The 131,328-nt window shown below is 38.6% G+C and overlaps 1 protein-coding gene across 1 annotated transcript; it reads left to right on the top strand.

The window, feature by feature from the left end:
- Nucleotides 1-47,202: 47,202 nt before the first annotated feature.
- On the top strand, nt 47,203-112,862 carry esrrga (estrogen-related receptor gamma a). The gene is made up of 9 exons (XM_028442293.1): nt 47,203-47,534; nt 55,397-55,555; nt 66,911-67,335; nt 72,628-72,744; nt 83,664-83,774; nt 86,888-87,070; nt 105,784-105,890; nt 105,976-106,138; nt 111,455-112,862. The coding sequence occupies exons 1-9, from the start codon at nt 47,479-47,481 to the stop codon at nt 111,697-111,699; spliced, it is 1,566 nt and encodes a 521-aa protein (XP_028298094.1). The 5' UTR covers nt 47,203-47,478; the 3' UTR covers nt 111,700-112,862.
- Nucleotides 112,863-131,328: the final 18,466 nt, after the last annotated feature.

Consider the following 131,328-nt stretch of genomic DNA (forward strand, 5'->3'; position numbering starts at 1 on the left):
AAAAGGAAATCACATTCTAACTGATTCTTTAAAACTAAATAAAAATAAGAACTAAATAAAATCAGGTCCCAACATATCACTAAAATGCTCACTTGCACGTTTTGGGAGAATATCACGCGTTTACATGATAATTTTCACCAGGAAATGGATGATTGAATGCCTAAAATGTGTGACAAACAAACGTACAATTTTGCCGATAAACCCGTTGAGACTCGTGATCATGCTATCCTGTGATTGAAAATAAATGCAGAGCTGTGTTGTGATGAAGAAGCAGTTAATATTATTGTGACTGTATTAAAATGTAATCAGGGATTGGAAGCTGATGTGGCGGTTTGGATGAATGAGACGGAGTCCAACTTTAGGGTTACCGGTCAGATGCGGACACAGGGTTTATTTGGTAAAAGCATAGATGTACAAGCACATGCGTGGGGTGCAAAGTGTCAGGTTAATTTGCCGGTTGGTGGAAAATACAGGTTTCACAAATACTGTATTGGAATCACATCTTTGCTAGTTTTCCGGTTGACTTCAGTAGTTGAATCTATTAACCATAATTAGCATGTTTGGTACAATTTTGGGAAGTTTAATAGCCAGTAAAGTCATCTGAACGGTGAAAGATAATTTGTTAGTCGTTAGGATGTGTGAGGAAGCAGAAAAAAAAATGGGGATATGTTTGTATCTTTTACAAATGAGGCAGAGCATCTTTAAAACTGCTGGTCTTGGGTTGTATACAGTGTGCAGAGGTCACTGTCTATCAAAATGGGTTTAAGATAAATTGGGTTTGAGGGATGGGTTGTGCAGTTTGATCCATCAGATGAGCAAAAGTTGTTTGTGCAAATTATAGCATATATAGTTAATAGTGCACTGTTCATAACAATGGTCTATATTTATGTTGTGAGAGGTAAACATGACCTCCAAATTATCAGGCCTACAGCCTTTAGCTTGGCTGGTCTCGGTTGTTTTGGATGGAAGCACTAGGGTTGGTACACATAACAATAGGAAGCAAGACATATTTTAAATGCATTTATAATTGGAGAAATGCAATTGCAGATCCAAAGTTAGTAGAAGGGCTGAACTGCTACTGGCTCAGAAACTCTTTTTTTTAACTCATACGACTCTTAAAGGTGTTATTATTGGTTGCTACCAGAGCAGTATATATTGTTGGTATCTCAGAGTATGGTAAGATCAGTTTTAGGTTTGTGAAGTTGCACACATGTTTTGCGACTGAGTTGCAGACGTGGGACAGTGAGGAGGAGACTTAATGTAGAAATGGAAACTCATCCGTTGAAATTGACAATACTCGGAAATACACGAAAACCATCGGTAACAGGAGTACAGCAGCCCGCCGACCTGCCTGTTCATAACAAGTAGTTATAAGCAGATACTGAGTGGGCCTATAGTACTTCATATTAACGTAGTGTTTGGGAACATGTGGACCGCTGTGCCAGTTTTACTAAACTCTATAGCTACTGATACAGGCTCTGAGTTGAAATGGTTAAATTGGGTGTCAAAATGATGCAGTCGCTATCTGGTGCTGAGATGCTTTGAATTTGTTTTATTATTAGTGACCATGGCGCCTAATGTTTTTGTTGTTCTCTTGTTTTGTAATACTTCATGTCCGTTTGATGGAAATTACATAGTCGCTCTCCATGGTGCCGAACCTTGTAAGCCCCGCTGTTGCGGGCATGTGTATGTTGTAAAATTATGTTATCATGAGTTTTATTATTTGGGTCATTTGGCCCGCCCATGGCCCAGCTCTGATTTGGTTCGCTAGTGCTCGTTATACACTGTTTATATGAATCGTACCTTTCTATTAATCTTTATTTTCCATTCATTCAATTCAACGGTGTTTAACCTTTTTTTTTAATAATTATGTTTGTTCAAATGGTTTATTTTGATTCATACCTTTTCCATAGCAAATACATGTGTCAATATATTGGTGTATAAAGTTGATATAACCTATCAGGAGCTACTAAAGCCATGGCATCATCATCTGGGCTTCCCCATGTTGTTTAAAAACATACTACTTTTTGTATTTGTAAACTTTTGATCTCAAAGAAAGTAATAAAATATTCTCTAAGAAAGCTCTCATTATTGTGGCATTTAGCAAAACGAAATAATTTTGGTATGAAACAGTAGAGGTTTAGTCTGATTTAACTTCAGACAGTGAAAAAAAAGTGTTATGTGTCTTCTGCACAATGTATGTAAACTTCTGGTTTCAACTGTAGTGCTACCTGCGCCTTTAAGGGCTTCTCTGCATATACCTGTACTACGCTGACATGGTTTTCAATAATAGTTTGCCTAAATGTGTGATTGTTTATCTGTGTAGTCATTTGTGTATTGGGAGAGTCTGTTTTCCAGTACACCAGTGGGGGGCTAATGGAACAGCTTTGTTGGTGTAAAAGAATTACTGGCCTCCTTTGCCAAAATCCACCCATAATCTGCTTTACTGGCACCACTGACTGACTACACCTATGAGCACAACACATACACATATGCAAACACACACACAGGGACACACAGATACAAACAGTGATCAGCCAAAAAGCAAGATGCTGACTCTCTTGTGAAATGACTACATGAAAACAGAAATAAAGTACAAATCATCAAGAAAACACAATAAAACCAAGACAATTAGCAAGCAAGAGAAGTCTAAGTTGAAACCACACAGAGAAAGGAGGGTGACACTGGAATAGTGGAACGGAGGCACAAAAGGAAAAAGCAGGGAATGTCATGGGGCAGGGTTATCAGGGTGGAACAGTAGCACCCTATAGAGTATGGAGCACTGCATTGGGCATCCAAGAGCAGCTTTACGTGTCTAGAAATCAAGTGTAACCCTGTTGATAATTTATTGTTTACTTGTTCTTACAATTTCACACACACACGTTCAAGTTACCAGTGAGAAATTAAATTAAATTGGGCTTTAAGCCTTTATTGGTCATGTATATGTTGTTACACATATATTGAAATTTGTCCTCTGCATTTTAACCCATCCCTGGGGAGCAGTTCGGGGTTAAGGGGCTTGCTTAACGTCACACAGTGATGGCCCAGGTGAGGTTTGAACCAGCAACCCTCTGAATATAAGGCCAGCGTCCTTAACCACTAGGCCACCACTCCCCTAAAAAAACAAGTATTTATCATAACGGCGTCGTATTTATCCTATTTGATGTGAGTTATACTATAGAGCAGAGGTTCTCATCTGGTCTCACCCTGGGACCCACATTTTGCCACGGTCATTAAATCGCGACTCACTTTTTTTAGAACTCAACCAACCAAATTTCGTTTTTTAAAAATAGCTTTTGAAAACACACATATACAGTATAATCTTTTTTTAAAACATAAATCTATATATTTTCCTGTGCAACATGCATTTCACAGCATGATTGTCAAAAGAAAAGTTTCTTTCAAAATAAAAGTCCAATATGAGACATCAATTATTTATTTATTTTTGACCAGCTGTCCTTGACCCACTTTTGGGTCCAGACCCACCAGTTGAGAATTGCTACTGTAGAAAACAGTGATACTATGCGTTTAGAGTAAATGTTTTTTTGTTTTTTTTAATGGCAGTGCATTGTGTCTTTTGAAACCAGTATTATTTAATGGAATAATTGATTGAATGCCGTAGCAACAGCTGAGAACTTTTTGCTCAATAATAAATGTCAGTAATAAACCAATATTGCCAATAAAAAAAAAAAACCCAGTAGCCTGCAGCTGTACCAGCAAAGTATCGTCTCTGTAGAATCCTGATACACAGGCAGAAGTGAAATGTTTTATTGAAGTACTAAAGTGTGGCAAGAGAGGAAGGTGGAGGAGAACAGGAAGCAGCCTGAGATCTGAGTGAAGTAGAGACGAGAACAATGGCTTTAAGTCTTGACAAACACTTAGCTGAGGCCTTTAGACTAACACTTTGGAGCAGAGCTGTCTGCCTGCATACCAATAGCAAATACTGTCATTCCCCATCTAACTCAGGCTTTTGATGTTCTATTCACACAGAGAGAACGCCAGAAGAGGTGAGGTGAAAAAGGGAATGAAAGTACATGAAGTATATTAAAGTAGATACTGAGCAATATGAAGTCATGAAAGGAAAGTAGAAAGATGTAAGTGGTAATGTTGGTTTAGGAGTAAGGAGGACATATTAATGTTTATCTGTTTGATAATTCAACAACTTTGCTGTTTAATGTTATAAAGAGTAGGGCTGAGTATTGACAAGGAGTGCCAATACTCAGTTAATATCAAAATTAAACGTAGAGATGAAAAATCAAGTTGCTATGTTAATCAGAAGGTATTGATCATTCAGAGGACAAATTGAGTCAAAACTATTTGCTTCAAAACATCCCATTTATTATTTATTGTTAGTGTTTTTGCACATTTTCAGTGTTACACACTACCATCATAAAATAAAGTGCCACAAGTTTCTTTTCACTGTAACTACTGTGTAGAAGTCTCAAAGTAACCATGACAACATAATGACGGCATTGTAACAACTGTAAGTGAGAACATTAAGGATAAATCACCCTGAGTTACTGACAATGCACAAAAATAAGAAAAAATATAATTTCTCCTATTGTGTCAGTTTAGTCACTGATCTGAACAGATTATATGAAAATAAAATGTCTGTGCATATATAAATATTGCAGGCATTACACACTGCCATCATAAAATCAAGTGCATCAAGTAACCATTGCAACACATTGAAAGCATTGTAACCACCACTGAAATATTGCACAAATACAAACAACTAAAAAATAAACAACTAAATTGATATTTTTTTTAAGTCTATTTTTCAAATTAAATATTGATTTAAAATCGGCGACCAAAAAATCACAATATATCATGAAATCGACTTTTTTTCTCACACCCCTCATAAAGAGTGTCATTTTTTCATCAATATATCAGTCACAATAGTTTGAATAAGGGAGGGCTGTAGATGAAGAGATGAAAAGGTGGAAGACAACTTTGACATTGTCTTTAAATGCTAAACGGACTTGATTTATTTAGCACTTCATCACCACTGAAGCTCATTCACCCATTCACACATCGGTGGGACAATGCTAACATGCAAGACGCTAATCAACCATTGAGAACAACTGAGGGTTCAGTGTCTTGCCCAAGGACACTTAGACAAATATGGCACTTGGATGGAACCCCCAACCTCTTGATCAGACGACAACCCCTCTCCATGTACTTTCTCTTTAATTAATGACTTTTTTTGTCATAACTGTTGTGATAAACTGCTCCATATGTTCATTTATTGGTAATAAATGTTTTCCTCAGTTACATCAGCAGTGTTACAGAGAAACGTGCCTTAGCAAATAGAAGAAGTATTAATTTACCAGTTATTTTTCTCTTCGTATCAAAATATGCCAACTCATCATGCAAAACATCCAAACTACTGATCTAAGAATTGTATATTGTACAGGTTTTCCATTTGTTATGCTATTTTTCTGTTTTAAACATTCCATTTTCTTGCTTACAAGAACACAGAAAAGGTCAGAGCAAATGAATTCATTGAATTAATATTTCCCAAAATGCTTTGTGCTGTGATGTTGGCATTTTATTATATTTACATTATCTCATGTTGATGGTTCCCTGGTAGACTATATGCTTGTTTTTGTGGAGCAGCCCAAAACCCTGAAATGAATGAGCAAGTGCAGAAGATGTTTTGATAAATAGATCTTAGAACATAGCTATAACACGGTTTGCATCCAAAAGTTTATTTTCCCACAACTTTCGGTTTATATTGTGCTTGAAATACAAATTGATTAAAAGCTCAAGGTCAACGCCAGCTTTACCTTTTAGATGTTGTGTTGTAGAGTGTCTTTTCTGTGCATAAGCATTTATTCTTTTTCATAAAAAGCATGTTTGGTAATATTAGCAAAGTTCTAATAGCTTACCAAGTTGCCTAATGCATAATCACCTCACAATATGGGCAATAACACATGCATTAGACAACTACTGATCTTCACTGAGCTGAGTGGACTTATATCAACGTCACCCCCTAAAAGAGAACGAGAAAAAGAAAGTACAACACAAAAAATACCAAAAGCAAAACATTGATATTGAATGCGTGAAGTGAAATAACATGTGAGCTTATAAGGCAAACAAGGAATAGAACAAATGTTGTCCTTTCCTTGTGCCATGTGGGCTTGTGTGTGCGCGTACATCCTTGTGTGGTTAAGATACCCCAGAGGGGTGTCCGTTTGCTGTCGATTTGTGTATCCCCTTGTCTGGGTGTATGTGTGTGCTAGAATTACCCAGAATGCCTTTAGCCATTGACTAGATGGCTAATGGTAGTCTCTGTTTTCTTCTGATGGTCATTGACAAGGCCCTTTTATCAATATCAGTTTTTACTGCTCTTGTAAAGGTGTCAGCGTGTGTGGATATGGATTATATAATAGGTTAAAATAAAGCAAAAGCGTGAAAAGCTTGACGAGGTAAAAATGTAGCTTCATTTTGTATTTCATGTAATTTTTTTATGTACAACAATGATTTAAAAAGCTGAGGTTTTAGTTTTGAAACATGTCAGAAAAATGGAGGGTTTGTTTTTTGCTGTTGTTTATTATATCACCTCTGCATTGAGATGATCATTTTATTGACTCTTTAGAAAGTGCCAGCTACAGTAAATGCTCGTTAATCGATGTATGGATACATTTGTTTGAACTTTAAATAAATATAAAATATACATTTTAAAGCACAGATTACAACAATAAAGCAAACAAATCTGTGGCTTTACGTCTTCAACATATCTAACTAACATCATGTTTCATGAAACATGTAAACATGTGGACTGCACTTCTTAAACACTCTGAACTTAACAGGACAGTACAATACAGGACAAGAAAAAAAATAAATAAAAACTTGCAGACTTTGCGATTAGAAAATTGCATTTTATGATATTGTGTAGGAGTGGGAACCTCTGGATACCTCACGATACGATACGGGATACAAAAGTCATGATAACAATTATCTCACGAAATGACGATACTGCGATAATCGATATATTAGTCAGAAATCAATCTACGTTAATCTATGACATAAAAAAAAATTAATTGAAAAAATACATTTTTATTTTATATCTCTGAAAGACAATAAATTGAAAAAGTGTCCTATGACCAGTGACATTATTTTAGTGCAACATTTGTGTAAATAAGTGTCAACATACCAATGTAAACAAATAAGTATCTCCAATAGTGCTTTCTGTAAACACAAAATAGGGTCTTTCTTATCAGTGACACCATTATAGTGTAATATTGTAGTAAACAATATATTGAATTGAATATGAAAAAGCAGAAAAGATTTTGAAAATAATAAAATAAATCTTAAATCAAAAAAAAGAAAAAAAAATATATATTTTTTTATCGATATTTAGCGCGAGCATATCGATAATCAATCGTATGAAAACTATTGCAATATATCGCCCTATCGAGATATCGTCACACTAATATCGCGATAATATCGCAAATGCAAGTAATCGTTCAGCTCTAATGTCAACTGGTCATTTATACAAATCCCATTGATTACCATGTTTTTTTTGGTCTCTAACTTTTTACTGTTAACATTGAAGAAAGGGATCAAAATAATGGAGATGTACACAGCTCTCATTTTCTGAGTGCTTGACCTTGATGATTAGGACATTCAAACGTCAAGGTCATAAACATTTAAATTGATTAAAAAATATTTATCAACGTGTTTGGCTAAATGATGTAGTGCAGATACTTGTTATTTCTTTGTTAACATACATTTTCCTGTTAGGTGTTGTTATAAGTTACTTGGCATATTATGTAGAATTTCTTCATTAAGGAAGAAATTCTACATAATATGCCAAAGTAGGACTGCTGCATATAAAACTACTACTACTCTCTCTCTTTCTATCTTCCTTATATACCTGTCTATTTTCCTCTGTTCCTTGATCATTTCTTTCTCCTACCGGTCTGCTCTCGGTTTGGAAAGGATTTGGTCTCACAGACACACAGCTAGACTATCATCACTCCACCCAGGAGACCACTCATCTCTCCCTTCAACTCTTCTACCTCTCCTCCGTCCTGCTGTCTTCCCTCACGACTCCCATCCAGCCATCTATCCATCCATCGATTGTCTCTATTCCTGGACTGCTGTTATCCCACTCCTGGTCCAGCTCAGGTTTCCCTTCCCTTAGTGAGTGTGGCCACTAATCTCTGTGTTTCTCCCTGTCTTTGAGACTGTCAAATTGTATTATGCATCAAATTTGCTTTGGGGTATAAATGTATTGGGGTTTAAAAAAGAAAACAATTGACATTAAACACCAAGTTAATCAAATTAAAATTATTCACAGCAGTTGATCTTGTTAAAAAAAGAATACTTTTCCATTTTCTACAAGCAAACAACCAAACATGTACACTACCGGTCAACACCACACTTTTTCCAGTATTTGGCTGAAAATGTATCAGTTTATTGTATCATGGCGGTCTGAAATGAAAGCATAGAACAAATAAGCAATTTAAGTTGAAAAAGAAATGATGGAATCCATGAACAATACTGTTCATCTGATGCTCATGAGGGTCTGGTACCACAGTGTGTTCCAACACTGCTTTTATACAGACAGAGGGGGTTGGAAGTAACCAAGAAAAGTTGGAACACTTGTAGGAATTAGTAGCACCAGCTTTCAAGCCTGATTCAATCTTCATTGCTGTAGAACAGTTTTACATTGTTAATCCACTTCATGTTCCCTGAAAAAGGCCGATTTGTATTATTCTGAAATGTACATTATTTGTCAGTTTTGGGGAACCAAACCTTTTCTTTTAACCTCTGGCTGTTCAGTTCTTACCTTTGTACCATTTCAAGCTATTCATTGGACTTGCACGACTTGAACGGCAATAAATAACTGGAAAAATTAGGTTGTTCTAAAACTTTTGACCGGTCGTGTATTTGTTTAGCAATTTTGTGCATAATCAAAGCAATTGAAATAGAAACATTTAAAAATCATTTTAGGATCAAAGCAGATAAAACTTTCCAGCAGACATACAATACATACAGTACATATGCATTTTCTGCACTTTCACACTTCCAAGTATGTATGATCTATGCTGATATTGTATCGGATTGATATTGTATCAACCATCACTCAAGGTTGCGATACTGGTATCATATTGAAAGGTGAAAAAGTTGTATTTGGGAACCTAACTTCATTCTCAGTTCCTCATTTCATTTTCAAAATGTAATAAAAGGAATTTGCTTCTACCTTAAAACTTAACCTTAATCCAGCTAAAAAAAACTTCATTCCAAGAAGTAGAGCAAAAACTGACAAAAAGAATGTAAGGATTTTTAAAATTTTGCTTTAAAATCCTTTGTATCAATGCAGGTGGGCGTGTGTATGCTGTTGTGTTTTTGTGGATTAATTTAGTTTGTGTTGGCCTCATTGATCTAAAATACTAATCAAATCTGCTTAAAAGATAAACACGGTTGGAGTTGGCCACAGTTTTTGGCGTCAGGTTTTGTCAGGCGTTCTCAAGGTGGATAGATGGTTTGATAAAACATCATTTTTCTTGCAGCTTTTGCACTTTATTCTTTACTCAGTATCCAACCTTTTCATAGTGTTTGTGTTTGAATCCATCCACTGCTTTGGAACATTGTGTGAAATAATGATGAATCGTATAAATCCATTAGCGCACATACAGTATGATTGCAGATTACTACTAGCAAGTTTTAAATAAGCGTTTAGTCATGGATTAATGGATTAAACTCTTCTCTTCTTTTGGATGTGAATGGAAATGTAGAAATAAACAGAGGGACAATAATGTAATACATTTTCCATGTCATTGGACGAAGTCCTCTGCGCCTGTATTAATGTCCATGTCTTTGCCCGAGCACTAGATTGAATGCACTTCCACATACCTCTATGGAAATGAAGTCCCACCTACACACACACACACACACACGCACACACCGGGACAATCAGGTCATTCCAAGGTAAAAGGACTTAGATATAGTGAAATATTCATACTTTAGTGTGTGTGTGTGTGTGTGTGTGTGTGTGTGTGTGTGTGTGTGTGTGTGTGTGTGTGCGTGTGTGCGTGTGTGCGTGTGTGCGTGTGTGTGTGTGTGTGTGTGTGTGTGCTCCAAACTCATGACTTCTACAAGCAGTTCGTTTTAATTGAGGTCTTGACGCCTCAAGCAAAAAAGCTCAGGAGAAAGATAATACCTGCACAGTGGCAGGTACAAGGGCATGAATATGCTTGCAAACACACACACACACACACACGCACTTAAACATTGCGTTAAAAAATAAAAATGGTTTACTTGGCAGTAAGTACAGACAAAATGTAACTGGCCACAAACAATAATTGCATGTTCGTTCTATGTCTTATCTCACTAGACAAAACTGTTTTAATCTTGTTAAATAAAATGCATCTTCCTATAACTTCATTGAATAATCTTTTCAAAGGCAAATTTGTGTGTTTAAGAATGGAAAAGTGTGTATCAGTGGAAGAATATGTGATATCAGCTGCATTATGCATCATACCACTGAGTGACTCTGAAGTCTAATATAGTAACCGTTTAAGGCTGGGTTTTTCAACCTTGGGGTCATGACCCCATGTGGGGCTACCTGGAAATAAAAATGGGGTTGCCTGAAATGTCTAATAACAATAAACTAAAATACATTACTGGTTAAACTTTCTTTTTTAAATTGTGTTTATTTTTGCGTAGCTATTTTGCACAAGTAAAAATTCAATACATAATATCACAGGAATAGACGTACAGAAAAAGACCGAAAGCTCAATGAGCTTAAATATGTATTGTTCTTTTTTTCAAATTAAAACACTTCACACAATCTCAAACAACTGTATTCTATACTTTCACTTTCTCAAATATAAATCTAGTTCAAATAAAATCCTGTATAAAAATACTTGAGCTGGCGCATATTGTCACTTTCTGCACTAATTGTTACTACTCTGTATTTGTAACACAGAATAAACAATATGGTCAAAAATCTAATTTTAGAGAAAAAAAAGTCTTTAGGGTCGCCAGAAAATGGGGTCATAACCCAAAAAAGGTTGGGAACCACTGGTTTAAGGCCAAAGTCGCAATACTGCAACAAGGAGGGTCACTGAATAAAATCGTCCATAGTTAATTCAAGTTTTGTTACTGCTTTTAACCACTGAGCGGAAAAAAAAACCTGAACTTCAATTAAAAAGAATACATTAACAAGATTTTGAAGGAACATTTGTGAATAACAGTGAGATCCCTATATTAATTTTGGACAAGTACATTGAGTAACTCTGTGGTGCACTGTGAGCATTGCTGCCTCACAGTGTGAAGATTGTGGGTTCAAGTCCTGATGGTGGTCCCCAACTTGTCTTCATCTAGTCTTACGATAGACTGACGTCCTATCCAGGGGGCTTTTCTCTGCCTTACATGGTGGGGGTAGGCTGTAGCATCTCCCTGCGATTCTGTCCCTGATAAAGCAAGTATGGAAGACAAGACGAGACGAGTAAATTTTTTATTGATATCACGAAAAACAAAAAACACGCTCTAAATCAAAGGTGTAAATGAGTTCAAAGTTTAGTTTTAATAAAAGTGCTATGTTCCAATATAACAACATCAGTAACTTTGGGTCCCAAAAATTTTTTATTTTTATTCTCAGTCTGAAATCATATCCAACAAGGTACAGCCTTTTGAAATTATCATACAAACATTGGATGGTTTCCTGAAAAATACATTTCTTGAACCGACCATCATCAAATATAAAATTAGAATTTACCTGTAGGGTTAAAAACTGCTAAGTCTTGATGCTTCAGGTTGCTGCGACAGCTCTTTGTGTCGTTCAGAGGGACAGCGATTTTTCCTAGGAATACAATGTTAATGCTAGATTATCTCATGAAATTACATTTTTGTTGTGTTGTTTTCCACCTGGGCATCTAAAAGTCATTGGTAGATGTTCACACACACACACACACGCACACACGCACACACGCACACACGCACACACACACACACACACACACACAAAAGAAATAGACCATAAGGCTTCACCATGCTTTATGTGCATTTAGTCAAACCTATTAGAATAGTTAAACGCTATGTGACAATAATCAACTTGAATCAATGACACTGTAACAACAGTTAAAAATATGTGTGAAGTCAAACTTTAATATACTGTACTGAGCATATATCATCTGTTAAATTGTGTGTTTTAATGTATTAAACTCTTAGATGACTCTTAGATGACCATTTTCAACATTTATGTCATATTATATAAGAATTTTTAACTAAAAAGTTATATGTTATAGCTTTTTTTGATATAAACGTGTAATTTCAAGACTGTTTCCTTGTTTGTTGTTTACTCTATTAGGCAGTAGAGTGATTAAATACAGCAGAAACCATACCTAAATAATCATGTGAGAAATGTTTTCTTTAATATTTTTTTGTTGTTTTCCCTTTTCCTGCATAAAAATGTTATTATTTAGTCTTCCATATTTCTTTTTTCATGCTGGTCACCTGTCCCCCACTTTTAGCCCGTTCTTACCAACTCGGCAGTTTTGAGCTTCCTTATCTTATGATTCCTTCTGATAGAGAGGCTGAGGAAATGCTCACAGCCTCTATTTATACCTTTGTTGTTACCTATAATAGGTTAGTTACCATGGTAACAATCCTTTATGCTAACAAAGTACATGCCGTGCTTTAACTGACTTTAGGGACTTTTGTTTCTTACTTTTGCGTTTTGTTTTGCTCTGTTGAATTTCAATGGGAGACTTCCCATGTTTGTATTTAGAAGTGAAACAGCAATTTGTGTAGCCAATGAAAATGAATACAGAGGTCTGGTTTCTGGAACAAAATAGAATCTCCGAGGATGGAGAATGAGAGAGGTGTTCCCCTCCCTCTCTACTTTCCACCCACCTTCTAATCCCCTAAAAGCACTTACAAGATTGGCACTACCTGCAGGCCTCTGCATGCTCTTCTAGCCCGTTGATTTCCACTGCAGCTGATTGGAGGAATCGAGGCTCCTAATTGGATCATGAGGGTGTGATGCAGGCGACAGCAGCCACATTATGGGAAGCTGACTTTGTGCGGTGTAACCCTGGCAGGATGACCCTTTCCCTGTGTATGCAATTGTTTGTGAATGCACTTGTGCATGTGTGTGTATACAGACTGACCCCAATGTGACTAAGAGCCTTCGTTCATCAAGGCGTGCTGGCTCACGCTGCAGGAGAGAATAGGTACGGGACTGGAAATAGCAGGAAATGGACTGAAACTGAAAGGGAAAAAAGGGAAAGTTGAAAGGCTGATGCAGGGGAAATATTAACTAGAACATATTCACATAGTTTAGGGCACAATGGAGTTAATATTTAGTTAAATGCTCCATATTAGATGTAGACATTAGGCATCAGTGAAACTTTCCTTCTGAGCTTTTTCTTTCTGCTCTGTAGCGTCTGTATTGTGACTTTCACTTTGGTGCAAAGTGACTGTTTTTCGTTACGGTGTAAAATGATAGCGGCGCTGCTTTTTGCCGCATTATGGGGGATTGTTGAGCTGTACGTTCAGTTTCCAAACTGCTTCCTATAATCACACCATCATGCACACCTGATCTCACAGAACTGAAAGATGCACTATTTCTAAACTTATACTTGAAACCAAGCTATTTCTCTCTCTCTTTCTTTCTTTCTCTCCATCTTACACACACACACACACAAGCACTTAAACATTTGAAATTAATATATGTTCTTATATTCTTGTGTTTTTATATAAATTTAAAGAAAAATATGACAGGATGTTGGTATTGTTTTATCACATTTTGTTTTATTAATAAGAAATGTAATTCTTTTTGCAGACGAGCTGCAGCAACATGTCTTTTTCATCTTGCGTCCCATTTGTTTTTTCAATTACATTTATCAAAATAATTAATCTAGTTATAAAATATAGATTGTATACTTACTTAGTGATATATCTTTTGATCAAATTCTATTAAAACCTTTTTAACATACAGTATTGTTATATGTCTGAGCTGATGAATTGTGGATTTTGTGGTGCAACAGTGGAGGTGTGTGTGTGTGTGTGTGTGTGTGTGTGTGTGTGTGTGTGTGTGTGTGTGTGTGTGTGTGTGTGTGTGTGTGTGTGTGTGTGTGTGTGTGTGTGTGTGTGTGTGTGTGTGTGTGTGTGTGTGTGTGTGTGTGGATTTAAGGATGTTTGATCATACAATGCTTTTTTTTTCTTCTTTGTCCGTGGGCTTTTTTTTGGAGGGTGTTGGATAGATTTGAGTAGATGTGCATTTATGTGTTTGAGAGCCGACACGTTGTTTTCTTGTGAGTTTGCGTGTCGGTCTGTGTGGTGGAGTGTCAGTGAAGTGCGGCAGTACAGCGGGGGCGTCTGATCTCCCCACCTTTTAAGAACATCAGAGGGTGTGAAATGCACTGATTGCCCTAACTGCTCTCATTGGGACTCAAACCCTCGGCTTAGTTGTGCTTGAGCGAGTTTGGAGAGACAAGACAGAGAGCACAAGATGTATGTGTCTGTGTGAGTGAGAGGGGAGGGAGGATGAGGGAACGGGATGATGGAGAAGACACAATGGGTGTTTAAAAAAAGAAAAGAGGAAGGAAAATGAATCAGGGTTAGAGAGAGAAACTGTGAGCGATGCTGCAAATTTAGAGTGTCAGTTATAAAACCAGAAAAAATACGAGAGGAGAAGGAAACACTAAAACTTCTAGAGAAAATATAACTTTGTAAACTGTTATCAAAGAATAATGGAGAATTGGCTCGTGGAAAGGCCAATAGACACTAGAGAACAATAATAAATTGATGCAGTTTGACTTCATAGTTCAGTGTGTTTGGGAAGACATTTTCAGATGTCGTGTGCGGTCATTTATGCTGTGGACGTAAACACGGAACACATTGAGTTCTCCCTGGATGAGAACTTGTCTTAACAACAACCTATGTATGACATTTAAAAACAAGAATGATGAAGTTAACCATACAGATGTCTAGGCTTTCTCTCCTATCTTAAAGAACATTAAACACATTAGCATTTAATATCATGTAGGGGTTGAACAGAGAACTGGTTGCATTGTGCAGAGTGTAGTCAGATGACCTGCTAACTAACAAACACTGATATTCAGAACATTGAGGCTTCACACATTGTGTGTGTGTGTGTGTGTGTGATACAGTACATACGTGTTTACCCTTAACCAGTGCTTAATTTGTAAATCATGTAGGGCCCCCACGGTGAGAGCGTTTCATGCCGATTTTGTCAATTTTCGCGTTAAACCGTTATTATTGGTCAATTCGGTTATTCCGTCTGCGATTCCGTTAACGCGGATTTTATTGGGCCCTACACGTGTTGTTCCGGCAGTAAGAGAGACACAAACATGTAACAGAATAAAAAAAATAAATAAATTAAAGCGCCTTTTGCTAAGTAAATGAGCCAATAATATCACGCGAACACAAACAACCAATTCACCTAAATGTTTAATGAAAGAATGATGAATCAGCATCAAAGAAGCACGGACACTTGCCCGTTACAGAGTGACAGCTGTCAAATCTACCATGTTTCAGGACCAAGGACAGCGCAAAATTACTGCTAACTTAGACATTCTAATCACAAAGGTCACTAAACTTTCAGAACACAAAAACCTACAAACACAAAGTATTTACAAACTTTTACACCCATAAAGCTATAACCTTAGTCTAATGAATCATCAAGAACAGCCGAAAATGAAAATATAACATTTTCATTCTCCAAAACAGCCAAAAGAAAAAAGTCATGGATAACTTTGTATCCTAGCAACTTTTTCACATATATATTTTACACAGCCGAGGCCTGCCTTGTCTTTCATAAGCCAAGAGTAGCAGCTCATCTTAGCTTTGAACTGAGCCTCTGTACAAACTTCCCTGGTATCAATGTCCATACAGAACTTTTAGCGTAGTCTTTTGGAGGCAGGTTCTCCTGCATTAGCATCATCACTACAGGTGCTGCTACTCGCTACGCTAACTGCCGCTGTGCTGCTGCTCTTCTCTGCGAGTTCCACAGAAACCACCTTGGACTTTTTTTTTTTTTACCTCAGGCTTAGCTTCACTTATTGGCTGAAAAAAACTCTTTAAATCCAAATGCCTTTGATTAGCCATTTTCTTCCATCTTCAAAGCTGATAAGACACAATTTTTGCGGAAAATCACACTTTAGGTTGGGTGTGGCCTGACTCTCCCTTCTCTTCCTCACTTGCACTCAGTTTTTATATTCAGTTTTGTGTAGGGATGTCCCAATACAACTTTTTCACTTCCGATATGATACGATATTGCAGCATTGCCGATACCAATATTAATCCGATACGATATCAGCGGGAATCATCCGTACCTTTATTACTTATTTTGTAGTATGGAATGCTAGAATAGTATTCAAACAGAGAACAATAGTCAGGTTGCTAAACAGTAGGTTACTTTGTTGGAGTGTGAACCACAGTCACATATGAACAGAAGTGCTGGAGCGGAAAATTTTATTGGAGAGCTTATATCTGTGATTTTAGGTTCAGTCCGACAAAATCCAATATTTGTTTTCTGACTGATATTGGACTGATATGAATATTGGGACACCTCTTGTTTTGTGTGTACAATGAAATTGTAAAGTCTGTAAAGTGAAGAGCTTGATGCATTCACACGTATGGAGCTTTGCAGTATAAAATGGTCCTAAATATCTAATCGTAAAATTGTTTAATTAGAGAACCGCAAAAACTTCTGGGAGTTATCTTTCACATGGATCACTGATTCTGTTGCCCAAAACTGATAGAATCATACATATAGTATATATGTTTATTTCCTGGTATATATACAACCACACATACACACATAAAGGGGAGGGGTGAGGTTTGAGGTTAGGCTGCAAGCCTCTCTAATAGGTTCCCCTGACATATGAGTTGTCAACACTGGAGACAAAGATGTCTTCACACTCACACGACCACAAATAAACACATATATGTCTGTCTTTCACAATGCAATTTGCCACTGCATAAACTATTTGAGAAATTTGTCAAAAATACATCAAAAAGAAACATTTGCTAATTGACAAATTAGTTCACCAGCGGACGGGTTCAACGATGAATTAATGAATAGTTGACAAAACATAAGAAATATTGACACCAGGTTTACATCATTTTTAGGACACTTAGACCAATGGCTTGAAACTTTCATGGAATAGAGATTTTACTGCCATTTATTGGAAAATATTTTAATGGTGAAATATACTCAATATTTAATATGTTTTGCTCTCTTTGCGTTTTTAAACCTTCACTTGTTTGCTTGCTTTCATCTAGACATAGATTTAGGTGGTTATGGCGGAGTAATAATTCTGTCTTTGGCCCATGCATATGAAGACATATGCAAGTGTGTGAGAGCACACACACACACACACACGCACGCACACACGTGTCGTTATGGATTGCCACACTGTAGACTTGACAGCGTCATAATTACAACCACTGATGAAATCTACCAAGTGTCTTCTCGCAGCATTGGCTGCGTGCGTGCGTTCTTGCGAGCGTGCGTCCGTGCGTGCGTGTGTTAGTATTATTTGTCATCCACAGCAACACGTTCCCTGTTAGCACACTGTAGCCATGATCACACCTCCATCATCTGCTAATAAGGCCACAACAGACAGACAGAGAGAGACAGTGAGGAAAGGATGATAGATGGATGGATGGATGAATAGATAGATAGATAGATAGGTAGGTAGGTAGGTAGGTAGGTAGGTAGGTAGGTAGGTAGGTAGATAGATAGATAGATAGATAGATAGGTTGTAAGTTTGTTCTAGACATGTACCAGTCACCACCTCCCATTGCTTGCTTGTGATCCAGCCTTACCTGCCACTACAGTCAAATCACAGAGGGGTCTGAAGGAGATGGTGGTGGAGTGTGAGTTGGGGGAGCTCAGAGAGAGAGAGAGCGAGAGAGGGGGGAGGCGCTCAATTTGCCATCATGGGTGCAACGGGGCAGAAAGTATCCAAGAAAGAGGATGAGTGTGTGTGAGAAAGAGAGACAGAGAGACTGTGTGTGTGTGTGTGTGTGTGTGTGTGTGTGCGTGTGCGTGTGCGTGTGCGTGTGCGTGTGCGTGTGCGTGTGCGTGCGCGTGCGCGTGCGCGTGCGCGTGCGTGTGTGTGTGTATTAAGGGAGAAAAGACAACTCATTTGAATGCCATATACTGGGAAGCGTTGCATGCAGTGAGGGAGAATTGAGACAGTGAGGGATGAAAAGAATGAATATGGATTACTGGGATGAAGATTCTATTATTTTTTTTCTGCCCGTTTCTCTGATCTCTTTGTCGCAAAGGTATAGGCCTGTGCGTTCAATACAAGACAAAAAGGCACAGGTCTGTGACGGACCGGCCTTATTAGTTGTGTGATGCTTGAATGTTTATGTGATGGTGCTTGAGTTTGTTTAAGAGGAGTGACTCTGAGTGCTCCCATAGTGTGTAGTAGGCAGTATACATTGTGGAATAATCTAAGAGAGCTCCTCAAGATAAAGGAAACCACAATGTGTGCATTGTGACCTCACAAAACTATGTACTGTATATTCATGTTCAGACAGTTTCACATGGGCTGTAGCACTTCACAGACCATAATATTGTTTTTCTAATAATATTTTTGGTTTTACTGTATGTTCAAATGTGGCTCTAGTAAAATGCAGGACATACATCTAATCTAGAATTATTTCATAGCTAGTACAGGCCTGGGTGATATATCAAGATATTTCAGGCAATATAGAAAACTATAAAATCACCTATAACAATCTAATTTTATTTTAAAGTTTATTTTGTGTTAAAACTAGAAATTGCTGAAATGGCTTCAGAAAGAGCTTCAGTAAAGTCACAGTTAAAAGCATATACAAATTTGTATTTATTTTTTTTTATCCATGCATCTCAGCAACAATTAAAACTGGTTCAATACGTTATGTGCATGTAATGGAACATTTTGTGGAGGGTACTTCATTGAGAGGTGAAACTCTGATGGTGTATTGTGAATTGTTTTGTTAATATTGTTTCCATGTTATGACCAGGCCCTCCCTCCCTTCTTTGTTTCACTATAACATTTATTCCATATACAATCACTGTCTTTTTCTCTCATGCAAAGCATTCCTCCTCCCCCTCTCTCATATCAGTCTTTTCCTTTTTGCCTTTCCCTGCTCTCTCACTCTCTCCGGTTGAGTGACTGGTGAGAGAGAGAGAGAGCGAGAGAGAGAGAGAGAGAGAGAGAGAGAGAGATGTGAGTTTCAGCCAATTTGTCCTGACACATAAAGATGCTCAGGTGGGTGAGAGGTGTCAAACACAAGGGTGAGAGAGCACGACAGGTTTATAGGCAGGAGAGACCAGCCAAGAGGAGGAACTGAAAGATAATTGTCCATGTGCTGTAAAAAAAAGTGAGTTTAAATTTGAGGTTAACTCATTCAACCATGCATCCTTTCATATTTTATACCTGCTTATCCTGTTCATCTTTGCTGGGTCCTGTTGTAGCATATCAATGCTTACCAAGGGCGTAGGTTAGGTTACACGCTGAACATGTCATTTTAAAGTTAAACCAAACGGTGTCACCCCCTAATAGATGTTTGGGTTGGAGATACTTACTTATAATGCAAATCATCAAACAATAAAACGTGCTAATGTTACACCAGCCTGTGCGGCGAGACCCGACAGCGCTTGTGAACTGAGGAGGAAACAATGGGGATTTTTATGGATTTGTGGCTCACAGCGCTAACAATGGACTCGGTTGTTGGACGGCTTTCAACTTTTACGCGGTGACGCACGATGGACAGCGGAAAGGAGAGAGTCTGGCTGTGTTTGTGTGCGGAAAGGAGGAGCTGCTGCTTCTGCAGCAACGCGCACACACTTTTCCGACTCAAAATCACTGCACGTTGTGTGATTGCGTTATTGCATCACACGTTACTTTTCGGCTTGGTTTTTAACTCACTAGGCAGAATGTGGCTTTTTATGCAATATTCGGCCGAATATATTCGGCCGAATATATTCGGCCACTGAATATTCTTTGCATCCCGAGTAAATCTTTATACATTTTTCAGAGACCAACTTTTAATTAATCTCCTCGGCATCCAGTTGTGAATCTTTCTGGCACATAAAACGCATCACTTTACCGCTTCTTTAACACGCAGAGCCCAACCCAAACCAACCCTGTGCAAAATACAAGAAATTAAGACCGATCCTGACCCAAACCCAACCAGCTCTTGCCTAAATATCACTGTTCTTTTTCTTTTTTTTTTTGATACCGCACTATGAGGGCTGGAGAAAGGCAACAGCAGAACCCCGTGACCCTGAAAAAAATAAAATTAGCAAGCGGGTCAGAAAAAAAATGGACAGATATGCACACTAAGCCTTTGTAGCCTGCTTTCACACTGGCATTGTACTGCAAATAGGCTACATAGTCAGAAAAAAGCTACAAATGTTATCACCTTGATTTGGTTCAGTTTTAATTCACTGCACATTTTTTTTAATTACTTAAAACATGAAAGGAAAAACCCCATTGGTTTCCGAGCTGCTTGTTTTTGTCGCACTATAACGCAAATCGTAAAGTGTGGATATGATTATCAGCCATAAAAGTATAAGGAAGGAAAGGGTAAGAGTAAAGTACGTCACTGACTTTCTCACTACCTGCAGTAGGTAGAGCTTAGAGCGTTGTCTGCCAGCACTCCGTCAGAGGTGTGAATTGAATGGAAATTTATAATGAAATCATCAGCTTGAATTCATAGAAGTAAAATCAACTTGTCTGATTTGCTCCAGATTTCGTTTGCATGTTCACATCAGCATGCGTGAATGCGTCCTTACTGAAATGTAGAATTAAGATTCACTTATCTTGACTCTAAAAAAAAAAAATAATTTAAATAGTCGCCTATGATGGTTTTAAAACCAGTACAGTTTAAAACTTTTTAAGTTAGGTACTAAAGCTGGTCTAGAGGGTTTTTTCTGGCAAATCCTTTGTGGAGATGAGAAAATAAATGCTAATGCAGGTGGTGATTGCACACGTGAATCTTTGATTGTAAATTAACTCGTTTCTGCTAAATGAATTGTATATATTGATGAGTTGGACACAATTCAACCACATCAAGCCATTTCCAATACCAATTCTCACCAAATGCCTGATTGAAGATTTATTAGGTTTAAACAGTTTATATTTTTAACAAAGGTTTTTTCATTGCATCAGATTATAAAATTATAAAAGCAGCATTTTTGTTTGCTGATGTTATATGAGCTGGAGTATGTAAAAACAAACACACACAAGCAAAGGTATACAGACCTGTAGATCTGAGGCAGTAATGTAAATCAGAAATCTAACATTCCAGCCCCTGCTTAGAATATACATGGTTGTAGATCCAGACTTGGGCACAGATTTTGGAAATAAACTGATTATTTTAATTATTCAAGGTGTGGGCAGAAGGAGAACCAGGGCACATTTGCACTCCAGACTGTGCTCAGTTTATTCCACACTTTCTTTGTGAAGCACTTCATAATTCACAAACAAAAAATGTATATTTGTATAGTTGTCCTACTATTGGCTAATAGTAGACTGTATTAATGTCTAATACAGTTTACATACAGTAACAGTCAGTACAGCTCTGTTGCTATGTGTCAGCTTGTTTGTGACATGGCTTCCTTGTCATCCAGGCAATCACATGTATCGTAATAGATTGCATCGTTTTGGAAGCAGGGAAAGTGAGTATTCAGCGTTTTTCAACCTTGGGGTCAAGACCTCATGTGGGGTTACCTGGAATTAAAATGGGGTCACCTGAAATGCCTAAAAATTGATCATAAATATACTGATTAAAAATATATGTTATTATTGCATTATTATTATGTACCACACATAATCTAAAACAAAAGTTTTCTATACTTTTACTTTCTCAAATATAAATCTATTTGAAATAAAATGCAATACAAAAATATCTATCTCTTTGTGCACTAATCCTGGGTTGTAACACATAGTATAACAAAACGATCAAAAACCAATTCTGGAGAAAAAACATCCCCGGGGTTGCCAGAAATTGGTGATTCAAAAATGGGGTCACAACCCGAAAAAGGTTGGGAAACACTGGGGTAGTGGCTCAGGTGGTGGGCCAATCTACCGTTGAACGCGGAAATGGACAGAGTTTTTTTTCCGGGGACTCATTAGGTGCACCGCCCTCCCGCCCTGGGTGCGTCAAACACCGCCTGAACTGGCAAAACAAATAAGCAAATCATCACTGACTCCTATATACAGAGCCGAGCAGTGCAGTAATTTTAATGAACGCATGATCAGTTTTAATCAGCTTCACCTGCTCAGAGTATGTTAACATTTCATCAAAGCTACAGAATGGATAAAGTTGTTTTGACCATCGATGCCAGGGATTGTAGAGTCTGAAACATTGTACGTTATTGATAACTTGATAACTTCTGATACTGTAAAATATTCTGCTCCCTAGTGGTGAAATAACTGATGCATCCTTGTGTCCATGTATTTTTGTTTAATCATTACGGTCTGGAATGATGTCATCAGGATCATTTAAATTGATTTAATTTAAATTAAGTTGATCAAAACTTAATCAATAAACCTGCTCATATTCAGTAAACCATTGATCCCTGAGGGGGAATATGGTGACATTAATGCTGCTCTTATACATCTTTATATGACATATAAGTAATAAAAAATGAGCAGCCAGAATAATCCATGTCACTACAACTTATATCTACCTTTTAATTATGTCTTACTCATTATTTTAAATAACTTTTTTTTTGGACATACATTTTTGTTTAATTAAGGTTTTCTTTTTATATTGTTTCCTCACGGGAGTTAATAACTAATATTTTCTGGAAAAAAAATTATTATTTCTAAAAAAAAAAAACAGAATTTTAAAACATTTATGCAGAAAACATGGAATTTGGGTAAAAATAAAGCAAAATTATGAAAAAAATAAAATGGATTTTATAGGGCCCTACAAGTGGTATTTAATCAGAAGGTGGGTGGCTTGATGAGGGCTGCAATGGACACCAATGTTTTTTTATGGCCCCAGCACTTGTAGGACCCTATTGTAATGCAGATCGTTTTATTATTATTATTATTATTATTATGAAAAAGTGATCGCATTATTGAGGAGATAAACAAGTTCAAGTTTTCATGAAAATATGAACACATATTAGGTCTGGTGAAAAATGTGATATTTTGGGGGAATTGCACATGTGAATGGTATGACTCAATAGCGCCCCTTTGGAAATTGGCCTTTAGTGGAGTTAATACAATTAGTTTCACGTACAGCTATGAAATTTGATACACATATGTATCATGACAAGACCAACAAAATTTCCTAATCAACCCTTTACCCAAAATGCAACAGAAAACCACCATTTTGAATGAACTCTGAAGATTTTGTTCATTTTCATGATACATTTTGACATACAGGGTAACTCTAAAACACCTCAAATCTGGCTAGTATATACCACAGGCTACTGTTATTAAAAGTGATCAAAATCTTCTACAAGGGCATTGCCCTGGTGTCGTCTTGAACTTTTTTATATATTGTTTTTTTTTTTACTATTTTTGGAATGTAATTGCTCCCAGCTGGGACTGATGACGTCATCACTGTGGAGGTAGGACTGATGACATCATCACTGTGGAGGTAGGACTGATGAGCCTTTGCTGGCTTTCATCATCTTTGCCTGATTGTTGAATGTTTACAAACTACATGTTGTCTGATTAATGAATTTAACAGCCATTCATAAATGTAGGTCTTGCATCCAACACTGCACTGTTAAAGTACTTTACACATTCATATTTTTATTTTAAACATACATGGCTATAGCAGCAGTCGATTAGTTTCAATCGACTAATTGAAGGAAACTGTACACTACACGTCTCAGGAGTGCATGTGCTATAGTGCCCCATCTTAAAGTACTTTAAACATTCATATTTTTATCTTAAACATACGTGTAAATTGTGTTATAAAACAATCTTGGCAATTAAGTTCAATCTTCATAGATTGAAATATTCCTCTTAGCAGCATGTTCACTTGGATAATGTGCTATGCTTATGGAAGTTATTAAGAGTTTGTAGAGCTTAGTAGATGCTAATTAATTATAGCAGCTTTCATTTGTATGCCAAAAAAAGTTAGTCATGGTTTAATCCAACCGTCATTGATAGTTGATTGATATAGTTGCACAAAACATTGCAGGAAAGTTTGTGATATAATCTTTGAAAATGGCCAGCTACAGTATGTCTTAACACTTAAAATTTCTGGCACACACCTCAACGTGCGCCGCACGTCCCGACATGCGTGTGTTTGCAAGGGCCTGTTCAGCGCTGCTTGCGGATTTAATTTGTTTTTGTTTTGGTTCTGTTAGTGTTGTTCCTAAAGGGTAACTAAACCCTGAGGTTTTGGCTTAATTACTCTTTAATGCAGCTTCCCAAGTGCTTGTGTGTGCACAATGTTAGGCGCGTTGTGTTGCCTATTGATAACAGGAAGAAAAAAATATCGGACAGGGGAAAAGTCAATAAAGAGTAAAATTGAAAACAGAAGCTTTTTTTGTCAGACAGAAGGTGTGGGTGGGTGAATGGTGGGCAGAGATGGATCCTGGGGCGTCCCCCTGTGATAGTAGCATGTTCCCCTAGTGTCGCAACAAGAGAGAGAGCAGGATCGACAGGGAGAGAGATGTCTAATCTTAGAGGGTAAGGGAGCGTGGACTCCCCAGGGCTTGTCGTGCTCAGCACCTTGTTAACCAGACCTCTCTCTTTCCATCTCTATTTCCATCTCTCGCCACCTTGCTTTCTCTCCCTCTCCATCTCCTTTCAGCTATCTGTCTTCTGTTATTGTTAGACAAGCAGAAACATTCAGGCTTGTCTCCACTTTTATCAAGGAATGTATTGACAATTTAGTTTGTTCATGTTAGCAAATTACTGAATAAGTGGAATTACAGTATGTGGTGTCAGGAAAGAGCAGGAAGGCCTACACGTGCACACACAGTTGGAAAGGGTTTATCTTACTCCATATTTTTAAAAGTAACATACTTGCAATGCAGTCCAAGGAATGGTGTAATCCATAGGCTTTCATTAGCTTGTGACTTCCGCCAAGGACCAACTTTTATTTGTTTGGATTACTTCAAAAGTCTACACTACATTATCACCAGAGATAGATCTTATGCTATGGGAGATTCCATAAAATGTTGAAGGGGATCCAGATCAATATACTGATTCTGGATCAGTTTGAAAAAATTACATAATCCCTCATCATTGGCAAAATTTTAAATATTCATATCGCAGTTTGCAATCGACCAATCTTTGGTCAATCGTTGGTTCCTCATTGCTCATTGAGTTTCATATGGATGGGATTTGTATTGTGCAATTCATTGCCTACTCTATCATTAACGATGATAATAAAAAAAAATGCTTTCAAGCCCTTAAAATGTGAATAATTATATCACGATCAGAATGACTGATCCAGATAACTGCCATTATCTGACAAATAGAATATTTTGTGTTTGCTCTTCCTGAGTGCTCTTGTTTCTTTCTGCATTTGTCTTTTATATCTGCCTATCTTGTACTGGTAAAAAAAACTGCAGAAAACGTAAATGAAAACAATTGCATGGCAAACTTGCGAACCACCTGCAGTAGGAAGTTTAATATTTTATCACAGCAACTTTCTTTTTATTTGTATGATAAAATTTATACATACAGTATACTTTATTCATAGTTGTTGAATTGTTGATGTCTAATGAATCTATTTTGAAAGAAATGTGTGATTGGTTGGTAAATAGTTGGTTAATGTGTAGGTGAAGTCTTCTTTGTGGGACTAAAGGATATTATAGGACTGTGCTGAGCGTTGAGGTTTCAGGACGCTGTAAAACAATGTAGGAAACACTTTCTACTTGTTCAGACAGTGCTATAATGAGAAAATACTCTTAATCCATCTCACACAAACACACAACAACACAGACAACAGTGTATTTCTGCTGCAGAGTGATTTCATGGTGAAAGCATATTGCGAGAGAAGCAGTTTAAGGAGTGGCAATTATAGTTTTAGACAACGTCATTGATTTAAACTCCTGATTAGAGGAAAGGTGACAGGGGTGTTATACACAGTAGGAAGTGTGTGTGTGTGGTGGGGGTGGGGGCATATTCACTTACACGTACACACACACAACACACACACATACGCTCTATACATTACTCATACTGTCCGTCATGGGGATGCCTTGATATGTCCTGGCTTCCTGTTTTGATTCCTGCTTTCCTGTATCTCACCATCTCTCTTTTTCAACAAACCTGACTGATATATGAAATAAATATTGATGTTCCTCGATCTGGGCTCTTCATTCCAAAGTGTTTTTGTTTCAAAGGATGACAGAGGGTTTTCACCCAATGACATAGGAGAGAGAGTGAGGGGGGAAGACACAAGTGCTCTTTACCTTTTTGATTACATGAACATGCCCTCTGTATTGTCTTTCACAACCAGTCAAATGAATATTTTCAATGTTTGTGTGTTGCACTAATTTATGTATCAGCATGTTGTTGCATAGCAAGGATACATTCCAGATAGCAAGCATATGTCTCGCCGACGTCAGCCTCAGATCGTGCGTCAGCCGTTCTACTTCTAACATCTGTAAATGCGTCGGAGAAGCATCGACCAATAGCAGGGACATGGTTTCCCAGAAGGCGGGATTTGCTCATTACAAAGTCAGAGATAGGTTGGTTGTGGGCAGGCTAATTGCAGAGAACACCCCCTCGTCTCAGCTGGTCTTCAGATAAGCCCACTTTAAGCTCACAGAGAAATAGTTATTTTGTGATAATGACATTCTATAAAGTTGCTGGTTGCTAATCCCCGACCAGATGTATTGGTATAGGTGAAGAGGCCGATGTTTGTACATCTGCGGAGCTAGCGGTTTGCCGGCAGCTAACGAAGGGAAGCGCTGAGTTTGTGCCTTAACACGGCCCGGTGTAAGAGTTTCTCATGGTTCTGTACTGGTTATGGGTTATTGTTTGTGCGTTTGTACTGAAAGTAAATCTAATATCTGCCTCAGGGTGTGTTTGAGTTGGTACAGTGAGACCGCAGTGCCACACGGTGAGTCCGAGAAGGCCCGTCTGACCCAGTTGTCCTCTGCACGGGCCCTGTGGCGCGCAGGCAGACGGCGTGGCGGCTAGGTCTCCACCCTCCTCCAGCTCCATGCCACGAGGCGGCCGTGAAGCACTGTTCCTCGAGTCCCCCTCAGCTCTGCAGCCGCGACACAGAGCCTCTGCCCTGCCCACTGCACGCTCACCACAGCTTTACCCTGACCCATTTTCAGAGTTAATAGGTTGATATGGACTGTTTAGCAATGTATCCCTAAACTATAATTGAGAACAGTTTGATGAATAAATGTTTTTTGGTCTTTCTTTTTTCATCTCAAGTAACAACATTGAGTTGGAGGCAACAGTTTGAGGCCAGAGAACCAACAGGCTCCCACAGTTTATAGAACTTCAGCTCACTAGTCCTTTAAAGCCCTTATTTGCCATGAAGTCATCTTAGCCCCAGTGGTGGGTAGAGTAACCACAAACTGTACTCAACATAAATTAATTATTTATTTATTTATTTGAATTTCCTCGAGTCACAGCATCGAGTTGGGGGCAGAAATTTGAGACGACATCTACAAGCTCTCATCAAGGCCTAAATTATAGAGAATGTAAGTGTCCTTTACAGATGCTTTATAGATGGTTCCTATATTAACCATGCTCTGTTATATTGCTTTTAATCAAGATATAGTCAGCATTTGTTTAGTATTGCATCTTTTAAAACAGGCATCGCAAAAATTGGAAAGGAAGTGGCTCTCAAACATGGTAGAAGTTCATATTGCTTGGAGAAAGGGTTTGTTAGCTTATTACAAAACAAACAACGCTCTTCGCATAGCTAGAACTTCCTATTACTCAACTTTAATAGAGGAAAACACGAATAATCCTCAATTTCTATTCAACACTGTAGCCAGGCTCACCGAAAACCACAGCTCTGTTGAACCCATCAATTACTTTACTGATAACAGTTAGAAACAAAGCTAATGTCCCCCCTGCAGGAGTGCTCAAAAATTTCTTAAACAAAGTAGCTCCTAAAATAACCCCAACATGTAGCTTATATTTAAAAAGTTTCACTTCAATTGGTCTATCTGCACTGACCTCAATAGTTAGTGCTTTTAAACCAACAACCTGCCTTTTGGATCCAATCCCAACTCCACTATTTAAAGATGTTTTTCCACTTATTAGCACTAATATGGTGAACTGGATCAATACATCTCTAGTAACAGGTTATGTGTCTCCTTAAAAAAACGACCCCGGATCCAATTGACTTGTCCAATTATAGGCCAATATCCAATCTACCTTTTGTTTCCAAAATTTTTGAAAAAATAATTGCCAACTATGCAATCATTTACATCGGAACAATTTATAACGCTAGGTTGATTTAAATCCTGCCTGTCAGACAGAACCCACTTTGTTCATGTTAATAATTTCTCCTCAGTGTACGCCTGAGTTAACCATGGAGTTCCACAAGGTTCAGTTTTAGGACCAATGCTCTTTACATTATACAGTATATGCTTCCACTAGGTAACATTATTAGAGAACATAATGTAAATTTTCATTGCTATTGCAATCTCAATGAAATCAGATGAAACTCATCAGTTATTAAAACTCCAGGCTTGTCTTAAAGACATCACATCCTGGATGAGCTGTAACTTTCTCCTTCTGAACCAGGATAAAAAACGTTTTTATTTGGTCCAAAACAAATTATCAGAGCAAATAGTTTATCTGGATGGCATTACTCTGTCACCCAGCACCACAGTAAAAAATGTAGGTGTTATCTTTGACATTGACTCATCCTTTAACCCTCATATTAAGCAAATCAAAAGGGCAGCTTTCTTCCACCTCTATAATATCTCTAAAATCAGGAATATCTTGGCCGAGAGTGATGATAAAAAATTAATCTATGCATTTGTTACATCTAAACTAGACTATTGTAACTCTCTGCTGTCAGGATGTCCCAGTAACTCACTAAAAATTCTCCAGTTTATTCAGAATGCTGCAGCCAGAATACTAACGGGTACAAATAGGAGAGAGCATATTTCTCCAGTATTGGGCTTCCCTTCATTGACTTCCTGTAAAATTTAGAATATAATTTAAAATCCTCCTCTTAACATACAAAACTCTACATTATCAAGCTCTTGTATATCTTAAAGACCTGTTAGTGCCCTATTGTCCATGCAGAACTCTCTGCTCTCATTTGCTGATCTACTGGAAGTTCCAAAAGTGTCTAGAAGTAGAACAGGAGGCAGAGCATTTAACTACCAAGATCCTCGTCTTTGCAACTCCCAGTCTTATTACATGAGGCTGCTACCCTCTCTGCTTTTAAGGCTAAACTCAAAACCTACTTATTTGCTAAAGCTGATACCTTATAATAGCATTAACTTAACCACTAGGAACAAAACCCTAAACCTAAAAAAAATTAGGAACTCAAAACTAAGATTATATAGTAGAACACCAACACTATATTCAGACACATAGCTCTAATGGGTTGCAATGTGTGAAGTCCAGTCAGACAAGTTTGTGCCGGGTTGTAGCCAACTTCCCACTTCTGAACACGTTGTATACCCATTACACTGCTCACACTGCTTACACACCATTTACACTGATGTTCACCCTTTATTCATTCTCATTCCACTGTATTCTTGTATCATGTTTTTCTGCAGTCTGTGCCTTCTCCTCGCCCTTCTCTCTCTTTTCTGTTTCAGGTGTTTTGAAGCTGGAGTTGACAGTTCCTGATCTGTGGTTCACGGCTCAACTAGTCTGGGACACTTGTATGGTCTGTCTCTCTGTCCTGTTCCATTCCTCCTTCTGTCCACTAACCCCAACCAGTCGAGGCAGATGGCTGCCACCTCTGAACCTGGTTCTGCTGGAGATTTCTTCCTGTTAAAAGAAAAACTGTTAGGAGGGAGTTTTTTCTTCCCACTGTCGCTTATGCTGGTTCATGTGGATTTGTTGGGTGTTTTCCTTTTTATTACACATTTTATATTTTGAAAGTGCTTTGAGATGACTTTTGTTGTAATTGGCGCTAAATAAAAAAGTTGAATTGAATTGAATCACTGGGCTACGACCTTTCAGGGGTCAACTGGTTAAAGACAATAGTTGGTGTTGCTTTTCAGGAGTTCTAGGTTGTGTTGGTTTACTAAGGAAAAAGAAACTCAAGGAAATAAGTAAAAGTGGTCAATTCTAGGACCATCAAATGACCAACAAAACATTATGTTGCAGGCATGTAAAAAAAATACATTTTGGATGATCTTTCAGAATACATATTTTTTTTAAATAACAAACCTGAATCATCCAAATAATAAATGCCAAGAAACAAACAGAGTAATGGGGTTTATAACCACTACATCCCTGCATAGCACAGAAGTGCCCACTTCTCAGCGGCTTCACATCTAACTAAATAACCATGTTGTCAGGTGTGAACCAGTGATCTGTACCTACCAGGTGACTTGGGGCCCCAGACGCTCTGTCAACCGCTATTAACAATCTACCTATTGTTATGTTAATGACCTCTAGAAAAGACTCACCAAAATGGCCCTGCTCTCCAACACAACCCTTCAGTTATTGGACAACCCACTCTCCACTGAGCCACTGTTGCCCCAAATTCTATTTTCCATAATTTTATTGTTTATGGTGGGGTTCTTACGGGCTTTTCTAGTTATGATTTGTTTATACTGGTTTTGTTTATCATACTAGGGATTTCACTGGAACTACTCTTCATACTGGCTTTTTTACTGGTTTATTTCTGTTAGTGGGTTTATGCTGGTTTTGTTTATCATATTGGGTTTTCTACTGTTCTTACCGGGTTTCTAACGTTTTTTTTTCTTTTTTTTTTTTTTTTCTTTTTTCTTCGGTTTTACTGGGTTAATAATCATTGGCTGCAAATTTTAATCTTTTAACAAATGTTTCAACATTGTTCAGCTAATTTATTAATTTTTGAATTTCTTAAGCTTTATTCAGCTGGTTTAAGATTGTACAATTGCTCAACATTTAACCTTTCGGATCATCATTTATTCTTTTTTCCCCCCAACATTTAACTCTTCAGCCCATGATTTACCAGTTTTTTGCGTATATTTTCTGCATTCCTTCATGCAGCGTTCAACGATGCCGATCAGCACCTACAGCACCTAGATCTTCACTTACATTTTCTTCAGGAAATGCAAATGATATAGTTTATATTGAGACTTGAGCTATTTAACCTTAAACTACTTAATCTATGATCTTCAGATGTTTACCCATTCTTTAATAGTCAAACCAATTAGATTTCAAAATGTTGAGCTATTCGATCTCTTTCAGCCAATTCCTTCAGGTATTTTCCATCTTAACCATTCCTACAAATACAGTGAAATTTCAGTAGTTTTTAGATTTTCAAAGTGAGTAGCTTGGTTTAGCCATGGTGCAACAGTTGCAGTCTCATTAGAACTTAAAAAATATTCAACGCAGACTCATAATTTTCTCAAAAGTAGTAGGTATTTTTGTCTTGTCAGTTGCAATACTATATTTTAAGCCATTGGTTATGCAGTTTAAGCGATAAAGCTTCAAATGCAACAAAAACCACACATTTAGAGACTAAAATGAAAGGCAGAATCAGTAGCTGCTTGAATCATTACAACATTCAAGTTATTTATCAATCCCATCCTCCTGGTCACAGGTTTTGTTGTACAAACAAATGTTCTATCGAGATTCATAAAATGTTTCAGTTTTTCAGAAACTCACAGCTTAGCTACAAGTGAGATTTGTTTTCCAGTTGCTGTCAGTCATGCAGCAAAAAAAATAATAAAAAGTTATGCAGCATTATAACAGCTTTGTGAAATATCAATTATACACCTAAAATCATTCAGTCAGGAACAATTATTTTTGAGTTTGTGATAAAAAGTCCAAATTACTCAGACTATAGATTATTATAATTATTTTACATAATATTCTCTTTTCTTTAAAAGAAAATACTATGATGAAATGAAGTAAACATGAGCACAGGAATCTTTAGAGCTTGTAACCTCTGTGGGGGTGTTTTTCACTTATCTGTGTTACTTGGTTGATTGCTGTAAAAAAAAAAAAAAAAAAACAGTTTAAAACAATTTGTAAAATTTATAGTTGTGCACGCTAGATAAAAAAATCCTTTAGGTGCTTGGGAGTAAATGGGATTACCAGCTTCCACCAGAATATACACTATGTGACTAATACCTTTTTTTAGTGTGAGCCTGATGGAGCCTCTGATATCTACTGTGTTACGAGATCCATTTATGGTGGTGAGTGGTGAATTGTGTGCGTGTGTGTGAGTGCCTGCGTGCGCGTGGACAAACCTGGCTCTACAAGCTGTTGTCAGATTGTAATTGAGTAACTCGAGTTCAAATGTGTCTCTATTAGCTGTTCCTATCAGTGCAAGCACACCCAGAGACTCAAATTGTCTGAGCTTTCTAACTCACTATTTAGTAGAGAGACTCCCACAATCACAAGTGGGTGATTTCTGTCAATTTAGATTGTTTTCATAATGTTAAGAAAGGCATCAAAGTTTAAGCCTCTTTTTAGACCAAAATGCAATACAATAATAAAGGCAGGTTCCATTATTTCAATAATTAGGGTTGTGTAGTTATTGGGTTAGTTTTGGTCTAACCATAGAAATGTACTTTTTACTAAGGTTTTAACTGGCTTAAATTCATGTGATTATTCACTATTAATTCCATTATTACATAAAGGTATTATTTAAATATCTCTGATTTCTCAGAGAAGTCTCATGACCATGTATGAAAAGTTGAATTTAGTAAAAATGTCTCATTCCTTATCAGTAAAACGTGCAGTGCACCCTCCTCACAGACAAATTCTAAATTTAGTCCTGAGTTTAAAGAAACTATTTGTCATAACACTATCAAGTTTAATAAATGATATATTTTTTTAATTGTGACTTACTGCAGTCATTTTTATTTGATAGCTGAGAGTAATTACTCAACAAACACACATGGATTATTGTCTGATCATAAATGCTTCAGTTGTTCTCTGCCATACATTTGACTGTTCACAACTTTTAACCATAAAAAAAAAGAAAAAACTTCTAAAGGGTATGATAGAAAAAGAATAATCTAAACAAACTTGAACCCTGGTTGAAAATGTTAAACAAAACAAAAAGAATAAGCTAATGAAAAATGAATAGATGATTGTAAATTTTGTCACAGAAATGCATGGCTGAATCATGGTTGGTTATAATTTATTAGTTCATTAATTCCAGAGCTGTGAAAATGTTTTAGTTACAGTTGTGTTGTTGGTCTTTGTTATTTATATGAAGATATCTGTAGTTAACTTTCACTTCACGTTAACCTCAGATAAAGTGCTAACAGCTGATGTGTGTAAACAATGGATCCGTGGCTCCAAGCATTGACTCCCAACATGATCGGCGGCAGAAAAAGTAGTGCAGTTTGTGCATCCAGTTGCACTTAGTATTTACATATATGGCAATAAAGTATAATATATTCTATATTAAACAGCAGTTGTTTTAGCTGTAAGATAGTTGGAGAGGGAGGAGCTCACATTCTAGGAGGCGTGTTAGGTGACGTCACCTGCCAACGTGGGCAAAATCCAACTCGCCTGTTTGGAGCTGACTTTTTACAAAATGTGGATTTTTTTTCATCATACCTCCCCTTTAATGCACTTTAGTGTTTTTTGGAATGCATGTTTTGTTTTATTTGAAGAGCTAATATAAATTAAAAACTTTGTTGTGCTTTTTTTGAAAAGTAAAGGCTACATATATATTTAAAAAATGTCAGAATTTTCAATAAATATTTACTTTCTTTAAAAAAAACATGTCTAAGGCTATTTATGCACTATTTAAAAAAATTGTGAAAAACTTAACCACCATATTCTGTATTCAGTATTATTCGGTATTCGGCCAAGTGTTTATATTTTATTCGGCTTTGGCCACAAATTTTCATTTCGGTGCTTGTTGAAATCTCTACGTGCAAAGACCTCGTTATCAAATGTACTGCAACTAATGGAGCAGGCCTGTACTGAGGGACTTTATGGTCACTCTGACCAAAAGACGAAAGCTGCACTGCAGTCATAGTTCATGGCTGAAAATGTGGAAAGAGGGCTTCTGGAATTATTAGTTACTTCAATAACATAATTAATCCTGCTGTTTTGTTCTAGGTGCTCTACTCGGCTCGGTTTGTTTGTCCCAAAGATTGAGCCATGCAGCACACACGACAGGAACAGTAGAACTGTGAATGCCTCATTAATGCATGCATGTTGCATGTTCAAATCATACCTGTCAAGTATCCCGTTTTGGCCGGGAAACTCCCCAGTTTACCTTCATAAAGAGCAGCAGGATGTGACACAGTTACACGTTCTGTTAGATTAATAACTGAGATTTTAGCGCCTACCACAGCGGAAGAAACAAGTAAGTCACCATGAAAAATCATCCAATCACAAGCACCACAAATATACACTGCTTTAAAAAAGTGTTAAAGAATGTAAAGTCTGTAATAAATGTGTCTAATAAGTCATTAGTGAATACCAGAGAACCACATGAGTGAGCATGAGAAATTAGAAAAATAAATAAATATAATGAAAATAAAATGTTAATGTCTAACTTAAAGACAAGCAACGTGAAAATAACAGTAAATATGCAACGTGTTGACTTGTATATAAACTGTAAGTATATTAAATAAACACATGTGCTTCATATACACATTTATGTTTTTATTTAGGCTGTTTTATATTCATGCATCGATTTTTCTATTTTGACGATATAGAAAACTATAATATTTCATATATATGTATATATTATAGCTTATGTATTAAAATACTAGTTTTAGGAGTCGCTGATTTTACTTCTCAGAACAACATGTAAAGCTCAGTCAAATGGATTTCTGAGTGCACATGCTGTGCATCTGTTTGTAAAAGTATTTTGTGAATTTTGGTTGAAAGTTAAATTGGGTGACATTGTCTTTTTTATTAATCCTAAATAACCTCACCTATCCGCCTTAGGAGCGGATGGGTGAGTGAACATAACTGTCTTGCGTTAGCCCTGTTCCTTTCCAGGGTGTGTCCCACGTTGTGGTCAGTATAAGGTGGGATAGGATCAACAGGGTGTTTGTGCGCACTCGTGTGTGTGTGCGCATGTGTGTGTGTGTCCTCTATGTCCCGCATTGTTCCCCATATTGTTTTCCCTCACAAAAAGTCACGACCTTACAAGGTGCTGTGCGCTGTAAAAATTATGCTTTGTTTATACGTATTTATTTCTCCTTGACAGTTTAATTATTTCTGGCCCCATTGGAGGAAACCATATAAAAAACTTACCATGTTCATACAGATTCTAATTAGGAATGCTGGGAAATTAAAACAGAGTTCTTTCGAAATGCTGTCATTTTTCCAGGGCTTCGTCTTGGAATTATGTCTCAATCAGCACAAGCGGAAATAATTACTTGTATACCTTCTAACTGCCAACATTTACCAAATGGCAAAGCAATTTACAGCCATCATGGCCCAAGAAGCAATCATTGGGCCAACTATAAATTCACAGGCCGACGGTTTGGAGTGCAACACTGGAAGGAAGTGTTATTGTGAAGGATTAGACAGAAAGAGAGAGAGAAAGGTTTGCATGTATCTATGCCTGGGTGCTCTTTTACTGGTATTATTTTTTCTGTCCCATTTTGTCCACTCAAATCTTTTGCTTCCCCTTCTCTCACTAATCGTTTTTATCTGTCCTCATTTTTCCAACCCTTCCTATTTATGGTGCATTTTTTTTATTTGGTTGTGTACTGTAGCTTTGACACTATGAGACACACACACACACACGCACGCACTTACATACACGCTCTCAAATAGAAGAAGAGGACAATTAAGTGATTATTTTTACACGCACCATTAAACATACTCATTGCAGGCGCAGTCATCGACAAAACTCAGATAAAAACATACATGAGCACAGACACTTAAACAACAGCACACACACGCTGGGTTGAAAGTAATTACTCACACACGTCATTACACACAGACACAGCTGAAGTCGTGTGTTTATGTACTGTGTACTTTACATTGTGGACTATTGCAAGCACTTAAACTTGTAGCAGTGTCACCATTGAACTAGTTAGATTTTTTTTTTTTAAATCATTTTGCTGCACTAAAACAGTAATGATGGTAACAAATAGCAGGAAATGGTCCTATTATAATGGCAGCTGTAAAGCACAAAAAAAAAATCAAATTAAAAAAACTTCAGTGTTGCACTTTGTAGACAGTCGCTGCACACTGCGCTCTTGATCCACAGCTCGCATCAAGGATGATCACGATTATTTTTTATTAATATTAAATTGATTATTAATCACAATTATTTATTATGTCAGGGAAAACATCTGTATTTTTTATTGAAATACTTTTTAACAATATGTGAACAGTTTAGACTGCAAAAAAAGCTTTAGAGTAACTTAACCCTAAACCCTGCTGAAAACATAAGTATTTAGGTATTAAAGCTGCAATATGTAATTTTTTTGTGTCTCCATATCCATAATCATCTTTGAGCATATTGTAATCCAAAGTGTCTGAGTGGACAGTGAATCTCTTCTCCTTCTCCCATGCTCTGTAAAGAAGATTTAGAAATACAGGAGCGTGACGCTGGACTTCAGCCAATCAGAGATCTTTCTACCAACAGGACCATACCATGAGCTGTTTTAAGCGTTATTATTGGCTGCTCAAGCTGCTTGTCAAAAGTCAGTCAGTTCCCGATCTGGACAGTCCCATGGCTTTATATTCAAGCTGAAGTCTCTAATGCAGCTTTTGGCACAGCAATTACTCAGCAAATTAAGAGGAAAAAGGAAGACCGAGGTGGAGAAGCAACAGAATAAAGGCACAAACATGATCAGGAGGAACAGACTCCAGGTTGTTCCTCTGACGGCGGACTGCACGTGATCTGCTTTCAGTCCGTCTATGGTCCGCCCTGAGTCAGAGAAAGATAGTGATAACAGACTGGATAAATAGCTTGTAAAACTAAGAAAAACATTATCAATGGTGGAGACAGAAAGCAGACACAATTCTGTCTGCTCTGATCAGCCTCTTACTTTCCTCGCAGCAGAGAGTGATACATGCTTTCATGTCTCTAAAACATCAGAAAACTCTTCAATAATACAAGATAAAGTCTCCACATTACTAATCTCTATGGAGAAAACAGTTCCACAGTTGTGCGCGTGCACACAGGAGTTCCCAAGAATACTGGTTAGTTTTACAGGAGGAGAAGGGGGAGCGTGGAGCGCCTTACTATTCTACATATTGCAGCTTTAAGTAGTGCTGTTTATTAATCCTAGTGCCACTCTTCACATTTTAGTAAAAGTATTTAAATTTTGCGTATTGAATTGTAAAATGTCTGAGTTACTGCCCTCTAAGGGTTGAACGCCGGCCATTACATTGAATTTTGCTATTGGCTGAGAGATTATTGTGAGCATTGTGCATCACCAACAGTCACTGTTGACCCCGCCCCCCTGTGTGGGAGGCTCATGGTGGGAGAGCAGGGCTGTTTGCCCGAGTGGTGTCTGTGTGAGCTTGTGATTGTAGTGACAAATTGCAGCTGTGAATTCACTGCGCAGCGTTGACCGACTGCCTGACTGGGCCTGTCTTAACTGCTCCATAATCAACACATTTTTTTAAATTTTCCCCCCTAGTGGCAGGTCAGGAGAAAGCAGGGGTTTAGTTACTCTTTAATGTAACTAAGGTACACGGCCTGGTACCAAACGGTCCACAGACCGGTACCAGCCCCAGACACAGGGGTTGTACTTTGAATTCAGTTTTTGAATTTGTGAACATCAGCTGAGAGCTGAGTCTTTGCTTGGATCCCTGAGCCGAGGGTGGATTCACTATGCAACATGCTGCAACCAACCTCTGTGTGGGTAAAAACCTACAGTAGATGTTTATGTAGGTAAAAACCAGCACTCTGTCTGCAACCTGTGACGGACCCTGCCTGCAAAGTAAAACACCTTCTTCCTTGCAATAAAATCACTTTTCTAGGCCAGCAGTTCTCAACTGGTGCGTCGGGACCCAAAGGTGGGTTGCGGACATCTGGTCAAAAATAAATAAATAGCCTACTTAATGTCTTTTATTTTGAAAGAAACTTTCTTTTGACAGGCATGCTGTGAATTTCATGTTGCACAAGAACATTTACAGATTTATATTTTAAAAAAGATTGCATATGTGTGTTTTCATGGGCTATTTTTGAAAAACAAAATTTGGTTAGTTGAATTCTAAAAAAAAAAAAAGTGGGTCACGATTGATGAGGTAAAATGTGGGTCCCAGGGTGTGTGGGTACCAGTTGAGAACCCCTGTTCTAGGCCCTAGAGTTATAACATAGGCAGAAGTTTTGCCAAGTGTGATGTACTACAAGTGCAGATGCATGTATATAGCCTCTTTTGTGTGTCCCAAAACTATTAACAAAAGTTGTAAAGACATTGTTTTTCTATCTTTGTTTTCTATTACTACTAACAACTCTCAAAACTGTAAAGCAATCAAAACACTAGGGATTTCATATCCTTTCAAGTGTAGTCTCTAGTCTACTCAGGGAGACTTTGGTAAGAGATGGGAGGGTGTAACATTATGTCAAGTGGTTTAAACTTGTTTTTTTTTTTTTACTTTATTTCTTTCAGATCTAAATACACCATTCAAATTCAGAGACAGAATGTTTTTCATTGTACAAAGCCCAAGTGGTTAATATCAAATATCTGTTCTCACCAGTTTGAGAATTGCAATTGAGGAATGTTTCAAATTTAGTTTTTGTTTCTCCTTGAACACGACGTTTCTTGCAGTTCCTCTGAACCTTTTATCACCTCCCCCCTCCCACTGGTGTTTTATCCTTTTTCTTCCCTCATCTCCTTCTTACCATCTTTATTAGTAGTGGAATTATTCACTTGGCTTGCACCTCAGTTTGAATAAATTGAGTGTTGAACTATCGTAGAGAGGGTTCTTATTTGGCTGGTGTGTGTGTGAGCGTGTGTGTGAGAGCGTGCACGTGATTGCGTTTGTGTGTGTTGGTGTTGAAAGACAACTAATCCACGTGGACTAACCCGCTTTGAGAGCTACGTAATTAAAGGAGCACACCTCATCGAAGTCAACAATTTCAATACAAAACATTGCCTGGCATAGACACACAGCGCCAAGAAAATCACACACTCTTACATTCACACACACTGCTGCCTTACACTGGCAAGACTCACTGTATATAATTATAATTACATTTACTCTGTCAATGAATCATGTTAATGTAAATCAAAAGCCATGAAGTCCTGAGGTTTGAATGGATCATTTGGTCAGTGCAACATTGAGCACAACGTTTCATGATCATGTGACTAATTTGTCATCTTGCTTCATTGCTCAGAATAGTGTGGGTCATCATTACACCTTTTTTTTTCTTTTCCTGTCATGAATGAATTGATTGGTGAGACAAAGTATTTTCTTCTATTGACTATGATATAAAGTTAAGTCCATCTGAGCATGCTAGCTGGATTAAAGGTCAGGTAGAATGGAGGGGTGGGCCTCATCGCACGGGACTCTGCAACAACATGAGGTGTGAACACTAGCTGAATGGAAATCAAGTGAACGCAGAGATACGCAGTCAGCTTTGGCATCTATAATGTCTGACCTGTCCGCCCATGCTTGATGAGGTCACACCTCATTGCAGCCCACGGCATTCGATGATGTCACTCCTTTCACTCTGTGAAGAGCTGAGCTCTGGCCAACGTTCAGTCTAACCATTGACAGGACAGTGACCACCACTGACCCTGTGTGTGTGTGTGTGCGTGCGTGTGTGTGTGCGTGTGTGTCATTGTCAAACGAACTGTATTAAGACCACTTAACTTTCATTACTTCTCTCTAAAGTTTTAATAGTACAGATTTTAAAGATATGTAATGTACTTTTTTGCTTTATTAAGAATTATCATCTACATAAAATGTTTTCAACTAAAATAATTCCTACAAAATCTTTTCAAGTAAATAATCAGAATTTGATTGCTGATGCATCTCTAAAACTACCTACAATTCTATGTCTCTGTAATTTATTATTTGGTAATAACGCAGTACTTCTTGTTAGTGAGTAGCAAGATTCCCTCAGGGCTTAATGCCTAGAATACAGAGGTGAAAGTAATGCATTATGTACTGTATATGAGTTGCTTATATGGGTACTTTTTTTTTTTAATCTATTTCTAAATCAGTAATTTGACTTGCACTTAAGTACATTTTAAAAGAAGTAATTAGTTATTTTTCTTCACCCAATCGTTACTGAGTAAAGTGTTATTTTTTTTGTTTTAAGATGATCAACAGACATTGTGAAACTATGAAAAATGAAATGATCAGACATCAAATAAATGCATCACATCATAGCCGACCAATCAGATTTCTCAGTTTTAGAGTTCATTAATGTATTTATACGTAAAGCCTGAGAATTTTTTTTCATTTTGAAAATTCATTGGGGTCATTTTATTTAAAAAAAATAATTGTACATTTTGACAAACCTTTTATTTTATACAGATGCCTTTGTTCAAAATAAATACATTTGCAAGGTTTGATCTCTTTCTCTTTAGGTTTATACATGAGATGTTTACTGTATGCAAGGGAATCGTGGCAAGATTTATTACCAAAAACAAACATGGGGGTGAAAGTAAATAGTGATTTTTACGTTGAGTACTATTTAATTGAGCTACTTTTTACTTGTACTAGAGTATTTTATGTATGACGTACTTGTACTTGAGTACAATTTCAATCAAGTAACATTACTTCTTTTTGAGTAGAGTATATGAGTACTCTTTACACCTCTGCTAAAATGAGTCTGGGACTTTTCCATGTGAGGTTGTTTGTTGTCTTGTGTGTGTCCTTGTTTCCTTCCAAACTCCAAAATGACCTATGTTGTGTTGTTAGTGCAGTGGCATGAAAAATAGAAATATATTTAGCTATAGAATAAGCACCAGCCCCTCACAGCCTTGAATAAAGCTGTTACTCTCACCATGTTGCAGAGACACATGCGCTCACACACTCCTTCCTGTGAGCTGTAAAGCCTGTCCGACCTTTGTGTGGAGTTACATGACTGTCACATGTCTGTTGAAAGAAACCTTACAGTACATCCCACTGTTTGAAGATGTTAAAGTAACTGATTATAAACACTCACATTACTGTAATTGAGTTGCTTTTATGGGTATACTTTACTGAGTAGTGAGTATGTTTCTAAATCAGTAATTTTGCTTAAGTATGTTTTCAAAGAAGTTTAAATTTCTACACCCGGCAGTTACTGAGTAAATTATTATTTTTTGTTTTAAAATGATCAACAGACATTGTGACAACAATCAAATGCATCACATCATAGTCGACCAACCAGATTAAACGTAATGCACCGCTTCGAAACAGTATTGAATGAAGGTTATTTTACCGCTTTCTTTAGTTCCGGTTGTGGTTTCTACCTATTATGTTGTTACCCACATGGCACAGTTTTAGAGTTCATTAATGTAGCGATACTTAGAGCCTGAGAAAAAAGAAAAAAAACAATTGTACAGTTTGACAAACCTTTTATTTTATACAGATGCCTTTGTGGAAAAAAAAAAAAGTTCCAATTGTGTAAAATTTGGTCTCTTCCTTTTTAAGTTTATATGAGATGTTTACTGTGTGCAAGGGAACCGTGGCAACATTTATTAGCAAAAATAAATGTGGGGGTTGAAAGTAACTTGTAACTTTTACTTTGAGTACTATTTAATTGAGCTACTTTTTACTTTTATGACTTACTTGTACCTGTACTTGAGTATGCTTTGTATGACTTGTACTTGCACATGAGTATTTAATGTATGACTTACTTGTACTTGAGTACTTTATGTATGACTTACTTGTACTTGCACATGAGTATTTAATGTATGACTTACTTGTACTTGAGTACTTTATGTATGACTTACATGTACTTGTACTTGAGTATTTTATGTATGACTCACTTGTACTTTAGTACTTTATGTTTGACTTACTTGTACTCGAGTACTTTAGGTATGACTTACTTGTACATGAGTATTTTATGTATGACTTACTTGTATTGTACTTGAGTACTTTATGTATGACTTACTTGTACTTGAGTACTTTATATATGACTTACTTGTACTCGAGTACTTTAGGTATGACTTACTTGTACTTGTACATGAGTATTTAATGTATGACTTACTTGTACTCGAGTTCTTTATGTATGACTTACTTGTACTTGTACTTGAGTATTTTATGTATCACTCACTTGTACTTAAGTATTTTATGTATGACTTACTTGTACTTGAGAACACTTCCAATCAAGTAACAGTACTTCTACTTGAGTATGATATATCAGTACTCATTACACCTCTGCTTGTTTGCAAACACAAGTTTAAGTTCTGGGAAGTTAGAGAACGTTGTGTAAGAAGCAAATGATGAATGGCTTTATCTTTTTGAAATTAGTTGCTCACGTTTACATAATGTCTATGTCTGTTACACAGTGTTGTATGTGTTGCTAAGTCGTTGTGTCGTTGATTGGGTTTCTGCACATTTTCTCAATGCTAATGTGTTTGTAAGAGTGTATCCTCCTCCAAAGGTTACTCGGACAGTTTTGGTGACAGGCCTCAGAGAGCCTCCTAAAACCCAGCAGCTTTTCCAAGCAGCTGGTGTGCTCTCTTTGGCCTTGATCACCGTCTACACACACACACACACACACACGCGCGCACACACACAATGACACTGCAAAAACAGATTTTGAACAACTATTTACTTTATTTTTAGTTTTAGTTTTGGTTTACAGACCCTAATGTGCTGAGCATGGATTAATTGAGCATGTGCATACAGTATGTGGGCTGTGTGTATGTGAGCAGAATGTTCCATCACGTTTGCAATGTGTCCTAGACTCCTGATCTATGCGTGTAATCAATGTAGTGCTTCAAAGTAGAAAAAAGTGTAAAGCCTATACATTTATTTATGTTGGGGTTTGTTTTTGCTGGTTTTATTTCTAATTTTAGGATGAGGGACATATGTTTAGTGTCAGAATCATGTGTTGGAACAAGTTAGCATTAAATCCCTGTAACAGAAGATTTCTACATGTTAGACCTTTTTTCTACTTTTTATAGAAACATGCAAAGTCAAAATCTTGGCTGGATTGTGTTCTTCTGCAAGCTTCTACACGACAAGAACTCTTCTTTGTATTTTCTTTCTATTTATATGTAGTTTAAGTGCAAAAACTATTTGATTTATTACACTTTTAAACATGACAATAATCACACACACACGTGAGATAATATGCATCTTAAGCAGAGTGTTTATCCAATATAAACCCGTGACTACAATTTCTCCCTGCTGTGATCGGTTACTTTTATGGAGGCTAAAGCAGCTTTTCAGGTCTGTCTCACTTTTTCCCTCCTCCCTGTTTGGCTTTATTTTCTCTCCTCCTGCTTCCCTCCCCTTTTCTCTCATCGGGCTCTAGTCTGTCTATAGCTGGTTGCAGGAGCAAGCAGGACGTTTGTGGTAGAAATGCTCTTTTTCAGTTGTGACTGAGCTGTACTCTAGCCGAGCCTTGTTTCTGCAGTTGGTTTTGGTAATGTAACGCTGTGTGTGCCGGAATGTTTTGATGTGGTGTGAAATATGGTTTCATAGAGATATAAGTTAGTCTGACATAAAGTCACTAAGGCTGTATAATCACTCATGTACACACGTCTCCATGCTACCGTAGGCTGGATAGTGACCAGAGTCCATAGCTCCCTCTGTTGGCCTATGTGGTGTTATTCTCTCTTTCAATCTCTCCAAAAGACAAATTCACTGTACATCCTCCCTGAAAAATCCAGATTTTTATCATAAAAATATTTCATATTTTTCAATCTTACAATTTTGTGCAACTACTTTTTTCCTGTTAATTTAGATTACCTAATCTTCAAATGGAAAAATAAATTACATTAAAGCATATAAAATTCAATGATGAATTAAAAGTAACCGTTTTCTTTTCTTCATCTGAACACATCATATTTGCAGTAATCAGTCAATGTCTGCAGTAGCTAGTGCTTTATGTATGAATGGCCCACATGTCGATGGGTGGCCCGCGGGTCAACTGCCTAAGTGGCTGCCTCATGAATTTGTTAAGGACCGTTTTGAGCAGCAAAAGCACACATATACCCCATGTACACACATGCTCCGTTGTGAATGAACTTGCTGTGGCCTATTGAGTGGTGTGATTGATGTCAGTGAGTGTAGCAATGGATAATTCTTCCACGGGTGTCAACAGGCAGCACCCACGGGGTCAAAATCCACACACTTTCACACACAAAGGCGGACAACTGAAAATGCATGCCAACAGTGTTACAGAATAGAATCTACACAATGAATCAACAGCAAAAATATGTATATACAGTATTATGTACACCCGCATATGTGTTTTTTTTTTTTTCTCTTTGCTCCTACAGTTTCTTGATTCATGTTTAGCAGATGTGTGATTTGTCCAGTGATTGAGAGAAGTGGCCTAAAGGGGTCACTGTCAACTTATACACTGACAGAGCCAATCAATAGAGCAGTGGGTGGAGGTGGAGGGGATAGTGGTGTGATACAAGCTGCTATACACAAAATGAGAATGGTTGTGGTGTTCAGGGTTAAGGAAAATGTATTTGTTTTATTATTCACACTCTGCTTCAGCAACACATGGGCCTTTTTAGTGTAATGTTTAAATGTAAAGGTCAAATGTACGCTATTTTTTGCAAAACGCTCATTTGACAGATTTGATTGACACGTTTATCTTGGAGGAATAAATTAGTTTAACATTTGGTTATTAGAATTGTAGCATTTCATGATTTCGTCAAATTGCTGGAAGTGATTAAACTCTTGCTGTGTGTTCGCCATCACTTTCAACACAAACTGCATAACTTACAGAATTGTTTCTCAACACATAAATGCATTTGTGTTTTTGTTTTTCAAAACTTGTGATATTTCCCTGTTGCTTTATAATGAGATTTCACACACTGAATAAGGTATTTAAAAATATGAAATAAAAATGAAGACAGAGGGTCATTATAGGAAGTGTGAATTGTAAGAATTGCTCCCAGTGATGACATAAGAACTATCCTAAAGGTCCACAGTGAGGATTTAACACTGTGTTGTCACAAATACAGATCTGTTATGTATTTTTGCTTTCTCTCATTACAGTTTGTCAATGAAATTCCCCAACCACTTCAGATCAAATAAAATGCATGCACTTTACTCTAGTTCAAAGCTGCCCAACTGCTTAGACAAATAATAGTTTTGGTTGGTTTAGACCAGTAGTTTACAACTGGTAAGACATCAGGACCAATAACAGTCCATAGCCAAAACAAATGATTATATTCCATTTACTGTAAAATTGAGAGGAGAAATTGTGACAATGTTTTAATTTGGTTCAAACCTCTGTGAATATCAACAACGTATGTTATGTACAAGCCATTTGACTCTGCTTTGTTAATTTGACCTAACATAGCAGAGCTTTTCATTCATTATTCCAGGGTTTTTAACAATTTTTCCAAATAACGACATGAACTGAACTTGATGGTATTCAAATATTAGGTATACGCCTGTAATTTTTCAAAACACGTGTTTCTATGTGCCTCTTTTAGTGCATGCAGAGATACTGTAACACATATATTTATGTACATGTGTGTTAGGGACAGAGCTTTTGGTAAAGGATTTGTTTTTGCCTCAAACTGATGGCAGCATTGATTCACACTCATCTTTGTCAATGCTTATAAGCCTCTGGATACATCATAACTGTGTGTGTATGCGTGTGCGTGCGTGCGTGTGTGTAAATTAAATGCTTCTTCAGAAAGCATAAACTATTCTTCTTTCTCGTCTATTAAAAAAGGCGACCTATGTCACAGATGTATATAATTTGCGTAGGAACAAAGTTACCTCATGCACACACACACACACACACACACACACACACACACACACACACACACACACACACACACACATCAAAGCAGAGATTGGTTTCAGGAAGTGTTTTATTATCTGTTCCCTCCCAAAGCTGCTAATCACAACGGCACTCTTTCATCTCTGCATCCCCCCTTCCTTTCCTTCTGATTTTATTTTTCTGTGTCTCTCTCCCTGGTTGAACACTTTCCCCATCCTTCCTCTACGCAGGAGTCCCAGCCTACTGGTAAAGTCAAAGTACGGAATTATGAATTCAAAGAGGTGAGCAAATACATACACTGAACAGTGTTATATCAAAGTACACCTCTGTGTCTTTTTCCGTCTTCTGTAAACAATTTGCTTCTTTCCCACTGCTCTGATATTGCCGTTTATCTCCATTCACTGTGCACGCTTGCTTTGAGACCTGAGAGCGGTGAGCAGATATTGTTGAAGAATTCCTCTTTTCGGGTGTTTGGAAACTCGGGAATATCCAGCCTGCTGGTGGGCAGATGAAAGGTAGCTCAACAAAACTAGAAGCAGCGGGGAGAGCCTATAGTAACAACCATTTCCCAAATCATTCCACAACAAAGCACAAGCACCCTGGAATTGCCATAATCTCGTATTTTACTGCTGGGCCCAGATGGGTTCTGCTGTGTGACATTATCCAAGCTGATGATTTAAGGCCAAGCTTATTCTGTTTCCTTTGATCTTTGCGATTTGATAGATTTTTATTTAGAAAACTTAACAGTTCAGGTAGTATTTGTCTCACTAAAGTGCCATCTTAGATTGTTGTCAGAGTTGGATTTAAGGTTGGGATGGAACTGTGTTTAAAAGTTTGTTTGGATTTCTCTTGTTTTAAATGTTAAAATGTTTTAATAAAAATGCAGTTCCCATTGTGGATATAATAGGAGCCGAGGGAGTCTTCTAAGTCAACACTACGGTAAAGAAAATGACTAAGAAGAGTGGAGCGCAGGTTGTCATGCTTTAAACCTTTTCTGTCACCTGTCTCTCTGGGCTCCATGCTCCGCTCTCTCCTCCCTTCTTTCCTTCCCACTGTGCTCTTTGTTATCCTTCCTTCTCCACCTGCTCTTCTCTCTCCCTCTTGCTCTCCCTCAAATATCCCCTCCTCTTCCTCCGCCCACTCCTTGCACCAATTGGTCAACCATCTACCAATCTAATTGGAAACAGGACCTAAGGGACTGCATATGCAAAACACTGCTTAATATTCATGAGCCACTATCAGGGCTTTAAGTCGTTGATTAGGACAGCAGCACAGCTTTCTGTCCCAACTGCCGAGCTGGCTGGCTGTGTGTGTGTCTATAACCCCTCTCCTCGGCTGTCACATTCACGCTGCACACACTCGCTCCCTCACATCCCCGCACACACACAGAGCTGATCAGTGCGGGCAGTGCAGAGCCGGGTAATTGTATTGCTCTCCCCAAGTGGAAGGAAGGACCAGGAGAGAAGAAGACCAGTGAACTAAGAGACAGAGAAAGAGGAGAGAGATTAAAAAAGTTTGATATTTTACATTTTCTTGCCTTTTCCCGGAGGAGGTTGACATGACAATGACCTGGTTTCGCCGATGGATTTGGTAGGACGTCCGTTATCCGAGTGTGTTTTAATGCACTCTGAACAAGAGTAGGTAAATTTTACCCTTTCTTCCTATATCTTTCAACTCATCATGTGAATTCTCATTGCCATTGACCTTTCACTGTGACTGATGGTGTGAGTGGGTGTGCTGGTATGCAGTGGTGGCCAGCACCATGTCAAGGTTGTTTCTGCTGTCAGGTAGCCCATGCTGACTGTCAGTTAATGTGTGTGAGTGTGCATGTGCATGTGTGAGTTGCTGCTGTTCCCGGACAGCAGCTCATCCTCAGGAGATAGAGGAGCAGCATATTTCCTGCTTCCACCTGGCAGTGGGACACTCACACACATTCCATCACTAACTCAGACAGTTTTTTTTTTTTCTTCACTTTCTCTTGTACTTTAAGTTCTGTTAAAATGTTTCTAGGATGGATCAGCATCTCAGTCAAAAAGTGTCTGCATGCGTTTACGTCTTTGCATGTATTTTTACTTGTGGAGGCTCTTTTTGTAAGTTCTTGTTCATCCAAGCAGAGAATCAGAGAGGTAACAGGGCAATAAGGTTGCAGGCATATCGGAGGGGGGCGGCAGTAGAAAGGCCCATAAGAGAAGAGGGAGGAAGAAAAAGGGGGAGCTGCGCTCTTAAATGCCATAGGAGGTAGAATTTCAGACGGGCTGCTCAGCGTGTGGCCCCGCACAGAAATTAGAGACAGTTACACAGACACACAAACAAGCAAGTGCCGCTGAGCTGCTCTTTTTTTTTGCAAGCGTATTGCTCATATAGCTGAAAGAGAGTGCTCAAAAAGTGTAAACTATTATTTCTGTATGCATGTTTTTTCTTCTTCTTTTAAACGTCTCTCAAAAGTGTCTTTCAGTCAGGGCGCAGCTCTCTCTTTCATTTTGATTTACTTTGATGCTGTCACATCTGCTTTACACATAATTCAGAGTGAAATTGTCAAAGCTGTAAATATATGGTGACAGTAATCTGTTCTTATTGTTTCTGGCTTGTTAATTAAAGAAATATGTTTCAAAGTGCGTTTCAATTAGGGAAATGGAGCAGAGGTGGAAGGGAGAAATTGTAAGGATAAAGTCAAAACAGAGGCTGATTCTGATGAATGAACTGGATTTTTCTCATACACCTCATATGTTCTAGAGACACAAATCATTTTTGAAGAAAGGTAAAATTGCGTTTTAGTGTTTAGTGTTTTTTTTTTTTTATTGATTACAGGTATTTAAAAAAATGGCTTGTCTTAGTCAACTTTTGAAAAATGTATTTTAAGGAAGACTTGATTTTGATAAACTTCATTTAGACTGAATTTTACCTTCAACTTTTGTTTTTAATAAAAGGTAAATGTGTAGTCTTGAATTACTTGGTTGGGAGAAAATATCAAGAGTAAGTTTTTTTAAATATAATTTTTTTTTATTTCAAATAATTTTGCTTTGTCAAAATGATTCCTCTCTGCAAACTAAATTAAATGTAAGGTTGTACGAAATGTAATTCCTATGCTCGAGATGACCCGGCCCTGTGCACCTTCTCTTCAGTCAGTGTATGCACTGCACCCCCTCATCACAGCAAAGTCTGATGCTATTTTATGAAATGATTTGAACTGCACATTGGAACTTTCTTATTGGAATCAAATATTAAAATGTGAGAAAGAGTTTTGATGATGCATAATTAGAAAAATCACATAACTAGCTGTATAATACCCCCCACGTCCCCTCCCCCAATACCTGTGCTTGTTCCAGCTGTGACAACTGGTGAATTTACCTCAGTCCCTCATCCTTTCCTTCACCCATTCATCGCTGCCTCCATCGATCTATCCGGACACATATTCTCCTCTGTGTGCACGCTCCGCTTCCATTGCTCTCAGCCACTGCATTTCTTCACTAATTAAAATATTAGGAATAATGATGATCATGCCGATAATAAGTAACACTTAAGCTGTTAACATAATTGCATTCCCCTCTTACCAACATATCCATAATATTAGCATATCATTAAAGTGTATATTCTGCAGTGACTTTCTTGAGTTCTGCGTTTCCTATGAATGTGTGTGACGAAGACTAAGGCGGCCGTACACATCAGTCTGGAAAAGATTTGTAAGGTGATGGTCAGGGAAACGTAAAACATCAGAGGTAAATTTATTTATGAAGTCTGCTAACTTTAATGTAATTAAGTCATTTTTTATTAACAATTTCTTTTTTTGCAGTTTTGACAATTTGTACCAGATTTATTTTGCTTCTACTCTGAAATTACATCGGAATATTTTAGAATTGTTAGTATGTGTAGACGAAAAATGAATTATTCAACTAAATGTTTTTGATTCTTTTTTCTAGAAAACAAATCCTAATTTGTGTATGTCAAAGAGATTAAAAAAACAATCACATGAAACAAAAACCTTATTTACATCCTAAAGCATAATATGAATGCGTTTAATGCAAACAACTTATGACGTGTAAAGAAATCTTAATACAGTGACATTTTTAAAATGTTATGTTTTAAATTATCTCAAATGGAACATAATTATTTTTTATTGAACAATGAAATCACAATGCATTTTTACAATTCAAAACCAAGAAAGGCCAAACAACTCTGCTTCACCACAATTTGTTTAATCAGATGATTTGTGAATATGTGTTTTTTCTTCATTTATTTTACCTTTTTTTTTTTTTTTTTTTTTTAAAGAATTGCCGTTGAGGTTTTTGGAACAAAAAGAACTAAATGTAAATTTTGATCAATGAAAACAATATGATGGCCTTTTCTTTACATAAAGGTATTTCTCTCTTTCAGGCCATGAGGTAGAGACTGCAATAGAAAATTGAGAGAGAATGAGGTAAAGCTGATAGAGGGAAAGGATGGGGTGGGGGAGAGAGGGTTGACCAAAGAGAGATTGCGTAAATTAAAATCCTTTTAATCTCCTTATAAAATCATTTACTTAATTCATCTGTCAAAGCATGTCAATATGTGCAGCGCTGATTTGCTGGCTGTGCGTGTGTGTGTGTGTGTGTGTGCGCATTTGCATCTGTTTGTTGTCATGCATGGGTTTTTGCCTGCTTGCACTTGCGTACGGATGACCTATTGATGGCCTCTATGAGGAAGTGTTGTTCCCCATTTTTGTGTGTCTGTTTGTCATGTGTCTCCACGGAATTCATTGTCTGTCAGATTTTGCATTGTGTTATCCAACACACACACTCACAGACACACACACACACACACACACACAAGCACTCGATGCTTACGGTGGCCCCGCTCTCATGTGAAGAGTCCTAGCATTCCACTGGTAATTTAGTCCCGTAAAGAGAGAGAGAGAGTGGGCGAGAGAGCAAGAAAGACGCAATGAGACAGACAGAGCGAGAGGTTGAAAGAAATGGGAGGGGGGTTTGCTTTTGTCTGACACCAGCACTCAGGAGGTCTACTGGACACACTTATACGCATGAACGCACATGCTCACACACAGACACACTGTTTTTTTACACACACACACACACACAGTGATAGGCAAACATTGAAGAACGTACCTTAGAGCCAAACATTCACATAACTGAACTGAGAGGGATAATGGCACCAAACTGGGATGAGCCTGATGATGTGATTTTCTCAGATTTATTTCCAATCCATCAGCACCGTGCATGTTGGAGAGTATGTTACGGGTCAGTGCTGGCCTTTATGTGTTGAAAGAGCACTAAGAGAGATCCTACCAGCTGTGACACACACAGAGACACACGGCAATTAGTCATTACACCACACCGGTGCTGAGGCTGTGACCGTGCTCGTGTGTTTAGGTGTGAGACTCAATCCCAAAGCAATAATCTCCACCTCCCAAAATCCTTCTGATATCCTGATTGCTCTGTATTTGTCGTTGTCCGTACATCTCGTCCACTTAAAAATCTGAATATAATTATTTATTCCAACACTTGAATCTTGGTTATTAAACACATTTTTTTTTTTTTTTTTTTACAAGTCGCCAAACTAAATCGTAGCAATGTTGGTGGGTTGCACAACAGTTATTACATTTATTCTTTAATGTGAACCATGTGTCATTTAATACCTTATGTCCTTTTTCTGTCACTTGTGTTTGTTAAACATTTCCTTTAAATGTGTGTGTTTGTCCGTGTGTGTGTGTGCTTGTGTGGGTGAGGATTGGGGGAGTTGTCCATGTCCATCGAGTGCGCTCAGGGCTCCTAATGCTGCTTCTCACCCTTAATGGGAGGAGACAACAGAGACCGGGCCACAATGGAGCAAATTTAGATGGAGAGGTGCCACATGCACACGCAAGTGTGTGTGTGTGTGCGTGAGAGAGTGTGTGAGCTTGTCTAAGAGTCTGTGCTTGAGGAAAGGCAGAATAAAGCCTTTGCTGTGGTACAGTGGATGGAGGGAGGCCCATAGAACGGCTGGTTGGGTATGGCTGACTCTCTGAGAGTTTGATGAAATTGTCATTGTTTCGACAGAGAGAAAAGCAGGGGGGCTCAACGAGAAAGGAAATAAGAAAGACACCGTAAAACCGAAAAAAACAGGGTAGCTGTTGAGAAAGAGTGAAAGAAATGAATGACCTACCGCCTTCCGTGTGACAGTGAAATATTCCTCCTCTCATCCTCCCATCATGCTTCATGTGTGTGCCTGATGGAGAGAGAATGACATGCTAGCCCTCCACCCCACCTCTATTTTACATTTTTTTTAGTTTCATTCTTTTCTCTTTTTTCTATCCATTATAGTATGTGCCTATACCCATGTACCTCCAAAAGCTCTGTGTGCCATTTTAATCAGTTATCAGTCTCAGTTAGACTCATTAGCATTAAAGTGTCGATTCAAACTTAGATTGTTGTTAAATAAATTTTAAATCTCCATCATTTGTAGAGTTGAGAAATTGTCCCGGGTTTGAATTAGAAAGTTACAGATTTCTGTAAGCGGTCACGATCTTTGTTGATGCACAAGCAACAACCAATAATGGAAGACGATAAGGAATTTCTGGGTTTCATTTAGATTTAGATTTTTTATTTACTCTTTAGGAATTGTGCGTGCGCGAGTGTACGTCTGTGTCAAGATATCAACTTAGCCCTACATTTAAAAGAAAAAAAGAATACCAAAATATAATCTACTTTTTCCATTTTTCAAATCACTCAAATCATTATTTTTCATACATTTGTCAAACCTCATTTAGCACACACAATAAAAGTATGACCAACATTAGAACCACATCTCGCCCTTAAATGTAGCTTCCTTCAAAGCAGCTGGTTCACACTTTTCTTCTCTTCAGCAGATAATGCATTTTTGCTTTATCCTTCTCCTACCTTACAACATGCACACAAACACACATGCTCGCATAAACACACACACACACCCCTCCTATCCCTCACCACACACTCCTCCCTTGTGGAGCTGTCACCTTTCTGCACCCGCTCAGTCCCTATTAAGGCCGACAGCCCATCTGCCGCCTGCCCCGCTAACAGCTCCCGTCGCTAACGCTAACGTGCACACACATCCTCTCAGGCACACACACAGGGCGACGTCCAAACGCTCCACCTGCCCCGGTACAGGAGCACACACATATGCACAGCCACTGATTTCACACACACACACACACACACACGTAAGTGGTTATTTAAGGGGTGTTAGTGCATCTCCTGTGAATATTTACTACTCTAAACATGTCTGTCTCTTAAAAAAAATGTGAAGTTCATTATCAGTTATCATAGTTAATGAAAGTGTGTGCGTGCATGTGAGAGAGAGAGAGAATCTCAATGACCTCAGACAGGCAACATTACAAAGCGCATTTCCGACCTTTTGTGCGTTTGTTGCAGCGTTTGCTCCCCTCAGTGCGGGTGCGTTTTGCATTAGCAAGAATGGCAACTGTCTCATCAATCACTGCATCACGGTGTCTGAAACACACACACACACACACTTACACAGACACGTTCACATACAGACACACATGGTACGTCATGGTCATTCTGTTCACAGATGGGCCAGCAACACATGAGTGAGTCACTGAGTATCGGAAAGACACTTAACATCTCTTTACTTTTACACACACACACACACACACACACACACTAAGTGTTTGTCAACATACCTACCCCAAAACTTTTGAATATTAATGCCTAGTTTAAAGTGTTCAGGTAATGTGTAAATGAACTTTTATTCTTCAGCGTAATCTCAGTTTTCCGTTTTAGTTAAAATATAAAATCTTATGTAATGACTGATGATAAACTTGATCTGCTGATTTTCTGTTGCCTTTCAGCCTAATCTTAAACTCATGTAATGAATTAAAAACCCCAATATTATCTGCCCATATAACCTTAAGGTATAAAGTAATAACATGAGGCATCTTTTTGTAATCCTTTACAACTCCAACCCCCCCCACCCCCCCACCCCCAAGTGATTTTTAATCATTCATTATCTCAGGTTTTATTTTCTTACAGAAACAGCATCATGTAACTGAGATAGACGATATTAAACCCTTTATTTCTTGCTCACCGCTGTGAATGTGTACTGTTGGGTTTGTATGATAGTAGCATTGTGTACACATGGAAGTGGATTTACCTGAGTTCCCTGTGATACGAGGACACTTTCCCCTTAAAAAGCAGTGGTGTAGCCTGTCTGCCTGGTGACACGGCAAACAACACCAATAAGTGTCTAAGGCAGCCACTGCAGAAAACTATTGATTCCTGCTATTCACTAGAGTGGAACTAAAACTTACATATTCCACATGCAGCTTAGCTCCATAGATGCATGGAGGGATAGCTGTCAGACAGGGGATAGGTCTGTCTACCTGTCTGTAAACAACAACCCACAGTGGGACAATTTATTTCAAAACACACACACACACACACACACACACACACCAGCAGGCGCAGTAATGTTTTGGAAATGTTTCTGATATTTATTTAGATCGTTTTCTAAATATACAAACATCCACATTATATGTTTAATTATACACAGAGGAAAAACGTCATGCTGTCAACTGAACCAAAAATAATAAAATAATTATGTTAACAAAACCTACCCTATTAATTTTAAACACTTCCCTACTCGTATAATGTTTTATTTTAACTTTTGTGTGTGTGCGTGTGTGTGTATGCTTGAAAATTCATCACCCTCTCTGACCATTGACAGCCCTTCCACTGACGACTGAATTTGTCTTGATTGACAGCTAGATGTCCCTCCTCTGATGCACTAGCTTCTTTTTCCTCCGACATCTCATTCAAAAATAAAACTCAAAGAACTAAGATTAAACTCAGCTGAAATATTCATGTTACGGGGCATTTGTGATCCGAACGTTCATCATGTCCTCACCAGAAAACATGCTTTGCGTTAGTCTGTGTTAGTCTGGCGTGTCTTGTATTGTAACTAACAGGCCTCGTGGATGTAACTTATGCAGCTGTTTTCTCTTTGTTTTTTCTTTTTTCCTTTTGCTCATTTCATTTATTTTAACCCCTTCTTTCATAGTCACATCACCCACCTTTTTGTTACTTTTCCTGCATTATTGTAAATTTAGTCTTTTCATCATATTGTGCTTTTTTATTCATTCATTTTCAGACCCACTTATTCCTGTTCAGGGTCGCGGGGGTCTGCCGGTGCCAATCTCCGGCTCTCATTGGGCGCTGGGCGGGGGTACACCCTGGACAGGGCGCCAGTCTATCGCAGGGTGCTTTTTTATCATTATTTATATTATTATTTTAAAATTTCTATTGTTCCGTTGTTGGTTTCTTAAAAGTTCTTCAAGACAAAATAATAATATAAAAGCAATTCCGCCCCTTCTTTATTGCTCCTCAGAAACAGTTTTCTCCCTTCTTTTTTAATCTCATTGAAATTCAGATCTGTATTTAATCTTCTTCAATTCTAATGTGTGAGTGTTTTTCTCATCTTTCCTTGTACTCAGTGCCTTCTCTCCTTTTCCACACTTTTCTCCGGCCTGCAGAATGAACCTATCGAAGGGGCCTTTAGTGAACAGCAGCAGTGACGATAACTCCAAGTCGACTTATGCTAAATGCAGTGCTGGCGCCTGGAGGATGCACCAGAGCTACGATCCGCTGGAGGCCAACCACATGAGAGACGCACATGCCCTCTACAACCCGAGGTAGGACAGACCACGTCCTACAGAGAACACTAAAGAACTGAGATGTGTGTGTGTGTGTGACACACACAGGTTGAAAATCTATGAAACTGTTACGCTACACACTATAAATAGCGTCGACTGAAAATGAAAACAGACATGCAGACATGAAATAGTTTATAAAAGTTCATCCTTCTGTCACATTATTGTTTTTTAGAGATCTCACCACATGATTATCATAAAGAACATTTTTGTCATTTCTTTACAATGTTATTGTTGCTGCGTGGTTTTTTTTTTTTTTTTTTTACACATCGTGAACACTATTGATTAGTGTATACGTTTTGCAAAGCCCTCTACTTTATGGTTTGTATGACTGTGTGTTTCTGAGCACATTGTAGACTGGAAAGTCTTAGTCCAATAGGATTTCAGGGTTAGTCTAGGTCAAGCCAATTAGAGGTGTGGCATACCATTCTCACGCAGACCTTCAGCCAATCACGCAGTGGAACCTTGGTCACACTGGTTGTGTGGGCGTGTGTGTGTTGGCAGGCAGCGTGTCTGGTGATGAAAAGCATAGAGTTTTGCCAGGGCAGAGGGAGTCACACCATGCCTTGAAGTTACACATCACATTAGCTCACTTTAGATACAAACACTCATTACTGTCCTGAATGAGGGGCTTTGCCTCCACGGCTTGGGTTTGATCTTCTCAACCAAGTCAAAGCAAATGAAATAGTGGATTAATATATGAATAGAAATAAAATGCATGCAGCTGCCTGAGATAAAACACAACACAGTTACAGTATATATTACTTGAGGAGATTAACATCAGTATAGGACAGGGGTCTGCAACCTGTGGCTCTTCGACTCTTTTTGTGATGGCTCCCTATAGTTTTCATAAATATATTAAAATAATGAATTGTTATATCTTACAGTGGGTATTGATGATTAATGACATTAACTTCAAATATAATTATGATCAAACTGTTAACCTAAAAATAATAAATCATATTGTGCAATAACTCCTTCAACCATTACAGACCATCAATTTGTCCTGCACCTGTTGCTAACCTTAGGTTTTAAATCCCTTGTAATATGACTAAACTAACAAAAAGGATATTCTGGAAGAAAATAGAGATTTTTTGTGTGTGTGAAAAACTCTATTTACAGTAACTGCCAACATGTCGGCTTTATATGCATGCTCGATATGTTGCAATAAATTAGCAATTAGCATGTGTTGACCGACATGATCATGTGTTATCTAATTCAAGTTATTTTTTGTAGCCCTTCAAATACATTTACTCAAAAAAATGTTCATATAACATTATTTAATATAATTGTAACTGTATAGAATTTTACACACACTTGTTTTGATTGAGAAGCAATTTTTTTCGGCTCCAGAAGGACTTTAATCAGGTGAGATTAGATAAAATGGCTCCTTTCAGAGTAAAGGTTGCAGACCGCTGGTATAGGAAATCAAAATGTGTTATGTTTGTTTATTTATCCATTAGGAGTTAGTAGTAAGGCAGTGGCTCTGTAGGCCTCTTGATACGAAGAACCTAATGCAGAAACATCAAATCAGAACTATTCCATAATAAATGCATAAACATAAATACATTTTCATAACAGCAGCTTGTACTCTATAACAATAATGGATGAAGGCCAATATTTGAAAATAATATTAAATATACGCAACAATTTCAATTTTATTCACTTATTCATACATTCTCTCTCACACACACACACAATCATCACTTTTTAAAGTAGAATTATTTTTTTAAAGATTGTATGTAATGTATTACAGCTAAAAAATGTAAATGAAATCCATAAAAATACCAAATGAAATATTTGTTTTTTTGAAATAAGCGTTACCGTTCTACAGCAACATATAGGTCCCTATTGGGCTATGAGAAAGCTGTGCCCGTTTAATCTTTAACAACATAAAAACTTTAATTTTGCTTTGATCAAAAAAGAAAACTTCACTTAAAAGTATTTCCTGATGGGTTTTCGGAGATCTGTGGCTTTCATTGGGCAGCAACAACATTAGTCCTCGTTTTATTTAGTCCATCAAACCATGGGAATGTGATTAATGTCAGGCAAGTTGTCTGCGCTTGAACACACACACACACGCACACGTACACGCACACACTTTGTTGTAAACTGAGGCCAATGTAATCATAATGATAAAGCAGATTGCCTTAACACACAGATGGGCCTCCCTACAGCTCTGTTTTTCTCTTGGCCTGTGTGTGTGTGTGTGTGTGTGCGTGTGTGTGTTTGTGTTTTTAAGTGTGGACAACGCTGATTGGATTGCAGATTTATAGAAGCGGATTACTGCCGTAGTGTGGAGAGAGAGAAAGGGAGAGAGATGGTTTCAGACACTCACCTCTCATTAACTTCCACCCCTGTCACCTCGGCTCGCCTCATTCCAATCCTGGATGAACACCCACATTTACACACACTCAAACCTGCAAACCATGAGAAATCAAAATTCTGTTTATGATTTTTTTTTTTACATTAAGATGCTGAGTGGGCGTTTATTTCTTGCCACCATCTCAGCTAAGACAGTAAATACAATACGTATCTGAGAACAGTTTCTTGATTTTGATAGGTTGTAATATAAAAACAAAAGTAAATCTTCTTTGCTGCAGGTTGAAAACTATTGACCATTGTCTTTGCTGCTGGTTATGTACCAGTACTACAGCTACTTAATTATATCAGTGATCTCAATACAGAAGTAAAAGGGAATTAATTGATCCTCATTAGCTTAAGCATAAGCTATCAGCTATTCTTCCGTGTCCACAAATTACACAATGACAATACAATGTATACAATGAAAGTAATGATCACATTTCACCAACAAAACAGACATTTCTACAACTACAACTCAGACAAAATCAATAACAAAAGATATTAATGTAAGTAAGAATTAGAATTCGTGTTTGTCACCATAGTTTTTTAATAAATAATATTTCTTTAGGGTTTTTTTTTTTAAATTATACAGATTATTTTGTTTAGTGTCACTTGGTAATGAATTCCATTCATGCATAGCTCTGTATGTTACTAAATGCTGTGCTATTGAAGTTCTTATTTTTGGGTGAAATAAAACAACCACGATACGTACGCGTGTCTACCTAAAAAAAATTAGTGATATTACACTAAGACTGACAGAGTTAGGTTGAGACAGTGGCCACTCCGGTAAACCTGATTATGTCTGGATGTGATGTAGATTCCCAAACAGATGGTCCAGGAGTGAGGCTGTGAAGTGCATCAGCCTGCAGTGAGAGGAGACAGAGGGAGAGGATGGAGGGCAGAGGGGAGAGAGGGGGGGGGGGGGAGACATTAGGTATGGAGAGTGAGGAGGTGGATGTCAACAGCACCTTATAGCAGCTTCAATATTTCATAATTAGTTACAGTAATGCCAGTTAGGAACATTCTTTCAAAGTGTATCACATGTTATTGAGCCAAATCTGCTGCTTTAGCCAAAGTATAAGAGATGCTTTTTTCAATCAATATAACCAATAATGTTACTCGTTGACCAAAATCAATGATTTATTCAAATTATGTATGGAATAATTTGGTTGTAGTTTTTTTTCCCTTCAGTTTTAGGATATTTTGTTTTGAAAATGTGTCAAACAGCTTTATTTAATTATTTTAAACTGCAGTACATTATTGTATAATACTTTCAGGCATTTGCTATCGCCCCCTTCCTGTGATGGATGGGTGTAAATCATCCCAATCCTGTAGTGACAGCCCAATTTCCCCAAATCTGATCTGCTTAAAGAATGCCGCTTTGACACCAGCCTCACTTGTGTCTCCTCTTCCATCCTAAGACTCGTCTTCCATATTTCTTTTTCCCATTTATTTCTTTTTTACCTTTATTCCACCAGATCAAGTTCCATTTGACTCCCCCCCCCACCACACACACACACACACACACACTGTCTCTCTGCCTGCCTTCACGTCATGTGAGAAAACCCTGTCATATTCACTTCAGTAGAAATCCTCTTTCACCATCTGCTTAGTAATAAAATGTGCTTTTAATCCGATGAGGGATATTTGGGTTTTTAAACACTCTTTTTTTATTAATATTATTTCTGTGTTATTTGATTTGATTCAACACTTAGCAGAGAAACCATCTAATGTATCTGGTTGTGTTTAAGCTATTTCGAGCGTGTTTAGCGTAAAACAACACATGTGCGACATCATAAACTAAAAGTGTTAGTAAGAGCTTTTATACACACACTTTAAATATAACACAACTGGGGAATTGTGTCAGTTTGTTCTTCATATGCATTATTAATATCCCTCTAACTTCATGGATTTTCACTCTTCAGTGTCTCTAAAGGCAAGGTTTTTTTCATAATTTAATTCCTCTGTTTAACAACCTTACCTTTACTATGACAGTGCTGTGCAGTAGAGTGAAATCCCAGCTTTGGCGCTGCACTGTCTCTACTGTAGGAAACCAACCTGACACACACGACGACACACACACAGCTGATAAAGGAGGGAAAGAGAGGCAATGAGAGAGGTGAAGAAAGAACGGGAGACACGGTGACAAAGATAGTGCCGCCAGCAACACACTTATCAGCAACTTCTCTTCAAGAAAATGACCTAAATCATCAAGATTCCATCTGGCACACACACAAACACACACACACACACACACACACACACACACACACACACACACACACACACACACACTACCCTGTGTACACACACGTCTAGGGCTTGAGCACGTCTTCACATTTTTGCCCCGTACATGTTCATCCCCTTCTTATCGTTTCACTTAAAGCAAATACTGTCAGGCTTTGTGTGTACAAAAGTACTGGGTTTCATCCAAATGTACACTTAAAAAAACAAAGGAAGAAGCAATGAAAGGTTTTGAAATGTCCTAAAAATTAATTCAACATAATGTTCCTTGATGCACTGATGTTTGAAAAGCCTAATTCTTAATCAATAATGCTTTGCTGAGATTTCCCTATTGTGTCCCGTTGTGTAAATGTTCTAAACCTGCTTCAGATGCATCAAAACGACTCCCGTCTAACGTTGCACACCTGTGTCAGTGAGCTGTATCTCACACTGTGTGTTTCTCAAATCTTATTATTTCATTTCCAAAAGGAGTCATAGTTTCTAAACACAATCGCTGACACGTTCACTCAGGTATAAATAGGTGTAACACACACACACACACTCGCATGAACTTTTCTTTGCCAATCATTACAGGAGAACTGCCCATAGGGCAGAATGTGTTTTACCCATCATCACATTGATTGCATATAACTAGGGGTTTATTCTGCTGCCAATGAAGTCAATTGCATGTTTTCTGCTCCTTGTTTTTGTGTGAGTGTGTGTGCATGTGTGTGCGTGCGTGCGTGCATCTGCGCGTGTTGAGAGAAGACGACAGCGGAGCAGGAAAAGAGCGAGCGCTGCAGAGAGCTCTGTAGGAGGGAGAGTGGTTAAGATTGACTGTCGCTGCTGGAGTTTTTATTTTTCATTTTATTCATTTTTGTTCCTTTAACAACTATAATCATACACACACTGTGATTGTGGGGGAACTAAATTTACACTTAAACTCACGCGTAGACCCACACTACACAGGGAATAACAGAGAGATCCGCATTTAAAGTCTGCACCTAAAAAACACAGGTTTAATGCAGCAAATATTGCACATCTGTAGAGCTGTTTAGGCTTTGATATGGGCCTTTTAAATTGCAAACATCATGACATTCCACTTTTGAATCACTGTTCAGCTAGATAGACTTTACAAAGGTTAAAATTTGTCAATGCAGATTTAAAGCGTTATCATATTTATGTTGTAAATTGATAAAACCCGCCAGTCGTCGCTTCCTGCTTTAGTGTGGCTGCAGTACCTTACATGGAGTGCTGGGGGCTGTATCGCTCCCGCTGTTCACATTCTGCAAGTAAACAGTGAAGAAGAACGAAGCAACAAACAGAAGAAGCTCAACTCTGACCTAAACTTTTGGAACATTTTACCTAAAACAAACCAGCGAAACAATTTATGTGTAAACGCTGAAGTTCAGCTGTCATTCCATGGCGTCGCTATGGCGAGGCACAAACAATCTAAACACAAACACCTGGAAGCCACTGTTACCTCACATAGCACAGAGAAGTGAGATCACTCTAACAGTGAATGTTTTTCAACAGCACTTAATTTAAATAGTTATTATGGCTGTGTTGTACGTTTATCTGTCAGAAAATTATGGAAAACTCTAGCTTAGCAAAGGCTAGTTCAGTTACGTTTACTGTGTGAGTCGGATAATATTAATTAGATATTCATTAATGTTGAACAAATCTGTGATCTTGGTAAATTTTCTAAAATTTTGAATTATGTGTATATTTGTTTTCTTTTAGCCATATTGTCTCTAAGCTCTCTTTGACTGTTTGGACTTTAAAAAACACCCGCTCTCAAAAAGGTTATTTATGATTTTACTAAGTAATTAGTAATTATCAACTAATAAAGTAAAACAACTCTGTAGTTTAAAGCTCATTACCAACACAACCTGGAAGACAGGTTACGTACAGCTTTATAACACCTTTACGGTGTTTTTGTTTACTGCTACTTGTTCAAGACCACTCGCACTTTAAGTTTGTATTATTGAAATATTTTCTTTTTTGTTGTAATCACATTGATATTTTATGTTTTGAATATAACAACAATGTACAAATGTATGTTTTCTGTCATTGGTTTCATTAGTTTCTGTAAAAAATGCGGTCAGAGTACAACAGGGCAACTTTCACAGGTGTGAATATCTCAGCAGATGCGTTACAATAGCTTTCCAAAACATGTGCTTAAAAATAGAAAAATAATCATGACGAATCCAAAAAACAAATCACAGATTAATCGACGACAAAAATAAGGGTTAGTTGCAGCTCTACACCTGAAAGGTATTGAACTATTAAGCTGATGAGTAATTCTACAACCATCCTCATAAAGAAAGGCAGTTAAAATATAGAGTATGGCTTAAAAAGGGAAGCAAACTGTAGTGTGAAAGCCAAAAAGCTATTCAGTCTATTGATAAAATCGTGTCATTCATTTGAATATGAAAATGTAAATGCATTTTCTCCTGTCCCCCTCCATACCTCATTATTTAATTCAATGTCTTTCCTTTTATGTATTCCATCCCTCCTTCACTTTCTCTTCCTCCCAATGCATTGCTGGTATCATCGAGATAGAATTGTGTGAGGTTTTTGCTCCCTCCTTTTTCCGTTTTTGCTTATTGGGCTGTATGTTCTTATCAGCATTGGGAGCACAATGCTTGGTGTGATGGAAAGGTATTAGCCAACCTGTGGTAGCCACGTTGTCAGCACTTCTTCCCTCTGTCTCTGCTGCTACCTCTTCTGTTTCCTCTGTTTTTACCCACTCATGCTTTTCTCCTTCTTTTTAGAACCACTTCCTAGTAAATGTGCCAGAAAGACGCCTTGGTTTTACCTTTTTTGAATGTCCGCACAAATAATACAGTATTGACATCATTTTTGTGTATCCGACTGCCATCTAGCGAGCAAGTTTCAAGATTATATATAATAAAAGAGAAAAAAGGCACAGGGAAATTCAGAGTACAGAGCTATCAGCACTGAAATGTGTGTGAAGGCAGTGAGTAGTAGTTGCTTTAACACGATGATTGTATGTTTGTCGCTACAGTTGTCAGGCTACGGTGTTGGTACGCCGCTCTAATGACAGCTTTGTCAGGTTTAAGTGGCCCTGTCCTCAAATCACTGAGGAAAAACTGCCCCTTTTTTCTTTTTTTTCCTCCTTCTTTCACACATCACACTACTTTTTCATTGCTCCCCTCGGCCTGCACATATTTATCTCTTTTTATAAAACACCATTCTTCAAAGGGAGGAAAAAAGAAACGAAATTGAAATAGAGCAAAAGAGAAAATGACAGGGATTGACTCGGAAATGGAGACAAGGGAAAGGTGTGTGTGTGTGTGTGTGTGTGTGTGTGTGTGTGTGTGTGTGTGTGTGTGTGTGTGTGTGTGTGTGTGTGTGTGTGTGTGTGTGTGTGTGTGTGTGTGTGTGTGTGTGTGTGTGTGTGTGTGTGTGTGTGTCAGTCTGAGCCACGTAAATACATAATAGGCCTGCTGAATATTTGATGTCTGCAGGAGCTAAACAGGGTCTTTTGTCACTTTGTTGGTTTCACGCTCACTGAATGTATGGTCACTGGTGTGGTCAAGACAATATACATCCTTATTACGGATTAATCCCCAACTATTATCCATAGGTCAGTATTCATATTTTGTTCTGGGGGGGAAAGGGAAAAAAGTTTCAATTACTAACTTAATATTTTTCCCTAATTTTGCTTTAACTAGTTTTCTCACAAATACACCTAATTAATTCTAGTTAAAATTAGGTTTTAGTTGGTCATGTAATATTAGTATAATTTCTACCTGTTTCTACCTTTTTCCATACAAAAATCGTCTTCCCCTGGATTTCAGTGAGTGGATTTTCCGACATGACATTACTATTCTGCTCTTCCACTTAAGCACAGATTGTAGGGAACGTGATTTAAACCGTTCTTTGTAACAGAATTAGGCAAAACAGCTAAAGGCTGTAATCTGATTACTGCTCTTCATTGTGTCCTACTGTAATCATCTCATACCATGGAGCTCACGTTGTTGATCTCTTGTCAAAATAAAAAAAAAAAAAAAAAAACACTCGAGCCAATTTCCACTTTATATAAATGACTTTAAACGCCTACAACGTTGTAACAAAAAAAAAGGGACCTAACCTCTTCTCTCTGTCTTCACACTCATCTGAGGAGCCGACCGGCACAAAAAGACTGCTCTTTCAGCACAGAGCCGTCGCTACATAGCACCATAATTATACTGATAACATACATACATAAATGCATTCAACCTCTCGCTCGGCGCAGCGCACTGGCTGTGATTTCTTAATCTTCTTTCCTCTATTCCTCTTCTCTGCATGCGTTTTTTCTTTTTTTTATTCTTTTTATTCCTCCCCCTTCGCCTGCCATTATTTTTCATTTATAAGCAGGGCAAAAGAGTGAGTGAGAGCATGTAGAAATGATGAGAGAGTAAGAAACAGACATGATAAAAGAAAAGAGAAAGAGAGGAGACAGTGATGGAGAATGGAAAGATAGATAGATGGCATTTTGAGAGGAAAGAGGGGAAAAAAAGCACCAGAGATCTTTTGGCACTTAAACTCTTTCACTTAATGGTACTCAGAGGGATTGACGGTCGAAAGGAAGGAGCAAGAAAGAGCATAAAAAGTGAAAAAGGGAAGATTAAATTATCACCATCACATCATCTACCTAAATGGGTCTGCTGTTGTCTCCCCCTCTGCTAGAACACAGACTACCCATCCATCCATTTTCATACCCGCTTATTCCCGTTTATCAGGGTCGCGGGGGTCTGCCAGTGCCAATCTCCGGCTCTCATAGGGCGCTGGGCGGGGGTACACCCTGGACAGGGCACCAGTCCATCACAGGGCAACACAGACACAGACAACCATTCACTCTCTCATTCACTCCTATGGGCAATTTAGAGACTCCAATCAACCTTACAGTCATGTTTTTGGATGGTGGGAGGAAGCCGGAGGACCCGCAGCATGGGGAGAACATGCAAACTCCACACAGAAAGGACCCAAGTCAACCCCAGGGCTTGAACCCAGGACCTTCTTGCTGTGAGGTGGACGTGCTAACCACTAAGCCACCGTGCTCCCCGCACTTTGTTTCTTTCTCTCTATCAGCATCCAGTTCTCTGTCCCATTGTCCTTCACCTCTCTTGTCTTGGTCAGTGTACAAACCATTCCAAAGTAAAGGCCTACCTTACCGTCAGTCAAACAAATGTATAGACATTGGTGAATAACACAAAGGCCATGAATAAAGGAGTCATTATAGGAACCAGCAGGGAGAGCATGAGAGATCTGCATGGAAGGGCTAAAATGTATGATGATAAGGGTGAAAAGGGCAAAAGAAACTCCGCACTATAAATGTCATATTCATCCATCCATTTTCAGACACGCTTGCTCCTTTTCAGGGTCGCAGGGGTCTGCTGGTGCCCATCTCTAGCTTTCTTAGGGCACTAGGCAGGGGTACACCCTGGATAGGGCACCAGTCCTTCGCAGGGCAACACACACACACACGCAAATCACCACTCACATTCACTCCTCGGGGCAATTTAGAGACTTCAGTCAACCTAACAGTCATGTTTTTTGATTGAGGGATGTGAATATTGTGTATGTTCAACAAAGACAAAATGACAAAAAAAATTCAAATATCCAATACGTTTTTTTTGTTTTGCCAAAAGAAAAAAAGGCTTGTCGTCTTATTCTCGCTCACATTACAGCTCTGCTTACAGTAAAAATCCAACAATGACATTGAAAACTTGTCTTGATAATAATTCCTAAGATTTCTCTTTCCGTCTGTCATCTGCCTCAGCTTTCTACCTATACTGGGTTTTTTTTTTCAGTCTGTATCCATTTCATGGATAAAGAGCCTTCCATTCTCCAACAAGGCACTGCCTGCATTTTATGGGTCCCTGTAGAACGGGGATCTTTTACAGGCAGACTGGACTTTAGAAGCCCCTCGTTTAGTAGCATCCTGCCTTAATTAAAAACCCCTTTTGTGCTTTTTGCCTTTAACAATGAAAGGAGGGAGAGAAAAGAAGGTAGGGCAGGGTAGAGGGACAGAGAGTAGTAATGTGAAGAGGATAGAAGAGAAAGAAAAAGGTTAGTGGAAAAGAGAGAGAGATGGTGGTGAATAGAAGGTGATAGGTAGACAGGCAGATAAAGAGTAAGGTAGAAAAGGGAAGGATGGAGGGATGTGGACAAAGAGAAAATCACTGTTAATTACATCTGCCATTAACGAGACACCAGTCAGCCTCCTTTGGAATGTGAAAACTGAAACAGGACAAACAGGAGGGCAAACTGTCATGAGACGAGCAGAAAAAGTGCGGTACATGCAGAAGGGAAAATACAGAAATAGATGTGGAGTATATTGTTTTGGACTGTGCTGCATCCACTGGTTTCATTGATCCTGTCAGTATCCATGGGCTTGAATATGACCAAGTATGACCCTCCCTCTCTGCTTGTATGGGCTGTCTGGTGGATGATTGAGCAGCAGAGTGGCTGCTTACTGATTACCTTCATGTAGAACAAGCTGCTATTGACCGGAGAGTGACGGATGACCCCGTCCACGAGCTTGTGAATGTGTTTGTGCTCTTTTTGACTTAATGCTTAAGTGTCCTTCTCCCCATCATTGTGTATCCAATGTATTCTGGAATGTATTCAGATGAATGCAAATAAATGGAAATTTTTTTTTTTTTTTAAGATAGATTTTTAATCTGTGTTATGTGTCATGCTTTTCATCTTGTTTTCTCTACTTTCTCTCTTCTTCAGGCTTCTTTGCAGAATGTCCAATAAGGAGCGCCACATAGAGTCAAATTGTCCGTCCTCTTACATAAAGACTGAGCCGTCTAGTCCTGCCTCCCTGACTGACAGCCTAAATCATCACTCTCCTGGTGGCTCCAGCGACGCCTCAGGTTCCTATTCGTCCACAATGAACGGCCACCCAAATGGCCTGGACTCCCCAAGCCTTTACGGCTCCAACACAGGGCCTCTGGGACCAGCCGGCGGACCAGGATCAAAGCGTTATGAGGACTGTTCATCAACTATTGGGGAAGATTCCCAAATCAAGTGCGAGTACATGTTGAATTCAATGCCTAAGAGGTTGTGTCTGGTGTGTGGGGACATTGCATCCGGTTACCACTATGGAGTGGCATCCTGTGAAGCCTGCAAGGCCTTCTTCAAACGCACCATTCAAGGTTGGTTCTCTGCCGGATTCTCTATGCAGTTCTTCTGTTTCTCTCAACCTCTCTTCTGTATCTTAAAGAGTTTTTTGTTGTTGTTTTGCATTTGTAACAATATTTGTCTGTCAAACCACTGAGGCTTGGCTACACAATGTCAGGAGTTATATTTAAGCCTATTTATCAGCATAGTAAACCAAATAGCCTATTGAAAAAGGAACAACCGAACAGTGATGCCTTGATCATCATTTACAATATCTTAAAAATAAATAAATAACTAATCTAAGACACTCTTACACTCCCACTCAAACATAATTCTTGGTGATGAAAAAAAATCTTTCAGCAAAATGTAAACCTCTATTTGATAATGGTACGGGACATATTTCCAGAACATTTGGTAAACCACCAGTATAATCATATATTTTAATTGTCTCCGTTTCACAATGTAACTCTTGTACCTTTGGCACTTGACACATCCACACATAAATAATATCCCATTCCTTTGTCACAGACTCCCTTTCAAATATCGTCACTGTCATTTTTACTTTCAACCTTGACCTTTACTTCATCAACAGCAAACATAATTTCCTTGTGGTGTTTACATTCCTAGATCTATCAGCTTAAACTCTTTGGAAGCGTGTTAGCCATAAGCCTGTTGTACAGGAGATAACGTAGTGTCAGGGGTAGGTCAGGGGTCGTGTCTGGGGGTCAGGAGTTCAGGCAAGAGGGTAGAGGGGAGAAAGGATAAAACAATAATCCACGAGATGGAAAAAGTACCTGGAATTAGGCTTGATAATCCTTTGCTCATCTCTTGTTAGAGCTAGAAGTAGCACCGGAAGCAGACAGGTGTTTGGGCTGGGCTCTGACGATTTTGTGGGTATAATCAATACTCACCTCAAACCTTAGTTACAGTGTTTACCCTTGTATGCCGAGGACTCGGGCTGTCAAACCATTTACCAGGTGCAACAGGAATTTAAAACATTAGAGTTCCATTTAAAATCACTACTCTTGCAGTTTTTTTGTTGTTGTTGAAATGATCAAATTTTAAGTTTTGGGGAAGAAAATTCTATTCATTGATAAAAGCATTTCACTGATGATTAACACTCAGATAGAATAATACTAAAACGCCACAGTTAAATAATTTTTAACGTAAGTATAACTAAATAATAATGGTTATAATAATCAGTATTTATCAAAAATATCAGAAAAAGAGAATTTTTGTCTGAAAAAGATGACAAGTAGAGAAAAGTATTCTAATATCTTTATATTCAAATAATAACCTTGAAATAATAAAAAATGGCTTGGCTATTAATTTTAATTAATTCAGCAATTATATTGTCAAAAAATGTTTATTTAATCCTGAGAAATATTTTGAGGTTTCACATTAGCAATCATTTAAAGACATTTTATTTTTGGGTGGGTGGCATTAAAACATCTAACATCATAACTCTTATTGGGAGAGTTGGTGGTTAAGTAAGTAAGAGATCACAGATTATACTTTCATCAGTTCATGAAAAACGAACAGAGCGAAACGGTCAACAGGATGCAACCCTTATCAGTCTGCAACTGAAATAACAGAAGTAGCAGGTTGGCTGCCATCATCGATCCTTTGAGTCTATCAGACAGTCAGTCATATCAAACAGGATTCATCTATCTGCCTTTCCATCCATCTCTGTGGCTGCTTCTTCTTCTTCTTCTTTTTTTTTTACCTCCGATAAGCAGCTTTCCCAGTAAAGCCCCAGAGACAGGATGGGACAGAAATGTGTTGGGGGTGAAAGTCTTACAGTAGATGGTCACCACTACCAAGAAATGACCCATATATGTTTATTATGGCATGAGATCACGACACTGTGCAATCTGGCAAATAGATTGGTTGGAGCGCACACATCCAGAGATAAAGGTGACATATACAAACACACATGCACATAAATGCAATCACATTGGGGCACAATCATGTACGGACGTCAACACACAGTCACACGCATGACCCTGTATTATGTTACATTATAGGTTTGACCCTTAATTCATCTCCCACTGTTGCAGTTTCACATCTGACCTATTCCACATCTCATTTCATTTAGATGGCTTGTTAAAGGTTACACGGGTTACGGCGTGGTTAAAGATCAAATACAGCCAACCTGAAAACACACAGGTTTGGTGTCGTTTTGACGGCTGAGCCTCTTTGGAGTGTGACCTTGAAAGGTTTTAAACAGTGCTCGGCTTCAGGTGTCTTTATTTACCGTGTATTTGTAATCCTCCTTTCTCATGTTGTACAGAATGGAAGAAAGGTGAAGGGTCAAAACGTATTAAACTCCTCCAAGGTCCTTTGTAACCACAGGTTACAGTTAAACAGATTAGTTAGTGAGGTTAAATGTAACCTGAGCAAGTAAGCAACATTACAGTCATATTGTATGTGTTTACAGTAAATTATGTTTTGGGGGGTTTTTTCCCCCCCGACATCATTGTGTACAAGAAAGTGACTGAGGGAAAAATGTATTGTTCACTTCAGGTTCTTGAATGAGCCTCAGTTCCTTTTGCTGATGTTTCACCACAGTGAAGTTTAAAGTGTTTTGGATGCAGACTGACCATCCGTAAGTCTAGTGGAGCAAATAAGTCATGACACATCTTTGGCTAGCACGCACAACGAGCTCACCAGTAGACAGCGTAGTTGGAATGGGTTTGTGAGTAGGCTAGAGCTGATGTGCTCGTCTATGCAAATGTGTGTGTGTGGGTGTGGGTGTGTGTGCACATCCTGGCAGAAGAGCAAGGCCAGTCTCAGATGGGCAGCGGCAGACATATTGGTATGTTTCAACCCATTAGCCAAGAAAACCGCAGGTAATCAGTAAAATACACCTCCAGCCGGACATGGATGAGGGTAAGAAAGAAGCAGTGCAAAAACACAAAAGGTTTGAACATTATAAAACTGTAAGAAAAAGGCTTGGAAAAAAAAGAGAAAGTGAGGAATGAAGACATTGATGTTGGAGGGATTTTCTCTATACGTGTGAGCTGAGGGGTTGGTTGGTCCATGTGGCGCAGCATGGAGGAAATGGCTCTGGCAGCTGTTGTTTCTGTGGCGTCAGTCCAGCACCACCTGACAACCTGCATCTATCACTCTCTTATTTAGAGGAGGGGTGTGAGGAGGGCAAAGTATGGGAGAGGGAAGTATCGAGCAATAAAAGGGAAAGTGAGAATGGGGCATGAGTTGAAAAATAAAGAAACAACAAACAGGAAGGTGGGAAAGAAATGGTTAGAGCGTAGTTACACAGGAGCAACACAACTCTTTATTTCCTTTACTTTCATTTTTTTTTTAAATTAGGACATTACATATTAATCAATATGTCAGCAAACAGCGTCAACATAGATATTCTGAAGTTAGCACAATAGCTATATTTCATCCGTTGTCCCAAGGCAGGTAAACATGATATAACGTACAGCTGAAAAATAACATTTAACATATAGTTAAGCAACATCACACAATGAGACAAGAAAACATGATACCACATTTACTGTTTACAAAAAAAACCAAAAAAGCCAAAGAAAAAAGTACAATATAATCTATGGGTGCATGACTGCTTTGTTTTCAACCAATTTTTGAGAATTTCTGTGAAGGTTGGGTAATTGCCACAGTTTCTGATGATTCCTGGAAGTGTATTCCATAATTTTGTGCCACCATTTGGCTAAATTTAGTCCGGCACCTTTGTACTACACAGTCTCCTCTAGTTAAGGCTCAGGTCCTCATTCCAGTATTTTTTTTTTACATATAAAATCTATTAAAGGTGGAGGGGCAAGCTCATTTAGAACTGAGCTTGCCCCTTATAAAAGAGCTGTTTCTGTTCTTATAAAAGAAACATGTAAATGTACATCCTAGTGTTTTGAAAGTGAGGTTTAAAGCTATAGAAAACCCAAAGGGAGGAAAGGAAGTCAAACCACTCGTGCATTCATACATCTGGTCAATTGTCATGCAGCAGTTGGTCATGTACACTCATCTCAGGAGAGATTGCAGGGATTTGAGGCCCTCGTATATGCTTCTTTTTCACATCAGCACTTACATACAAAACACAGCCATATACACCGGAGCCTCAAAGAAGCTCTCATATTAAAAACACTCTTCTCTTTTCTAATTCTAAGCATGTCCATCAGCTCTAAGGGAGGATGCACAACTTCAAAAAGTTAATTTAATTGCTTGTAGACACACAGTTGTCAACAATTTAGTTAGTTAGCTTCACTCTAACCAACCTTTTGCACAACATACTACATTTGCCCACCTTAAGCACAGCTTGCCTGTTTCCTTGAAATAATAGGCCTCTTTGCCTCTTAACCATCAACTCGTGCAGATTCTCTGTCATTAGAACATTTCGCTCTCATGCTACCTCTATCATCACCATTTAAAAGGTTGGACGTACGCTAACTAGTCCCATTAGTATTGCCCAGTAAGGGTGAAGCACTTATCATGTTTATCCTTCACTTTAACTAACAAGGCTAATTATTGGGTGTCTTGTAAGTCATTAGGAATTTGTACATTTGTGCATTTAGGCCTTTCTTAAGCTAACCAGCCCCTTAATCAGTGCAGTAATGAGAAAACATCCTTTCCACAGCTACAGTCAATAGTAATCACTGTTTGACCTGTTTCAGTGGGAGATGTATCAGCTAGCTGGGGTACTGCAGTTATTAGGTAGGCATTAGAGGAACGTATTTAGATGTGAGCACGATGCTTAACACTGGAAAATAACTCTGCCTGAATATAGAAAAGAGAGATTCAAGTCCTCCATAAAATATGATACTGTAAATACTTTATTTCACAGTCATCTGAAAGTGGGTCTTAGCCATAGGATTCTGTTAAACTAAACACTAAAGTGGTATTATTGTTGCTGAACCTTGTGAAGATAATAGACTTACTTTAGCTAATAATCTTAACGTTAGCTTTCAATCTCATTGTCGCAGTCTGCTCTACTTGGACTAATCTGGTCACGCAATGACAAACAGACAAACTGTTGCACTTTTTTTTTGTATAAATACACGTCAGTCATAAAGTTATAACCAGTCATTATTGCACTGCGTCAAAAGCGAGAAGACTAAAGACTGCAGTATTTTACCATGTTTTTTATTTTTATTTTTCTGAAACAGCATTAATTTGTATTTTAACTGCTGTCACTCATTTGTAGGTAGCACAAGTATTCCATTTATTGATAGATACTGCTCATGAATACCAGGAATACTCACGTCATGTTGCAAGTCTGTCATCTGTCTACATGACTATCTAAATCCAAAACCCTCTTGTCCCTTTTCGTCCAACTTTTCAAACTCCCACAGGCAACATCGAGTACAGCTGTCCTGCTACCAATGAATGCGAAATCACCAAGAGGAGACGCAAGTCGTGCCAGGCCTGCCGGTTCATGAAGTGTCTGACTGTGGGCATGCTGAGGGAGGGTAAGGGAAAAGGTCTCTTCTTTGTCTTTCTCAATGACTTATGCTGCATGTGGCATTTTAAACACCATACTAAATACACTATAGTTTACATATATTCCAAACCATTTTATTGAACTAAACCAGAAGAGCATTTAATGAGAATCAAATTCATTAAACTTCTCAATAATACCAGAAATCTTGTGGAAATGTGTTTTTTTTCCATTGACACTGCTCTGTGTGGTATTATTTTATTTTTAAAGTCACAATTAGCAAACAAGCATGATGTGTATGATGATGAACAATGCCACATGTAAGATTGGTGAGAAACAAAGTCTTTCAACGTTGTATTCTCCAAATTTGTGTCACCGAGTCTTTTATTTCCTTTTATTTCTTGATTGTCCTTCTCAAATCTAAACATTGGTTTGATGAAGAAACATTAAAAAGAAGATGCTATTCCCACTCACACTACTTTGATTAGATACACTTATTCTCTAGTTTTCACACTCCCTTGTTGGCTTTTGCCTTTCTCTTACTCTTGCCTACCCAACTTTGACCTTTCTACTCCCACTGCACTTCCCGCGATGAAAGAAGGGAGAGGAGTGGTGAGGGATGAAGAAGTGGTTGAAGAGAGGGAGGGGGATGGTGGCAGGGGTATGGAGGGAGGAAGGGATGGAGAGGAGATTGATTTATGGAAGAAGAGGAGAGGGACCAGGGGAGGATGAGAGGCTGGGGGAGGATGGTTGAATGAAGCAGAAAGTATATGAGAGAGAGAGAAAGGAGAGGAGTGGAGGGTCAAGGTTGTAATTGATGGGAGACCTGGCCTACGCCCTCTTCCTCACAGTGGTCAGGGAGCATGCCTTCGCCGACGCCTGCCAGCCCTCCCTCCATCCATTCCTGTCTCCGTCTCTCCCAGCAGTTCACCCTTGTATTGTTATCTTACTTTGATGCTTCTTATGTCTTTCATCTGTTGTCCTATTTATCCAATATTTACATTTTTTTTTACTTTTCATGCAATTAACAATATTTGGAAACCTGTTGAAGGAAGGAACACTTTTAGTGTTGTTCAGAGCTACAACTTCCCATGAAAATGTGCATACAGTATGTAATCCCTCTCATATTTTTTTACAATCTTATTCTATGAAAAAAAAGAATGCAAAAATCCTGTAGAGTGCCAACCAAAGCAAGGTTTGCTGGTAATTGTTAAGGACACACTGTAAGTTTAGTTTCTGATCAGTATCCGGTTCTTTCGTTCTGGTAATCCGTGCACCATATTGATGACATTTAATGATGTGTAGATCTATGGAACCCGGGCATACATCTAAATAAATGTCTGCTCACAAAATGAGCCAAACTTTATGAGACAGTTTCGTACCAGTTATTATACAGCATCATATTCTGAGCTATTAAAGTTAGGGATGACAACCTACGACTTGTACTAATAGGGGTATCACCTCATGGTAAAATCATTAGGATATCTGTTATTTCAACCATTGGATGCTGGGTTTATGAATATTATTTACACTTGAGTGCCAGACCTGATCCGTGCGGGAAGCAAGGATTAAAATGTTAAATTGTATGTTTAGATGGACATAATAATAATAATAATAATAATAATAATAATAATAAAGATCAGTGAGCAGAAGCACTATTTAGGGTGTCTATTTAATTTATTATTGACCTGAAAAAAGGCGTGGTTCTATATTATTGTGTTGTCTTATTGGACATTTTACAAATTATGAATTTGCAATCATTGGCTGATAAGTTATCAATCTGATAATCAGTGGACATTGATACACAAGAACCCACAGTTGAAATTTCACAGTAAAATTATTTTTGCATTTATTTCTTTTTGGTTAGTTATAGAATCCAATCATCTGGAGCATTTTCAGTTCATCAGACACACAGAAATTATGTCTCGTTTTCCATTCTCTTTGGTTTATGTGTGGCTGAACACAAAGTCCAATAACTATTTACACAACTTGAATTCATTTTTAGGAATGTGCTGTATGTTTGTGGATGTGAAGCTAACAGACCTTTGTGTATTTCTGTTCTGAGCAGGCAAACAAATAGCTGCCCATTTCTGCCGCTGCTTTCCTGCTCTGCACACATACATCATGCACACACACATTGGCTTCCATATCTATACATCAACATGACAGACCTCAGCCACCCCATTTGTTGTGCAAGGTGTGAATTTAATACTGGGGGCCCCGCTCTACATATGAATAAGGGTCATTTGGAAAATTGATACATCCATTTTCTTTTATTCCCATTGTAATTCTTTTGAACCCAAGGGAATTTTAAAACCATCACCAGCTGGGGGAAAAATGCAGACCTTTTACATCTTGAGTTTTGTTATGATGGAATTAGTTTGAGGCTCAAAATTAAGCAAAAATAGATGAGTAAAACAAAACACTATAATCCTGCAATTAGCCATTATAGTGACCAAAATCCAGGGAGATTTGCATTATTTCACTCTAAAGAAAGCAGGTTATGATCTTTTCCTGAGTGATGTATTGAATGCACAAACAATTCCTGTTGTGTTTTATGTATTTAGTGTATTTTGTTGCTGTGCTGTGTAATATAGATGATAATGGTGGCTCGACCAGTTAGCATCAGAGCCAACTGTGGTTGTCAGCGGTTAGTTTTCAACAGAAAAGGTAAAGATAATGTGGCAAGGGTTATGTGTAGCAATGGGTTGGTGTGCGTGTGTGCGTGCGTGTGTGGGTTCTGTAGTTTACCCCATTAGGGCAGGATCTGCTTCAAATTAGCTCTATTGCTCTGGGAGACAGAGAAGGTGGAGTGTGTGTGCGTGTGCGCGCGCGTGTGTGTGTGCGTGTGTGTGTGTGTGTGAAAATATTTACATGCAATCTTGTTAGTCAACACTAGGGCTGGGCAATACATTGAGCTTCAAGATATATCCAGTTTTCTATTTTAGCGATATAGAAAATTATAATATCACCTATATCGAGATATATCTTTTTTTTAAACGTGTTTTTATTTATGCAATCACACAGTACAAATACCATCATACAAGTATTTAATATTATTCTTAAAGTACAGTCAAACACTGTCCTTCTTTACAATTATTCCATGTTTCTGAGATATATATTATATAGCTTATTTTGTATTAAAATAGTCGTTCTAGGAGTCACTGCTTTTGTTACTTCTCAGAACAATACAAAAAGCAGAGCTAGATGGATTTCTGATTGTGTCCTAACCCAGACCTTCCCCTAAACAAGCCACACTACAGAACTCACTCACACGTGCTGTCCCTTAGAGGAGAAAAAGCCAAAAGTGACATATATGGTGCAGCTGTGTGTTAATAAATGTGCCCGTGTGGCACTTTTTATCAGCTAATTTAACCCAGAATAGTTTTTATGGTAAGGCTTTGAGTAAAAAATATCAAGATTAATATCGTTTATCACCATTTTGAGAAAAAATATAGAGATACTCTATGAGTTTTGGCCCATATCGCCATCATTAGGTTTTCCTTAACACAGCAATAGAACATGTTGGATCAGTAAAGGAGTAACAAACATGGGGCGCCCGCCTATCAATTCATAGCAGCTGATTTCTAAATCAAAGCAGTTAAAATCTGAATATACACTATTATGAGAACTTCCCTTCTGGCAATGGCTGTATGTCCCTTTTTAATGAGGTCATAATGATGCGTCAGCTAAAGACCCAAAGGTCATGGGACGAAATTGGAAAAAGCAGATAGAGACATCAAAAAGTAATATAAATATCAATGCAGGAAAAAGGGCAATGAGATTTTCTTTGTTCTTTAACTTGATAATATAAATTGTATTGTATTATTAATACATTTTATTTTGTCTACCTTGATATTTAACAATATTATATTATCTATATTTACCATCAGTAACAACCCTAAAACTGTCAGATAGTTGTATCGATGCATAAATGGCAGAGCGGGACAGAAATAACACATTCAGCATCAGCAATAATGGGTGGAATTACCATGAACCAAATACAAAACACAGATCAGACGTTCAGACATGAAACGCTTTGGCACAGACACACAACGCAGGAGCCAGCAGTGTTCAGCACACGACTATACTGTACATATGCTCGTATTGACAGATTTGCTCCCTCACAGCGTCCGCTTTGATGACGGCACGTCTGATGAGTCACGGTTAGGCAGACGGAATGTGTCGAATGTGAAACCAAAGCCTTTTTTCTCTATAATATCATAAACAGCCAGCTGGATTCAGATGGTGATGAACTACAAGAGGGACTAGTCAATGGACTGCAAATATAAACTTTGGCGTATCGCCACGCATGCACACACAATCTCACACACACAAACAACACACACAGACGCTTGCCAACTTTAGATGTGCTCCCCAAGCCTCCGAGTCCTAATGAGTGAGATTGGGTGGAAGGCCTCAATCTGTGTGTACGTGTGTGTGTGTGTGAGACTAGATATAAAGAGAGAAGGAATAGGAAGAAGATGGCGAGAAAAGCAAACAGTGGCTGATGTTGTGGAGAAACTAAGAGTAGTGAAAACCAAGCAGCAGAGGAGACAACATGTGGCATCTGGTGTTCTCCCTTGGGAACCGTGCAGCTAAATCCATCCCCGATAGCTTCTATCCTGTATTAGAGTGTCTGTGTGTCCCCATGGCATCTGGTTGCAACTCCGCTATTAAACACTGTCTGAGAGGAGAGGACCTGGCATTTCATCCAATTTACATATATGGAGAGATGTTCAAATAGTTGTTTTAAAAAATAAAAATAAAAACCTTTTTGGAGCATTTTTCTTAGTTAAATTTGTTCTAAAAATAACAGGCACACCATCTGTGATGTACTGTACATCTTCTGAAGAAAAAGCAAAACGCTATGAATTCAGCCTTAAGAGCAAAAAAAAACACATGCACACACACACACACACGTGTACACACATACGTGCACAGGCACACATAAGGCCACAAATTCACACTCCAGTGACAGCCACCTGCCCGCTGCCTCAGGGAGTGCTGATCTGTTCTAGTCTAAACAAATGTCACCGCATGACACACACACACACACACACACACACACACACACACACACACACTGTCTTGTTTTTTGTGTGTAAGAAAATACACTTTTTTGTTGTTGTTTGACATAGGACTGGGCCGATAACAAATGTTTCTGGACGATATATTCACCCGCAAAATATAGACGATAAAACATATTTTTGTCGACAATTTTTGTGAGACCCAATTAATTACATGAGCACTGCTAGGGCATACGGCTGCTCACACCGCAGTGGCTTAACACGGGTGGCTTTGCAGCGGTAAAGCGCTGGTCGCGCATCACATTACATACCGCCTACCACGCCTCCCCCCACAGAGAAAAAGAAAATTCTCTCCATTTCTTCCGCTACGGAACAAGCTCTTGTCTTGCCATCAATTCATCCACCAAAGTGCAAAATTTTCATACTTTAACCCCTGTACCGCTAACTGGAAAGTCGAGAAACTCTAAATATCAAAGAAAATCCATGAACAATAGTGCATGTAGTGAATGTCTGACCTAAAGAGAATATAAAGAAGCGATATTAAACTCAATTTGGGTTTGGGCATTGTTGTTATTACCAAATTCAGCGCCATGAAGACAGGTGTGCTCTTTCTGCAGACTTAAAAAAAAAAAAAATGTAAACGTCTAAAAGAGAATCTACCTCCGAATCACCTTGTCTTTTCAGTGATAAGTTGCTAGAAAGACTTATAGTGGATCACTGAATTGCCTCTAAGAAATTGACTTACTTTTCACCGTCAATTGAGATTTAATAATTAAAACTCGGCTCAAGATGATGAAGTAATCTGACGTTTTGATGACTAGGCAAGAGTTTTGAAAAGTGCTCTTTTAAAAGCAATTCTAACTTCCACACACTATAACTAACCCAGGCTCTCGTTCTACCACACACTAACAGCCACTGTCCGTTTTTCTTATACACCTAAAAGAGCCATTTCTGTGGTGAGCTCAGTTCATAAAGAGCCTCACTAACTACCTCATCTATTTTCCAGCAAATTAACTCTCTCCCAGCACTGACTAATGATCAAATCTAAATGAATCAAATTAAAAATTGAAAATTATATTTCTAAAGCTTAGAGAAAAAGAGACAGGATAAAGCTCGAAAGAGAGTTAGAGTGCACTACCTGCTTTTAACAAATGAGCCTTCAAATCATAAAGAATGTGCTGAAGGAAAGATGAGAAAAGGAAGGGGAGAGGAAAAGAGCAGCCAACAAAAAGATAAAAGCCCTTAAGAGAAACCAAATAATATGAATAAAATAGTAAGGAAAATGATAACAATAATAAAAGTCTTTAATTAAAAATCATAGCTAACCAAAACAGAAACAGGAGGCAAGATATTCATATTGTGAAAGGGTGGACGTGTGAGAAGGTCAGTCTTTTTAACAATATAATAAAAGAACAAAAAGGGAGGGGCACTGTGTCCCTTCCCCTCCCCATGGCTACGCCTCCTTGTTTCAGAATTGATCAATGTAACATTCCCACTGTTTTGTACAGTTTTGACATAAACTTTACCCTGAGAGAGACACTGACCCATAAAGACACACAGTCACTGTGAAAGTGATGATGGTGGATCGTTCCTATTATGTAAATATTGCTGGTTGTCAATAGCACCATCTGCAATGATCACATCAGCATAGATTTTTACGCTGCACTTGCGTCATGAGTATCTGTGTGAGCATGGCTTTGTGTGTGTGTGTGTGTTGTTGAATAGTTGAAGGATTGCAAGTGAAAGGAAAATATAAGCAAAAATAGACACATAAGAGAGAATTAAAGCAGATAAAAGAATAGAAATATAAATTGACAAACGGTCACTACCTATTTGATCCTTTAAAGGAGCATAAGGCAGAATTTGAGAAAAAATAAACATCAATTTTAAGTGTTTTTTTTATGCTAATGGGTGATGAAGCGCTCTAAACCAAAGAGAATGAGCTCACACATATTTCTACTTATTGCCTTGAAAATATTGTGTGATACGATTTGTGCTGCTTTTTTGGGCGCAGTTCTGCGGACGTGACGTCAAATGACGCTGGTGCGCGTAATCGACGGCTTGGAAATAAACCGGAAATAAAGAAGAATAAGAGGAAGACGGCTTAGAGACTGAAAGAAGACAAGCACGGTGGACTAAACTACTGTTTGGTTCCACAAATGAATATAGAGGCAGGTGCACAGGTTTTGCAATAAACAGTCACATGAACGGCGAGTAAACAAGTGCGAATCGGACTGCCTTTTCTCGTCAGAGGCCTACGGAGAAATGACATATGTACGTTTGTTTTAGTGGTAAGCACCGATTGAAATTCAACTTCAGATCAGCGCATGGGTAACAAGCGAAAGTGAATCACAAACAGGGGCGCAGTGCACGCAAAAGACCCATCAGATCTATTTACAGAATCCATGTATCAAAGATAAGGACAATCCATGTTATTGTGCAGAAAAAGTTATGTTGCATCGGTGTATTCACTTATAATTGTCCTCTGTATAACAATGAGAGCAGTGATCTGCGGGGCAGATCACTGCTCTCATTGTTATACAGTTTAAGCTGCACTCTGTAGCAGCTGCAGAAGGAAAGGAAGAACGCTGCGTGCAAACGACACTTCGTGACCGAACCTGACCACCAGTTCTCAATATCTGTCCGAACCCGACCCGTCCGGTGACGTCAGGCTTTGGTCGGGTATGCATCCTCTTGTATCAGCTGTAAACAGTTGATGCGTGCCCTAACCACCGTGGTGTCACTATGGAGTCTGATTTCTGGATCCTACCCTTTGCTCCTTTAACCATTAGAAACCAGGCACGTGGCAGCACCTTCTTGTTTTTTTGGTGTCGTTTAGTGAGATGCAGTGAGAAGAACGCACCACAGATACACTTTGACACAAGTAATGCTAAAAAACTAAAATCATCTGTATTCTTCACCACTGGAGCCAAACCCATGTGACCCCAGCCTCAAAGCAGAGTACAAATGTAGACATGTCATCAGTGCAATTGTGGATTACAACACAGATACAGACAAACTAAGGCAGGGTGCCTAATAATGTGGGCCCCTTTTTTTTATGATAACACAATTCGCAGGTACATTCCTTTATACCTCTTTTTTTCTCTGCTCACTGATTTGCAACCTACCTGGGTCAGTGTTTGGTCATCAAAGAAAAACATGTGGGTGTTGGTTGGAGGAATGCATAACCCAAGAGTGGCTGTGTGAATGGGTTTGTACCCCCTGGAGTGAAGAGTCTTGACCGTTTGCTGACACCGGCCCCTCCAACAGTACCTGGACTTCTGTCCACACAATGCTCTCAAAAACTCACATCATCACAAAGATTTGAAATGTATTTTATTATTTAGCTTTAATTCAGTTTTTTGTTTATTTTATTGGATAAATAATAATGCGTTGTAAATAATAGTTGAAAATCAGAAATAATCAATTGCCAGTGTGTTCTGAATGCAAACTCGTACATGGGGTTGCTTTTTTTTGCTGCCAGTGTTGGTCTTTCCGTTAAGTCTCTTTGATGTGTTGTTGAATGTGGTCAGCACATTTTTCAAGGGATTTAAATTTCTCTGTGTGAGCAAATCTCTGTCTATCTTTTACACCCTTGCTGTTGTATTCCCCATCATTTTCACGCTTTCTGTAGATTTGAAACAAATCCCCATTTTATGTAGTGGCATTCTACCAATGCACAAATAGCTTTGGTTACTCATTAAACCCAAAAACTTCCAAAACACTTGAGAGCTGATCTACTAAGAACTACTACTTTAATAAAGGGTCCAAAATCTGTTGCTTACTTAAATAGTTTGGATGCACTCTTTCCTACAAAGATTGCTGTGTCATCAGTGCAAATGAGCATTTTGCATTTGTAAATTGTTTAACATGGAGAACATAGGAGAGCTGAGGGGGCGAAAGCGCAAAATTAAATTTGATGTCATTGAATCCTCTCTCTGCTCTCAGCGTAACTGTACAAACACTAGTTTTTTTTTTTGTGAATACACTAAATTTATTCAATTGACTTAATAAATATAAATGAAGGTTCTGTTACTTTAATAATCTATTATTGCCAATATGCATTTTAATGTACAGTATGTAATAATTTTCTGTTGCATTCCTCAAATTCACCCAAAACAAGCACCTAGGCAGAGGCCAGAGACCTTTCTATTGATGAAATTCATTAAAAAACTAAAAAGAATTAAACCAAAAGTGTTAACTTGAGCAAAAAAACTTTCCCTACAAAGAGTTTCAGGTTTGAGTGTACACGCTATATACTGTATGTGCATTTTCACCTCCCAATATTTCAGCTGATCACCCCAGATTGCATATTCATCAAAGGCTAACATGTTTAATATAATTCTCCTTGTGTTGTCTGCTTGATAGACTTAATCCTGATGACGTAGGGTTAGTAGATGCCATGCACTGTATTTTAGTGTACATAGTGATGTTTGTTACAGGTGCAGACCTTTAGTAGATCAGCCCTATGGTCTCTGAAATGGTGTGTTTTATTTGTTTTTTTTTTTTTTTTTTTTGCAATGGTCCTTGATATTGCGGTCATGGTTTTAAATTTTTCTTTCTTTGACATTTGTTTTGGGGGCAACCAGGAATGCAGACAATTTGACACACAAAAGGTTGGGGGCCGTTACCTTACACTAACTCTACCACCACTAAAACACTAAAGTATTTTCATAATTTTGTCTTATAAATTGAAAAAATATTGAAAAGGGCTTCTTTTTTTTTTTTTTTTACTAAATATATGTATTTTTAATGTTCATAAAATACATTCAGTATTTTTCCTTTATATACACATTAATAAATTAAATATTTCTTTTGTGTTGTGTACTTTGAACATGATAGGACCAATGTCCTATAACATTGATCAATTTTACTTCTTTAAGTACAATTTAAACAATTTATTTGAAACCATATTACAATGACTATACAAAAAACATAAATTAAATGTCATTAAACTCGCTGGACAATTTCCGTCTCCTACACATTTCAAAATGTTACATTCTGTGTCAAAACCTTTGACGATCCTCAATGACCTCCTATTGTCTCTCCTCTTTTACAAGGTACACACCACCTCTGTCTTCCTTATCCATCTTTAAGTGGTTACCACGGTTACAGCCTATCCTCTGAGAGATGGGCCTAATTAAATTAGGGCACCTTTGTGTCAATTAATTAACAAGACAGGGAGGGAGACATCAATAGAGCCAGAGATTGGGTGAAAGACAGTAAAAGAGTCAGAAAGCTGGCGAGACAAAGTAAGAAACAAAAAGGCAGTGAGAGAAAAAAAAAAAAAAAAAAAAGTAGGAGTGAAACAGTCCCGTAATATATTACTTGTATTAAGTTCAAGTCTACAACCAGTTAGACAACGAGTAAGGAGTGAATAACCAGGCTCTCAAAAAAAAATGCCCACACATGGACACAGAAAACATCTAGCTTTCTGACTCTTTATGTCATAGTTTTTCTTAAACCAATAATTCATCTTCTATGCTACCTTATTCCTGTACAGGGTCACTGGGGTCTGATGGTGCTTATCCCAGTCCTCAATGGGAAGAAATGAAATGCTGATGGGCCAAAACATAGTGACAAACATTCCACACTTCACACATACCCATTCACTCCCATAGATCCTAAATGTTTTTGGAAAACAAACAATCTGGAGAAATCATGTGCATGGGGAGAACATGCAAACTCTACACAACAAAGTTCTTGGTCTCATACATGAGAATAGAACCCTACCATTAGGGCCTTCTTGCTGTGGTAAAGAAAATCTTTGAACAATCACATCATTTTGTCACATTTTTCTTTTCTTTCTTGACTTTTTTTTTTTTTTTTTTTGCATTTTAGTTGAGTTTTGTTTGTTTTTTAAATACATCTCATTAAGTTTTTCAAATACTCAAATGTCCCTTTCTTCCATTTTTCTCAGGTGTTCGTCTGGACAGGGTTCGCGGAGGAAGACAGAAGTATAAACGCCGGATAGATGCAGACAACAGCCCCTACCTGAATCCACAGCTGGCTCTGCCTGCAAAGAAGCCATGTAAGAACACAGAGACACATTCACAAACTTGCACAAATGAAATCAAAACATCATTTACCTGAAAATGAAATGGGGACAAAATGCAAAAAAAAAAAAACAACAAAAATACATTATGAAAGAGCATGGTAGACAGAGCTCATGTATTACCTTGGAGTAACTGCTTAAAGACCTTTTCCGTCTATTGCTGTGCTAATAGAGACAGTTGGACAGTAAAACCTTTCAACATACACACACACACACACACACAAAGCACATAAACAGTGACAGACTAGTGAGAAGCCCATCTGGTTGGGACCATGTTTATGTCCCTGTTTCTACTGCTACCAGTTTGGCATCATAACATTTTATTTGTGTAATATTTCACCATGAAGGTATTCATTTAGCTCTGGCCGGGATTGGCTGCATTTTTAAAGAATCAAACAGTGGCCAAAGCACGATGATTGAAAAATTAACAAGGGGAGAGAAGGAGAGGGGGAGAGAAAGAAAGAGACAGGTACAGATACAGAGGGAAGAATGAGAGAAGAGAGAGAGAGAGACGAGCCAGACCCTTAATCCGGATTAAATCCAATCTGGCAACCACATCATACTGGAGTTAGCTCTCTAGCTAACCGTCTGCTTCCTTGCACCCACACACTAATACGCACACAGCCACATGAACACATTTCCGCACTCACACACACGCACACACTCACACACAAACGCACACAGTGCAGATTGAGCAGTGTTTAGCAGCTTGGTCCCTAAAGCCCATTTTGCTTAAAGCTGGAGCATATTCTCCTCAAGGCCAATATGGTGAATGGATACACAACAGCTTACTGAGACTTCTGCTCTACTAATCATTGAAATATGTGGGTGTGTGCGTTTAAAATCTTGATAACCGTTGTGGCACTTCTTTAATTACCATTCCAACCATTTGTGGTCACAACCTACAGGTGATTTGTTGTGTTTCTACACGCATGCACATCAATAGGTAAATATAGTGTGAATAGAGACTTTCTTTATTCTTCTGCTCTTTCTTCACAGCCCAAAGTCAATAGAAACCAAACATGTGTCTGACTGTGTTGCTCTGCCTCTTTCACAGACACACTCACACAACGCAATTTATCTGTAGCCCAATCCCTGGCCTTAGTGTCCCCATTGATTGTATGTGAACTAAACAATAGCCTAGAGTTTGGAAATGGGTTTCCATTGATTCTAATTAGGGAAACATTAAATAAGATTTACCCACAGATACTGCACCTTGACGCTGATTGGTTGGTCCTAAATGACCCTGGAGCTGGACAATATGTGGGGATGTATACATTTCTATGTATCAACACACACCCCTATCCTCGTGTGTGTGTGTGGGCAGTGGGGGTGATGGTTAGTGATAGATCAATACACAACTCATCCCCACAACTCTGTTTCACTCGGTCCAGCTGTTTATCTCCATCTAGCTGTCGCTCTCTCCACTCTTCCTGTCTGTCTTTCACAATCTGTCCATGGCTCTATTTCTACCTGTCTGTCTCGTCCCATTTTTCATTCCTAATCTCACCCTGTTTCTTTATCCCTTGCTCCTCTGTTGCTCCCCATATCCTAGGTTATTATTTGCATGCTTGATTAGTCAGTGGATTAACTTGGAAGCAGGGTATCAGTCTGTTACTAATGGGCCATAGAGGTCTCATCACCACATGTCACAATTGCCAGCTGAGCCGTTTGGCCTTGGGTGTAATCTTTCCTTTTTCTATGTATCAGTAAAGCTCCTTAATGTCATGATGCTGATACAATATGTTGGTAAAATCTTTGATGATAATCACTCTTAATAAATGTTTGATCACTAAATCTGATCAAAAACTTATCGGGTGACCAAGAAAATATAAACTATTGGTGCTTATATTATGTAAAGAAAACTGTTGCACACATTTGATGTTTCTCTGATTGTAGCATCCAGGGTTGGGGTCAATTACAATTTAGTTAAAATGAGAGTGACCAGCATTTTTTCGAATTACAATTGTTTTTTAGAAAGTCAATTACAATTGTTCTCAATTACTAAAGTTCAATAATGATAATTATTCAGAATTACTGAGCCTTTAATAAATAACCCCATAAAACGTAACCTTCCTCTTGTGTTAGCTTTCTGTTAGCATCTCTTATGATAACGGGTCCTAAATCAGCTGTAAAATACATTACAAACAAATATCTATCATTTAATTTCTTTCCTATCTGTTGGTTACATTGTTAAACTTCCTAATCAATGAAAGTATAAGTTTTAATATTTTTGATGTGGGTGTCAGAGCCTTTTGTGTCAGTATAGCCCTCGATTTATTCTTTTTTAAATGGCAAAATGTGGTAAAGCTTAATATGAAACATATTTTAATAATTGTTAACTACATACTGTATGTGCAGAACTGTACATAGAACTGTAACATGGTTCACCAATTTTGTGTTAAATTATAATTCACAATTTTTACAGAATTTTCATGTCAATTACAATTACAAAGTCAATTATCTAAACTTCATTACAATTTCATTATGATTACGACAGCAACAGATTTCTTAAAATTACAATTACGATCATAACTACGCCATAATTGTAATTAATTATCAATGAAACGATAACAATTGTAATTGACCCTAACCATGGTAGCATTTGTAAGTTAGTGTTTTTTTTATCTGCTGTGTATATATTTATATACCTTGTTGTCAAATGTTCATTTCTGATTTGTTTGTCGGTGTCATGTACTCAGTTCACATCGTACCGAAAAATGAATTTTTGCTGAAAAAATAAATAATTATTTTTGTTTTCAAAGTGAAGGTACATGCGTTTTATTTGTTTTTTGGAATATGTTAGGGTTAGGTTTGGGTTATAATCCCAGTACGGAGGTAAACTCAGTACATGACACTGGTTTTATGCAAGGTAATAACACTTTTCCTTTTTCATGTGGTGTTAAGTTCAGCTGTTTTGAATTGTATGGGTAAATACATATGCTTTACCAGTGGCCATGATATCAAAGACTTAACATGTAACCTGTGATATATTTGTACCAGATTGGTGTGGAAGGAACAAGGCAAAAACAATTCACCATCTCTCTGTCTCTGTCTGTGTCTTTCTCCTTGTCTGGTGGTCATGTCAGTTGCCTTTGGCTGCCTTGCAGATAACAAAATCGTCTCTCACTTGCTTGTGGCTGAGCCAGAGAAGATTTACGCCATGCCCGACCCGACAGTACCTGACAGTGACATCAAAGCCCTAACTACACTGTGTGACCTGGCAGACAGAGAGCTGGTGGTCAACATCGGTTGGGCCAAACACATCCCAGGTACGGAAAAACCAAAACATATTCCGGTACTTGTTGGATGCATGAAACTGGTTTGAACATCTGACACGTTTTGCTTTTTATTTTTGACCTTGGATCTATTTTTTCTTATTCATGGAAGACCAATGATGTTTCATGCTTCAGGAATCTTTACAAAAGGCCTACACATGACCTGATGGTTTTAAGATTTTTCCTTTAATAATCCCTAAACTCTGACACTCTGAACTATTGACATTTTCACCTGACCCATGCACTCTTATTCAATCACATACAAACACAGCTGCCTGTGTTTTACTAAGGAGTTTTTGTTTCAAAGTGTTGAATAGTGTCATACAAACACATCATAACATAATAGTATGATTGAACGTTGTGTTTTGCCAGCCCTCCTTTTATAGCAGTGGTTCCCAAACATGGGTTGGGAAATGGTTCTTGTTTCTTTTTACGCTATTTTTGGACACAGTCACCACAAACTGACTGAAAAATTGCTCAATGAAATACTATATTTTCTTGTAATATATTGAAACCGGATTATTTTAACTTTTAAATGAATTCCACTTTATAATCCACTAGTTGTTTTAAATTCGTAGATTAATCCTTAGAGAACCAATGTTCGAGACACAGTTAAGCGTTTAGGAGAGCCTGCTGTTCCACAAATGAAAAATTATATGAAATTATGGATATCATTGTCAGTAAGTATTTGCATTTTTTTCAATACTGAGCCGAGATTATGAGCAAAACTATCAAAATCAGAAGAATTCATATTTTAATGTTTAAAGTGGTCACATTTTCTGTGATTCAGACAATATGCTTGTTTGAGATTATAGCCGTGTCCCTCCACGAGTCTGTCACTAAAACAGATTAAATCTTCTTAAACCAACCCATTTTCTTTTGCTAATCTGATCAAAGGTGGATTTAAACGACAATATCACAAAATTAACGTAATGGCACAGCCAAATGGAAGATTAGAAAATACGGGGGAATTGTAAAAAAAAAATGAACCTAGTTTTAGAAAATATATTGATTTGAATAAAAAAAAGGTTCTGGCTATGGTTTTAATAGCAGTAACCTAATGTGAGATAAACAGATAAATGAAGAATGATGTCTTAGATTAGCAGAAATATTTGAATTTTGAAGTTAATCTAAATAGAATAGCATAGAATAGCCGAACCACAAATAATGTATTATGGTATAAAACTGGGGAAACACCAGATTAGCGACATAAATACCACTCAGTCATGCTCCATGAATCCATACCAATAAAGACAGCAGTGTTGGATAACAGGGTTTCCAAATGATATGTATATAATATCAATAAATCTAAAAATAACTGTGAGAAAAAGAAAAACATAATGGAGAATGGGGGTTGGAGTAGCAGATATACATTGTTTCTTGTTAGTGTATTGATCCCTGTGCTTTTATATAGACTCAAAGCAGACATAGATATTGATCACAATACAAAGTATGGCTCTGTTTTAAAACAAAATCTCCTTAGGACAACTTGTGTGTCCCATTTTATAGCATAATATTTGCTTCTATTTAGACACTCAGTGTTCCCACTCATACAAAGATATCCACATCCCATTCTCTGTCATACATGACAAAAAAAAATTGATTTGCCTTAAATCATAATTACTTTATTCTTAGGATTGGATTTTAAAGATGGAATGGACATGTGCGCACGTGCGTGCGTGTGTGTGTAGTTTTCGGTACAAAGTGAGCTAAGTGCAACCATTTCATTGCGGAGGAGAGAAGATGGCGTGCGTGATTAGATGAGCAAAGAAGGCAATCCTCTACTTACTGAGGAAGATAGAACTCTTCATCTTGTGTGTGCGGGTGTGTGTGTGTGCACGCGCTTGCAGTGTGAACACCTTACGACACTCAACACTGATCCAATTCTCACAACAATCACACACACACGTCCACGCACGAAGTGATGTACTGTTCACTCAGCGTGGAAACGAATGTCAGAAAGAAATACGCCTCTTCAACATTCTTTATCAGTCTCATACACACACACACACACACGCACACACACTCAGCGCTGTGCACGGGCTCAGCTAGAACAGGGAACAAACACCTGTTAACCTTTTTTTCAGCCATCTTGTCCGACATCATATGTATGTGTGTGTGTGTGTGACAACGCGTTCATGTGAACACACGTACACACAAGTCTTTGCCTGCTATGGTACAGTAATTTTTTAATCAAATTGATGGAGAGAGACTAAGAGAAAGAATACAGACAGAGAGAGAGAAAGGAGATGAAGCCAATTTATGCTCCATGATACGACAGTGCATACACACACGCCTGCTCACGCACGCTCACACACACACACACACACACACACACACACACAGACTGCTAACAGTGGTAACAGTGTGTCAAGGCGAGCACCAGGCAGCTAATTTGAAGTCATTAGATGTCTGCCGTAGTGGCAACAATTTGTTACGGTCTCACACACACAAACACACACACGCACACTAAAACACGTCCCTCGCACACACTGAGTTAAGAGCCGTCTGCGGATAGCGAGGGGCCTAAATTGTAAACTAATTTAAACATCACTCAGCGTTAGAGAGGCTGCCTGCAAGACAGGACCCCAAATAACAAGGGTTGGGCTTTGTGTGTGTGTGTGTGTGTGTGTGTGTGCGCGCATATGAGCACACTTGAAATAAAGAATTGTGACACAACACTTATATTTCTATACACACACATATGACTTCAATTGGGTGTTTTCTTCTAAACGTGCATGCACACTCATTTCCATACTGATACAGCCTTATGCAAACATTGATATGTCATTAGGAGAAGAAAATGAAGTTTCAGCCACATCGTGTGTCTTTGGTTTTCCCAGAAGAAATCATTCAAATATGCACGTGTGTCTCACAGCGACGCATTCCATGCAAATACAGAAACACAAAATAACATGGGAAAACGTCTCTCTGTTTAATCCAAAGCAGTACCCACACATATAGATGATCTGGGTTTGGGCACCAAACCAACTCATTAAAAATTGGGGCTACTTGGTAATATCAAACATTATTATTATTATTATTAAGGTGGCACAAATTGCCTTGGTGTCCATTATTATGAATTTATAAAGAATAAATGTCAAATGAATAGCTCTCAGAGCAGCAACACCACTTTCATGTTAGGTTACATGACATTAAGTGTGTAGGTGTGTTTGAAAAAGGAACTATAAGTGCAGTCAAGTGAGAGAAAGAGGAGCAGCAAATATTTAAACAGGAGTGCCTGAGAGAGTGAATAAAAAGAAAGGCCGTTCAAAATGAGCTATTTATCTGTCAGTAGAGTTAAGCTTTTCATCCTCTCTTTTCTGCTCTCTTCTCTCTCCCACTTTCTCCTCCATAATAACCCAATGACTACCAGGGCAGTTATACTAGCTGCTCTTATCTCCATTTTAGGACACAAAGAGAAAGACAGGCGAACACTTGGCTTGTCAAAGGAGCTACGAACAAATGAATGAATCAATGAATGAGACCATATAACATATTTTATGTGAACCAGGGGCCCTTGCCATTAGTGGCTTTTAACTTCCCTCCCTGCACCCAACATCCCTACTATTCTTTTTTTAATGCAAAAGGAGATAGGTCTTTAGCCATCCCCCACCCCTCCAACTTCCTCACAGCTATGCTCTTGGTGTTCTATCTCCTCTTACTTCCCTATCTCCTCTAACTCTCTTGATTTTTCTAAATGTCTTACTTTCATTCCACTTGCAATTTTGACTCTCAGGATAAGAGGTCTGTGTCTGCACTAGCGCAGCATAATTGAGCTGTAAAAATGATGGGAAGGTATTGAGTTTGGTCCATTCTCTTACTCGGTATGTAAGGGAAAAGTTTAGATTGTGGTGATTGAATGTTGAAAAGATGCAAATGTACATATTTTTCCAAACTGCTGCCAATTTTACTGCTGCAGCTGCAATATTACCCATTTGGTAAAGCTGATTAAGCTGAACAGTGATATTGGTCATTTTTATGCCTATTAATACAAAAATGGGGTGAAACCTTTGTTTTACTTTTTATTCAAGCAAGAGCCACACCTAAATTTGGGATTTCTTGAGGGGGGAAAAAATGAAAGAAAGAAAAGAAAGTGCTTCCTTTTGGTACTCCTCCATTTAGGTAAAACATAGCCTCCCATCAGTATGAAAGGAATGAAGTGCTTGTATACTTTTGTAGAGTGATACCAGTCTTTCACTCTGTCCTAGTTTTTTTGCTTGGTTTTGATTTTTGTTTTAAAAAGTAAAGGTTACCACTACTGCACAAAACATAAGGAACCTCCTTTATAAAACTGAAAAATAGGAAACATTACCTTTTTATCCTCTTGGTGAGTTATTAGTCACTTACCTGTGGTGTTCCCTTAGTTTTTGTACTTTGGACAAAACGTTTTATTTTTCTCAATGCACTAATGCATGTTTTTGGATGGTGCCAAATTTACAAACCTAACTTTCTGTAATGTAACATTAGTGTCATTACAATATTTGCAAAATGTGACCCATAATCTAGACAGTTTATAGCTTTTCTTTCTCTCTGACCTGATCTTACCCCCATTTATCGCCCTCTCTCCCATTCTGTCAGCCACCAGTTATAGGATTTCCCTTTGGGTTTATCCATCTCCATGTGTCAGCCATTGAATTAATAAGGCCTCTTGAATAAGTAAAGCTTTGTCTTGCTTTTTTTGTGGTTGTTGTTTTGCTCTGTTATTTCTCCTCTGGACAGGTAATAAATGGCTTTAACTAGAGAATTTAGTTAGTCAGTCAAGCGGTTCACCATTCAGACTGCCTGCCAGTCTGTTAGTTAGCCAATCAGTCAGTCAAGTAACTACACTTCCAGTCAATCAGCCAGAAAGGCAGCCAGTAGTCAGCAAATGTTGATTAATAGAAGTGTCCTGCTCCTTTTAGCAAATCAAATGTTGAGTCTCAGTAGCCAAAGGGAAAGCCCCTCCACCCCCTTCCTCCACACGGACATTTGCATGAAGACTCAGATCCGTGACTTTGAAAGTGCAGGCCTCCAAATGAATACTGACACACGTTATAACACTTCACAATGAGCTCCCAGAGATGCAAGACCTGTGTGTATGTGTGTGTGTGTGTGTGCATTTGTTTTAGAATCGCTCTACATTTCGAAAATTATTTGAAACCCCACAAAGTGATGATGTCACATTGCAGTCTACCTCATTAAGCCACGTGATGTCATCTATCAGTAAAGAGGTTACTGGGCTTGGTAACAAAATGTTAAATCAGAGGGAAAAGAACTTAACACAAAAAACATAGTTTCTCCTCCAGTTGTTACACCACAAAGTTGAAGCCTCTGAAACATTTTAATTTTTTTTCCTTCTTTTGTTATGTTCACAATTTGTCTTGAGTTCGTTTGAAAGTTTCACTTTTAAAAGGCACACCGTGGACTTTTTGACCCAAAGAGTAGACCCATGTGAGTTATTTTAAATGATTCCTCAGGCCAATGTACAGCACTTGGCAGTATCAATGCTCCGAGCAGGGCTTCCCTCTTGAAATACTGACTATGTGAGTTTGGAGAGACGGACTGTCTTTCACCAGGACATGTGACCTGGAGAATGCCTGGAGAAGTTTCACTTACGGCAGTCACGTGACCACAGGCTTGGCTATATACAGTTCACACGTGACGTTACAACATACGGCATTTTCCGACCCGGCCCCATTCCTGTGGGCAGCTGAAACTAGTTAGCCTCTGTTCACAGCCAAAAGAGCACAATATGGTAGGGTTGTTGGTGCACTAATCGCCGAGATAATTAAACGTGCATTCTTTAGTTAGGAAAGTTGGCAAGTCAGATCCGTAACTTCGGGACAAGGATTGGCTCTCAGGGCTGGGGTGTGAAGTGGGGCTGGGCTCACGCCGCAGTTACAGTCTATTGGCTGGAAGAGCAGCCGCCACCACCGCACTCTTCTCCCCGCCGTTGTTCACCGACCCTTGGCGAAAGGGGCTGACTGTGGCGAGGCCAGGGAGTAGGGGGGAAGCACCACTGATGTGGCTAGGAAGGCCGAGAGGCGGGGAGAGGAGGGCGGCGGTGGGGGCTGCTGCTCCAGCCCATAGACTGTAGCCGTGGCGCGAACCCAGCCCTGCTTCGCACCCTAGCCCGAGCCAATCCTTATCTCAAAGTTACAGGTCAACTACTGTCTGCATACACAATCAAAAGACGAAGGGAGGCTGGCCCCACTGACTGACTCTTTGTTGATTTGTGCTGCAGCGCTTGTGGCCACTAGGGGCGCATGAAAGTTACCGGTCTAGTGCCCCTAGTGGCCAAAAGTTAGTGTGACTTTAAATGTGAAATCCAATTTCATCCCATTTTTAAAATTCACAGCATACATAAAGCCTTCTTTTTGAGAAGAAAATGTAGAATTATTATAATGTTATACTATAGTTGGCAGCCTGCCTGTCCATGTACCCTTGAGAAAGACACTGAACTTTTAACTGCCCCTGATGAAGGGCTAGTACCTGGCATTGCACCTAAGACACCATTGGTGTGTGAATAGATGAATAGAGGGTGTTTTATGCACTTTATGACTACAATGTTAATATAAAGTGCATTATTAATAAAGACCTTTTACCATTGTTTGTTGACATAGTTGCATCTACATAACCAGGCTCTGTGTGTGCGTGTGCATGCTAGGTGTGTGTCCATGTTTATGCAAAAGAGACATCTTATATTCCAATGCTCCACCATCTTCCAGCCTGTACAAACACTTTCTTGTTTGCCAAAGAAAACAAATATTGATTAAATCAAATTAGGAGAATAATATTTGATATCTGAGCTTATTGTTTGGATTAAGTTAGGATGCCTTCATTGGATTAAGTCTGTGGAAATTGCTAGTTTGCCATCAAAATGAGAAAACAAAGAAATTTTCTCCTCATGCTTATTGCATTGTTTTTGTTTCATATTATGCGCTTTGTGATCCTGCCTCATGTATGAAGTTTAATTATGTAAAAATAATACTGTTGGTGAGAGCAGGCATGTAAATATGATATGACACATAATAATCCTAGTCACTATTGTGTGTACCGTAATTTCCAGACTATAAAACACTCCATTTTGTAGTCCAATAATTCATCATGTTTTTTAAGAAAAATCCATCCAAAGGCCGCAGCATAACATAAGCCGCTCCCTATTGGCTGATGAGGGTGTCCTTCAGATGACTCGGGCAATCAGAACGGACATGTAGGCAGGCTGCTGCACTGATGAGTTTCCTCCACACAAACTCACCTCATCACTGCTCTGTATCTGCATATCTGTTCGTTTACAGCTTTTTATGGTCACTTTATACTGGAACCAGACTGATACACCACTTTGTCTGTTCTTGTGAACTATTGCAGAGCGATACAGACGCGATCACTTCCAAGCAAACTAAACGTGGTGATTAGGCAACTTTATGCTGTTTATCATTTCCTTTTGTCCTGGTAATAAAGAGGCTGCTTTTACTGTAGATGGAGCGGAGATCAGAACAGCCTGGATACAGACTGTATCTCTGCTCCGTCTCCGTCTGTCCGTCCTCCTTACGTAAGCTTCTCATTCACGATTTAATACCTTGAAGCAGTTTGTTTCCTTCTATTACAAACTGGCCGACTTTTACTTTCTTACTTTATACAACTCTCTCTCTCTCTCTGACAACATTTCTCCGTGTCTTTTCCATGATGAGGGAGTGTGCATCATGACAAAATGACTGTTCAGAAAGATTCAGTGGGAGCGTGAATGATTTAATGTAAACAGTTTCATTGGTCCACCTGGTCTAATGTGATGGAGCTCGATTTTTTGGTAGCATGATGTATGGAATCCGGAAAAATCCACAAATTTTCCGCGTCATTGTTTTGGCCGCAGGGTTCAAAGCATGGGAAAAAAGTAACGGCTTTTAGACCGGAAATTATAATAAATTCATCCTTTTTTGTGTTACTGGTTTGGTTTGTACATCACACATGCTTTAAGAGCAGAGATGGGCAAATTTTATCACTGCGGGGCCCCAAAAATGTGATGGTCTGATCCGAGGGCCACATTATAAGCATTAATGTCATCATTTAGAATAATGGCCAATCTGAGCGTTAATACAGGAAATAACAAAGGGTTTTATGTCATGTTTTTGGAGTCATTGTGGAATATTTTTGTTGCAGTTTTGCTTAATTTATTGCCATTTTGTCTATTTTTATTAAGATGTTGTTTTCATGCATTTTTCTATTTTTGTGTACGTTTGTATTCATCTTGTGAGTTTTTCAACTGATTTTGATTATTTTAATTTTATTTTATGTTTAATTCTGTTGTAATTTTGTGTGTTTATTGGAAGTCGTTTTGTGGGTATACTTTGGGGGCCGCAGAAAGTTAGTCCAATGGCCATTTGTGACCCCCAGGCCACTGGTTACATAGAAAGTTTTACACAGTCCCAACAGTTTGTAACAAGAGATAATCAATATCTGACTTACAGTAACTAAGATCACATACGAATAATGAAGTGAATAATGAGTGTTATGAGATGACTTATTGTAGTAATTGGTGCTCTATAAATAAAGTTGAACTGAATAGTATTAAAGCATCTTATGTGAGATATATTTAAAATGAGATTGTGAGTCCAAAAATCCATTGTTTAGTGGAAAAAAGTTTTAGTTTTAGTTGTGAAGTCATGATAAATATTGAAGTTTGGGGATTTGTGCTTAAGATCCCATTGCTGCATTTCCTATTAATCTAATTACATTTGCAAATCCAATATAGCAGCCATTAAAACGCAGCCATTGCAATCTGTGTACACTGACAAATCAGCATGAAATAACTCTCTCTTTTTTATACACACAAGATAGATATTGTGAACACTTTATGCACTAATGTCACCTAAATATAGACTTTTGAGAAAGACCCACATATTGTTGAAAAGATGCACCATAAACAAGCACCAGTGTGCAAAAAGCAGACGAGCAGGAACAAACAATACAGCACATGCAGCTTCTGCAATACATTTTAGTGGAGCTATTACTAGCAAATAGTCAGCCTTCACTACATTCAATTGGCCTTGTGTGTTCGTGTGCTTGTGGTTGTCTGAGGAAGGTAGTGAGAGATGACTTAAGGTGATATGATATGCTAGCAGGGCATAAAGATAGATGATCATAACCACGCACAGGCCAAACTCCATCATCATCCAATTCTATCTCAGTGTGCTATTACACACACACACACACACACACACATACACACACATACACACACATAAGCAGAGAAAGCAATCTAGAAACTCTTGTAAGGATCCAACAATGTTCACAATATATTTTCTACATACCAGACCCTGCGCCCTGTGAAAACGAGTGAATATCGGGACAGTTGGATCATACAAATATCACAGCTAAAAAACAGTTATTCTCTCCCACTGTTCGTGTGTATCTTTTCCTCATTAGTTTTAACATTTTTCTTTTCAAAACATGCCACATCTTTTCACTGTTTACAATTTTTATTTATTTTTTGCTGTAAAATGTTGCTGGTGTTTGATTGGTGTGCCTAAATTCTTAAAAAGACAAAAGAAAACGGTTTTGAGGTTAGCTGGAGTCTTTAAATCAGACATAGGCAACTGGCGGCCCAGGGGCCATTGTGGCCCTCGGTCTGATTTTGTGCGCCCCCCGAAGCAAATCCTCAAAAAGTGTATTTCAAGAAGTTGAATGGAATAGAAAGCCAAACATAGTACACTAAATACAGCAAATAGCGTAAAGTATACAAAAACACACAAAAAACTCAAAATGCACGTTTACACCCAAGACCCCACACACACACACACACACACACACACACACACACACACACACACACACACACACACACACACACACACACACACACACACACTACAGAATAGCTCCAATGGCACACAAACTGTCAAAATTACACAAAATGACATTAAAGTGCAGAAAACGACCCCAAAAATGCATAAATCCACAACATAAATTCAGAAAATGACAGAAAAATAGACAAAATCACAACAAGAACACCAAAAGTTAATAAAGACACACAATGATAGAAAACTGACAAAACCACAATGACAAAAAGACAACCCCCCCACCGTATACAATGATCATAATTCTAATGCTGACATCCATGTTGATAATGTGATAATGTGGCCCTCGGATCAGATATTTGTGGCCCCCGCTGTGACAAAGTTGCCCATCCCTGCTCTAAATTAACAGTTGGTGCACTGTCCACATATAACATGTTCTTTTTGCATTGTTAAAGTTGCTCAAGTCAAGGGGTTTCTCACCTTTGTGTGCTTCATTTTCTGCATAATACGTGACTCTGCAGCATACAAGCACTACAAACAACAGCAAAATGAGTCGTCCTGTGCGCGCGCGCACACACACACGTAGCAGTAATAACATGATAGTATTTTTGTGTCCATTTAATCTTGATGGGATATTTCATCCGCAGTCTGCTAGCACAGCTGGCTGCCTTATTGTCTGGGTCAGACTGACGGATTTGAGTGCTTGTGTGTATGAGCCGGACTTTTTCAGTCTGAGCTTTTTCATCACTCACCACATGCACACACCGCACACCTTTTTTTCTACATTGAATGCTTCAGTTTTGTTTAAGCAACAACTATTTACCCCCCTTTGCAATATTTCTATGCACACACTGTATGTGGTATGTGTCTGGGTCGTCTCCATCATGCCACACACAGCTTTACCAAACCATTGGCTTGGTTGCTGATGATGACATATGAGTTCTGGCCTTGGTAATGGCTGTTAAATCTTATAATTACACGCTTCTTTATTGCAATGCATAATGACCCCGCAGCACTATTGGACAATTAATTAAGATTTCTGCCCAGGCTTTTTCAGACACAGATGAGGAGGTGGAATGAGGTTTAATGTTCTTGTCTTGGAGCTACGACATTAAGGCTTGGCGCTGCCGAAAAGGCTCTGTCTCTGTGTGCTTTTTCTTTTCATCTTTCCCTTTCTATCTCTTCGTTTAGTCTCTTCGTCAATTGTTGAGCTCTGCTTAACAATTATTGTCCTGGATAATGATATTGGAGGCCACAGTTTTAATCTGTGAACGTTAGATTAATCCCTGTGAAGTTTCGATAGTTTTATTTTTATGGGGTGCAATGAGGGATTCAACGGATAGAATCAAAACAGCAACAATGACCTTATATACAGTACAAACACTCTGGTCTGGATAGGAGCTGTTGGTGTTGTAAAGTTAGGTGATACATCAAAATATTTCAGGTACTTTGTCCAATTTGTAGCATTCAAACAGCATTTTTCTATGTCACAATTTTTAGCATCAAAGCATGTTTTATCATAAATATAATACCAACAGACAAACATTATTTTTAAAATAATCATCTGGCTACATTATGGTAGCAAATTAATTTTGACTTCTGCACTAGATGTCGTCTTATCAGGAAATTTGTGCAAGAGAAACCACAAAATAAGAGAAGGAATGATAAGCAAATAGATTTATTTATAGCGGCACACATTGTAACATAAAATTTCTTAAACTCCAAGGTAAACCACTAAACTCTGTAAACTGATTCATTCCTCAGACAGATCTATGTACAAATACAGTGTCTATCCACACAGAGCGTGCATTTCAGCTTGCATCAGCAATACTTTAATTGAGGCAGAATTTTAAAAAAAGTAGACAATCAAGGAACAATAGATGAACTGAGCAGATAAAAACAACTACGTTATGGCGCTGCTACCAGCACACACGCCCTCACACGGCTTTCTTTCTTTTTCACACAAAAACTCTGCGACACGGGCCTGGTGGAGCAAGAAGTGGGTAATGAAAATGTAAATATTGATATTTTATTATTTGAAATGGCTCCAGTGCGATGCCCTTAATGTCACTCCATCTGTCGTCTCTACAGAGACTTGTGGTTGCCCTCGACGACCAGCCGCCTCACCCCAGCATCCCCACTACAACAATCACTATAGCGCTCATCAACTGTCTGCGTTGCTGCATTTCCATTTTGGGTCTAATTAAGTGTTATATATCAGCACCCTCAACCTTCAGATGCAGCACACACACAACACACATACAGTTAATACCACACACAATCCGCCTTTAGCCTTTACTCCCCCGTCTTTGGCGCGCACACACACCCGCACACAAACTACCACACACTCAACGGGCACTCATCTCCACTACACCAATGGGAAGATTTTAAGTGTTAATCTTGCAGGGCTGCTGATGGTGTCTAATATATGCAATTAACAGTCAGCCAGGGCTGAGGGTTTGGTAATTAGCTGGCTGTTCACACTGATTAGAGGCAGCCGCAACCCTGTGACTGCTCTACTCTCCCCCAGGCCGCACACAGAAAAGACGAAAGGGTGAGAAGAGAGGGGGAAGGGGGGGACAAAATGGGAAAATATTTTCCAGCCAACAAAACTAAAAGAGCAAAGGTAAACTATAAGGTTCAAGTCAAGTACGTGCAATGCAAAGAAGCCATATTTTGCCAATGAATTTCTATACAAATAAGTATTTTTGCATTTTACTATGGACTTATTAATTTAGCACGCTAGATCCCTTGTTTTTTTTGTTTTTTTAAACTATATACTAGATCTGTTTTAGGCTCCTTTTGAAAATTTGACAAAACATGAGAAATAGAAATCTCAGTTTTTATGGCTTCAAACTTGACAAATTCTTGCTCTCCAATATCTGCAAATCTTACACAATAGTGACCCCCAAAAAATGCAGACTTGGGTCTTGAAAAGGTGATGACTTGGGTCAAAACTGCTACTTTTTGTTACTCTCTTTCAACGAATGAATCTTCTCAAGAGCTCCCAACCCCTGTATCCTGTTGGAAATCTGGTGCAGAGGTAATGATCATCTGTCCTCTTTCAATCCCTGTTTATGCTGATCAAGTCCATAGTGCTGAATCCTCTTCCAGCTGACTCACAGTGGAAGGCAGTTTACACCCTGGACAGGTCACCTAGTATAGTATCAGCATTTTACACGAGTTGATCGTATAAGTAGATGCATGGGAATGTTGTGTGTATAGCATATGTGCGTAATTGTGTCTTCAAACTCCACTAATTTAGCTTTTACTTTATTTTTTTATCTTGTTCAGTATATCTGCGTAATTAGGTCAGCTGCTTTGAGTTTGTGTGTGTGTGCATTGTTTCAGCTTAGCCAATACCATCAAAGGGAGTCAGTGTTCATTTTAGTAGTCGCCTGTCCGTATGGTGCAGAACAGTATGTGTGCACATACTGGCACGCACACACAAACGTTCTCACAGAGCACCTGAATAGAGCTCTGGCTTGGAACAGCAGGCGACACAGTGGGCACATTTAAACACAAATGAACACACAGTCAAGGAGAATGGAGAATGAGGTGAAGCCAAGCAGCAACATAAGACTGTGTCCATACGTGCCACACACACACACAAACACACGCACAAAGTTATTCCCATGCAGTGCAGCAATGCGAAAGTAACTGTTGGAACCATCACATGTATTCATGCAATCTCCAACTCAGTGGGTCAGTGGACTTAAATCTGTCCCCTGCAGAATGCAGACAATGCTACTTTATCTTCTCACAGGCAAACAATTTAATTGTGAACTGTTTACCCCTCAAATATAATAATTGTCATTATCATAATTCTTACTTCTATTAATATAATTATTATATATGTATATTTAGAAATTTGGAGACCAGATACACAAACTCAAGTACACATTCTTAAGGCAGGCAACATATGAGGTGCATGTTACATTGTCAGTACACAGTTACCGTTAACGTGAAAGATCTTGTAGACTTTTTTTAAATGAAAGTATACATGTCCCCACTCGTGTTTACCCATATCAAATTTAGACTCAAAGGCTTACTTAAAATCCCCTCTTCATAAACTTACAGTAAGTGCCACTGACCTATGCTTGAGGTACTAGATGTGCGATTATAACCAGAAGCAGTCGGCCATCCAAACCAGTTTGCACACCTGTCACATTATTAAGAGCGCTCACACACACAGAAACACACTCTACAAGATACTGCACAGGAACTCATCAGCATCAGTGGTTCCCATTTGCCCCATAACCATCCAAAAACAAAAAAAAACCTCCTCTGTGTGTGTGGTAGTGTGCAACTAGAGGTGTGGCTGAGGGCTATTGTGTGCGTGTGTGTGAGTGTGTGTGTGTGTGTGTGTGTGTGTGTGGTCTTGGGTGTAAACGTGCAGTCAGGACTCATTTGGCAGACAAACAGGCCGCAGGGTGGATTGGGAATTGACGTGTGTGTTTGTGTGTTTGTTTCATGTGTGTATCTGATAGAGGGAAAAAGGAAAAGGGAGAGCAAGCAGTAGAGATTAAGTTTGCATGAGTGCACTGTGGCCTCTTACTGTCAGACAATGTATAAAACAAACACACACACACACACACAATTCTTATATTGTTTATATATAGATGCAGTATATATATGCACAAGGCAATATGGTGAATAAAACGGCACCAGGGAATTACAACAAGCTCTCTTAGGTAAACCAAAGAAGTGAATAAACAGGTAGTTCTCCATGGAAGCGGCAAAGATGTTCTCTCAGTGGCAGGGAAGTAACAGCAGGTCAGAGTAACCACAAGCTGAGATGGAAACGTACAGGGAAGGCACCACAATTGATCTGAACCAGAACCAGCAACCATCTCAATAGCAGACATTCACAAAACAGCCAAGGACGAAGGACCGGAGAGCACTGGGCCCTAATATGATCCATACATACTGGCTGAAGAGGCTAACTGCACTCCATTAACGCAGAGCAAATGAACCAGCTGCTGAGGGATAGGACTCAGACCCAGAATGGCTGAGTGAAGGCAGGACGGGTATGATTGTGAAGGATGCCAAGAAGGGAAACATCGTATCCAACTACCGGCCAATAACCTGTCTCTCCACAACATGGAAGCTCCTGTCAGGCATCATAGCGGCTAAGATAAGTAGACACATGAGTCAACACATGAGCAAGGAACAAAAAGGAATTGGCAGAAACACCAGGGTATCCAAACACCAGCTGCTGGTGGACTAAACTATCGCCCGAGATTGCAAGAGTAAGAAAACCAACCTGTTCACTGCCAAACAGACATAGGAGTGGTTGATAAAAACAAGTGGTGGGCAAGTGGTCATAGATGTGGGAAGGAACAAGAAATTGAAAAAGTCTCAAAGAACATGTATTATAGCTGTCAAAGTTACACATTATCTTATTAAGACGAGACAAAGAAGCAGAAACATACAGATTTTAAAAGATGTGTACTTTCTTGGCAACACGTAAATGAAACCAACTAGTAGAATGCCAGCACTAACAGTTCAAAACTATGTGCAGAAAGGTTCAGCATCTTCCCAGCCCAACATGCAGAGTTGGTGGATTAGAATAATGAAGGACAGACCAGGGGCATTACCGCTCTTAAATACACCACGCAAAACCTTAGCCAAATACTGTACATGCTCTGCTGTTAGCTGGTTAAAAAGAGAAAGATCATACTTGGTTATCTGGTTATGATTTTGTAGTTTGGCTTACAACTCGAGGATATCTAGTTTTGCACTGACCTAGCAGCAGTAGCTACAAACTATTTGGTTGGATTCAAATTCTGATTCCCAATGAGAAAAAAGTAATAGATTAAAGATTAGATTAGATTATAAATATAGCACTAATATATTTATATATATATATTGCTGAATATGAGAGAATATTTCCTCTCATTTTATTGCAGGAAAGGATCAGTACGTTCTAAACCATCATACACACATAGACAGAGACGTTCTACATCCTCATAAATACACTCAAACTTCCTCGCACTGATGTTTTATCAACAAGGTGCAGAATGAAAAAGCAATTAAGGCCTAATAAGGAAGCTTCTTTTGTCAAGTCAAATCACAGGTATGAAAGAAAGGTCTCCATGCCTCCTACAACCTTTTTACTTCCTTTCAAACAATCCCCTCTTCCGTGTTCTCTCTCCCTCTATCGCTCTTTCTTACGCCTTCTTCATCAATACCTCTCTCTCTCCATCATCAGCACTAAATTCCCATTGATGTTTCTTTTCTTCTGTTGTATCGATCGCTTCATGAGAAGGAGGGGGAGGGGAAGAGGGGAAGAAAGGAGAGATGGCGTTATCTGTTAATTAATTTGTCCTGAAGCCAGCCGCCTATTAATCAGACAGATAAGAGGCATTGGATGGCTGAACGACGCAGACAGGCTGGCGGGAAGGGGAGAGGGAGGGATACACACTCTTCCACTCTCTCCCACACACACACACACGCACAAACATACACACACCAACAAACACACAAAGTTATTGATGCATTTGCAACGCTATAGAATCGTGTGTATTGGAATGTATGTATTAACAAGGGGAGGAAAGTGATTAAAACAACAAGTTAACATGTGTTTTCTTTTTCTAATGTACTGTTTTATAAAGTGCAGTCAAAAAACGGTGTGTGCACATATTTAGGTAATTACTTAAATATTCACACACACACACTTGAGCACGCACACATAGACCTTGCTACGATAAAAGTCATTGACAAGTTCTTTAAAAAAAAAAAAAAAAAAAAACCCAGCTTTTTCAGTCTGATAAATTAATTCCAGGGATTTTAATTATCGGTGTTTCCTCGTGTGTGTGTGCATATAGTTGCACTGTATGTGTAATTAGATAGGAGGTGTTTGTGGATGAGCCAATATATATTTTGATCATAAAATGAAGCTGAAAAGGCCAACCTTTCAGTTGACCTTCAACCTCAAAAAAGCAACAAACCTGTACCTTTTTTTGTAGAGGATGGTTTACCTCTAAAACGTCTATCAAACTAAATGTTCCAAGTGTTGGGAAATCAGTTCAACCTGTTCTACTTATGAATGCTCAAGCACTGAAAACACATAAGCAACACACAGCTGATTACACTGTTCAATTTAACGTCCTACAACATCTCTCCTGATTTCATTTCATTAGCCCTTATTTAGTCAGGATAATGTATTTTACAAGTGTGTCCTGGCAGCAGTACATAAATCAAGTTTACAGTGTTAAAATAATACTAAAATCTTCTTTAAAAAAAAAATAAAAGTAAATAGTAGATAAGACGGGTACATTGAAAACAATAAAAAGTACAGTCACAGAGTAAGAGCTTTTGAAAGACAAAACTATAAAAGCCACCAAATAGTTAAAAATAAATTAGTTAAAACGAGAACAAGGTGAAGTTTTTGTTCTCAGGTGCTGTAAAAGGGCCCTAAACTCTCCCAGTGAGACCAACTCTGTAAGTTTAACATGGGAGTAGACATGGAGTAGAACACAACAATGGTTTTTTTTGCCTTTGTGAGTAAAAATAAGACTTTAGACCGCATACTGTATTTATTTCTGGGTTCCTGAGTCACATGACTACAAAGGTAGGGAGGTCTTAGATGTAAAATTAGTACATTTATTAATTTTAGCCATGTTGGTCCATATTTTTTCCATTTCAAATTGAGTCTTGAAATGGTAAGAACACTAAAGTCTTTATTTGTCTTCCTTGTGTGTGTTTGTGTGTGTGTGCGTGCGTTTGTGTGAGAGGGTGGAAGAGAAAGAACCCTCAGAAATTCACCTCTAATCCCTTCTGATGATTTTATGAAGTATGAGGCGCTGCATGTTGGCAGTGAAACTTGTCCCTACATTGTGTGTATGTGTGTGTGCTGTTAAAAAGCTCTATGCACACAGAATGTCATATTGTAAGAGTGTCTGTGTGTCTGTCAGTAAGTGTGGTGTACACAACAGTGTACAGTATCTATAGTATATTGCACAATGCTCTCAAAGATGTTAACAAGAGATAAAAGGAATTAGAGCACATTACAGCCAACAATAGCCTGCAACCTGAACTTAATGAGACACCTGCCATTACCCATCAACACACTGCAGGATTAGAGCCCCTCATGCGTCTGCACACGCACCAACACACAGCTAACATCTCAGGAGAAGACACATCACGCCAGATGTTGCTGAAGAAAAACCAACCTTCTCAGAATCCTGCCAAAAGAAGCATGCAGATGCCATGACACACACACACACATACACAGGAGGGCTCACATGGCCCACTGTCTTTGCTTTTCCAATGAAGACTTAAATTGACAGAAATACACACATAAGCAGATGGGCAGGTGTGAATGATCAGATGTGCAAAGAGAGGGCAGCTGTGATCCCGAGGAGTCCTTAGAAAAGTAGGACCAATGAAAACAAAAAGACTGAATTAAATACTAAAAATATGAAAGGAGACTCTGTCACATGGTGGTCTTGAGCTGACAATGACACAACCATACAAGGGATTGTGATTGGTGAGCCAGTAGGGTAAATAGGTAGGCAAATAGTAAGACTGGGATTGACACTGAAGAAAGCAGGAGTTTTGAGGCCAAAGCAGCAATTAGTGTGTGTATGTGAGCAGCACAGGGCGATGGCCAGCATTGATCCATTGAGGCTGTGTCAGGGGGAGATAAGGCCTGCCTTTCTCTAGAGAATAGCCCCTGGGCACAAGGGGGAGAGAGGAAGATGAGGAAGAGGATGAAGAAAAGGTGGACTCTGGACAAGTGGATGGATGAGGGGTGGACGCTGAGGGGGTGGAAGGGAGTTGATCTTGACCCTTTAACTAGCTTTTGACCCTGCTGTATTGTTTACCTTTGTTTACTTCTCTCCTGTGTGAGTGTTACTGCATCGCTATGGCTGTTAACAGCTTTATTCACCAGTTGCTTTTCCTCTCTGTCTCAACGTGGACCAGGTTTTTCTACGCTGTCTTTGGCAGACCAGATGAGTCTACTGCAGAGTGCATGGATGGAAATCTTAATCCTGCGTGTCGTCTATCGCTCGCTGTCTTTCGAAGACAAGGTAAGTCATATTATTTCAAGCTTCAGTTTGATGCATAAAGTAAATAATCGTGTTTGACACTGACCTGTGTACACCCTCTCTGCAGCTGGTCTACGCTGAGGACTACATAATGGACGAGGACCAGTCAAAGCTCGCTGGACTTTTGGACCTGAACAATGCCATCCTTCAGCTGGTCAAGAAATACAAATCAATGAAACTAGAGAAAGAGGAATTTGTCACTCTCAAGGCTGTGGCTTTGGCTAACTCAGGTTTGAAATTTTTCTTTCTCAGCTGATATTTTTGCCCGTCTGCACATCTGTGTTGGACTGCTGGAACAGAGTTAATCCCAGGAATCCCCTGTCCCCTGGGGCTCATTTAAGATGAACCATCAGACAGCCGATTTCAGTACTAGGCTGCCAAACACACACACATACACACACACTAAGCCGTGATTCACAACACACACACACACACGCAGTCAATGGGATCTGCGTTTTTATACTACCAAGGGTTATCAAGCACCATCATACCACTGGAACCACTATAAAATGCATGTCATCAAATCACATAAAACCAGTGCCCAAACCCAGCAGCGATCCCTTTTACAATTAGCATAGTCGTCTCTTCAGATGCCTGTTAAATAAGGTGAAATCATTACAGCCCAAAATCTGTCGATAAAGCCCCCTCACTGATGTGTCCAGCTGCATCGACAGCTGACTGACACGCACGCACGCACACACACACACACACACTCCCTCCCATGACCCGTCTTTTGAACTTTGTCTTGGAAGCTGGCCAGCTCTTCAGTACTCTTTAATTACAAGGGGGGAGCTGTCAATACAATGTGTTTAAATGGGAGAATGCAATCGGAGAACTGTGAATAGTGAGGTAGTGGGCCCTTTTGTTTTGGCGGTGCTACCGTCAACACGCACATGCACTCACACACGCACACATATACAGACGCTGAGGTCTACAACAAATAAATATGTTGCTTTTTCAAAAGATTTTTTCACCTTTATAATTTATATTCATTGTTCCCACTGGTATAAGTACGTATTACACATGCTTCTTTTTTCAAAATGTATTGATCTGACTTGATCCAACCCAAAACCACTTTTTTAAAATATGATCAAATGGTTGATCTCTGTCATAGACAAGTGGAAATGGTCAATTATTTGCTTAATTTAAAATGAAAATATCTGATCTCCAAAATGTGTTGTTGCCCACCCGCTTAACAGCTTTTCAATACAACAGAATGTTGTCATTAGCATTTTGAAGGGCACTGACACTAATTAATTCACAGGATGCTAATCGTCGGCATTAATGAAGCCAAGCCTTAAGAAATGTTAGCAAACGTGCCTCACATCTAAAGAAAGCTAAACTAGCCATGGGAAACAAGAGAGCCGTGAGTGTCTGAATTGTGAGTTCCATGTTAACATGTGTGTTGTAACATGGTCATGTGCTCATGCACATTAACATCTGCTGGTTTATGTGTGACTTTACTGCGGGTCACGATTCAAACAGAAGCCACGTCTAATGGCTTGAAAACTAAAAGTGCACTTTTAATCAAAACCATCGTGAAAGTGACTTGGTTTTGCGAGGGTGACTGACATTAGGTTTATGCATGTGTATTTCCTGCTGATAACTTTGTTTTTGCAATTTGGAATAAGGCATAAGGATTTTACCTTTCACCCACTTTTGGGTCTTTTCAGTGGGTTGCAGGTGCTTGAAACAAACTCATATAAACAGTCTATTTTGATAAGGATTGATACCAAAGTATTGTATAACTGCACAACTACGCTCCACTTTAGTTGTCATTAACTAAACCCTGAGGTTTTGGCTGACTTGCATCTAGCCGGGAAATTAAAAAAAAATTGATGGCAGGGTTCCTGGAGCAGTTAAGACACTCCCAGTCTATACTATAAAATCTCCAAAGAACAATCTATGCTATGCTAACTACCTACCAATACTCACTATACCTCTCTATTTACAATTCTCTTAATCCATCCTACTCGCCACACATTGCAGAGTCAACAGATTTTAGTTTTTATAGGAGGGGCGGGGCCAATAGTGGTGGGTCATGCCCAATGCTGCCTCCAAAACATCATTGTCCTCCATCTCAGCAAATCGCAAAGTTAAATGTCATTACCGTGTGCAACCCATAGAGGGCAGTTATTGTTACGTTATTACCGACTAAAATATTGACAAAAAGGCAATAGTTGGACAAGAAACAATGAACAATGCTAAAAAAACAATGCTAAAAAAGTGGTTTTGTGGTTTAGTTTCTCTTTAAGGAGTGTTGGTTTATCCCAAACCCGGACCAGATGAGAAGCCCTGCTACAATGGATATTAGAATATTCCATTTAATACTAACACAATATAAAATCTTGTGTACTTTAGTGCATATTATGTGTACTATTTATGTAACTGCTATGAATATGAAATATACTGCATGTTTTTTGTCTGACGTTTCCTCAGTCTTTGTCATGTTTTTTTTTTTTTATTATCATTCATTATGAAAAATTATGTTTGAAAAGTTCACAATCAGTCACCAAAAAGATATGTTCACTTTAATATTGATTTTCTAAAATAGAGCCAGATGCAAGACTTCTGCCTTGTCTTCTTCTGCATTCTTAAACACGTTATAGTGTGGTGTGTTAATGTGTACATCTGTGTAAAACAGTGGTTCTCAATCTTTTTTTCCCCATGTACCCATTTACATTTTTGTCCAATCTAGTGTACCCCCTCCTCATATCATAAGTACCTTCTCCATAATTTCATATGCCTTTTCATTTATGGAACAGAACAGCAGGCTCTAGTAAACCCTTAAATGTGTCTCGAACATTGGTTCCCTAAGGCTTAATCTACAAATTAGTGGAATTTATTTAAACTACAATTTATGTGTGAATACTTTGATAGTAAGTAAATACAGTCTCCTTTGTAAAATATAGTCATTTTTTTGTCTCCTATTGTCACAAGTGTGAAAAAATTGCTTCTACAGCATAAAATAATCCTGTTTCAATAAATTACAAAAAATATACAGTATTTTTTTGAGCAATAGTTCTGTTAGTTTGTGGTAAATCTGTCCAAAAAATTGCCTTAAAAAGGAACTAGAAACATTTTCACATTTTAAAATAACTGTTAAATCTTTCCAAGTACCCTCTGCAATGTGCTCCTGTACCCCTTTTTGGGAACCACTGGTGTAAATGTTGACACATTTATGTTGAGTATATCCGCTCAGCACAGTATTACTTTTATGAATCATACATGCCACAGTATATTTACTTGTTCTCCCTTTATTGCATAAAGACATATAGACACATCTATATGGGATTTATGTTTTTCTTACCTATCAATAAAAGTGGTTTTTAACACTTTTTAAAAGCTCATAAAACCAGGGTTGATTTGTTGCTGCTACATACATAAGCTGGAACAAATATTCCCTTTTTAAGATTTCTTTTCTTTTATCCTGCCTTCTTCTACATGTGTCTGTGAGTAGGTGTGGTAGTGGTGGTGAGGGAGATGGTAGCCTATCAATAGTTGTCTTGTGATTATTATTTAACATGCATGTAGGGATTGATCGGAGGAATTGATCGTAGGTTGCGAGCTAAAGGCCAACTCACATTAACGCTTTGCCTCCCTCAGGGGTTATATGTGGCATTATTATTGAGGGATACCCTCAGCCTTTAACTGCCGCATGCTAAAACACACCTCACATGCCAGCTGAAAAACAGAGATTATAGATGTTTGCTGCCACATATTTATGCATGTGCACATGTACACACACTCTTGTGTTGTTGCACCTTCTCATCTTGCTACTACCATTTCTTATTTTTTTTTTTCCTCCGCCCACTCGTCTGCTGGCCCATCTATTCATCACACCCACAGATCAACACTATAAAGACTCAGAGTGAATCAGCCTCTTGATATGAAGCCCAATTCCTTTGAGCTTTCATAACCTGTAATAACAGTGTATATACCAGTGTAGAACCATTGTTAATAGGCTTTACACCGATCTGATCAGCTATATCAGATTAGCCGATACTTTGCATTTTATGCAATTAATGTGATCGGCTATAATGTCTTAATTTGCCGATCCGATCAATGACGTCATTGTCGTGATGAAACTTTCTGTAGATGCTTCCATTGCATTGTTTTATTATCTCATTTACACCGAAGAGTTTTTTGCTTTACATGATGTGGCTTTATTTCACTCATGTGTGCAAATGACAAAAATGTCTCTGGTTGGAGCGGATGAGCACCGGACTTCTTCCCCAGTCTACTGGTTCTGAAAGCGTCTGTTGTTAGTGTCTCTCTGTTTGTCTGTTTGTGTGTGTGTGTGTGTGTGCGTGTGCGTGTGTGCGTGTTTTGTTAAGTTTATTCGGCCCGAGCATGTTAATAGTGAGAGTCCTAAAGCAGAGCGATGCTTCCAGTTTACTTTCGCTGTCATAGCGGTCACTTCTGTCCGTTTCAGGGTGGTGGTGGACACAGAAGCGTGTGTTTGTGTGTGTTTGTGTGTGCACCTGTGAATACGGACTATAAGCAACAGCAGATTTTACAATGCCACAGTCAGTAAATATGTATGTATTTGCTTCTAATGCTAATGCAGACTTCATGTAGTTCCAGTGTGATCTGCCTCCGCAGCTTCATCTCCATCACTCTGTAGTTCCTTCACAGCAGTCATTGAGTATGACATGGGACTCTGGTTTAATTCAACAGCTGCAATGTTTATTTTGCCAATAATCATTCTGCTCCAGTCATACACGCTCTTTCACTCCGCACAGGGTTAAGCGACTAGGGCATTCATTCACAGTTAAAGGGCCACACACACATACACACACTGACAACAAATGTTATGTTCATGTCCTGCATGGAAATTCTTCAACTCTTCCACTCCCTCACAGTCACAAGGCTGTGTTTAGGTCCCGAAAAACGTTACTGTCTGAATTTTTGTCAATTTGTATCAGGTAGTACCGAAGGCATTTGGTCGGTACCTAAACAAACCAACCTGAATACATATCATGTTCCCTGAAAAAGGCCTATTTGTATAATTCTGAAATGTACATTATTTTTCAGTTTTGGGTAACCAAACCTTTTTTTAACCTCTGGCTGTTCAGTTCTTTGTACCATTTCAAGTTATTCATTGGACTTGCACGACTCGAATCGCAATAAATACAGTAACTGAAAAATTGGGGTGTTCTAAAACTTTTGATCGTTTTGACACATGCGAATACAAACATACATATTACACGTGGATTGTAATCATGGTGGCATAGAGTAAAGTGAGAGAGGGCATGAAGTAACTAGGTGTAATGTAGGAGGACTTATAAATGGATAAGATGTTTTTTTAGCAGCTGCTTTATAAAGAGTCATGAGAGTTTTAACTTATTTATATGACGATGTTCAATGACATTGCAAAAAATGAAATACTGGCACGGGCAGAGACACACAGGGTTGACAATATCATTAGAGAGAGTTGCGGGTGATCATGGTCATGATAGAGTTTTATATATGTTGGGCTGTATTTTTGAATCAGGTAAATGTAAATACCATTTTAACACGTATATTCTCTTCTCCTACCCCAGACTCCATGCACATTGAAGATGTGGATGCAGTACAGAAGCTCCAGGATGTTCTTCACGAGGCTCTGCAGGACTACGAGGCCTCCCAGCACCAGGAGGACCCCCGTCGGGCGGGCAAGCTGCTCATGACGCTCCCCCTGCTTCGCCAGACATCCACAAAGGCTGTGCAGCACTTCTACAGTATCAAACAGGATGGTAAAGTCCCCATGCACAAACTGTTCCTGGAGCTGCTGGAAGCAAAGGTCTGAGGACAGGAAGTGGATGAAGTCAGAGTGTCTGAGCCACCTGAGCTCCAAACTATGAACTACAACTTTGATTGACCTCTCACTCTTTTACATGCACACACTTTTACACACACACACACACACACATACACACACCCATGTACTCACCAAGAATTGTGCTCCTGAAGGTTTTCTGCTGACAAAATCCCCTGATGATGGAAGAAGTTGACTGAACTTCCTGTTTGGACCTTGAACAATGGCTGTCTTTGACTAAAGAACAATCATTTGGCCATTTGCTCCATGGAAGATACTGACAGTAACCCTCACCTTACTATTTAGGGAAGAAAATATTTCTCAACAGCCCTCACTCCTCAGCCAACACAGGGACCCCCAAACACTGAAACATTTGTGCGTTCAATAACGTACAAGATGTGAATATGGGTAAACCCGTAATTGACGAGCTTTGACAAATTTCATGGCAGTGACTGTAAGACTGCACTCGTGTCTCCTTTCCCACTTTCTGCAGATCCAAACAGATTTTTTTTACATATTTCAAAAGAAAAGAAAGTGTGGAAGGAGAAAAATGGACACTCAGAAAGACATTTGTCGTCAATGTAAAATAAAGTCTGGACGAATGACCAAGAGAAGATTGGAGACTTCCCCTGTCAAAGAATGGACTCATCCATTCAGAGGATGCCAGAGATGTTTTACTGTCACAACCGCAAAAATAGTTCTGCTATCACCCACCAGTTGCTTTCAGTCCCAAAGCTCCGGGGCACGCTGAACAGTATTTTAAAAACCCGGAGTTTCAGGATCGAAAACTACTGATGTGGATGTTTTCTGGTTCTACTGAAATTCTGTTCCTGGTTTCCCATGTGTCCCTTAATCCCAATCTAACTTTTGGTTTATTGGTTTAGCTGTGGATAAAGAACCCCGTTCATCCCAAAAAAAAACGTAAATACACACATAAACACGCACACATACATACATGTATCAGTATTATCATAGTATTGGTGTGTATTCACTTGGTAATGCTAAAAATGGGTTCAGATATCTCAACAGATTAGTACAGAAGACTTAATCAATTATAAGATTACATCTTAATAACAAAAAGATATGATCACTTTTGTCAATAGATCCCTGATTGGCTAATAAATCAGAGCTCAGTTATATGGGGCACCGATTGTTGCCCGTGTTAAAATAAACAGCAACTTTTTGCAACATTTAGCAACAAACCACATTTAAAAATTGTATGGGATTTATTAATGTATTACTTTATGTTCCCTTTGACCAGTATTACAGCAATGTTTGTGATATTTTTTTCTCGTAAAATATAATCTAAATGTAAAATATAAATCTGAATGTTAAATCTAACTGTTACATTAAAATCTAAATGTTAAATATTAAATAATGTATACTTTATTAATCACCGTAGTGATATTTTTTTCTGCATTTTACCCATTTTCCCCAAGGGGTAAATGTTAAACCTTTAGATTTAGATTAAACATGGACATTATATTTTTACGAGAAAAAAAATCACAAAGTTCAGAAATATTGCTGTAAATCTAGTCAAAAGTAACATTAAAAAAATGTGCATACAGTTTTTAAATTTGGTTTGTTGCTAAATGTTGCAAAAAGTTGCTGTTTATTTTTAGCATGTTACAATCGGCACCGCATACAGTTAGCATTTATATACTGTTAATGAATCTGCTGTTCTTTTTCTCTTTTAAAGTATGATCTTTTATCGTCACAGTGGCCAGGTTGGCAGCTTTCATGAACAGACAGATTTGACTCCTTTAATGTGCCATTAAAAAAAAGTTAACCAATGCTTAATATAAGACATTACCAGCGAAAGCATTTCCTCTGCACCAATCCCAGGCCCTGCTGTATTTTCATCTCCTGCCCTGCAGCATAGTGATGCGTTCTGTAGAGGGAGCTTCAGTCATTCAAAGAGCAAACACACACACCACAGGGAAAGGAAAGGTGGGCTGACCACACCAACAAATCACTTTTTTCTTCATTTTTACCGTGGGAATAATGACAGCAATATTAGGGTTGTAAATAATTGTCATCCTGTATATGACGTATAAAAACAGCTTTGTTTTTACTCTTCTCATAACTAAATCAATCAGTGTCTTTCCTATTTTCAATAAGCTTAAACGCTTTCAGCATTTATCATATATAATTGAATATAACAAGTAATAATGTATCAAAAATCAGCGTTTATCCTACAAACTCTGAGAAATAGAGAGTTTGTTTTGTTTTTTTCAAAGAAAAAAAAAACAAGGGGTTTGTGCATTTATAGACAAAGTCTGCAATAACAGTACGGTAATATGTGCCAGTTGTCAATTAGCGTAAGAGAGGGTTTGAAGAGTGGTTTCTCTCTTTTATCATGTAACTCGCCATAAGCTAACAGACAATAGTGGTCAAATGTGTGAATGTGGACTGGTAAAGTTGGAAAGAGATGTTTCTCCTCGCTTTACTCACAGTTGTGTGAGAAAAAGAAGAAGGTTGATGGAGTTCTGAGGATTGCTCTGCTTTAGCCACAGACTGTTTCTAATTTTTAACCAGTATTTATCTAAAAAAAACCTTTTGAATTATACACAAAGAGTTTTATTAAAGGTGATATTATTTTATAACCCCAATCTCCCTGCTAGGTGTTTGTTTCTATCTAATAACTTGGGAATACCGTCGAGGTAAAGGTGAAGTGTAATAGAGCCAGACGGCAAACTCAATGGTTGACCGACCACAGCTTTAACATGCAGACAGTGGGAAGAGCTTTCAAATATATTTATTTACATCCTTTTTGAACTAAGAATGCCAAAATCTGTGTCAGTGTTATCTATTGTAAAATGGCAACGATCATTGCTCTTTGTAGTTGATTACTAACATCACATCTTTATCAAACCAGAGTTATTCTGAAGAGGTATTTTCTTAGCATTCATATTGTAAATGATACAGTTTGCAAGTCACAATATCAAGGAGAAAGGGAAATGTGATTCAGATTTTTTTTTTTTTTGAAGACTCCTTTTCACTTTGACCCTTGGCTGCTCTTGTGGAGTCCTTGAAGGCATCGTTGAAAACTGTTCCCTGTTGTGACTTCTCTCCTTGTGCTGTGTAAACTACACTCAGTCAAACAGAGGCCATTTAGTCGTTCCTTTCATCTGTCTGTCAGTCGGATCAGTCCGCTTTAGGTCTCGGAAAAGAAATATTTCACAGCTAATGGAATCCCATAAAGCCAACTTCTAGAACCCAGGATCAAATGATAGCATTCATTGTCACTAAGCTAAATATACATCCTTTCTTATTTCCTATTTAAACTAAGAAACATCCTGTATGAAAGAGGAATCATTTGCATAACTTCCCTGTAGAATATTCAATATACAGTACGACTGTAGGTTAAGTAATGCTGAAATTAAATAAAAATTTTAGTATTTCAATACTTAGTTGACTCCTTTTTTATAATGATCTTGCTGTAAATATATGCCTTCCATGCAACTCCAACATATCATTATCTATAATGTTTTAACAAACAGTAAAACTTCCACCCTTTATCTTTTTTGAGCTTTATTGCTTGAATACAAACATGGAAAGGCTTTAGTTTGGCAAAGGATGTTAAAATAAATGTTTTTTTTCTCCTTAACAAACACTTGATAGCAAATAAATAAGTACACACACACAAACACACACCTTCAGTACACATAAAGCTGGATCTCTGAGTGATGTGGCTGAACGTTTCTGTCATTATTTATTCCCAACACCTGTACAATAAGCTCACAGTTTATGAAAGAAAGAAGCTTGCCCTGTAACTGTAATCACTGTCAGTCTTTTTATTTTGTAACTTGTCAAAACAGCCCTGTGTACAGTTGAACACAGTGTGAGATGTCGCATGTCCGTCGGTGAGTAATGCTCTGCTAAATCTGGTGTGTAGCCATGTTTGTAATGGAACATCCTCCACTGTGGTGCCACTATGTTCTGCTTTCTATAAGGCCATTTGAAACGAGATGAACATTTTGTGAAGGCCAAATGTGTATTTTTCTTGAAATGAGGTCTTGTTGCAACTTGATTGCCATGATAGTATTTCAAAACAAGACAGAAGCCCTCTATTCTACTTAGTAATTCTTTATTTATTGCAGTCTTCAGGATTTTGAAGACTGCTCAATCCACATGATAAGCAACCAATGCATTTTCTATGAGCTGTAATAAGAGGAATAAGAGTTTTTTTTTGTTTGTTTGTTTTTGCAGAACAATAATTTGGCCTGGATGCACTTTGATCACTCTCACTCCATGTAATAACTGTAAAGCTGGAGGAGAAGTTGTTGGGTTGTAGCAACAAAGCAGGATGATTCTTCCATTGGTGCCCCTGAAAGCTGCTTAGTCAACCTGTGTCTCTCTACACGTCCACAGTGTTTAGTCATTAAGTTGTATTTATTCTCCACATGTTACTGATACCATGTGCTGCAGCTGTTGCAGTCTGAATTTGCAAATGTGAAGAAAACATTTCTATGAGAAAAGACATTTTTGGGAAAATTGGGGTTGAAACAACATTCGAGGATGGAGACCCTTTGCAGGTGGACAATAGGAAGACCCTGTAGTGTTATTTAAATCATATTCGTAGATCTTAGATGTGCTTCACATTAGGAAATGAAAAAAGAAAAAAAAAAAGAAACAATTACCTGTATATTTTTGTGATGTGTATCATACAAGTGTGCTCCAACAATAATGTCCATTTGTGTAAATGTATTTATTTCACATTGTATATATTGTTCAATGCAAAAAGAGAGACCTATGATTCTGTAACTTAAACTACTATGGGTTGAAACATTACACGTGTTACTCCAGACTATGCCTTTCAGGATTATTACAGTAGAGCAATATCAATTAAAACCAGGCTTCCAGTTTTGAATCTGTTTGTGTGTCTTCTATTAATCTTATTGTGTTGTCTCTTTTGATTTCCGTCACAATCATGCTTCTAGTTTTGAAAACAAATCTTAATTTATTATTAGTTCTTGTCTACTTCACTTTGGTTATTGACATTTTAGTTTTCTGATTTCAAATGACCTTTAGTTAACTCAATGTGTGGAAGATTAGTTAGCTGACTGAAATCATTTATATGTATTTTACCAGTGAAATCTTTTTAGTGGATTACTTGAGATTGGCTCATTTATATATTTCACAATATTTGCCCCAAAGTTTTATCATTTCAATATATACATTTTTCAAAATATCTTTAATTCAAGTAAAGACGAAATAAATGTTAAATGACATTCAGAGTGTGTTAGACAATTGGTCACCAAATGTGTCAATAGTCAGAAAGTGTTGCTGATAAAAATGATTGAATAAAAATGCATGTTTTCAGGTTGTAGGTTCAAAACCAGGTGCTTTCTGTATGTAACTCACATTCTTCAGTGAACAGGTTTTCTGCTGATTATTTGTTTTTGCATCAATTTTCAATGGTTGGTGCACAGTGAGCAACTGAGTCATTCTCGTTTCATCATGTACTGTATGTACCTGCCTATCCTGTAGAGCAGGGAGTACTTTGTAGGGGTGTAACGATACACAAAATCACGGTTCGATACGTACCTTGGTACTGAGGTCACGGTTCGGTTCATTTTCAGTACAGTATGGAACAAAATGCAAAATATAAATTTGCTTGTTTATTCGAAACCAATAAGGTATTATACAGAATATGAAAATAAAGTTTAAAAAAAAAAATACAGTACTTGTAAAGTGCTGCCTGATAATAATATTCTCAAACAAAAAATACATTAAATATTATAGACATTAGCTCACAGCTTTTAACAAACAAAAAATACAGCACAGTTATTGAGGAACTTTTGGGGGCAGCCAAAACGTTCCAGTATCTGCCACAGTCCTCTCCTGCTGACCAAGTCAAAAGCTTTGGTGAGGTCCACAAACATTACATGCATTCCTTTGTTCTGTTTTCAGCACTTTTCTTGGAGCTGCCTGAGAACAAATACTATGTCTGTGGTGCTCCTGTTTGCTCTGAAGCCACACTGGGTCTCTGGGATGTGGTCTTCGGTGATGGTGGGCATCAGTCTGTTGAGAAGAATTCTTCCGAGGATTTTCCCAGCAATGGAGAGCAGTGTAATCCCATGGCAGTTTGAGCAGTCTGACTTTTCCCCTTTGTTCTTATACAGGGTGATGATGACTGCATCGCGGAGATCTTGTTGCTCCCAGCAATAGACGAAGACTTCATGGAATCTGGTATGTAGTGTTGTGCCTCCATGCTTTCAAATCTCTGGTGGAATTCCATCAACTCCTGCTGCCTTGCCACACTTCAGCTGCTCTATGGCCTTGGTAGTCACTTCAATAGTGGAAGGCACATCAAGTTCTGCTCTCACTCATTGTTGTGGGACACGGAGAATTGCTGAGTCTTGAACAGGGCGGTTAGCGCCGAAGAGAGCCTGGAAATGTTACGACCAGCGACCAAGGATGAACGTCCCATCTGTGAGGAGCGCCTGTGCAAAGGACTCTGGACCTGATGCGTGGGTGCAGACACCACCTTTAGGGCTTCGTCAAATCCCCTGTAGTCACCGGTGTCTGCACACAGCTGAGTTCTCTCTGCAATGTTGGACCACCACTCGTTCTGGATCTCTCGAAGCTTCTGCTGCAGGTTGCTGCATATGAGACGGAAGGCAGCTTTCTTCTCAAGACAAGATGGCTAGTTAGGAGTTAGGTGCACTGGGTGGAGGGATCTCTTCTTCTCCAGCAATTCCTGAATTTCCACATTTTCATCAAACCAGTCTTTGTTTTTTTTTTGTAGTGATCCCAAGAACTGCTTCAGATGTCTGCAGAATAGCACTCTTCAGTTGTTCCCAAAGAGTTTCAGGACAGCTTTCACTTCAGCTGGCTGGAGGCTGTCACCGTGAAGTGGAGCTTGAATTTGCAGTGGACTAGGCAATGGTCGGTGTGACATTCTGCACTGGGCATCACTCTGGTGTGCATGACGTCTTTCAGGTCACGCTGGCGCACTAGAACGTAGTCAATGTTTGGACCGTGGATGCATTCAGGTTGTTTTCAGATTGTCTTTCTGCTGAAAAACGGTGTTTGCGATGACAAGTTGCTGTTCTGTGCAGAACTCCAACAGCAAGCGCCCGTTGTCGTTGCAGTTTCCAACGCCATGTTTCCCAAGTGCTCCTTTCCAGGTTTCTGAGTCTTGGCCCACTCTGACGTTGAAGTTGTCAAGGAATATGACCTTGTCGTCTGCTGGGGTGCCTTGTAGAAGACTGCGCAGATCAGCATAAAACATGTCCTTTTCTGCAGGATCTGCCATGGAGAGTTGGGGAGTACACACTAAAGAGTGTGGCATAGTGCTGGTCTCTCAGTGGTAGGCGCATGGAGATGATGCGGTCAGAGTGACCGGTTGGCAAGCGTTCAAGCTTGGAAGCAATGGAGTTTCTGACCATTAAGCCGATGCCTGAAAGGCGTCTTTCTCTGCTGCTTGTTTGCCTGACCAGTCAAGGATGTAACTCGCGCCATGTTCTTGTAGACTGCCTTCCTCGGGGACGGGGACTTCGCTGAAAGGTGCAATGTCGACATTTAGTATTGACAGTTTGTGTGCAATAAGAGCAGAGTGGTGTACTGGGCGACTGCTATTGTCTCTGTCAAGCATGGTTCTGATGTTCCAGCATGCAAGTTTCAGTCCTTTTACACCCTTGCAGGTGGGTGTGGACCTTTCCTTCTTTTTCGTTGTTCGACCGCTTAAAGAGATGCCCGTTCACCACGGCTAGACAACTGGGGGTGATGGAAACAAGCTTTGTTTAGGCCACCTTTTCTAGGCCCCTCATTGTGTAGAGCAAGCAGTTGCGTCCCTAGAAAAGGCTGTTCATCATTCAGGATGCTGCCCAATGATGTTGCCTCCAGGTCAACATCAGACAACCAATATACTGAACTGTCTGCATGCAGGATCGAGGCTATGGCTACTAGTGACATCTACCACCTGCCGCTTTTGCCCTTTTCCATCGCTACAGGACTTGAAACAGTTTGCGCTGAACTGGCCCAACTCTTTACACCCAAGGTTCATCTGCCATGGCATAGCAAGCTGGGACAGTGACAGCGAGGTCCTCGGGAAGTAGGTTTTACATTGGAGTGTCCTTCTCCTAGACGAACTCCCTGACAAGGCTAACAAGCTCCATCTACTCCATCTAAGAATCCAGTGACAAGACCCGACTTAACATACACACGATGAATGAGAGCTGGAACTAGCTACATTCCAATCACCCTCACAACAGTTGACGAGTTACTTGAAGATTCCCTGTTAAATGATAGGACACTCAACAAAATAAACAACTTCGAACATCCCATGTCTCTCAAGACAGTAATGGGCCTCTGGTCCTCAGCCTTACCAGTAAGGGAGACAAAGACTTTAAAGATAAATGGTTTGAAGCATTCATCGGGCAACTTTAACTCATCAGTTAAACAATCACGGCCACCAGGGATCAAAGTTTGGATCAATCTCATCCCCTTTGGCTCAACCAGGACCCAACACTTTCTGCTGTCTCACTTTAAGGACCTCACATTCTGCAATCAAGTGTCCAGGTTTTTGACAATAGAAGTATTTTATTTCAGACCTAATGCTAGGGGAAGGTGCCTACACAACCTCTCTGGAGAGGACCTCACAATGGGGCGGAGAGTCACGCTTTATAAAATTGCTTTAAAACTCATCAGCCAGCAGTGCTGCCTGTTGCAGGGTGGTGATCTTCTTCTTATTTAAGTACAGTGCAATTAAGACACAAATAAGACACATTTCCCCCTGGAAAAATCAACAAAGGTTTACCAATCCCTCCTCTTCAGGCGGCAAAAATTCTGCTTATACACCTCAGGCACTAACTGAAAGACTCTTAAAATTGCACTTTTAAGTATGTCTTAACTCAAACTGACTTCAACTGATGAGATGACAGCGCCTCCTGTGTTTTCCTGTCAACTTACATTGCAATAAAATTGCCCACGCCTCCGGTGGCCAATTCAATGCAGAAGCAATGCGCTCAAAAGTGCCAAAGTAAGACTCCATTTCACTTTCAGGTAATATAGGAACTAAAGAAATATTCTTACTCGCATCAAATGCCGTATTGAATTGAACTGGACCACGAGGAGAAATACATGCTTTGGATTGCAACTCTAATTGAAGCATACAGAGAGCTGTGTCTGCTTCCAACCTTTTGAACTCTACTCCCTACAGAGCTCACGCTCCTGTTGTTGCTCCTCCTTCTCCAACTGAAACTCATGCTCTTTTTGTCACTCCTTCTCCAACTGAAGACAAGCCAAGCAAACCTCCAGTCTTGCATCCTTTTGAGAGCTGGGAGTGGCTTCTACGTAAAGTCAAAGGGTGGTAAGTTGAATGGCTTTTGTACCTCAAAAGAAGTCTTAACTTTGGGTGTTCTAGCTGACGGCACAGCATCTGCATTTTCCACTGGGGAAACGGGGTAGTCTGCACCCGCAGGTCTGGATGTTGATGGAGCATCGGATACTGGTAATGTAAGAACACTCTTTGAAGCCAAACCATTCAACACAGCTGCTTTCAAGTATTTTTTAACAAAGGAGCTTGAGACAGAAAATGACTCGCTATTTCATGCAGTTCTCTCTTTCGACGTTTTTCCAACAACCGAGCATTTGGATCTGCTATGAAAATGTTTAGATGAAATGCTGCCATTTCAACCAAAATACTGTATATTCCAACTTGTTCAAACGAATATCTTCACTCGGGGCGACCGTGGCTCAGGTGGTAGTGGGTCGTCTTCTGATCGAGAGGTTGGGGGTTCGATCCCAGTACCTGACTATGTGTCGAAGTGTCCTTGGGCAAGACACTGAACCCTAAGTTGCTCCCAGTGGTCGACTAGCGCCTTGCATGGCAGTCTGTCCCACTGGTGTGTGAATGTGAGAGTGAATGGGTGAATGCGCTGATATGTAAAGCGCTTTGAGACTGCTTCAGTGTGGTGATAAAGCGCTATATAAAATCAAGTCCATTTACCATTTTACTCGAATGTTACGGCCTCACGACCGCACATACTATGACACGCCACGTCAAACGACAAGCGGCACACAAACAATTATTCAAAGCAGCTAACATCCCTCAGATCCTACCTGAACAAGTACTCGCCTATGCTATCTTCTGAAGTGTGCCGGGCTCGAGGTTATTTAAAGGCAAACTTCAGCAACCGGGGTCCTGAAATGCCTACCCCCAAAAGAGAAATACTCCCCCCCATCCCCCACCCCCACCCCGCAAAAAAAAAAGAAATACTTCATCACCCAGGATTACCTCGAAAAAAGAAAGGCAAAATAATAAATGAATGCCCGAGGGAAGATCTGGTTCAGATCAGCTGAGCACTCCCTGTTCTGTTCTAGTCTGAGTTAGCTGATGCTAAGAACGAAATAGTGCACCACACCAACAACAAAAGTGCACGAGGCAACAAACAATATACAACCAAATACTTATTTTATAACCCTCTTGCCCTTTAAAATATCCCAGATAAGCCCCTAATTGTTACGTTCTTTGTGATTTTCTTTATATTTTCCCCATATTTGCTTCATTTTCACGTCTGAAGCAAATATATAAAAAGGGCTTCAACCAGACTCCCTTTCTTTTCTACATCAACTATGGAGGACCCCAATAAAATCAATGCTCTTTACCTTCTGTGGAAGCTAAAGAGCCGTCAAAATACTTGACTCCGGCGTTTATGGATTCACCAGGTTAACCAGCGATGCATCCAACTCACTGAGTTTCACTGTTTGCTTCAGGACTGTGCCTGGATCTATTTTGTTTTTATTTATTTATAGGATAAACCCCTTGAGATGAACCATCTCATTTTCAAGGGGGTCCACAGTAGCATTCAAACAAAAAAGAGACACACAAGACAGAAGCAGCTGTACATGCATTTCACAGAATACAAACAATAATACATAAAGGCAAACATTACAGTATATTACATACCACTCACACACAGACACATCAATCACACCCACACCATACACACAAACACACAGGGCTCTCAACTGTCGAAGGTCATAAGTTTTAACAACATTTAAGATGTCCGCTTCCAGCGGTATACTGCGGAAGACCAAACTGGCCGTGTCGTAGAGCTCTGGGTGGTCACACACCACCACGATTATTTTCTCTTCCATGCTGAAATGGGTAAAAAGATCGGTTTCCACGTTGTCGGCCTGACGTTGTTGACAACAAAGACTCTGATTGGCTTTCGCGCCTGCGTGTCACGTGAAACATTCACTGGTGTTCAATATTTTCAACTCAAGCGAATGACTTTGCCTCTTACCGTGTCTTCCTATTGACTTTGTATTTAATACGGCCGCACAAACATTTCGCGCTGTGACCGGTGTGAAAGCAGCATATGGCAATAACAATGAGGAACCCCTGATAATAGTTTTGTTACATTCTCTCTGTACCAATCTTTAGTTTTATTTTGAAAAGTAGACTAGGGCTAAACATTGAGTAGCAGCATGCTAGCAATCCTTCAAATGGGATGACAAAGAAAATTGCTTATGCCAATTTTGATGTTGACAGCCCCAAAAAGCTGCTAGCATTCAACCCATAGTCTCTTTAGTTCTTGTCCTAATTATGTACACTATGTATCTCAGTGCTTTGTCCCCTCAGCATTGGCAGTGGGGGTCAAGGCAGGGGCATTATTAATGAATAAACCTCAGTGGTTCACTAAAGCAGTCAAGCATCATCACACTTCTCATCTCATTGTCGTTATTTGACCAGAGACATTTTTAAATATCAAAGACAGTAATTAGAAAATAGTTTAAAGAGATTTTTATTATAATAAAGGCTAACTACCGAGCATTGTGGATGACCAGAACTGTTGCTCAAACACATACATGGAAACATGCACATTTGCAAAGTACTATCCAAATACAAATGCATGTCCTATAGTTTCTGTCTGTGTATTTGAATAAAATCAAAATGATCTGTGTTTCTCTCTCTCTCTCTCTCTCTCTCTCTCTCTCTCTCTCTCTCCAATAGCCCGCAGCAGTAAATGGGATGCAGAGGCCAGACTTCTAATGTAGCAGTGAGAGCTGTGAACCACTTTAAGAAGCCTTTCACCTATAGGAGGGTCTGACCTGCAGGCAAATGTTTTCTAACCAGATGACACAAGAAGAAAAAGAGAGCAATGTATTTATATCATTTCTCCTTTTTCAATCTCCACAATATCTACGGCTCTTCCCTATCTGGGTGTGGCCTGGTCAGCCAGTCCTCCACTGATGTTTTATTTTACTCTCATGCCTTCTGGAGTTCATTTTTTTAATTTTATCTTTGATTCATTATTATGATACGATAAAAGCTACTTGAGCATTTTAGCTGCTGAGGGGCTCTTATCGTTAACCTTGTGGAACGCATGTAAGAGTAGGATCCACACGCTGCATCACTAATGGCCAACTTTATTCCTTCCTTCTCCTCCTCCACCTTCTGCTTTCATCCCAATTCTCTTTTCATCTCTTTATCTTGTTCCAACATTATCTCCTATTTCCTCCCATATTCTTCCACTATGATCTTATAATGGTAAAACACTGTATTTGTTATTCCCCTTTTTGTTCAGCTTAGGAGATCCATGTGTTACTTTACTCAGCATAGACTGTAATAACACTTCTGTGATTGTTTGACTAAAGCACCAAAAGGAAAGAATGAAATTAGTCACTCCTGATTATTGTGACAGGTGAGTTTTTTTTTTTTTACTTTGGAGCTCGGCTATTTGATGAGTCTCTTTCAGGCTTCAGGGACGACTCATTCATCACAAACAGTCTTTCTTGGTTCTCACACAGTTACATTTTCAGCCTCATTTCATTCTTCATTTGCCTGGATAAAGTTTCACTGTTATTCCAATGACACGCAGTTATAGCTGCCCATAATGCCTAATGACACTGTTAATCCAATTTAAGTCTGTCTAAACACAACTGTACGACAACTGTACTTATTGAATTTAGGTAAAATGTACCATTTTAAAAAAACTAACAGCGATACTCTAAAGTGGACAAGGGCCACATGGGTCCCTTGGTTTAAATTGGTGTGGCCACCAAAGTAAATTCACAAAATAACTCAAATAACATATGAAATTAGAGAAACAAACAAAGGGATAACAAAAAACTGAAACGTATACACAACAAAACAGAAATACCCCTAAACAAGAAGTTGCACAATACGACAAAAATACACAAAGTAAATTATTGTTTTTTGAAATGACAACATAAATACATAAAATTACTCACAAAACACACAAGATAAACAAAAAAATTAATGAAGAGTGAACACAATAACACAAAAAATTACTCAATTTGTGGCCTATGCTGTGATAAAAGTTGCCTGACTGAGCTGAAAACAAAGCTCTTCTCTTTGCATATTCCTGGAATTTTACAGAATTGCATACAACATTTAACAAAGTCATACACCATTTAACAAAGTCATACAACATCACCAAGTCGTTAGTGTTCAGATTAGGTTTTGCACATGGGCCCTGACCGTAGAAATAGTTATTTTAAAGGATTTTTAGAAAGAAACAAAACCTTGGTTGCCCTATCCGCTTCATGTAAAAGGCTCATACTTGACTTGTGTCTTTTTTTTTCAGGGCGCATCTTTTTTCTGTCAGAACATACGTGTAATCTGCTCTACCAGTGCTAAACGAGATCAGTCTCCAAGGGTGACTGTAACTGTTTTAAGCTTTGTGATCTGTGAAGTGCTAATGTGTCACAGCTTTGCACTTATCTCACTAAGGTTGCTTCGAAGGCCTGTATTGTGGCTATTTAACTGTGTGTGTGTGTGTGTGTGTGTGTGTGTGTGTGTGTGTGTGTGTGTGTGTGTGTGTGTGTGTGTGTGTGTGTGTGTGTGTGTGTGTGTGTGTGTGTGTGTGTGTGTGTGTGTGTGTGTGTGTGTGTGTGTGTTCCTTAGGGTTTCACACAAACACACAGTGGTAATGGTCTTTCACAGTGTCTAGCTCCCCTGATGCACACATGCACAAAAAGAAAAGTTTAAAACCAAAAGACAGAAGGATTGTCATATGTGTGAGTTTGATTGCAAGATCCACAGATTTCACTTCAAGATTACCAAAGTCTCAAACTAATAGTGACATCATAAAACGTTTGTATAAAGTATAAACACAGGCGTAGAGAGTTCTAATGTATCTTACTCAACTAGAAGTACTGTTACTTGAATTCATGTACAAGTACAAGCAAGTCACACATCAAATAATCAAGTACAAGTAAAAATGCAGGTCAATGAAATAGTACTCAAAGTAAAAGTTAATAGTTACTTTCATCCCCAATGTTTATTTTTGGTCATAAATCTTACCATGGTTCCCTTGCATACAGTAAACATCTCATGTATAAATATAAAAAGGAAGAGACCAAATCTTGCACATTTTGAACTTAATTTATTTTTCACAAAGGGTATAAAATAAAAGGTTTGTAGAAACCCCAAACTGAACCCAAGAAAGTGGCTAAACATTGATCAGAAACAGCACAACTAAGAACATGCTTCATGTTCAACTGTGGGTCAGCAGTTTATGAAGAGACCATGGAACTGAAATAAAACAAATTATCAAAAAATAATGATATCCTAAGTAATGGTTGGGTGTAGAAATGTAACAAATTATTTTACTTCTTTTAAAACATACTTAAGGATAAGTATAATTACTGATTTAGAAATATAGTCAAAAAAGTACAAGTATACCCATAAAAGCAACCCATTTACAGTAACGTGAGTGCTTGTAATTTAACCTGAGTATAAACCTGCAATATTTTCTTCCACCTAATCTAATAACTAACTTTGCCAACATGACTCCTGTTGTTTGTTCCTTCTTTTTTACGCATTAACTTGTTCTGTACTATTCTCCAAAGCTTTTACTTTAAATATGCTCTGCCTCATTTACGCATTCAGTCCTTGATCTTGCCTTCATTTTTTGTCATTCACCTTTTTAAAGTCTTATTCACTATAACTGTAAATCATCCATGTCCGCACGCCTCACTTCTATCTCTTGCCTCTTTCCATTTCCCTAACATCCCATTTCTTTCTGTCATCCCATTCTCCATTCATTTCCATCTCCTTTCCCATTCCTCTCCCCCACCCCTCCATCTTGGTGTAAAGTGGCTGTGCTGGCTCCCTGCATTGTGGCTGCATGTGTGAGCTATAAGAGGGTCAGCTGTCTATTTGCACTTTTAACGTCTTAACTCTATACGATGGGCCATTTATTCTCACTCTCTCCCCCTCCCTCTCCCCTTTCCCATCCTCTCTCTGTGTCTATTGCTTTCTATCTCTCTCTTAGGACAGTAAATGCTTTAACTCTCCATTCTATGGACCATTCATTAAGTTCGTGTACTTTAATAAATAGTCTAATGTGTCGCTGGCCAGTGAATTAGTGGCACTTTAAATCCCCCACCAGTGACCAATATATAGCTTGAATATTTGCAGAAGCCACTTCTTTTCACAGAACCAATTAGAGCTCACAGTAGATAAATATCTGCCAAGATAATGCACAAATTAAAACATGAACATTTTTACAAACCCAAGGTTTTCTAGTAAAATAAAACTTGACCTATAGTTTAGATATTTAAAAGAAAGATGTCAGTAAACAAACCCAGTAACTGTGCAATAGGAGCATACAGTTTACAGTATAGCTCTGTGCTTGTCCCAACATTCAAATGGTTTAATTTTACAATTAAAAACAAAAAGGTTTTTTTTTTCTGTCCCAAAAACATGTATTTTCCAACTTGGCAAACTTGAACTTACATTTTTCAATGGTAACTACACTCAATCTTTAAACTAATTTAGTGGGAACATTTTTTTAATTACGGAAGTAGGCTGACTGTTTTTTTTTTTCTGACAGTCACAATAATCAATGCTTTCTACAATTTCAACATGCTTCAAACACTTGTGCAAAGGAGGTTTGTTTAAACCCTATTTATCAGACAGAACCCACTTTGTTAGTGTTAATAATCTCTCTTCAATACATGCCAAAGTTATTCTTGGAGTTCCACAAGGTTCAGTTTTTGGACCATTACTCTCTCCATTATATATGCTTTTACCAGGTAACATTATCAGAAACCGCAATATAAATTTCCATTTCTATGCGATAATGCGGATGATACACAGCTGTATTTGTCAATGAAATCAGATGAAATTCATCAGTTATTAAAACTCCAGGCTTGTAAAGACATAAAATCCTGGATGAACTGTAACATTAACCAGGAAAAAACCTAAGTGCTTTCATTTGGTCCAAAACACCTCAGAGACCTATTATCTGAGCAATAGTGTCTCTGGGTGGCATTACTCTGTCACCCAGCACCACAGTAAAAAAAAACTTTGGTGTTATCTTTGATACCGACTTATTCTTTAACTCTCATACTAACTAAATCTCAAGGACAGCCTCCGTACATCTCTGTAATACTGTATCTCTAAAATCAGGAATATATTGGCCCAAAGTGTTGCTGAGAAACTAATCCATGCATTTGTTACATCTAGACTAGATTATTGTAACTCTCTACTGTCAGGATGCCCCAGTAACTCACTAAACTCCAGAATGCTGAAGCTAGAATACGAACAGGTACTAACAGGAAATAGAATACTGTATTTCTCCTACTGGTTTCCCTTCATTGGCTTCCTGTAAAATTAAGAATAGAGTATAAAATCCTCTTGTTAGCCTACAAAGCTCTACATGATCAAGCTCTTGTATATCTTAAAGGCCTGTTAGTGCCCTATTGTCCAAGCAGAACACTCTACGCTCAGTTTGCTGGTTTACTGGAAGTTCCAAACATGTCTAGAAGTAGAACAGGAGGCAAAGTGTTCAGCTACCAGGCTCCTCGCCTTTGGAACCAGCTTCCAGTCTTAGTACGGGAGGCTGCAACTCTCTCCACCTTTAAGGCTAAACTCAAAACCTACTGATTCAAAAAAGCTTATATTATATACAAGTGTTTACCTAACCACAAGAGACAAGGCCCTGAACCTAAAAATAGGAACAAAAATGTACATTGTATAGTAGAACATTAACATTACGTTCAAGCACAATCCACCACCACCATACGCAGAGTTTGCGGGCGGCAAGGGGGGGGGGGGGGCATTGCCAAAAGTTTTCATTACAGTTTTCTCAATTTTTAATATATCATATTATAAGTGCCAAAAAACGCAGTGACTAGGAAATAATAAAAACGGCGATATGAAATTCAAAGGTTCACAAAATACAACCAAGTAAAAAGGTTTTAAAGGACCTGCAGCCTATGACATTTGACCATCCATTTATTCTATCCTACCTGTTGTTTAACTTAGTGATTTACAACTGACAGCAAGTCTATCCCTCTATGTTAAAGTGTATCTCCCATATTAAAGCACATTTATCGAGTGTTGTATCATATATCATGTAGAACATCATAAACAATAACACTGCTTAATTTGAGCAACTTTACTCTCTCCTTTAAGTTACTGTGGGGGCTGAAAATTTCAAACTGCATTTTGGATTTATTTTGGCAGGGTCATAATACAGCTGTAGAAACTTATGCTACAGAAATTATAATAATTAAAACCGCTAGATTGAAAAATGTGTTTTCATTCCTTATTTGTGAAATGAAACTCGAGACATTCTCTCTCTCTCTATATATATATATATATATATATGGCAAAAATCTCAAACCAAACTCTGTTTATGACCACCACCCCTCCTCATCATGGGGGAAGAGTGATGGAGGTTGGATGTGTGTGATGCCCTGGCACAATTAGGGTTAAGGTGCAGCCTTATCTCCCAATTCTGACCCCTGTCATTCATCTGGCCACACCCTCATTATATCCACTCATAGTCCTCCAACAGGTGCTATCCACACAGACACAGCAGTGACGGGGTTGTACTTCATCCCCCGCTTCTGACCCTTATAACATACCCACCACACTACTTACACACCATTTACACTGATGTCCACACTACACATTCACAGTTCATTCTGATTCTCCTTCTACTCACACATAGTTTAACACCAGGTGTTGCCATGCAGGCAGACCTGCTAATACTGTATCATCTTTTCTGCTGTCTGTGCATTCTCATCACCCTTCTCTTTCTTTTCTGTTTCAGGTGTCTTGGTAGTGGAGTAGGCAGTTCCTGATCTGTGACTAGTCTGTGATACTTTGACGTTCTATCTCTCTATCCTGTTCTTTTCTCTTTCTGTCCACTAACCCCAACTACTCTAAGCAGACGGCTGCCACCTCTGAGCCTGGTTCTGCTGGAGTTTTCTTCCTGGTAAAAGAGAGTTTTTTTTTTTCTTCCCAATGCCGCTGATACATGTTCATGTGGAATTGGTTGGAATTTTCTTAACAATTTCATACTTTGTGATGAGTTCTACGAGATGACTACTGTTGTAATTAACGCTATATAAGTAAAGTTGAATTTCCCTTTTTTGGGTCCTGTTTACATGAGGTGCTGTGCAAGAAATACCATCAACTGATTCCAAATCTACCAATAGCACCAACTAATAGAAATAGACATCTCAAATGCATGGCATTCAATTTTTTAGTCAAATTAAAGATTTCATCCAGCCAGAAATCTAAAGTTGGAGAGCCTCAAGCCAAAATTATAGGCGTGACAGGAGATATGTGGATGGCATTGACAAAGTGTGACTAGGTATCAGTTTGTGTGAGGGAGAATGGATGATTATGTGTACGTCTATTGTCGAGAGAAGCGGGAGGTTAATTCAATCCTATAGAAGCGCAGCATGGAGGGGATTGGACAGCACAGCCCTCAGGGTGTCACCGGCCTCAGCACCAAAAGGGGACACACACGCACATACACACTTACAGACACACATACAAACGTCTACACACAGGCATACACAATCTGCCCAGCATGACCATAGGGTATTAAATCTGAAAAGCCTGGAAAAGCCAAATTGTTTCCATATCTAGTTTCAATTGTTTTTTATTTGAAACCAAGGCAAAAGGCAAATAAGAGATAAACATTGATTCCAATATACAGAAATGTTATATACCATTGTTCATTTTTTTATTTTTGTGATGAAATTAAGGCATTTTATAAAGTTTTTTGAGTTATGCAGGGGTGCGGGTGTGCATGTGCTCCCAAAAAACACAATGTGCACCAGATCATATGATAGAATGAGTATTTGTGCATAAGATGGAAGAAACAAAAACTTTTGGGGATAGATAGAAGCGAACAATTGACTCAGCTCCTGATTGGTCTTAGTTTTTCAGCAACATGAGATTAGTCACTATGTATGTTCCAGTATGTACTGTTTGTCTCCAATGAAAGAAGGAAGAGACTATAGAGTGCATTTGTGAAAGAGAAATTACCGGTGAAAGGTGATGGGAATAAGTGAAAGAAAATGCAGCAAAATTTGGACACATTTGGATTTTTATAAACAGTTTGAGAGCATAATGTAGACTGAGCCTATTAAAACATTTCATATCAACAGGATTCACAAACGACCTGCACATACATGAAACACATGAGAGCAGTCCATCCATCTGTCACGTTTTTTTTTTTTTTTTTTTGCCAGATTAATTTAGTAATGAATAATGTAAGCTATAAAAAAAATCTGAGGAGCCACTTTGTGAGCTATAATAGCCGACTCTTTTTGAGGAGCTAGCTGGATCCCCCCAACAACCAGTGGTGGAATAGGGCAAAAATTCAGCCC

Source organism: Gouania willdenowi, chromosome 3 (genome assembly GCF_900634775.1).
Source record: "Gouania willdenowi chromosome 3, fGouWil2.1, whole genome shotgun sequence".
Classification (NCBI taxonomy): Eukaryota; Metazoa; Chordata; class Actinopteri; order Blenniiformes; family Gobiesocidae; genus Gouania; species Gouania willdenowi.

What these genes read in the sequence shown, in the direction of transcription:
- esrrga (XM_028442293.1), top strand. Translation starts at nt 47,479, where the DNA reads ATGGATTTGGTAGGACGTCCGTTATCCGAGTGTGTTTTAATGCACTCT. An exon ending in CTTCAAACGCACCATTCAAG is followed by an intron (nt 67,336 to 72,627) that starts GTTGGTTCTCTG and finishes AAACTCCCACAG; the next exon opens with GCAACATCGAGTACAGCTGT. An exon ending in TTGGGCCAAACACATCCCAG is followed by an intron (nt 87,071 to 105,783) that starts GTACGGAAAAAC and finishes AACGTGGACCAG; the next exon opens with GTTTTTCTACGCTGTCTTTG.